This window comes from Epinephelus fuscoguttatus, linkage group LG4 (assembly GCF_011397635.1).
Source record: "Epinephelus fuscoguttatus linkage group LG4, E.fuscoguttatus.final_Chr_v1".
Taxonomy (NCBI): domain Eukaryota; kingdom Metazoa; phylum Chordata; class Actinopteri; order Perciformes; family Serranidae; genus Epinephelus; species Epinephelus fuscoguttatus.
The window spans coordinates 43,686,407-43,830,585 of NC_064755.1; the positions used below are offsets into that span (position 1 = coordinate 43,686,407).

Consider the following 144,179-nt stretch of genomic DNA (forward strand, 5'->3'; position numbering starts at 1 on the left):
TCACGTGCTTTTGCTGGTCTTGCACGCAAGCGTACATGTGAGACATAGAATAAAGTGATTTTGGTGGAATATCACAATTTTAAACTCAGATTTTGTCAGACTTTTTTTTTCGTAGGCAAGTGTTTGTCACGCACAATGTGTCCAAGGACTGGTGGAAATTTGAAAATCCAAAAATAACTTTTGTTTTTACAGTTCCTGGCTGTGATCAAACAACTTTTTACGTCTGGGCTTCAGGACACTTGGATCACTACGGATGAGCAGTATGGAGATATTTTGTGGTTTCAATTATGTGTTTTTGGACGTTTGAATCTGGGGCGCCGTCAGCCTCCATTAGGTGGAGTTGTGTTGCTACCTCCTCTCCCCTTGGATCTCCACAAGTGATGTGAGGACCCTAAAACTTCACCTGAGCCTCCCTCGGCATATGGGTGAGTAGATAATGGCTGAATTTACATTTTTGGGTGCACTATCCCTTTAACATCTGGCCAGTGGACAACAGTGGAAAATGAGCATTTTGGCTGACACTGGCACAGTTAGTGATGTTGGCCACGATGCATTGTGCCTCAAAAAATAAGATATATTCAAAAAAAAAAAAAAAAGCAAACAGCAAAAGACTCATGTAGGTGCTCTGATGAGAGCCTCTGTTCTGACTGCGTCCCAGCCTGAAGTTCAGGACGTGATTTTTATCTGTTGGTACAGAGAACAGCTCACTGCTACGATCAGGTTACACAGCCATTAATGGTGTCAGTTATTTAAACCTATGATATTAATCTCTGCAGGGAAAGTGACTCTCTTACAGGAAATCACGGGTCTGTTCACACTCTGACCATTGTTTTCTGAGTGAGAGTAAAAGTTATTCATCCACCTAAGTACATATTCTGTATGTATACAGCTAAAAACAGTCGTCACTGATTACACGTTAACAGATCTACAAATATGATTCTAAATGAAAGTAACGACCAAACTGCCCCTGAAGACTTTGAGGTCATTGAGGTTTGAGTATTTCTCAAAGTGAAATGTTACTCACACGTACAAACTGAAAAACAAAAGCTATTAATTAAACTTCCTTTGGCATGAGTGCAAACTTTACACCATCAAACCTGGAAAATATAAAAATGCTACCACAGTAAACTTCGATGTTTGTATCAGAATTCTAAACACAAGTCAGCTGTTTCATCTGGATTTAAAAAAACAACAACAGTTTATTGAATGTCTGATTTATTGATAATGGAACACAGGAAGTGATTTCATCCCTCGATTCAGTATACATACCACATGTAGGGGTGTTATTGATTGTATGTATTCCACTATAGGCTTACAAGCAAGTGAGACTTGATTACATTTGACTACATCAGAGAGTATTTTGCACAGACAGACATATGCTTCACAGACAATACATACACTGGCTTTTCAAAATAAAGCTCAGGGAACAAACAAGTGATCATTGTTATATCTCTTGTAACAGCAAACCATAAGGACGGATGGCCTTTTCAACGATCTCCTGCTGTTCTTTATCCGATGCGTTTTCAGGGATGGGAACCAGCCAGTAGTTGTCTTCCTTGTATATCTCCCTGTACACTGGGTTGATACGATTCTGCAGAATCACTTTGTATTTCTTGCCCGTCTTTTTGGAGGTGAATTTGGTGGCGAATCTCTTCGCTATGTCGATGTCTGGAGTCAAATAAATCCCTTTGCCATGCTTTTTACGCTTGCCTGCCTGTTAAGTACAAGAATGAATTAGGATTTAAAGACTTTCAACCAACTAATCAGATCAGTATTTCCTCACACACTAAAATTAGACCATCCTAACACACACTCGTGCATTTCTGTGGCAGTAGAGTTGATTTCAACCACATAATAATTCCTTAATCCTCACTAGCCTCAGCTCTCACAACGTCCCTTGTGATGGTGTGCATAACAAATAAAAGGTTTATATAAATGTATTAGGGGTGTCACAGTATACGGGTATTGATGATAACTATGATATTTAAAAAATGAATTATTGATACCATGTAAATGATACACATCTCCAACACATTCTCACGTCACTTATCAACATTTGGTCATGGACTGTCAACATCCACGTACGACATCCAAGGTACCCTGGGTGTGCTGGTTGTTGACGTTCTGGGACGCCGTGTCAACTTCAGCCTGTTACATGCATTGTCTGTTTTCAAAATACACTTCTGTTTTCACAGGAAATGTACAGTTTGCCTACAGTCTCTTTCAAAATAAAAGCACTGCGTCAGTACAACACCATGAATTTACCTTTGTTTACTTCAACAACAAACGTACATGGTTGGATTTAGGAAAAGAAAACAGGGGTTGGCTTTACAATCACACAGGAAGTGGACACCTGCGTCCCGGGTGACAGGTGGTGTGTTCCACATGTTTTATTTCCAAATCACTCTAGAAAGGAAGATTAGCATACCATTAGCGTACAGTCTGATACCGTTACCATTGGAAAATGCCAGTTCCGGTTCATCGCCGGATCAGGTATCATGGGTGCCAGGCATAAGGTGGATACAAAGTTTGATTTCCCTGAGTAAAACACCACATTTGTGTTTAGAAGAATTTTAATATAATTCATACTGGATGAAAACACACATTGGCTATAGTGGGTTATAGCCACAGTGGCTTAAGAAGCTTCCAGAGGCCATTCGCTCTCTTCAGTCACCAGGAGTTCATGACAGAATTGATGCCCCCCATATAAAATGGACTGTCTTAAATACCAAATTGAAGTTGCGTAGAAGACAGGTGCTAGGTACGTAGCCAAACGTACCCACTAACAAGAGCCCACATTGGCCAACACAGAAAGGGGTGGACATGTTAACGCCAGCCGATGGCATGGAAGCTTTAATGCTCCAAATGTCCTAAGACGTCTACATGTACTGGTTAATGGGGCATTTTCTGTTCTCTAAATGCGTCAAATGCACGTTAAGATGTTATATTTTTACCTGTTAAGATGAACAAATTTGAATTATTAATACATATATCAAAATAGATGTTACGAGCCCTTCTGTGTTCCATAGCTGTTGCTGTTGTTCAGAGCTGAAGGACTGTCTCCATCAGCCTCTCTACTTCTGCTCTCTCTGCCCGGTTAGCACGAGCTAACACAGCAGCGATGGCTAACATCTGGCACAGAGCCGTTTAACCGTCCCAAAAATCTCACACCATCACTGAAACGGCTCAACTCTGTCGATGCCATATCGTAGGCAACTTGACTTGCTTGAGTTCTTTAGAGATATTTTAACTCTCATCCAAGAGGCTTCTTCACATTCATTCCAGCAGTCAGGAGAGTGAATATAAATACCTTTAAGTGTTCTTCAATGATGGCTTTAACAAATTCCTGTTTCGTCCCGTGGTAGGACACCGGCCACTCCCCTGCCACTGACTGTGTGGTGCGCCACCTGTTTCCCAGCCAGGTATTGTCCTCGTACTTATCCAGGACCTGAGGCAAAACAAAAACTCTTAGTAGTCACAAACATTCAGATGTGTAACCACCACTGTCATTTTAACCACCACCAACAGTGATGTCATGGTGTATTGGAGTGCACCTGCACATCACTGCAAGAAGGCAAGAAGTTAAACCGCCAGCAGGCATCAAAAAGGCTGTGAAAAGAGAACTCCACTGATTTTACCCATCAAATTACATACGTTTTTGGTTGTGTAGAGTACTACATGTGATAAAAGTAGCATAAGTCGATTGTTATACAGATTTTCTTCATTTTCAGGCTGGTTTGTGAAGTTCAAGCTAAACGATGTGTCTGGGGCACGATGCGCATTAATGATACTTGTTACCTGGAGAGGTTGGAAGGAGACAGACCTTCCTCCCCCTGAAAAGTGTAGGAAATTGCAAAACCACTGTTCAGACACTACATGGTGTGAGCTGCATGCTAGCTCTGACAGCTAGATGATGCTTCACAAAGGGGCGGGGCTTAGTGAAGGGTCAATTTACCTGCAGATGCTTTGGTTCAAAATGAGACAAAACTTTTCAATCTGTGTCAGTTCTTGTTGTTTTTAGCCAAGATGATTTATGGACAACTTGCAGCCCTGACAGACCGGCTCAGAGGAGTGAGGAGTCAGTTGTAAATGATGCAATAAAACAGGTTTTTTCAACAACTGTGAATCACCAACCACGAGAGGGCCTTGAGTATACAGTCATAAATGTGCACCCAAAATATTTGGCTGATTGGTCCAGTAGTGTGAAATTTATGATTATGCCTTTAAATATATAATCAGATCAGTTGGTCTCTGAGGCCAGATTATGTCATAGTTTGCACTCTGAATTGTAGAATACAGCAGCTTGATGGAGATTTAAAGTCAAACAAAACTGAAAACATATTCACCTTGAGGGCAAAACGCTGCCAACCACATGGGCGTTCATACAGCTCGCCACCTCTGTAATATTTCTCTGTGTCTTTCAACTTGGAGAAATCGTAGTTGAATCCTGGATCCAAATGTTCCTTGGACCATGGGTAATTATTTGGTTCGAGGATAATCTGCCCAGTTTCTTTGTCTTCATTGATGTCTTGCGGCAAGTTGACCCTGCAGATTGGCTCCACTTTAACTGTTCCTCCAGGACTCTGGAACCTGTAAAAGTTGAAGCAGAAGAAGAGTCACACTTTCAAAGCACGTCAGTGTTCTCTTTGTGACAATCCATCAGGGATAAGGAAAACTATTCAGCAACAGCTCAGGAGAAAAACAAGACTCCACAGCTACGATGGTGTCTCTGTGAGGCTGACAATGCTAACATGTTTCTGTTTACCATGTTCACTGTCTTAGTTTAGCATGATAAGCATTATGGGCACTCTTACAGACATTTTGTGAACAAAATGAAAATATTTTGAGAAAAAGTCTGAGTATTTTGACAATAAAGGATTATTCCATAACAATAAAAAAAGTTAAAATAAAGTCAGAATATTTAAACACTAAAGTCAAGATTTCAATACTCTTTGTAGTAAACTGCTGAGATCAGTCTGTCAGCTTTCAAGTGCCAAACTAGTTTCACTGATGAGGACTTTAGGGACTGTTCTTTATATATCACAGGAGGGGAGTGGCTGAGGTATGACTGTTTAAAAAAAAAAAAAATCTAATAACTAATTTATGGCGGAGGGAGGATCATGCATTTTCCCCTAAATCACTCAAGGAAAAATATCTGTAGTTCTGGAGAGGATCAAACAAAAACAAAAAAAGAAAGAACAAAGTCACGCCCCAGCCACCCTTCTCCTCTGATAAGTAAAGAACAGTCCCTTATAGAAAAACAACTGCTGTTTCAAACCCTCTGTAACATTTACAGAAATCATACTTATGTTAACATGGCTTTGGTAATAATTACCTGGTTCTAAGCCCACACAGGGTGATAGGGATCAAGTCCTGGATGGACAGCTCTCGCATGGACTCCTGCAGCTGGGCAGCTGCTCCAGAGGTGTCAGCTGTCAGTGACCCATCCTCTGCTCTCTGTCTATGAACACTAGCTACTGCGTCATTGCAGAGCGCGTTCAAAGCTTCAAGCACAACTTCTGTATCGATCATCTCGATGTTGATGTCTGGCTTCTTGGCTCACTTCTTCAGACGAATGTAAGGGTGGAACTGGGCTCATATTTATAGAGCCTCAGTTTTAGATCCTCCCATCAGAAAAACAGAAAGTGATGGGGAAAGTGAAACTATTACTCAGCAGTTTACACAGTGACTAAGACATGTAGCCCTGCTGCAGCCCTGGTGGCTTCAAGACATCCTGACGTTCTCTCAGTGGCTGATTTTGTGAGAGGTAAATACTGCATGATCAAGACATGCAAACAAAGGGCACATGTACTGGTAAACAAGATCACAAAATGAAAACATAAATAAACTCTCAGTTACTGTTTGTGGTGTCAGTCCAGGCAGGTAGGTGTGGGTTTATTTGTTCAGGTCTTGTGATATCAGTCGGAGTATTCTGCCTCCTGCCTTGAGTATACAGTCATAAATGTGCACCCAAAATATTTGGCTGATTGGTCCAGTAGTGTGAGAGGTTAGCTGTGGACAGTCAGATAGACACACACACACACACACACACACACACACACACATGCAATCATCAAATGCATGTCCCCCTTAGGCTTACACCTGGTGTAGGTAATTAGTCACCCTTCAGTGACCTTTCAAACATAACATTTATGATTATGCCTTAAATATATAATCAGATCAGTTGGTCTCTGAGGCCAGATTATGTCATAGTTTGCACTCTGAATTGTAGAATACAGCAGCTTGATGGAGATTTAAAGTCAAACAAAACTGAAAACATATTCACCTTGAGGGCAAAACGCTGCCAACCACATGGGCGTTCATACAGCTCGCCACCTCTGTAATATTTCTCTGTGTCTTTCAACTTGGAGAAATCGTAGTTAAACCGTGGATCCAAATGTTCCTTGGACCATGGGTAATTATTTGGTTCGAGGATAATCTGCCCAGTTTCTTTGTCTTCATTGATGTCTTGCGGCAAGTTGACCCTGCAGATTGGCTCCACTTTAACTGTTCCTCCAGGACTCTGGAACCTGTAAAAGTTGAAGCAGAAGAAGAGTCACACTTTCAAAGCACGTTGTGTTCTCTTTGTGACAATCCATCAGGGATAAGGAAAACTATTCAGCAACAGCTCAGGAGAAAAACAAGACTCCACAGCTACGATGGTGTCTCTGTGAGGCTGACAATCTTGTACATCTTTTGCACAGAGGCAATCTTTGCCAATAGTCCTCGGAAGAGGTCCGTCTATAATTTTGCGCCCTACTTGAGCCATGCCCACCTCTATTTATTTTCACCCCTCTCTCCAGTTCTGCTGTATTAACACCTGGTTTAATATACTTTGCTTCCATCTCTCTGCCCTGCTCTACTCTACTTCAACGCTCTCTCTACTCTACCAGTAGACTACCACATCCACCTGTTGCACAAAACGCACACGGTAGCATGAAATTTTTTTGTATGCTCGCAAAGCACAGCCTGCTGGGATGTTTCTATGTATCTGCACCAGAAGGGCTCTTTAGTACATACTAAGTACATGAGTGCACAGTAATGAGCAGGTGAAATGTCTGTCTAGCTTACATATGAGGTGTCTCAAGATTTAGGAACATGCAATTGTATTGAACATAATAAAAGTATAAAGTCACTTGACATGCTGCTGTTTTGTGCTATGACCTATTTAAGCGCTGGAAGTTGTTATTTACGTGACAACGCCTGAACGCAACACTGGCTCCGCTCCAACAGTGCTGTGCGAGCAGCTGTTTGTCTGTGCCTAACAGCAGTCTGTTGGTGGTTATTTACACACTGTCCATAACAATAACTTTGTCAGGTAACAAAGAGAACAATGATCAGAGTGTAAACAGACCTGTGATTTCCTGTAAGAGAGTCACTTTCCCTGCAGAGATTAATATCAAAAGTGAAACAATCTACTTTCATTTTGAAAGGTTTAAATAACTGACACTGTTAATGGCTGTGTAACCTGATCGTAGCAGTGAGCTGTTCTCTGTACCAACAGATAGAAATACTTCAGGCTGGGATGCAGTCAGATCAGAGGCTCTCATCAGAGCGCCTACATGAGCCTTTTGCTGTTTGCTTTTTTTCTTTTTTTTTTGAATATATCTTATTTTTTGAGGCACAATGCATCGTGGCCAACATCACTAACTGTGCCAGTGTCAGCCAAAATGCTTCAGCCATTATCTACTCACCCATATGCCGAGGGAGGCCCAGGTGAAGTTTTAGAGTCCTCACATCACTTGCAGAGATCCAAGGGGAGAGGAGGTAGCAACACAACTCCACCTAATGGAGGCTGACGGCGCCCCAGATTCAAACGTCCAAAAACACATCATTGAAACCACAAAATATCTCCATACTGCTCGTCCGTAGTGATCCAAGTGTACTGTGCTGTTTGATCACAGCCAGGAACTGTAAAAACAATTTTCAAATTTCCACCAGTCCTTGGACACATCGTGCATGACAAACACTTGCCTACGAAAAAAAAGTCTAAAAAAATCTGAGCTTAAAATTGTGATATTCCACCAAAATCACTTTATTCTACGTCTCTTTTAAAATTAGCTAAAAAATAAACCGTTTGCGCAACAAGAGTGAAAAACTGAGGCTTTTTTTTGTCAAATCCAGTATTTATATAATCTGATATATAGTAATATAGTATAATCTAATATATGGTGGGTCAAGTGTTTTTCACGAGTCACTCAGGAGGATAACAATCCACAGAACCTATTGGACATTTTTTTATTGAGACAACTCAAAAAACAGTTCCAGTGAGAGCAGCTGGCCGTGTGTTGTAGACTGACATGGACACTGACCCTGGACTGAGGTGCTGAAGAATTTTTTATGTATGTATGTTTTTTATATAGACCATCACTGACCCACCACCACGCCGGTCATGCTGGATGATGTCACAGGCAGCAGAACGTTCACCACGGCGTCTCCAGACTCTTTCACGCCTGTCACATGTGCTCAGTGTGAACCTGCTCTCATCTGTGAAGAGAACGGGGCGCCAGTGGTGGACCTGCCAGCTCTGGTGTTCTCTGGTGAATGATGGAGCTGCACGGTGCTGGGCTGTGAGCACAGGTCCCACTAGAGGACGTGGGGCCCTCGTGCCACCCTCATGGAGTCTGTTTCTGACAGTGTGGTCAGAAACATGCACACCAGTAGCCTGCTGGAGGTCATGTTGTAGGGCTCTGGCAGTGCTCCTCCTGTTCCTCCTCACACAAAGGAGCAGATAGCGGTCCTGCTGCTGGGTTGATGCCCTTCTACGGCCCTGTCCAGCTCTCCTGGTGTGACGGCCGTCTCCTGGTGTGTCCTCCATGCTCTTGAGACTGTGCTGGGAGACACAGCAAACCTTCTTGTGCCATCCTGGAGCAGATGGACTACCTGTGCCACCTGATTGGGCTGCAGGTACGGCCTCATGCTACCAGTAGTGCCAAGGACACTAGCAGAAGACCAAACTAGAGAAGAATCAGTCAGGAAGGATAAGGAGAGAGCAACTGTCTGTGGACACCACATGTAAAACCATTCCCTTTTTGGGGCTTGTCTTGCTTTTGCCTCTCCATTGCACCTGTTGTCACTTTGATTTGCACCACAGCAGCTGAAACTGATTCACAATCACTTGTGCTTCCTACATGGACACATTGATATCCCTGAAGTTTAACTGACTTCCTGTTAGACTGTGACCATCAAGTGTTCCCTTCATTTTTTAGTGGTGAACAAACCCTCACTGCTGGAAGCACCACTAACAACACTGTGGTCACCTCTTTCAGTGGAGGCAGAATACTCCGACTGATATCACAAGACCTGAACAAATAAACCCACACCTACCTGCCTGGACTGACACCACAAACAGTAACTGAGAGTTTATTTATGTTTTCATTTTGTGATCTTGTTTACCAGTACATGTGCCCTTTGTTTGCATGTCTTGATCATGCAGTATTTACCTCTCACAAAATCAGCCACTGAGAGAACGTCAGGATGTCTTGAAGCCACCAGGGCTGCAGCAGGGCTACATGTCTTAGTCACTGTGTAAACTGCTGAGTAATAGTTTCACTTTCTCCATCACTTTCTGTTTTTCTGATGGGAGGATCTAAAACTGAGGCTCTATAAATATGAGCCCAGTTCCACCCTTACATTCGTCTGAAGAAACGAGCCAAGAAGCCAGACATCAACGGCAAGATGATCAATACAGAAGTTGTGCTTGAAGCTTTGAACGCGCTCTGCAATGACGCAGTAGCTAGTGTTCATAGACAGAGAGCAGAGGATGGGTCACTGACAGCTGACACCTCTGGAGCTGCTGCCCAGCTGCAGGAGTCCATGCGAGAGCTGTCCATCCAGGACTTGATCCCTATCACCCTGTGTGGTGTTAGAACCAGGTAATTATTACCAAAGCCATGTTAACATAAGTATGATTTCTGTAAATGTTACAGAGGGTTTGAAACAGCAGTTGTTTTTCTATAAGGGACTGTTCTTTACTTATCAGAGAAGAAGGGTGGCTGAAATTGTGACTCTTCTTCTACTTCAACTTTTACAGGTTCCAGAGTCCTGGAGGAACAGTTAAAGTGGAGCCAATCTGCAGGGTCGACTTGCCGCAAGACATCAATGAAGACAAAGAAACTGGGCAGATTATCCTCGAACCAAATAATTACCCATGGTCCAAGGAACATTTGGATCCAGGATTCAACTACGATTTCTCCAAGTTGAAAGACACAGAGAATTATTACAGAGGTGGCGAGCTGTATGAACGCCCATGTGGTTGGCAGCGTTTTGCCCTCAAGGTGAATATGTTTTCAGTTTTGTTTGACTTTAAATCTCCATCAAGCTGCTGTATTCTACAATTCAGAGTGCAAACTATGACATAATCTGGCCTCAGAGACCAACTGATCTGATTATATATTTAAGGCATAATCATAAATTTCACACTACTGGACCAATCAGCCAAATATTTTGGGTGCACATTTATGACTGTATACTCAAGGCCCTCTCGTGGTTGGTGATTCACAGTTGTTGAAAAAACCTGTTTTATTGCATCATTTACAACTGACTCCTCACTCCTCTGAGCCGGTCTGTCAGGGCTGCAAGTTGTCCATAAATCATCTTGGCTAAAAACAACAAGAACTGACACAGATTGAAAAGTTTTGTCTCATTTTGAACCAAAGCATCTGCAGGTAAATTGACCCTTCACTAAGCCCCCGCCCCTTTGTGAAGCATCATCTAGCTGTCAGAGCTAGCATGCAGCTCACACCATGTAGTGTCTGAACAGTGGTTTTGCAATTTCCTACACTTTTCAGGGGGAGGAAGGTCTGTCTCCTTCCAACCTCTCCAGGTAACGAGTATCATTAATGCGCATCGTGCCCCAGACACATCGTTTAGCTTGAACTTCACAAACCAGCCTGAAAATGAAGAAAATCTGCATAACAATCGATTTATGCTACTTTTATCACATGTAGTACTCTACACGACCAAAAACGTATGTAATTTGATGGGTAAAATCAGTGGAGTTCTCTTTTCACAGCCTTTTTGATGCCTGCTGGCGGTTTAACTTCTTGCCTTCTTGCAGTGATGTGCAGGTGCACTCCAATACACCATGACATCACTGTTGGTGGTGGTTAAAATGACAGTGGTGGTTACACATCTGAATGTTTGTGACTACTAAGAGTTTTTGTTTTGTCTCAGGTCCTGGATAAGTACGAGGACAATACCTGGCTGGGAAACAGGTGGCGCACCACACAGTCAGTGGCAGGGGAGTGGCCGGTGTCCTATCATGGGACGGACCAGAAATTTGTTAAAGCCATCATTGAAGAACACTTAAAGGTATTTATATTCACTCTCCTGACTGCTGGAATGAATGTGAAGAAGCCTCTTGGATGAGAGTTAAAATGTCTCTAAAGAACTCAAGCAAGTCAGGTTGCCTACGATATAGCATTTAGGACATTAGCATCACAACGCTGATGCTATCCAATGGTTAGAAACAGGTTTAACGACAGAGTCGAGCCGTTTCAGTGATGGTGTGAGATTTTTGGGACGGTTAAACGGCTCTGTGCCGGATGTTAGCCATCGCTGCTGTGTTAGCTCGTGCTAACCGGGCAGAGAGAGCAGAAGTAGAGAGGCTGATGGAGACAGTCCTTCAGCTCTGAACAGCAGCAACAGCTGATTGTCTGCTATGGAACACAGAAGGGCTCGTAACATCTATTTTGATATATGTATTAATAATTCAAATTTGTTCGTCTTAACAGGTAAAAATATAACATCTTAACGTGCATTTGACGCATTTAGAGAACAGAAAATGCCCCATTAACCAGTACATGTAGACGTCTTAGGACATTTGGAGCATTAAAGCTTCCATGCCATCGGCTGGCGTTAACATGTCCACCCCTTTCTGTGTTGGCCAATGTGGGCTCTTGTTAGTGGGTACGTTTGGCTACGTACGTATCACCTGTCTTCTACGCAACTTCAATTTGGTATTTAGGACAGTCCATTTTATATGGGGGGCATCAATTCTGTCATGAACTCCTGGTGACTGAAGAGAGCGAATGGCCTCTGGAAGCTTCTTAAGCCACTGTGGCTATAACCCACTATAGCCAATGTGTGTTTTCATCCAGTATGAATTATATTAAAATTCTTCTAAACACAAATGTGGTGTTTTACTCAGGGAAATCAAACTTTGTATCCACCTTATGCCTGGCACCCATGATACCTGATCCAGCGATGAACCGGAACTGGCATTTTCCAATGGTAACGGTATCAGACTGTACGCTAATGGTATGCTAATCTTCCTTTCTAGAGTGATTTGGAAATAAAACATGTGGAACACACCACCTGTCACCTGGGACGCAGGTGTCCACTTCCTGTGTGATTGTAAAGCCAACCCCTGTTTTCTTTTCCTAAATCCAACCATGTACGTTTGTTGTTGAAGTAAACAAAGGTAAATTCATGGTGTTGTACTGACGCAGTGCTTTTATTTTGAAAGAGACTGTATGCAAACTGTACATTTCCTGTGAAAACAGAAGTGTATTTTGAAAACAGACAATGCATGTAACAGGCTGAAGTTGACACGGCGTCCCAGAATGTCAACAACCAACACACCCAGGGTACCTTGGATGTCGTATGTGGATGTTGACAGTCCATGACCAAATGTTGATAAGTGACGTGAGAATGTGTTGGAGATGTGTATCATTTACATGGTATCAATAATTCATTTTTTAAATATCATGGTTATCGTCAATACCCGTATACTGTGACACCCCTAATACATTTATATAAACCTTTTATTTGTTATGCACACCATCACAAGGGACGCTGTGAGAGCTGAGGCTAGTGAGGATTAAGGAATTATGATGTGGTTGAAATCGACTCTACTGCCACAGAAATGCACGAGTTTGTGTTAGGATGGTCTAATTGTAGTGTGTGAGGAAATACTGATCTGATTAGTTGGTTGGGACGCTTTAAATTCTAATTCATTCTTGTATTTAACAGGCAGGCCCGCGTAAAGCGTTTGGCAATGGGATTTATTCGACTCCACACATCGATATAGCGGAGGGATTCGCCAAAGAATTCACCTCCAAAAAGACGGGCAAGAAATACAAAGCGATTCTGCAGAATCGTATCAACCCAAAGTACAGGGAGAAACACTACGAAGACAAGTACTGGCTGGTTCCCATCCCTGAAAATGCATCGGATAAAGAACAGCAGGAGATCGTTGAAAAGGCCATCCGTCCTTATGGTTTGCTGTTACAAGAGATATAACAATGATCACTTGTTTGTTTCCTGAGCTTTATTTTGAAAAGCCAGTGGATGTGTTGTCTGTGAAGTCTGATGTAGTCAAATGTAATCAAGTCTCACTTGCTTGTAAGCCTATAGATGAATACATACAATCAATAACACCCCTACATGTGGTATGTATACTGAATCGAGGGATGAAATCACTTCCTGTGTTCCATTATCAATAAATCAGACATTCAATAAACTGTTGGTTTTTTGAGTCTTTTTTTAAATCCAGATGAAACAGCTGACTTGTTTTTAGAATTCTCTTACAAACATCGAAGTTTACTGTGGTAGCATTTTTATATTTTCTAAGTTTGATGGTGTAAAGTTTGCACTCATGCCAAAGGAAGTTTAATTAATAGCTTTTGTTTTTCAGTTTGTACGTGGGAGTAACATTTCACTTTGAGAAATACTCAAACCTCAATGACCTCAAAGTCTTCAGGGGCAGTTTGGTCGTTACTTTCATTTAGAATCATATTTGTAGATCTGTTAACGTGTAATCAGTGACGACTGTTTTTGAGTGGTGGGAGAAGAGCGACCTGTGTTCAGGCTCTTTGCATTCAGCTCATTCTTGACTGTTGTTGTTGTGAGTCCATCTGCAGATGCTGAACTAAACAAGTTTCTGACTCGATGAGTTTTGTTTAATAGGAATTTCCACCAGGAAATCATCCACGAGTGCTGATATACAGTATAACAGCACTGGGACTTGTAACTCTACAGGTATCACTCTGCTTCACAGGTGTTGATTATGTTAACTGTTAATTAGCCAACATTAAGGTTCGTCAAAACAAAGTTTGCACCACAAGGAAAATATTTCCACAAATGACAGGGTTAAATAATGAATGGTCAGAGAAGGAAAAGGGAGGAAAAGAGGCTCGAATACTTCACTGCAAACCTCCAGGTATATGTTCGTGACATGAGAAGACGACACAGACTGATTTGTTTGTTCGCTAAACAAATGGACACACAGATGTAGCCTACATGATACAAATCAGCTGGTCTGCGTGAAGTGTCGACCTGCACAAAGTAGCAAGCTTATGTGCAGGAGTGTTTATGTGTTGCTTAGCAACAGTAGTCCCAGTCCGGTTGCCGAAGTATCTGTAAATAAATCATTAAATAAATACACACATCACAACCTGTTGCCAGTCTTTAGTGTTGATAAATGGAATTGTTGCATAAAAACAATGTCACGCTCAAGGTCGTGCTGCTGTGCTGAGTATCAGCTGCAGCCTTGAGCCTGCGACTGAATCACAGCTGTGCAGATATTCAGTACAACAGCACGACCTTGAGTGTGACATTGCTTAAGTCAGGGGTCGGCAACCTTTACTATAGAAAGAGCTATTTTTGGCCAAATCTGCCTGGAGCTGCAAAACATATTTGAGCCTCATATTGAAGGTAACGTTACATTAGCCTATCAACATTACAAACAGGTCTAAATGATTCATCAGTATGTTTTACCTCAAGGTGGCGACTCACAGTGAGCTATTTAGGATTATTTGGTGCTTTAAAGTTGCACTATTGGCGGTGGAAGCAGACAAGTCTGTCCATGTGCTATTTTCTTCTGAGACTTCAGTTTTTGGATTTGAAATCTAGAGCTAGCCTAACTAACGAGGTGAGTCAAGACCAGCCGCTGCTGCTAAGGCTCGACAAAATTTAGAGAAAAAGGCACCAGGCTGCTAGGGTTGGGTACCGTTCATAATTGAACCGATATGGTACCGGTATCTGGAATTTGGTACCGGTACCAAATGGTACCTTATTTCGGTACTTTTTAAAGTCTAAACTTCTCAGTTTCAACATTTTATTGAGAACATTTAGGAACAGTGCTGCACGTTAACTTTTGTCTGCACATTTTTCTTGTCGCCATTGTTGCTGAGTCTGAGGTGCAAGTCATGCACTCTCGCTCCGCCTCCACCTCAGGTACCGAAATTTGGCACAGATTCATTTTAAGTGAATCGGTACTCAGTAGTACCGACGTGAAACGGTACCAAGTACAAAAAGTACCGAATTTCGGTACCCAACCCTACAGGCTGCAGACGTATATGATCCACATTAGTTGACAAAATATTAAAACTTTTTGGCAGTGTTTACACAAAACACTTTTACAATTGACAGTTAAAGGCGCTGTATGTAAGAATGTGGCCAAAACGGTTACTGCACTCAAATTCAAAATACTGCCGCGAGTCGTGTCCGTCCCCCTCCCCTACAGATTCGAGGTTGCTGCACAGCGGCACGCTGGAGACTGATTTGTTTGCCCATGGGCGGCTGCCGTGGCAGGGCCGCGCCGCCGCATCCTTGATCTTCAGTTTTCCAGCGGACCGTTCAAGCAAGTCCGGCTTCTCTGCTGCTAACGCTGCTGCCGGGATACAGTGGAGGAGGAGCCGGCTGCTAATGCTATGTACTGGGACACTGCTAATGCTGCTTGCTGTGCTGCTGTAGCTCAGTCGTAACTGTAACTGATGCTGAGACTCTACTGACTGGTAGACGGCGGTGGGTGGCGCAACAGGCCAAAACACAAATTCAAAACATAAACATGATTTGCAGACCGTAAAATATTTTTTTAAATGCGAATATGTTAAAAAATAATTAAATTTTTCCTTATAATTTTTGGTCAAAGCAACAGTGAGCTGCTGTGAGGGGCTGAAGAGCAGCAGGTTGCCCACCCTGCCATAAGTACACACTGTATGTTTCGTGGGTAGTACATGCTGTGTAAGAGTCACCAACAGTGCACTTAGTTATGATAGAAAATGTCATATTAACATGAAAAATCATAAAAACAAGAATATTTTCTCATTATAAAGATTAAGTGAGCAGATTGTTTGTTCTTGGTGGCAGCAGCACGCTGCTGGACCTTAGGATGGATTTAAGACCAAAGCGTTACTCTGAGTGGCTTTACACTTATCGGCCCCGGGGCCCTCATTTCCCAGCAGCTTCGTCATGTTGAGACGATGTCAGTCTGCTGATCGACTTTAAAAAACTGCTCTGTGCTGAAGAGTCTCCACATCTGCACTCAACACACCGTTTCATGTGTGTTCATGTTCTCTACAGTTTTAACCTGATTTATGATTCAGTGTTTTTTTTCTTCCTAGTTTGGTTTTGAGTGAACGCAGAAATACTTCTGAACAATCAGATTTCTCTGTTGTGTGACTGCAGTCAGCAACACGTGGACACACAGGAGCTCAGACGTTATCAGTAGTGACATTAACAACATTTATTCAGACATCAATAAGAGCAGCGAGACGGAGACAAATAAAAGTACAATCAGGTGCAGAAAACCTTTGAATATTTTCATCATCTAAAAACAACACTCTGCTTCAGTTCTCTGATTAAAACTCTGTCGTTAACTGGATTATATTTATCAGTCTCTGGGGACAGAAACCTGCTGAGTCCAGTTCACTGCAGAGACCCTCAGATCCATCTGGATCAGAAGGACAGGTTGATGAGTGGAGCGTTGTTCTCTCTCTTGTCCTCTGGACTCCACTTGATGAGCGGAGAGCTCAGGTCGATCAGCTGCTGGAACAAAACACACAGGTTGGAAACTCCTGGAAAAAGGTCTTATTTAAGGTTCTCCTCCAGACGTGTTTTAGGACATACAAATCATTTGTGTCTGGTTTGTTTTTCCCACAAAAAATAGTTAAATTAACTTGTTAAGAATTCTTAAAATTACATTTACCCTTCTACCTAATTACACAAGTTGTTTAAGGGGGTGTTTACCCCTTAAAAACCTCTTAAACTTTACAGGTAATCTATTTAAAATACTTATTTATAATCGTTTTATTTATCCAGTATTGATTCCTTTAAAACAAACAACCTAAATCATTGTTAATAATAAATTTAAGTGATTTTTAAAGTATAAATTAAAGGGATTCTGTGACAGGCTGGAGGAACACTGCTGTTTAAAAACAGCTGTTACTGTATAAAAACAGACTCAGACTGGAAGTACATTATTTGTAACCTCATGCTGTTACATTTTATTGTTTCCTTGGATGTAACCAGGTGAGGTGTCAGTTACCTGCGTTGTGGTGCAGGTCTTGCTGCTGGTCCGGATCAGGTCGGGGGTGTTGGTCAAGTCGATGAGCAGTTTCTCTTGAGGCTGCAGAGTCGGAGCTGGAAGATCCAACAGGAGAACCTGAAGAGGAGAGAACAGAGAGAGGGTCTGAGTGATGAAGATCTCTGAGGTTCTGAGATGACACAAGATTTACCGATGCCCAGCGGGGAAGTTTGGTCGTTGCAGCAGCACGAGGACAGATACACACCCATCAGCCAAGACTTTAAAACCACTGACAGGTGAGGAGAATGACACTGATTGACTTGTTACCATCTAATGTTCTGCTGGGAAACCTTTGGGTCCTGGCATTCATATGGACGCCTCTTGACTTGCTCTGCCCACCCAAACACCATGACAGAGCAGGTACTGCCCCGTCATGGCAACAGCACTTTCAAGGTCTCGACCTGGCCTCCAAATTCATCACATCACAATCCGATCAAGCATCTGTGGGACATGCTGGTACCCAACCTCACAACCCACAGGACTCAATAGATCCACTCCCAACGCCCTGGAGCCAGACACAACAGGACACCCCCGGAGGTCCTGTGTCCGTGCCTCGCCAGGTCAGAGCCAAGTCTGATCAAGTCTGATCCAAGCAGGTCCCACTGTGGATCAGGGGTAAATCTGGGGTACCAGCATGTCCCACGAATGCTTGACCAGATTGGGATCTGGGGACTTTGGAGAACAGATCAATGCCTGGAGTTTTTCGTCACGTTCCTGTCAGTGTCCTGTTTTTGTACCACGACATTATCAGTTAAAAATGTGTTTTTCACTACATGAGAGAATGTTTGGTGTGAGGACGCTTCAGTGGTGCCACTGTGTGAAGCCCAGACCACAGATCTGTGAACAGACGAGTTGAAACAGGAAACCACTTACATTGTGCCATTGTGCAACTGTGCTTCTGATCTGTAACACTGACAGGAAGTGACCACCATGAGACGGCGTATCATCTCTAGTCAACAACTCTCTGTGCTTCTGATCTGTAACGTCGACAGGAAGTGACCACCATGAGACGGCGTATCATCTCTAGTCAACAACTCTCTGTACTTCTGATCTGTAACGTCGACAGGAAGTGACCACCATGAGACGGCGTATCGTCTCTAGTCAACAACTCTATGTGCTTCTGATCTGTAACGCTGACAGGAAGTGACCACCATGAGACGGCGTATCATCTCTAGTCAACGACTCTCTGTGCTTCTGATCTGTAACGTCGACAGGAAGTGACCACCATGAGACGGCGTATCATCTCTAGTCAACGACTCTCTGTGCTTCTGATCTGTAACGCTGACAGGAAGTGACCACCATGAGACGGCGTATCATCTCTAGTCAACAACTCTCTGTGCTTCTGATCTGTAACGCTGACAGGAAGTGACCACCATGAGACGGCGTATCATCTCTAGTCAACGACTCTCTGTGCTTCTGATCTGTAACGTTGACAGGAAGTGACCACCATGAGACGGCGTATCATCTCTAGTCAACAACTCTCTGTGCTTCTGATCTGTAACGTCGACAGGAAGTGACCACCATGAGACGGCGTATCATCTCTAGTCAACGACTCTCTGTACTTCTGATCTGTAACGTCGACAGGAAGCGACCGCCATGAGACGGCATATCATCTCTAGTCAACGACTCTCTGTGCTTCTGATCTGTAACATTGACAGGAAGTGACCACCATGAGACGGTGTATCATCTCTAGTCAACAACTCTCTGTACTTCGTTCTGATTTGCAGCTTTTCAGACTTATTTTGTGGCTGAATATAATTTGTAGCTTCTTAAACTCTGAATGAGGATAGTGATAGTGAGATACTGGCTAGAGTGATGAAACAAAACCAGCATCAGATGGACTGTATTCATAATCAATACGCCACAATAATATAAATAACCAGCGCCAATTCATCAGTCAATGAGAATGTGTGTGTGTGTGTGGGCGGGGCATAAGCACATACAGCCAGCAGCAGCAGCGACCCACCGTCTGACACCAGCACACCGTGAGGACGGAAACAGAGGGCTCGGTGGGGACGGAGCACCTGCTGCAGCAAGCCAACATGCCGTCTGTGGTCATTTTACTTGACCAGCGGACTTCACTACAAGCCGACTGGCTGTTGAACCAGGTGACGTGCTTTAAAACCAGCTGCTGGGCATTTGACCAGCTGAGTGTCAGGTGACACCATCAGCCAGCTTGAGTGGAGCTCAGACCGGCCAGTTCACACCGCTGACACTAAAACAGTTTTGTCTCGTTGTGATCTTTGGTCTGAACTGGGCTTTACGTGCACGCAGAAAATCACGTGACAGCTCACATGTTGCGTGCACTACTGTGATATGTATGTGGTATTGCTGACCTCCTGTGTCTTGCTGTTGCTCTCCTCTGTAGTTTCCAGTTCAATTAGGTTCCTGACGGGCTCTGATTCACCCTGACTCAGTGCTTCGGTATCTGTGCTCTCTGATTGGTCGGGCTGTGGAGGGCTGGGTGGGACAGCAGGGGGCTGCTCCTCCTCTTCCTCCTCCTCCAGACAGAAGGGCTGGATTTCAGGGGCATCAACAGGCTCCGCCTCCTGTGTTTCTGAGGGGGCGGGGCTACACAAAAACAACAACACAGAGACAAAATGAGACCTTTGTATGTGTCGTCATGGTAACAGGCAGGTGATCTGCTGCAGTAGGACCGCCCGCTTCGAGATCAAAGCAGCTTTCCTATTGGCTGGCAGAGGTTTAAAACATTTCACCTGCAGCTTCTCTCTCTCCTGGCCGAGGCGGGGTTTGGGGTGGGGGCGGGGGCGGAGTCAGAGGTGGGTGGCGGTCTGGTGGTCCGGGTCTGGTTGGAGGGCGTGGCAACGGGGATGGCGGATATCCTGCGCTTCACTGGGGTGGGGAGGGCGGAGGGACGGCGCGCCTTCGCCTGCAGTGACCTGCAGCTGCCAGCAGAGGGCGTCAGAGGACCAGCAGAGGCCTTCCGAGGAAGACTACACAAGAGGAAGGGGTTTATTGATGACATCACTAATCTGTCAGACACCTGATGGTCAGAAAACTTCAACCCTGACAAAAAATACCTCCGTCTGAAAACACAGCGACAGGACAGATAGTGAGGGTGTGTTTTTAATACCAAGAACTTTTTATAATATCTAATATTTCTCAAACTTTATACTGTGAACTTTTGCAGATTCCCTGGTTGATAGTTTTTAACTGGATGAAAACCACCTGTTCATGAGTACGTGCACACTGGTGAGATTTAATCACCCGTATACTCAACACGCCCAGGCGGCCACACATGGCGACCTGTTCTGCTGTTTGCGAACATGTTTCATTCACAGAAGAGTAGTAGAAATGAGAATTTGCAGAGCTTAAAGTCTGTAACAAATCCAGCTGCCAGTAAATCTGAGGTACTTTCATACACATGAATGATGTAAATGTGCAGCTGAAACACGTTTACAGTGACGGTGGTGCAGTACAGCAGTGGAGTGTGATGTCATGTACCTGTCCATGCTGCTCACTGACATCAGCCTCTTTGGCTTCAACATCTTTGAGGCGTCTGGAGGTGAAACACAAAGACAGAGAGTGAGAGACAGACATGATGTTTAGAGAGTCAAACACTCAGACTGTAAAGTTTAAACCAAAAGATTTAAATCAAAAACAGAGATGCACAATATTGGATTTTTTGCAGATCTCCGATATGCTGATGTAGAACAACTCATTTGACCAATAACCGATACCGATACTGATATATCCACTTTTTCCCCACCTAATTTTAGCGATCATGAAGTCTCTTCCGTAGTGGAATTAACATCATATTATACATGCATGCTCTTATGGTGACGGCCCATCTGCTGGTGGTTCATTGTGCAAATTAAGAAAAAACACGTTGGCTGATTGTAATAGTTCATTTTCAGCCAATATCAGCCAGAAATTAATTTCACACACATTGCTAGTGGCTTGCTACTTAATTCTAGTGAAACTATACCGACCATACTTGCTAGCAAATCAGAGAAAGCACAATCCTATAACCAGCAACCTTATAATGCCCCGAACACAGAGGTAAAGCTGTTCTCCATTAGTTCACTTTCATTTATTTGCATGTGGGATACTCTGTGCAAAAGCCTTACAGCCGTATCCACATGACCAGAGGAGGTTACAGCTATCGGCCACTATCTGAACCCCGCTCCACCATTATTGATAGTTTATATAAAGTCCTATCTGCGCCGATTAATCGGCCAAACCAATAAACTGGTCGACCTCTACAAGTCTAGCTTAGCAGCTCTTTTGTTCGTAATCATTGGCATGTTAAATTCAAAAACTGACAATAACATGCAGCCATTGTAAATATCCTCCAGAGTTGTGTTTGTCACAGCAGCACACACAGAACTGTGTCTCCTCGTCCGTCCAAAAAGTCACAGCTCTGGATGTAGATTTCTCCATGTTGTTACCGGCTTCTTCTTCTCTTACACATTTAATGCTATTGGACTTCTGGGTCAAAGCCCGGGGCGGAAACTGTGGAGCATGCTCAGAGCGCCTCGGCCAGTTTGGGTCTGATTGACTGTATACATGCAGGAGTCACATGATCTTGATGTGTTAGTCCCACTGTGACAAATTCACTTCAGGACCATTTCACTCACACTAACATGTTTACAGGGATATAAAAGCCCGGTTTTAGTCGGTTTAATAATTTTCCCCCCAATTTCATGTAAACGTACTGACTCTGTGTCCTCTCTCTAAATGTGAGGTTTTTGTTGGTCCATGAACGCAGCGCAGGCGGAGCTCTGTTTTTTTTATACCAGCAGTTTGTGAACAGTAGGGGGAGCGGATCAGATCAGAGCGACAGGTGAGAGGAGCAGCTGCTACAGGTGATTGCAAACTTTTAGACCCATTAGCGTGAGCGGTTAAGTTTCACTTTCAACGTGCCTGACGTTCTGCTGCTCCGTCTTTGCCCTGAGTAGGCCTCCGACAGTGTGGTGCTATAAATAACGTATAACATATATACATATTCCGATAGCGCTCCAATAAGCGGTCAGGCTCTGAAGTAGAAAATCTATTTGCTGCAGCAGATGTCTTAATCATTGCGGGCTGCCACGAATAAATGAATATGTGGGGCAATGTGCTGGGACAGTTTCTGTGTTTTTAACCACAACCCAGATTCTTAACACCGTTTCACCAGACCTCTGGGAACGGCAGAAAATAGTAGCTTAAGTTCAAGGTAATGTTGAGTGATAAAAGCTGCGTTCCAAGGTTTTCGATTTTGCGCTATGGACTGCGATGGATATATGAGCATGAGAAGAAGAGCATACGAGAAGAGGGTCAAAGTTCAGGGTGGGTCCCGATTGTACACATACTCCATTCAACAGTACGTACTGAAAGTAAAAAGAAAAAGTGTGAGATTCAGAACGCAGCGTCTGTTTTTGTGACCCAAGATGACTGAACACGCACAGACTGTTTTCTGAATGAACCCCACGATGAAACAAACAGATGTGACAAGTCAACAGACATTAACAGACACACTCTTACCGTCTCCTGGTCGGACTCCTCTGACTCCTCCGCTGGGTGTCGGTAGGACCAGAGCCTCTGGTTTGGATTTGGTCTTCAATCCGCTCTGTGTCCGGGCTGAGGTCGAGGTGGGGATAGAGGCGGACCTCTCCAAAACTTTCTTGCTGGGCGTCAGCTTGAGGGGCGTGGCCTCAGTTTTCTTCAGCGGTGTGGACTTAGTGGCTTTGACACGCTCCACCTCGGACAGCTTCCTGGTCTGTGCGGAAAGCGAACGGCGGCCAGCAGTGGAGGACGTTGGCTCTGCGGTGGCGTAGACAGTGGAGCGGCGCGGCCTGCTTTGATTTGTTGGTTTACTGATGCTGCTGGGGGCGGGGCCAGTGGAGGCGCTCACACTCCGGTTCATAGAGGAGTTCAGTTTACCTGAGAGGAGACAAAACACCTGTACTACTGCATGTTCTGATTGGATGATGAGAGCAGGGTAGTTAGCTGATTAGTTAGCAGCTGATTGTTGTTAAGTTAGCATTTAGCAGTTAGCTGGTGGATGTTAGGTTTGAGGTAGCTGCTCAGGTAACAGGTAACAGGTGGGGCTGCTCCTAATAGAAAGGTCATTAGTCAGCATGATTTCATTGATCAGTCACAGGAAAAAAAAAAAAGAGGCTGGAGCTGCACTTCATCAAAAATAAATCCAAACCTATATGACTGGACCATGTGTGACTTTAATGTGAAAGGACAGACACAGGAAGTGACCACGCTCAGCAGTCAGACAGGAGTCAGGTTAATTTCCAGGGCTGGTACCTGCGGTTATTCCACAGGCTAGTTAATAACATGTCGGGCAGGAAATCCAAAGTGTGGGATCATTTTGAGAAGGTGAAGGACGAACCCAAGGTGATATGTAAACTCATCTTCATTGGTCGACTACAAACATGACGTATCATGTGAAACATGGAAGTAGCTACATGCCCATTAGCCCACAGCGTCATTAACAGGCGGCTCGCTCAGTGTGTGACGTGCACTTGGAGATAAAATATAGGCCTATATTAATGAAGGTTCATTAGTATGGTTTGTATTTCTCTGTAATGTAGCACAGTGTTAACAATGTTACTGACACTATACTAATTATATTAACATCATAAACATGTGGCCGACTAGTTGACTAATGGCTCTAACTAACGACTATTGGTCGACAAGGAAAATTCTTAGTTGTGGGCAGCCCTAGTAACCGGTCCGTTAGCTGTGCAGAGGTGAAAGAAATACTCATACTTTTTTCTTCAGTAAAAGTAGTGAAACCATGGTGTAAACATCCTCTGTTACAAATAAAAGTCAAATCAAAAACACATATTCGTCGTACTTTAATGCTATTTATTAGTCCACTATCTAGTTTTGGTGTGGTTGCAGAGTGTTGGGGATATCAGCCGTAGAGATGTCTGTCTTCTCTCAAATATAAAAGGAACTTGATGGAACTCTGGTTGTGGTGCTCAAAGCACCAAAAACTACATTTGAAAAACTCAGCATCGATGTCTCTTTCCAGAAATCATGACCCAGTTACTTAAGATAATCTACAGCCCTTGTTGTGAGCAGTTTCATGTAGGAACCATTTTCTTTCCACCAAACTACATTCGCAATCGTATCACTGTGCAGACGGAGGCACGAACAGGACGGATACGTGTTATGTGTTAACGTGTGTTTGTTGGAGGCCTGCTGCGTTCTGGAACACAGACACATAGCAGATGTTTAGGTTAAAGTGAGCGTACCTTTAGCGGGGGACAGAGAGATGCTGGAGTTGAAGCTGGACATTGATGAAGAGGACGATGACGTGTTCCTGCTCTCTGTCATCCTCCTCCTCTGAAGGGGCGGAGCTTTCACACCTGACAGGTTCCTCACAGCACTCTGACAGAGAAGAGATCAGTTATCACTTATTTCCACACTGTATCAGGATGTTCACAATAATGCACCTAATTAAAATCAGTTTCATTTGATGTGTGCGGCTGCAGTGACTGAATCTGTCCAACAGGTGGACCTGGGCTACGCTCTGTGTCAAAACTGTGTGCACCACCTTGCTATGGTTTCCAGGTTGAACGACATGTTTCTTCAAAACAGTGTGAAACTGTGTGTAGCAGGCTTTAAGGTATGTTTTCTCTCCTTTGGTGGGTGTGTCAGAGGTGACGTGTATATAAACCAAACTCTGGTACATCTTTACTTATATACATGGTTTTTGTTTTTATTTCACATTTGCTTTGGCAATGTAAAGGTGTTTCCCATACCAATAAAACCTGTTTTAATTAGACTGAATTAAACCCTGGCGTATTAAAAGGCAGTGCACCTGCGTATGGTGGAATTTATACTTCTGCGGTAAATGGACGCCGTACCTACGCTGTAGGATCTGGGTCAACATAGAGTCTAGGGCATACCCTACACCGTAGCCTGATGTGCACCTCCCCAGAAATGTAACGACGCGTTGCTGCTACGCAGACCTCCTGCTTTTATCTGCTTTAATTTCACAGATAAGAAACAATAAATTGTGAAGACAATAAAGCCTCCACTAAAATAGCATTTTAATTCTTGTGTGTGATTTATCCTGGCTTCATATGAGCAGAGGAAATCTCTGATAATTGCTAGGCTAATGTATACAATGTAAAATGCAATAGACTTGTGCTAATAACATTAGCATGTTGTATTGGTGGGGAAAATGTGTCCAGATAAAGACAAGTGTTTATCTGTGAATGCTGCGAGTTATAGTGAAGCTGATTTGTGTACTTGTGTTTGAAACTGTCTCTATTAAGCCATGTTTAATGTGTGTTTAATGTGTGTTTAATGTGTTTTAAATCAACTGAACTTTACAGCACTTCACAGAAACCTCTGTTTTGGAGGTGTAACTGCAGAGTGACACAGACACACCACTTTACAGGTATAAATGATCTCAGCGGCGCAGGCCACGTGCGAAGGCGATGGCATAGGATCTGCCGCACAAGTATAAATCCCCCTCAACACAACAGGCTGTTGGCGCACCACCGGTTCTGTTCAAATAAACTTTGGCTAATAAACGAGGCTGAACCCAGCCCTGGATCAGTTTTGAAGAGGTGCATTACCGTGGTGGGCGGAGCTAGCGTGCGTTTTCCCAGCATGCTGGAGTTGAGGGAGGAGTCACTGATGTCAGATGCCACGCTCGCTGAATCGGAGAGCAGATCCTCACATGACCCCGCCCTGCTGGAGGAGCGAGAGGACGGGCTCCGCCTCCAACCTCCCACGGCCTGAAACAAGACAAAACAAGCCGACACATGACATCAAAACAAAGTCCTGGGGCCAGCTGCACCGACAGGGCTTACACCTAATCTTAAACTACGTGGGTCGTAAATTAGCGTTTTAAGTCCAACGTCAGAGTTACGCTGGTTGCACCACCTAGACTTAAGCCGTCTTCTCACCAAGACCAGGCGTAAATCTGACGCCCAGTCAGGAGCAGGTGTGAAGTCAAAATCTCAACTGTTTCTATACATCAGCAGCCTGACACACAAGAGCCACAAAAGTTAAACACGTTAGCTTTCCTGCTACAGTCTACTTTTTATCAAGCTAACACACAAACCTAAACACGTCGTGTCCTCGCCTCAGCTTGTTGAACGGGCGACCAAACAAACATTTACAGGTGACAAGTGCCCCGCTAATATCAAGCAAGATAGCAGATGAGCTGGTCAGCAGACTAGGCTTAAATTGAGTTGGTGCAACTGACGTAAAGTTCTCTTAAGACTGGTCTAAATGACTTAGCAGTAAGGACCAGGCTTAGTTAAGACCAGCTGGTGCCGCCAGTTCCTGGGTTCCCTGCTGGTTGCCTGGCAACTCCTCACAGTCAAGAAATCCTGTACATAATCCCCTGTAAAACAACAGTGTCATTTTTAACATGCAGCCATCATCTTTGGTTCTGCTTTTGTTTCCACTGTTCTGCTCTGAGGACGAGTACTTTGGGAAACTAAAGTTAAGGTGCTTTAATTACTTTTTCCAGTTCAGGTAAAATGGATAGTAGCAGGGCAGTGAAACCAAACACTACATTGATGTTGACAAAAATATTGATTTATCAATACAATGTATCAATACTCATTTTCAGCAGCATCGGTACACAGGCACCAGCTGCGCTTTCTTTCTGTCTTATTGTTAATGTTTCCTACAGTCATTCTGCTGTTTTCTGCCACTGACCATGAGAAGACAAGTCGTCGCTGTCATGTTGTGTCCCTGTTATATTTATCTTTTAACTGAAAAAATTAATTGTATGCCCTTGATGTCAATTTTTTTTCCTGTGGTATTGAAAATGAGTATTTTTCAAGGTGCCGTATAGAAGAAATTCCAGTAACAGGACAACCTTACATCATCATCTGTTCTCTGCTGAATTCTTCAGCTGCACCGTCTTCTGATTTGTGGTTAAACACAGTGAAAACAGAAGAATGACCTCATAACAAAGACTCCAGCCGGTCTAAAAGCTCAGGTTCAGGGAGAACTAGGTTACAGGTTTGTGACTTCCTGCAGTGGAGAAGTCCTACGAGACATGTGCTGTTACGGGCTGACACCTGATGGCACCAAACACAGACTGACGGTTTCACCTGTGAACTGAAAAGTAAAAAACAAACTCCTCTCCTACTTTGCCCGGTGGTTGTAGTCTGGTTTTGTCCACTTTGCTCTTGCTGGCTGAACAGGAAGTTGTTGGAGCAGCCGGTTTGCTCGGGAGCACAATGCCAACGCCCAGCGGGGCTTTTCCTCGCAGCCCAGTCCTGGGCTGAGGCTTGACCCCGACCACAGGGCTGGAGGTGCTGAGTCTGGCACTGGCAGTGGGGCGGGTGGATAAAGCGGAGTTGGCGGAGCGGGTGGATGAAGCTGTGCTGGCGCGGCGAGTGGATGAAGTCATGTTGGCAGGGCGGGTGGATGAAGCTGTGTTGGCGCTACTTCCTCTCAGCAGCTGGCGCTGGACAGCTGGAGGCAGCTGCTTCATGGGACTGTCCTGCACACAGAAGGTCTGCCGTTTGATGGGACTGAGCACCCTGGCGGTCTGATCGAGCACACCCAGCTTGGCCTCGGCATCCTGGACGAACTCATCCCTGTCAGCTGCCGTGTCTGTGGTCGTATTGCTGGTCTTGTCGTCCTTGCCGCGTGGCTGGCTCACCTCACTGCACTGCAGCTGGTTGGCTAGTCTGTGGGCTTCCTGACACACAGCCTCCAGCTGATCTCCACTCAGCGGACTCCAGCTCACCCGCACATCACCACCACCGTCCTCAAGCCGAGACGCCACATTTACAGAGATACACCTCTCCTTGTGGCTGACCGGACCCACAAACACCTCATCTTCATCTTCATCACCTTTGGAGCTGCAAAGGAGACGGAGAAACGTCACAACTGAGAGGAACATGAACAGCTCACAGCAGTGATGATTCAACACAGAGAACTGAGAGTCAAACTTGAGACACTCTTATATCTGAACCAAGCAGCAACATGCAGGGCTGAGAATGAAGCCAAGAACTGCAGTTCCTCTAACAGCCACTTGAGGTTGGCTCCAAAACAGAGTCAATCCTCACAGACCTCCATGTTGAAATGTCAAACTTTATAGAACTCACCAGTTAAAATACTTTTTTTCCTTTGAATGAAGATTGGGAAATATGCCGTCCCAGTTGAAATCAATATATATAAACGTTTGAAGATCCACTCATCACTAAAAGTGTGTGTCATATAAAAACTAAAGTGATGGTCAAAGTTGTCACAGTGAAATTTAAGTTGTGCTGATGGATTCACGTCATCAACTCATGCATTGAGTAACATTACAAGTTAACGTTCCACCTTAAAAGTTGCCGGCAGTCGGCCCAGTGAATGAAGTTATTTTTTCTCAGACTCCAGCTGCTGTGAGAGGCAGCAAAACATCCTTTCATTTTATAGTTACAGTTTACTAATAAAACTCTCCACAGTATGAACAGTGGTTACATGAGCCTCAAAACCAGACACAACTCAGCCCTGAGCAGAGTGACCGTCCTCTACTGACCAATCAGACTGCAGTGTTCACAGCTCCACCTTTTAGTACCAGATCTGTGTGCTAGGTACCCCAACAGAGGGGGGACCAAACATGGGGACGCTGAGGAACGCTTCTGTTGGTACCATCCACAACTTTCACTGTGGGAACAGAAAAAATTGGAACTGAACTGCTCGGTGGAAACAGGGCTTATGATTTTTATGATGAGTGTCAGCACTCTAGTTTTTGGACTGAGGAGAGTGTTGGTCATGTTAAATTATATTTCTGGACTGTCTTAGCCTCTAGAAATAAAATGTATTAAGTTTTCAAATTGGCTGAAGTTTCCCTTTAAGGGAGGAGATGACGCCGAAACTAAAAAGTGGAGGAACAAGAGAGGGACAGACACAAACACTCTGGCACTAACAGGTGTTTCCTACCTGGCAGGTGACAGAGAAACATCGAAGTCAAACTTCTCATCGGTCAGTAGGAACAGATCTGTCCAGAGACACAAACACAGTTAATAAAACCCACGGTCACGGTGTTATCTGTGCACAAACGCTGACTCAGGATCAGTGAGTGTTGACCCACCGCTGTTAGCTCGACAGTCCATCCCGCTGTTGGTTCTTCTCTGTGGGGGACTGATTGATCCGGATCAGACCTGCAGCGACACGTTAACCGTAAGAACAATGTTTTACACCAAGACTCAGACAAACAGCGAAGAGACGGCGAGTTTAAACACGGACTTTTAGTCGCCATGCTAACGTTAACTTCAAGGTTAGCATGCTAACCCGCAGGCTCACTAACGTTAGCTGTATGAAAAGTTAACTGATGTTAGCTTTGAACTGAGCATTTAAACATGACGTTTGGCTCCTGCGTCACAGTTTAATTAAAGTAATTAAAACTACAAACCTTAACTTCCTCTGAAAACTCTCAAACCTTGTTTTCCTCTCAGCTTTCAAACGGCGACACGAAAACACAAAACCACACAAACAATTCAAATCCGCTGCGCTGCTGGTCACGTGACTCCGACGCCCTCAGCCATTGGTTGTAAGTGTATGACGGCACAGTCTTCTCTTCTTCTTCGGATTTTACGGCGGTTGGCATCCATCCCTTTGGTGCATTACCGCCCCCTATCACTACGGATTTTTGGCTCTGCTCAACCCATATACAAGCATTCACACCTGCACAACAAACCTACTTCACTGACTCTCACTCCTCATCCTGACTCCTCAGATCCTATTAAACAACCCCGTACTCCTTAAATATTAGTTATTATTAGATTATTAGAGTTATTATTATTAGAGTAATATTTGATCAAGATTTGTCTTTTAATTCTCATTTAAAACAAACCTCACGGACTGCATTTTTTTCATCTGCGTAATATTGTGAAAATTAGGCCTATCCTGACCCGAAAAGATGCAGAAAAATTGGTCCACGCTTTTGTTACCTCTAGGCTGGATTACTGTAACTCTCTATTATCAGGTAGCTCTAGAAAGTCCTTAAAAACTCTCCAGCTAATGCAGAATGCAGCAGCACGTGTACTAACAGGAACTAAGAAACGAGATCATATCTCTCCTGTTTTAGCTTCTCTGCACTGGCTCCCTGTAAAATCCAGAATTGAATTTAAAATCCTACTGTTAACTTATAAAGCTCTAAATGGTCAGGCTCCGTCATATCTTAGAGAGCTCATAGTGCCATATTATCCCACCAGAACACTGCGCTCTGAGAACGCAGGGTTACTCGTGGTCCCTAAAGTCTCCAAAAGTAGATCAGGAGCCAGAGCCTTCAGCTATCAGGCTCCTCTCCTGTGGAATCATCTTCCTGTTACGGTCCGGGAGGCAGACACCGTCTCCACATTTAAGACTAGACTTAAGACTTTCCTCTTTGATAAAGCTTATAGTTAGGGCTGGCTCAGGCTTGCCCTGTACCAGCCCCTAGTTAGGCTGACTTAGGCCTAGTCTGTGTAGGACCCCCCTATAATACACCGGGCCCCTTCTCTCTCTCTCTCTCTCTCTCTCTCTCTCTCTCTCTCTCTCTCTCTCTCGTATCCTATTACTGCATCTTGCTAACTCGGCCATTCTGGATGTCACTAACTCGGCTTCTTCTCCGGAGCCTTTGTGCTCCACTGTCTCTCAGATTAACTCATATCACAGCGGTGCCTGGACAGCGTGACGTGTGTGGTTGTGCTGCTGCCGTGGTCCTGCCAGATGCCTCCTGCTGCTGCTGCCATCATTAGTCATTAGTCATACTTCTTCTGTTATTATACACATATGATTATTGTCACACATGTATACTGCCAGATATTAATACATACTTTCAACATATTGTACCACAGTAACCAGAACCATAACTATAATATTATTACTTTCATTAATGTTGTTGTAAGCTACTGTCATTACCTGCATCTCTCTCTCTCTCTCTCTCTCTCTCTCTCTCTCCCTCTCCCTGTGTCATACAGATTACTGTTAATTTATCATGTTGATCTGTTCTGTACGACATCTATTGCACGTCTGTCCGTCCTGGAAGAGGGATCCCTCCTCAGTTGCTCTTCCTGAGGTTTCTACCGTTTTTTCCCCGTTAAAGGGTTTTTTGGGGAGTTTTTCCTGATCAGCTGTGAGGGTCATAAGGACAGAGGGATGTCGTATGCTGTAAAGCCCTGTGAGGCAAATTGTGATTTGTGATATTGGGCTTTATAAATAAAATTGATTGATTGATTGATTGATTAAACATTCTAATAGCATCCTTTGCTGAGACCTGTCACTCATGTCCAACAATCCTTTTAGTGATATTTCCTTTACTCCTGCATCCACCAGCCCCCTCCTCATCATCTCCCTCTGTGTTTCGTACCTCCTGCACCTCAGAATTACATGCTCTACTGATTCCTCCTCCTGACACTCCTCACACAAACCAGAGTTATCACTGTGTCCGATCCTTAGTCTTGTTATCACAGTCTCCTCTCTCCTGCCTTTGCCAGCAATCCTTGAAGGTCTAACATTTTGTCGGATTTGATACAGGTGTCTTCCTCTGCTCTCTCTGCCCCACATGCTCTGCCATTTCTGATTAATTTTTTCCTTAATTACACTTTTCATTTCTGCCTTGCTAATGCGTACTTGCATTTCAACCCTATTTGCTCTCAGTGCCCTTTTTGCCAACTTGTCTGCCTTCTCATTCCCTTGCAGCTCTACATGTGCTGGCACCCAAAAAAAAGTGACCTGCCTCCCCTTTCTGTGTATTCTTGTGACTGTGTGCAGAGCCTGATATAGAATGTCCTGCCTGCTGTTGGAGTGAAATGATGTGATACTTTCAAGAACTGATGCAGAATCTGAGCATATTACCGTCTTCTTTTGTGCTGTTATTTCCACCCATTTTAATGCCACCAACACCGCCACCATCTCTGCTGTGTACACCTCTAGTCCATCACCTGTTCTTCTATAAATACCTACTCCTTTTCCTGGTACCGCCACCCCAAATCCTGTTACACCTGTGTCTGGATTTTTCGCCCCGTCCGTGTACACCTGCACAAAGTCTTGATATTCTTGATTTATCAAGTGGCTAAATGCACTCAGTAAATCAACTGTTTTCTTCCCTGTCCTTTTAATTTCCAGCAGAGACATGTCAACTCTCAGACACACTAGTCTCCATGGAGCCTCTGCTGGGTAGACCACTGGTGGGCTTATCTGTAGTCCTTCAATAGACAGTTCTTTCGCTATTTTATTACCAACTTTTGCAAAATGCTCCCTGGTGCTCTTCTCATTCTCCCAGCTGTCCTGTAGTACCTCTCTTGTTGGGTGATTAGCTCTATGCTCTTTCAAATTCACCCAGTAATTGGCCATCAGCTGTTTTCTCCTTAACTCCAGAGGCACTTCACCCATCTCTACTTGTATGGCAGGAATTGGTGATGTCTTAAAAGCTCTGCAACAGATGCGTAAAGCTTGTGCCTGTATGACATCTAGCTTTTTCAAATGGCTCTTAGCTGCTGACCCATATGCCACACAACCATAATCCAGCACGGATCGTATTAATGCAACATACAACCTGTGGAGTGCTCTGCAACTTGCTCCCCATTCTCTTCCAGCCACACAACGCATCACATTTATAACTTTTTTACACTTTTCCTCTATCCTGGTGACATGGCCTGACCATGTCAGGCGTCCATCCAACACTACACCAAGGAATTTAAATTGTGGCACCCTTTCCAACTCTTCCCCATACATTCTTAACCTGACATCCTCTCTGATTCTCTTCCTGGTAAAGAACACAGTTTGGGTTTTTTGCAGTTGAAAACTTGCATCCCCAGTCATATCCCCAGTCAGTCACTTGATTGACTGCTCCTTGAAGTTTTCCAATGCTCAATATTTCTGCCTCTTTTCCACAGAGCTCCATCATCGGCAAACAGAGACCTGCCTATGTCTACAGGAAGTTTTGAGAACACATCATTAATGCTTAAACTGAACAGTAATGGGCTGATCACACTCCCCTGAGGCGTTCCATTCCCCACCACATACTGTGTTGACATGACTCTCCCGATTCTCACTTGAATTTTCCTTCCAAACAGGAAATCTTTAATCCAGTTAAAGGCTCTCCCTCCATCTCCAATCTTAGATAGTTTTATCAGCAGGCCTTCCTTCCACATCACATCATATGCCTTTTCAATATCGAAAAACACTGCAATAACTGAGTCTTTGTTTGCTTGGGCCTTTCTTATTTCTGTTTCTAGTCTTATCACTGGATCCATAGTATTCCTCCCTCTTCTAAAGCCACTTTGATAGTTGGCTATCTTACCTTCTTCTCCAGCTGGTAAGTTAACCTTTCTGTAATCATTCTTTCCATTACTTTGCATATATTTGAAGTCAGAGCTATTGGCGTGTAGCTAGATGGTTTTACTGGGTCTTTCCCTGGTTTCCTTATTGGGATTACCACTGCTTCCTTCCACACTGCTGGTAGTCGGCCCTTTTCCCACACCTTGTTATAGAGTTTTAACAGTTCCTTGAGCGTTTTCTTTCCTAAGTGCTTCAGCATACTATAGCTTACTTGATCTTTCCCTGGAGAAGTTGGTTTAGATTTGTTTATTGCCCTCAGCATCTCTTCCAGATGACGGCACAGTGAACAGCATTGTGGGAATTGTAGCCCACAACTCGGTTTCTGGGGTAATATCAAGGACAATATAAATATAAATACAGTACATTATATTTTCCTTGGGTTATATACTTTAAGATACGATTTAAAAGTTTGATTCAAATAAAGTAAATTAAAATAAATCTTCACAATGACATAAAACAGATTATGCATAAACAATATAATTGATAAACAATTATTTTACAGCTACCTGAGTTCAGTTTAAAGCACAACTGTTTTCACCTCTCAGCAGCACGGCAGTGTGGAGCAGGAAGTCATTCTCAGGTTTCTCCACCAGGGGGAGCTGACGTCACCTGTCAGGTAACTCTCCTGTCCGACATGAAGAGTGCAGGACTTCCTCTGACGTGTTGTGGAGTGTGAGCACACAGCGGCATCAGATTTAAATAATCAAGTAAAGTACAAGTGCCTCAAATTTGGACTTAAGTACAGTACTTGAGTAAATGTACTCAGTTACATTCCACCTCAGCAGTACAGGTGTGTTTCTGTCACTGTGTCTCAGCGGAGGTAAAGTGAGGAACATTCCACAGTCCACCAGAAACACAGAAGGCTGGGTTGAATTATTGTTTCAGGTAGATTCCATGTTCCTGTGTGGAGGACAAGAGCTGCCACAAAAGAGATTCTATGAATAATTAAGTAAATAAATAAATATCCCAGGCATTGATTAATTGATTTTGATCATGAATAAATAAATAATATGCCATTAAATCTACCAAAGAAATGAAAAATAAATGTAAGCATGAATTTATAACATAAAACATGACATATATTGATGTTTCCTTTTTTCTTTTTTTTTACATTTAATGTTTTTTGCACTTTATACATTTAATTTTCAATTTATTTAAGTGTTATTTTCATTTCACATTTCACCCCTAATTTATTGACCTAAACTTATTTATGATTTTATTAATGAATTAATGCCTACATTTATATTTAATTAATTTAATTTAATTATTTTTGGTACATTTATTTATTGAGTCATTTGTTTTTGATTTTGGCAGCTTCTGTCAAGTTTTTTGACGAGAATATAGATTTTATTTAATTGTCAAATTCTAACTTTGTGCTCACATTACACTGTTTTTTTTGGTAAAGTTTTAATGTTAATATTCCAACTTTTTTATTATTTCAAAATGTTAGAACTTTTGTTTCTTGTACAGTCACAAACCACCCGTGTAGTTTATCGTTAATCGACACCCAGCTCAGCACAGACTCTCTGAAATTTAGAAATGCTGCTTTGTGAATTAAAATTAGGACTTTCAGTCTCGTTAATTCAGTCAGTAATAGTTCTCATGGCGACGTTCTGACTGATAAATCATTGAAACATCTTTGTTGAATCGTTAAATTTGAGCCAGCTCCACCTTCACTGCAGGTTCTTTACTCTCAGATAGAGACCTTTGATTTGAAAACATTTTTAATGATCGACTCTGGAATAAAAAGAGTCCAGTGTCTCAGTGAATATCAAACATCATAGTGTGAATTATTTCAGACTGCAGTGGGAGAGCTTCCTGTGGGCACAGTATGATGAAGGATCTATGATGTCATATATTCATCGTGAAGGAGGTGGAGCTTCAGCAGGTTGACATGAAGAAGAGGACTCATCAGATCGTCTCTCCGATGTGAAGCTGCGTCACAAACATTTTACTCTGGAGGTGTTTTTTTTAACTTTTAATTATTTTTTACACCTTTTAAAACGAACAACGTTGAAACGACTAAAACTTTTTACAAAATGCTAAAATAAAATAAATGTTCTATCTACAAACACGTCTTTGAAGAGTAACCCCCCCCCCCCCCCCCCGCCTCATTACAGCTGACTGACTCTACTCATCTCAGTCACAGATCGATAATTAAACCTCGACACAAATTAACCTGAACTCGTCGTGAGCTGTGACTACGTCTCAACACCAACATCAATATTTACACATCGGAAACAGATTATTGATCACCTCACAAACACTCTTCTCCTAAACAACTGCAGAGTCCATGTCTATTAAAATAAAGAAGGAAACATCAGTCTGTGTGAACTTCCTGCCGCCGCTCAGCACACAGCCACAGACACATCTGGAAACATTTCTGCTTCCTGGATTCTAAAACCCAGCAGGTGAGCTCCTGACGAGGACCAATCAGGTGAGTCTTTTTTTAAGTGTTTTTTTTTCATTCTCTTGAAGAACCAGAACTCTGGGCTTCAGAGTGAAGTCTCTAGGCTGTGCAGAGGGCTCCCGGGACACGGAGGCAGCCCCGCTGAGTTGGGCGGACCAAGACCAGGCAGCTGGACAATGCGTTCCATGGTGTTGTTCTGATTGGGTGAGGACGGGAGAGTCGGCAGGGTGGACAGCCCGGTCAGTGGCGGCGGCAGGACAAGGGAGTTTCGTTTGATTGGAGCGTCGTCCTCGCAATCGACCTCGTCGATCAGGGGGATCTGAGGCACCGAGTCCTCGATGCGGAACTCAGGGTGGCTCATGAAGCTGTGGATGGAGCTGCGAGACTCAGGCGTCTCCAGACCCTCGTAGGGAGACACGCTGTCTCTGAAGGCGTTCACAACACGAATCTGAAAGAGGAGGAAACAGTTGGAGTTTAGTGTTAATGGAAAATTCCGGTCGTTTTTCCTTTTGGGGACTTTCCTTTGTGACTCACGGCGGGAGATTTAAAGAGTAGCTGATAGCAGTTAGCGTCTAACTCAAAGAAGAGCAGCAGCCGAAAATATCCACAAATTGGAAAAACAATGAGGTCCCGGAGCTCCTTACCCTCTGAGCAGAGGACGAGATCAGCCGCCGTATAAAAGGGACGGTAAATTATTGTTATTGACATGTGATGTCACTGTTATTGTATCTAAAGAGCTGGTGATGTGTATGATCTATGTCACACTGACGTTGTTGTGTTACGTCACACCCTTCAGGACTCCTTTGATTCTGTGATGCCGAGATTTTGTTAATTTTGTCATTTTCCGTGATATCTGTTCTAAGCAGACGATGTAGTTTTTCTTTTTGACCATTTTAGTTGTGCTTATTGATATTTCCTTCTTTGCTGTGCTTAAATAAATTCCTCCTCATAATTATGTTGTATCTATATTTCACATACAGTGCCTGTTAGCAGGAAAAATCGATCTGTTCTGCGCATCACGCCATGGCTCTGTCAAAACGCTGTGCTGCGTCTGCTAGAATTACAGGAGCTGCCTGACTGTACTGAGAGCACTTCTCTCGTTCTATCTGATTTGATTACCACGTAATTTAACTTTTTAAAGGACCTGCAGACCACAATGTCCATGTACAGTACATACAGTACGTATACAAACTAAACATGACGATGACAGTTCATCATTTCTTGTTACACAATTGAGAAATACTCATCAACTAAAATTTAATTCAACTTAAATTTCAGGCAGGAGCCAGAAAACTGCCTGTGTGAACATGTGTGAGCGCAGTTTCAGTCAGCTGTTGAACACTACGGGTTTACTGGGACACGTTGTCTTGTAGGTCGGTCCTCTGCTGGCTGTTGATTCAGCTCCTGATCGGTGAACTCTGCCTCTAATTCAACCATCAAAGTGAAGTGACAGTCCACTGGATAACCACTACACTGCAGTTAGTTCTGTTGACTCTCCATAGAAGATTAGAATAAATAAATCCTCTGCCTCACAGATGGAAACAAACCGCAGCTGTTTGGCTTTGAAGTAGGCCCCTCTGCCATTAGCTGCAGTACTTAATCCAGTGGATTACTTTTTTAAACTTCCTGTTCACTTTTGTTTGGACTCAGAAACAAACATTTGAAATGATTTATGCAAAACTGATGCATATGTGGAACGATTTCAGGAGGCTCATCCTGCTTGTTTTGATAAACGTTTCCTGAATCATTTCCACTGAGGTGGAGAGTCTGAACACATCGTCACAGTGGACATTGTTATGTGACAGGACCCAGGTGGAGGTGAAGCCATACCTGTGTCGAGATGCGGTTGAGGCCGCGGCACCAGAGCACCTGGCCCCTCTTCAGCTCCATCTCAGCGTGGTCTATCTCGTCCAGGTCCTTCATTTCCTCCAGCTCCTCCTCAGGGATCTCCTCCTGCTGCGTGCCGTGACCCGCCGTCTTCAGGAACTTGAGCCAGCTAGTGGGAACACTGGACACCAGCTAAGAGGTGGACCGACATAAACATGACACAGTCAGTCAGACACAACAGCAGCACTTCCTGTTTCTCAACATCTCTGTTTGGCTTTTTGCCTTTAATGACAGGACAGAGAGTGAAATGGGGAGACAGAGAGAGAGTGGGGACTGACATGCAGCAAAGGGCCGCAAGTCGGATTCGAGCCCGCCGTCGCTGCAGCGAGGCAATGCCTCTTTACATGGGGCGCTGGCACTATCCACTACGCTACCGACGCCCCATCGCAACACCTCTGTGACCTGAACATGTTTACATGTTGAGACCACCTGAAGGTTTGGAGACAGTTTTCTAATGATGACGAGCAGCTGCAGAGAGGACCTGGTTATTATCTCTAACTTCCTGTTTCATATATTTGATCCTGTCACAGTTTTAATTTGTTGATGATGTAAACTCTGACTGACTCCCATTGCTGCTACTTTCAGCTGTTTGGATCACTGTTGCAGCCTTTAAGGAAACGCTCTAACAGTTACAACATGTAAACAAACCATGCACCGATCAGCTGTGTGCCAGTGATCAGACTGGAGACAACTCTTTCCCTAGACTCACAAGTCAGTCTTTAGACGCTTTGCTTAACTAAAGACTGATGTCTTTCTCCCTGATTTTGTGTTTAGATGGGCGGATACAATTTCAGAGTTTAAAAAAACTCCCTACGTTGCAGAACCAATAGTAAATCCGCAGGGCGGTCCTTCGGTGGCTCGCTGAACTCTTGTGCTCGTAAACATAGTCCGACTAGAATCACATGCAGCGGTACAAAATGGCTCAAGTCGCTGTAAGTCCTTCATTTCCACAATCTTGTGGACTGAGCACACGTTTGATAAAACGGAGGTAAATCTCTCGGCATCCATTTTCAAGCTCTCTGTGTGTTTGTTTCCTTGCAGATGAGAAAAGGGGGAGCGCACGTTTCCGGGAGGGCGTGTCATTTTCAAAAATGCAAGAGGCGTTGCTTTGTTGCCGGCCGTTTTCTCCGGTGTGTTAAACACACTTTAGAAAGGAGTGTCCCCAGACTATCAGAAGGCGGAGATCTCTGATTGTCTGGTGGCGAGACTACTCTTTCCCTGCCACTAATGAGATTTTCCAGCAATCTGTGTTTTCACTGCTATAAGATAGGAGGTGCTGTTACACATCTTGTGAAACAGAGCAGCACTGCTGTGTCCAAAAACAAATGAAGAAGAAGATCCTGCCAGAAACTGAAGAAGATGTTGCAGCTTGTAAACTGCACGAAAATGCTGAAAGTTTATGGTTGTGCAAGCCGTGGAGATGCTGATGGACAAGATGACCACAGAGGAGACGGAGTCAACAGAACTCTGAACGTGACACCATGTTCTGCTGTACCTCAAAGAGAATATTATTTTCATTATTATCATTTATACAATTAAACTGACGTCAGGAAATGAGAACAAAATCTAAATGTGAATTGATTTTATGAAAACGCACAAATTCAAGTGTTGATAAAAAGAAATGGAATAAAATGTTTTTTTGTGATTAAAAACAGAAGGTCTTCTTTAATTTAATTTATACACTGTTTACATATTCATAGAACAAATTATTCTGTGGCTCGTGAAAGACATACCTTATTTTAGTATTTGTAGTGAAATAAGTCAGTATCTTACAGATAACTCCTCATGTCAACTTTATTTCTCGTCCATTGCAGCGCTTTAATTTTTGTTTTAAATGAATAGACAAATTTCAGCTTGCAGACAGATGGACGCCTTTTTTCATCAGCTTAAAAAACAAAATGTTGCCGTAGTTGTGCAGATTTATTTTTCTTGAGAGACTAACAATGGATTCACACTGGACACGCAATCGCTATGAATCGTGACGACTTTCCGTGGAGCGCTGCTCGCCTCCTTTCACTGCCCATGTTAAGCAACTGGGGCTGTTCATGCAGGGAGCACTGCGGGCGGCTCATGATCTGCAGTGATAGTCTGGTCTATTTTTTCCACAAGCCTGAGTGAATCTGTCAAGAAAATACACATAAATGGTCAAAGAGCAGAGGAGCTGAGATGCTTGCTGACCAGTGCAGAGAAATGTGTTTCTAGCGTGAACAACCAGGCGACTGCTGAAGAGGCGGCTGTGCAACTAAACATATCCGGGTGCATCTGTGTCCACTGTGAACATGATACAACTCTGCCATGTCTCAGCTCGTCATCACAAGAAATGTATTACTACCGCAATACAAGTGGCCGTGGCGCCGTCAGCACACGTTGATGATGTAGGCTATTTTTTAATTTGCCAGAACAAAACAACAAAGACCAGTTCAGCCTGTAAATCAAACAGGTTTAAGCTCACACATTGGACTGGACCAGCAAATCCAGAAATCGACCTAGTAGCAAATGTGGGTTTTGAGTTTTTTTGAGGTCATCTCCACCTCCCACCATTTCCTGTCTGCTATCAAAATGATGGTAAAAGTGTCTCACCTGTCCCCACAGGAGGCTGCCGATACCCAGGAAGAAACACCACAGCCACTGCTCAATGGTCAGTCTCACACAGCTGAACGGTTTGCCGCCAAACTGAACGATGACGATCTACAGGAGGGAAGAGAGACGACATCATGCAGGGAATCCTTCGTCACTTTACACTGTGAAGCTGACCAGGCGTGACGATCACCTCGCCCCTCACAGGTTACCTGTACGAGGAGGGTTCCCAGGATGATGGAACAGAAGATGGGGTTTTTGAAGACGCCCTCAAACACGTTCCTCTCGCCGTGAATCTTGCGTGCATTTAGCTCGTTAAAGATTTGCATCAGGACAAACGTGTTGAACACGATGGTGTAGTGCTCAGAGGGCGGAGCGTGGAGGGGGGCGTTCCTGCCGCAGTCGATGTCAAACAGCTTCTCACCTGTGAGACGGAGGGTCAAAGACTTATCAGCAGGTAAAGAAATCAACCCACTCTCTCCATGTCTTCATATTAAACTTTATTCACTTACTCTTTCATAATAAATAAACTATTAATTAGTAACAACGTTGTAATTATGATTCATGTTTTTTACACTAGTTAAGGGGTTTTTAAGGGGACTTTAAATTGAGTGACTCTGCTTCAGACCATGAAGCTGTGGTGCGTTCACTGACCTAAGAAGAGCAGGGTGAAGATTATGGTGAGCTGGTATACGCCGTGTCCCAGGATGTTCTTCATCATGGTGCGGGAAATAAGCGGCTTTTTGCGACCGTACGGGTTCCTGAGCAGCAGCGACTCGGTTGGCGGCTCGGTGGCAAGAGCCAGTGAAGCGAAGGTATCCATGATGAGGTTGACCCACAACATTTGGACGGCTTTCAGAGGAGAGTCCTGGAAACACACACACAGATCTACTGTCAGCAGAGAAACAAAAGGCGTCATCGACCTTGAGTTTCATGATGTTTACTTCAGAAAACATAGTCACACAACCTCAGACTGAAAATGATCTTTTAAACAGAGTGCTGCAGGAATGAGTTAAGTTTGTGTTTTATCACTAAGGGTTCCCTCTTCTCCAAGTCAGTGGGTTTCCGGTTCGACGTCTGAAATCAAGTCTGTGGTTGACACAAGAGATTTTAACATTTTGTTGTAACAGCAGGGTGGAGGGTATGCACACCCAAAAACTTGTATGCTGTCTTCACAGTACGAGCGACACAGCAACAGGCTTCAAGTCATTTTCAGTGGAAGCCGGTGACATGAAGCTACAAGCCGATGCCTGATACTGGTGGCCTGCTACAAAGAAAAGCACTCCAATGACACTTTGAAGCATCAACCAATAATGTGTGTTTATTTCTAGCTGTGGTCCTGTGTTATTTAGTGCAGTCAGCTGATGCTATGCTAGCTTTATGTGCTGTGATGCCATGGGGCGATAATGTTTCTGGTCACGCTGTTGCTCATAGTGCGAACACAGCATCACAGGTACTGGATCTAAAAATCAGACCAAGGGCCTGTGTCCACGTAACATTTTTTTCTCAGTGCTGACGTCATTTTTCAGTCGTTTCTAATGAGGAGAGAGTGTCAGAGAAAAAGCGTTGCTCAGTGTCTTTAGTCAGAGCGCTCCTGCTTCTTTGCGCAGCCACTTCGAGTGCTCCTAGTTCTACTGAAAATCTCTGAACTTTTCAGAGATGCGCTGGTGATGTCACTGCGGCTCCTTTCGCTGGGTCACTGTCACAACAAAAACAGAAGAGACCATTTGTGGGAGCAGATCAGCCGGCGGACACTGGATGCGGCGGATGTTGCTGGTGAGTGTAACGTAGTGTCATGTTGACGTCAATGTCACGATACTGTTGTCATAGAAACAAAACCCACAGGCAGTGTATCATTATGAAAAAGCTCCTAGCAACAATTTGAATTGTGAAACGTTTCAATCTAACAGTGATCTTGGCAGGCTCTGTCAAATCCTGTTGCACGTTGCACAATTAAAATTGCCAGGAGCTTTCAATGTAGTGTGTGAGTGTCCTGTCTGCTGCCTTTGTTTCGTTCTACAGCATAAAACGCATCAGGACATATTAGGGGTGTCGCGACACATCGATCTGGATCGATGTGTCAAGTCAATGATCCACAATCCCACTCATGAATTTTGAAGTTTTCTATGTGTCTTAAAAAGTCGGTTGCTCACAAGTGGCTAATTAAGCCTACACGGCTTTACAGCCTTGCTGTGGTGGCGACGTTGAAGTCATGTGACTGTGGTGTAGCTGTTTAAAGCCTAATGTTTGGCGACGATTACACCGATGAATCGCTCCAGCCCTGATCTGTTCATTCATTTGCAGACATTAGTATTTCATGTCAACAGAAGCTCAACGCCTCTGAAAACTGTTTCACATCTCAAGTATTTCTAATTTACAATAAATATTCATGACTACATAAGCAACAATCAATTGTGTGTTATTAAATTTGAACACCTGAGCTAATCTTCATCATCAGGACGGTTGGAGTGATATGGACAAAATACCTTCACATGACCTTCATTACTTTTTGATTCAAATGTTGCCAAACTGATTGGCACATGAAAATTAGTGACATCACCTTTATTCTAACTGAATGTAATTGATCTAAAAGCAGTAAAACCTGCATGCTGTTAGTCTGAGCTGTCCATGTGAGAACAGAGTCTCTAAGCCAGGAGCCACAAGAGGGCTGCACCATGAAGTTCAAGAGTCAGGTTCTCCTCGTCTGAGCAGGCTCCACAAACACTAACGCCTCAGTCAGAAATAACAGGTACCACAAACATGATTATCAACTTGCTCTGTTTACCCAGGTGTTCCTTTGAAGGCGCTGTGCATGTTCATATACAACCAGTTAAATGACTCAGCGTTTTCAGCACATCATCTGAAGATCATTGATCACGTGTCGTCTACTTCCGCCTTTGAAGAATATTAAAAAAGTGTCACAGTAAAAAGCAACACTGGTGCTTAGATTAAAGTGAGAGAGGAGTGATGTCATAAAATTACTCACTGTGATTTCACAAGTGAATGTGTTTATTTTACTGCTCTGTTTATTTCTAACATGACAGCTGCACATCTTACAGCTCTTAAACTTTGTAATTGATGCAGCAGTTTTAAATGCTGTACACAAGAACTGCATTTACATATACTGACACTGTCCCAGTGGAAATCACTGTAGTTTTACTGATTGGATATCATCTGTGATAAATACCAGTCGACTATTTAATGTTGTATCAGCTGTAACTTCAGCAAATCAGGATCAAACATCAAAACATAATTCTAAGTGGTAACGTTAAGATATGCTTTGAAGGAACTGTGCTGTATTTCATATGCAAGTAAACATCATCCTGATTAATAACAACATTTGACTGTGATAGATACACAAAAAGTAAGGTGCATTTATAGCGCAGTGTTTCACTCATAATCTGACATTAACTATAGAGTGACGCTACTTGAATCAGCTGTGAAAGTTGAGTTTTAGCTGATTTTAACGTGAAACTCGGAACATAAACTGGTCCTGACCAGGTTAGATCTGCAGCATCATCTTGTTACCATGGTGATCTAGCCAGGTTAAAAGAGAGCCGTCTTCGTAGACTCAACATACCCCGCTAAGCCACTAATCTCGCTGCGTGGTGCAGCCCTCTGGTGTTTTGGTTGTGAGGATGGAAACACCTGGCGACACAAATGAACGCCAGCATTAATGGATATTTATCTGACACCCTTCTCAGTCACCACTGTCACTTGGACTGTCAAACACTGCTGTTAATTGGTCCACCCCTAATGCAGGTATCAGCGGTGTCAGGTGGCTCTGACCTGGGTTATACAGGCTCCGGTGAACGCCACAATGACGGCGACGATGTTAACTGTCAGCTGGAACTGCAGGAACTTGGAGATGCTGTCGTACACGTTCCTGCCCCACATCACAGCCTTCACGATACTGCTGAAGTTGTCGTCTGTGAGGATGATGTCAGAGGCTTCCTTTGCCACATCCGTTCCTGCAATGCCCTGCAGAACACACAGCACATAGGTTAGCTTACACAAACCTTATACTAAACCTGGCAGTGACCCCGGGCCTGGACCACGGCTGCTACATGGGGAGGGTCAGGACTCAGCATCACACACAGATGAAAAAAGGCACAATCCAGTGCATAACGTCACCAGACAGCAACGTAATTTAAGGAACTTAAAGGTCCCTTTAGGGCAGGTGGGAGGGGTGGTGGATGGGTCCAACAATCAGTGGACTTTCACTCAGGGGGCCAGTGTTCGCTTCCTGTGTGACTGTTGTGCGCAACCTTTGATGTATTTTTCTAAACCTGACCATGTGCTTCTGTTGCAGAAGAAAATAATCGTAGACATGAGGAGTTTTACCAATATTTAAGTTTCTTTTGACAAAGACTGCATGCATCTAACGAGCAGGGACTGTGCATCCTGTGAGAATAGAAGTGTATTTTTTTTTAAAGATATTTTTGGGGCATTTTGCCTTTAATGGACACGGCGGGTGGGTACCGGGGGGTGACATGCAGCAGGAGGCCACAGGCTGGATTTGAACCCAGGCTGCTGCAGCAATAGCCTTGTACATGGGGCACCTGCTCTACCCACTAAGCCACCGACGCCCCAGAATGGAAGTGTATTTTGAAAAGACATTATTCATATTACTAGCGTGAATTAACACAATGTCCTGATACCTAGCATGTCATGTGTATACGTGAAAGAAAAACTGACCAAACCAGGATTTGACGAGTTGGGTGTGAGAACATGTTGGCTGTCAGCCTACATGTGAGGGACATGATGAGATCATTTAAATGCTCCTCACACATCTCTGTGCGGTGCGACACACATCTCTCAAGTTGCGATGACTGACAGTAGACGCCCACATGTTTTGACACTCGAACACAGACTGTATAAAAAGACTGACGACATGACATCTTCCCAAAACTAAAAACAAAACATGTGAGCAGATTGGACGGGTCAAACTAAAAACTCAAAGTACACATCAAATACATTCTTCTTCCAAAGATGGTTCTGTCATTTTAGGTCGTCATTTTTACGCTGATGTTTGTTCAAGTGTTTGTTTTTCTGGTAAGTTTTAATTAGGTATTTGAAGCTATAAAAAGGGGGGGTTGATGTCGCGATTGAGAGCTGTGCGTGCCAATCGGTGTGCTCATGATTGGTTGGACGGGTGTATGAATAGAAACTAGTTGCTGGAGGAGATCACTACTGTGCAGACTCTGGCTCCAGATGACAGTGGCAGTACCTGAGATATTTTGGCTTCATTTTTGTACAGTGGGGCAAAGTGAAGATGCCTCATCCATCTTTAAAAACAGTCACTGCACTGGACACACAGTTAGGGAATAGGGAGAGAGGACATTAAAGGTCTAAGGGGGCGGGATCACAGCAGAGGACGACAGGAAGTTCAACGTTCATCTTAATATTAGTTTCGTTTCTTTTCTTTAAACTTGAAAATGTAGCAAATTAATATAAACTTAATATCTGAATATTTTATTACGTATTAAACATTTTACAGGTAAGTTCAATCAATCAATTTCTTTGTCACATGAAATCATAAAATATAATTTTAGTGAAATGTAGCTGTCAATCGATTTGTTTAATTAAAACAGTGAAATAAGTTCACACCTTCCTGACTTTTCAGATCAGCTGATGAGAGCAAGTTCATTGTCATGTGCTGATTACTATATTTTACCTATATTTACTGTTTTATAAATAACTCTTAAATGTTACAAAGCACTGTGATGACATCAGCTACAATGGTTACCATGGCAAAGCCAACGTCTGCTTTCTTGAGGGCCGGGCCGTCGTTTGTTCCGTCTCCAGTTACCGCGACAACCTGCCTCTGCTCCAGCACGGTGCTGTCGATGATACCTGATGACAGACAGACACACTGCTGAGACACAGTTATGGACCATAAGGGTCTAAGATACAGTTCAACTCTGCTGAAACTCAGCTTGTCTCTGCTGTGTTTATCACTTTTGTTTTCATGGCTGTGTTTTAATTCTCTTGTACTAACAAGTGCCGATAAATGTTCTCACTCTGAGCATAAAACAAGTGTACACGTAAAAGTACCGTCAGATTCATGGCGCTTGATTTTGTTCTTACCACCATGCGTATGTTGGTGAATCAGAATCATTGACAGGTGCGTGCTCGCTATTTACGATCAGCAGAGTGCCGCACCCCCATTTCTCCATATAAGGAAATGTGTTTGCCCAAAGGTGTGTCATGGAGAAAGTGGGTAAGTTTTTTCTACGCATGTAATAAAGGTGGAGTCTGTGATTCTGGAGAAGGACTGTTGATAATCAAACTCAAAAGCCAAACAAAATACACGTGCTCCTTCAGAAGCTCCTCCCACAAAGTTATAGATGCTCGTTGTCAAGACAACAACAGTAACAACAGGTGAGCCAGCTGACCTAAAAAGCAACGTGGCAGGACCCACAGTCAGACCCCAATAAAAAACACTACACAGACAAACACTTGTAATGCCACGAGACAGACTTCAGTTCTAAATTTAGAGTACGAACAAATTCAGGTAAGAGAATATTGATAAATCAGATTTGTGCATAAACGTTTGTTGAAGGTTTAAGCACAGATTCATGCATGTGCTCTGTTTATAAGTGAGGCCCATTATGTTTTATTCACCCCTCTAAAGTTTGTTTTCTTTTTATTTTGATGTTTAGACGTGAGAGGGCGCTTTGAAACTGCCTCATGAATAAATTGTGCCGTACAAATACATTTTCCTTTGCCTCACCTGTCTCACTTCTCCCCGTCTCTCTAACCCCTACATCTGTCTGACTGTCTGTCCTGACCTGGTTTAAGTGTTTCTAACCTTTGACCAGAGTGTGCTTGTCTGTCGGAGACGATCTGGCGAGGACTCTCAGCTTTGGCCAAATCTTATCGATGCGTTCCTGCTCAATCTGCAATCCGAGAAAATATGAAGAGTTAGTTGCAAAACCTTTATTTAAATGAGTTTATCAAACTAAGTGCTGCTAGTGTCCCCGGAAGCAGTGGTGAGTGAGCCTACAAGTAGTCACAGAGAATCCGAGGGGTTTGAGAGAAGGTTTCTAGGACAGGAAATAAGAAAAGGACAAAAATCAGACTCATTATTTTCAGATTTTTTAGAAACGGTACAGTGCCAGTAGGAGCTTAAAAGAACATGATATGATGGTGGAGCTAGAGGAAAAGTCATGGGGTCGTCAAATGAAGAATAAAATCGACAAAGGACTTAAGGCCCCGTTTACGACGGACAGTGCTGTCCTTTGGCCCAGTCTGTGTTTGTCTGACCTCTCCCAGCTCGTTGCGGATCCGGCGGTTAAACTCCTTGCCCTCCATACAGAGGAAGTCATCTCCAGGTTGCAGGATGCCACATTTGCTGGCGATGGCTCGGGCAGTGTTGATGTTGTCTCCAGTCACCATGCGGACAGTGATCCCGGCCCGCTGGCACTTTCTGATGGCGTCTGGCACCTGAAACAGTTATAATAAGCTCATGGTCATCAAGCTTTCATCACTCCTCCATCAGACACCTCTGGAGGTCTCCCAGTATCAGCACAGATAGAAGTCAGATTTATTTCACTCCTCTGAGATGCTTAATTAAATACAGGCTGTGATTTTACCAGTGAAAAAGTCTTGTGAAGTACTGTTACATCAGACACTTAAAATAAGAATGGACTACACAGTTTCAGGGAACTCTTCTTCAGATGTTCTGTAAGTAGTGACTCGCACTGTGTGCATCTTTACTGAGACCTGTTACCATACCTCAGGTCGCACAGGGTCCTCAATGCCAACTACGCCGATGCAGGTGAGGCCGGTGAGGATGTGGGCCTCGTCTTCCCAGTCAGGCTCTCCATCAGAGGCGGGGAAGTCTCTGTAAGCGAGGCAGATGGTCCTTAGGCCCTCCGACGCCATCGGCTCAATCACCTTCTTCACCAAGTCGTCTCGGTCCCGAGGCTTGAAGGCTTTGGCCTGGCCGTCGGCAATCAGGATCTTACAGCACCTGGAACCAGAGGAAAGAGTCACGTGATCATTATCTAACTGAGCACAGAGCTGTGTGAGCACCGGCTGGTAAACCTACTTCCTGAGCAGGATCTCAGAGGCCCCCTTGCTGAACATTCGGTAGCTGCCATCATGGTTCTTTAGCACGGTGCTCATGGACTTCCTCACAGAGTTGAAGGTGTAGACCTTAAACAGTTTCTCCTCTGGGATTTCGTTGCGAATCGTCTGGTAATCTCGGCGCAGGTCGAGGGAGAATCCCAGTAAGGCACATTCCGTCTTGTTTCCAACCTGGCGAGGCAGTCCGCCCTCCTTCTCTGGAGGCTGGGGAAGCAGCAGCAGAGAGGAGGTTAAATCACAGCACCGATTTTAGTTTTTCATGACAAATCAGCTTCTTTACATCATGTGGGATCTGAACTTAAAACTGCAACAACACAACAAAAACATCAACACAACAGCAATATCAAGACAGAACTTTCAACACACGTAACAGGTGACAGCGTTCAGTCTTCAAGGTTAAATGACAACAAGGAAATGTTTATCTTCAACAGCTTTCAGACCAGACTACTGGCTGCGCTCTGTCTGCTTGTTCGGAGTTAAGCACACTTTGTTCAGGTAGAAGATTTTAACTGCTTATTAGGCTCTTTATGGATCCAGATTATATTTAATGACTCTCCCCTGAACGAACTGTGCAGGGTTCCTTCAGCTAAGGTAAGTTAAAAAAACATCAGCTGACATCAGTTGATAAGGGTTAGGGACAATTCCCTGATCTGCGTCCCATTAATGCAAGAGGCATTCTGGCAAAATAGATGTTACCAAGTATTTTTGAAATTTTACACACCATAGCAGAAAAAATAATTTATGAAATCCTACTTCCCATGTCTTAGCATTTCTAGACATTTTTATACTGAGTAAGGCCTTATTTTTAGATGAACAAATTCAGTGCCTTTCAAGACTTTTCAAGGATCCACAGGAACCCTGAGTGCACCAGGGTTGACCTGAATGCTTTGAAACTTCGATTGTTGCCATGGTAATCAATGTCCAAATTACTATTTGAATGCTGTTTTTTTCTAAATTCATACATGCAATAGCCAAAAAATACCAAATATCCCCAAAAAATCAAGACATACTTATTCAACATTATTTATTTTTAGTTCTTTTGCTATTCTTTGCCCTTGTCTGTTATATTCTCAGACAGGGACATTTAAACTTAGTGACTGTTTTGTCACTCTGACTCTCTCTCACCTAACGTCAGTCACTACTGAAACTGGGACAGTTTGACCACACGTGACAGGCCCACAGATTCAGTGTAAGGATGTTGAAAAAGTGACTCCCACAAAGTCGAGGGCCAGATACACCAAAGGAAACTGGCATATACGTAACAAACCTACAACAAACAGCTTAGCCGTCTGGCAAAGTATCCTTTATTCTAGCCATGATCTCTCATGTGTGACGTGCTTGCTAACAAAGTCCTTTAAGGAATAGTTCCAATTTTTTGAAGTGGGGTTGTATGGGGTACAAAAACTATTTTGGCGACTAAAAAAAGTCCCACCTAAAAAGATCTTTACGAGTTTAAGTGATGCTATATTTAAATAATTTCACTGCTTTATCTTGATGTCAGACAGTGATTTGCAACGGGAAAATGAAGCCCTTTCATTGTTCTCTTCAAAGCCAGACAAACAGTGATTTAACATATCTGAACACAGGAGCTGCTTTAATCAGTTATTTTGTTTATTCAGTTGTGTGACTTGGGTTTGAAAGGGTTCGATCAGATTCACCAAAGTCACATAATAACACAAACTAACTAACTGATCAAGGCAGCAGTAGACCAGCAGCTTCTGTGCTCAGTGAGCTAGACTTGGAACTGAAGCCGTTAACAGCTTTCCTGTCAGGATGGGCTGTCTGACAGAAAGGTAAAACAGTAAAAAAAAAAAAAACAACTCTCAATATAGTGCACACACTTAAACTGGTATTGATTTATTTAGGTGGGACTTTTTAGGTGGCTAAAATACAGCACAATCCTTAGCTTCCATGTCAAACTCAAGCCTGCTTCTCCAAACTGAGGACGTGCCAATTGACATCTACTGTGTGTAATACACTGACTGTAATAAACTGATGATTCAAAACAGTCAGACTTTTCTTACCGAAACAGCCTGAGCTTCAGATGAACAGTACTCATAATAAATACACCACCATAATTTAAATAACCAATACATTAATCAGTCAATGCCTCGGGCAGTGTGTGTATAATGTACACAGCCAGTGTCAGCGACCGTTCGCTGTCCAACACGACACACCGTTAAGACGAAGGCCAACATGTCAGCAGCCGTGGGGATGTAAATGAGACGGACTCAGTGAGGATGAAGGACTGTTGTCACCCAGTCCGCTGACAGTTTGTAACAGACTTGGCCAGCTGACTTCCTCACAAGCTGATTGGCTGTTAAAACAGGTGATGTGTCCTGCGTTCTAAACCAGCCCCTGGCAACTTGACAAGCTGAGTCGCAGGTGACACCATCAGCCATCAGTCAAGCTCAGACCGGACAGTTCACACACAGCTTTTCTCTGCAATGTTATAAAATAGTTTGATCTCATCATGAATCTTTGGTCTGAGCGGGGCTTCAGTCGATCCTGAGAAGGTCCCAAACGTCAGGTTCAGAACCACTGTTAGACTAAACAATTAATCAGTTACTCCAGAAAATAATCGTCAGACTAATTAAACCATGTTGTATCATGACTGTTTGTGCTCTGATCTGTGCAGTGGATCCAGGAGGCAGTGATCAGTCCTGAGCTGCTGTGGCAAGTCTCCAAACCAACCTGCTCTCTCAGCCAAATGCTTAACTCACAGAGCTTCCTGAATGGACGGCTATTTTTACAGCTCACCATAACCTTGCTGGTATAGGCGCAGTTGACCCCGATGCCCCGGACTAGCAGGTCCATAACAGTGGCAGGGATCTGTTCTGGTTGCGGCAACTTTTTGTAGTAGCGTCCTGAGATGTAGGCCTGCACCACGGTCATGCGGTTCATAGTGAGGGTGCCCGTCTTGTCGGAGCAGATGGCCGTGGCGTTGCCCATTGTTTCACAGGCGTCCAGGTGGCGGACCAGGTTGTTGTCCTTCATCATTTTCTGACAAAAGAGGAAAGCAGCGTTAGCTGAGTCTGAGCTCTTTACTCGGAATTCACTAAAACATTTACAGAAGGAAGGGTGTTTGATCCAGCATCATCTGGAGAGGGTCAAATGGGCCTATTGGTACTTTTAGAGAGGGTCAGTGTTCTGACTAAGGCGGCACTAAACAATAATGTAAAAACTGTACACCCACTGAGTGCTAAAGTAACATTTAAATAACATCAGAACTATTATTCGACATATCAGATGAGATGTCAGATTTGATTGGAATCATCTAATGTCAGTTTTTATGAAATCATATATAGAATAGGAAAAAGAAAAGAACATGACCAGACTGAAGGTGTTCAGGCTGGCAGGCTGTGGACAAGCTGTATACATTCAGAGAGACGGGCTGTATAATGCTGTTAGGGTTGTCACGATACTAAAATTTCAAACTCGATATCGATACCGAGGAAAATATTCAATACTCGATACCATTTTTGATACAGCAGCAAAAAATTAAGAGGCATGCCATTTTTTAAATAAAGATCAGAGCAGTAACATCAATGATAACAACAAAAAATCCCTCCAAAATACATAACAACCAGAAACAAGATCTGTCCATACAAATGTATTTATCCACAGCCCTGTTTATTTTTGTGCTTCTGGTGAATTGGCATCATATTTTTGTTGCTGATCAAATAGAGTTGGTAGTTTAGGCTCAGGATGCTCCTGTTTCTACCTCACTATGTGATCAGAGAACCAGGGGTTACGGGAGAAACCAAACGTTTTTTCAGTTTCAATCTGTGACTTTACAGTTAACATAACTTTTCAGACACGCATAATTGTGTTGTCCTGTTAAACTAACATTGTCTATTAATGTTACAGACGGGCATGACTGATAAAGTTTTCTGCTTAGCTCCCACATTAACGTTAGAAATTATATTTTAGTTTGATGCTGGCGACACCAGCTGCTCAGCTGCTAGTGAGGGGAGGGGCTGTACCTGCCATCTGCAGCGTGCTGTCTTCACTTCACTAAATATGTTCAAAGAGCGCTTTTTCCTTTGTCATTTTTGACCAAAACTGGCTGCTCTGATCCTCCTGCGGCCGCGCTGGCCATATTACAGCAACAGAAATGTGTGCATGCATGCACAGCGACGACAACAAGCCTGGTCGCAGCGAGGGCTCTGTGCCTGCCAGACGCTGCCTGCACAGCGCGTGTCCATCGGACCCGTCGCGCGCACCCGACAGGCGCTGAGGTGGCATGCACTGTTAGTATCAATACTTTTGTAAATTAGTATTGTATCCGGATACAGCGTTTGAGTATCGATACTTTTCAGAGTATCGATACTTTTGACAACCCTAAATGCTGTATATACAAACAGACCTTTACGGAGTAGGCCAGGGAGATGGTGACAGCCAGAGGAAGACCTTCAGGCACCGCCACCACCAGCACCGTCACACCGATGATGAAGAACTTCACCAAGAACTGCACATAGATGGGCAGACACTCATTGGTAAACGGGACTCCCTGAATCCAGAAGGTATCGATCAGGAAGCGAGTGATGAGGATGATGACGGTGAGGGTCGACATGAACAGACCTGACGACAGGAAGAGACAGACAGACAAAGAGAAGCAGAGACATTCAGTCAGTTTAGTTCAGCTGTAAACCTGATCATCAGCACAACACGTGTTGTGTACAGTGCAGAGAAGTGAGGAGTGTTCTGGGCCTGTATTTATCAGGTGGATCACACTCATGCTTCAGCATCCTGCTGAGAGTTGACCTAAAACTTAAACCAGTCATATTCTGGTCATGTATAAAACTACAAACATTCTGGGTTAAGATTATTCTGATCCTTGAGGGAATTTTAGATTTCCAGATCCTCAGGGACCCATGGATTGTGTAAGTGAAATAAGTACCTGAGGACATTATTTATAAGAAGGACACTTATCTGTGGAAAAAAATCCTTATACTGGCCGTAACTAGGAAGTAGCTTAAACATGACCCTCAAAGTCCAGGACAGTGGATGGACATTTAAGAGGAACAATATTCTATGGAAAAAGTGATCTTTGATCTAAGGACTAAAGCAAGGACACACGTGCAGTGCTGGGACAAATGGGCAGACTGTAAGAGAAATGAGGTGATGTTTTCGAAGCTGGTCTGAAGACATGTATCAAAAGTTTGGTAAAAAGCCCACTACGACCAGAATGCACTGCACCACACTGGACCAATGTCACAAACCCTCTGTGGACTGTGGTCACCGTTTCACAGAGAACATGGAGTCTTCTCTTCCACTGTCCACTTCACCTTTTAACTACACCTTTTTTAAGTGTTTTATAAGTGTCCTCATAGGTGGGGAAAATTTCATTTGTTTGTAAAGATATCTCCTCACTGTTGAACCAAACTGAAATAAGTTCAGAAATAGATGAATACCAAAGTTGCATGAATCTGTTAATAAATCTATAAATGAATGAATCTACATCATAAACGTAATCAAAGACTGACTGTCCAGCTGTGACAGAATCATCACTGTTGCAAATCAGTCACAACAGTTTCTTTTAATCGGCTTTTTTCACCAATGAACGTCTCTCCTGCAACTCCTAAAGAGTTAGGACACCTCTGGAACTGAATGGCTGAAAGCAGAACTACATATCTGTCGTAGGACTGATTTCCTTCCATGATGCTTGATAGATACTGGCTCTAGTCAGTACAAACACATATTGGGTCCAACAGATCAGCCCACATCACGGTGTAAGCAGTAATACACCATGTTTACACACACCAACACAAAAAGCACTGAGCGAGATGGAGGTGAGTTACCCGAGCTCATAGATGTGGTGGGTTCACCTTTACAAAAAATGTCTAGTGGATTATGTCATTTTGGAGGAACTCAGGACTGTGGACTCCACCCAACAGAAAGGTGGTGTTCAACCCTCAGATGATTTGACATTCATCATTCCTCTGATACTCTTTGTACCTGCTTTGCCGATCTGCACAGCCAGTTTGGTCAGCTTCCCCTGGAGGACCGACTTCTCCTTCTTTGGTAGGTTTTTCTTCTTCTCTGGTTCTCCATCATCATTGAGCGGCTGCATCTCCACCGTGGGTTCCTCTTTCTTTTTGCCTACAGAGGACACATAAGGTCAGTAAAACATTCAGGTGTTTGGACACAAACCATCAAAACTCCTGCTGCTGATACGTAAAGTCAAGTCAATGTTATTTATAAAGGTCAATCATACATTCTTAAATTCAAGCCAGTATTCAAATAATGGCAGAGTCTGGTAAAAACATGGTAGAAGAAGAGTAGAAGAAATTGTTCCAGTCACTGTTAAGAGCTGTCAATAAAATCAACACTTCCTGCAGATGTTTCACATGAAAAGCTTAAGAAGGATTATTGGGTGGGAATGCTGCAAAGCTCCAAACCCTGTGTTATTCTACGTAAAAATTCTGCCCACCCTTTTGTCACGCTACTCCCGCCACATTTTTCAACATAGAAATCTCCTTTAAACATCAAAATATTCAGCTCAATTAGGACAAGCGTGCAAACTTTCTGAAATATTCAGACTTGTTTGGAGCTCGGTAAAAATGCCCTTCTCAGGTTTTTATATTGGTTTGTATTAGATGAACGTTCAGAGCCAAAGTGGAGGACTCAACTGTCAGAGTGCAGAGAGCCTCTTAAACATTTCTCTTTAACTCACTGTCACGCCCACAATTTTCACTCTGCATACATTATTTTTGGTCAAAATTGAGTAAAACTTGTGCTGTTTTTAACAATGCTGCTGTGGAAGCAATCAGACTTACACATTTGACACAGTGACCCTTAAAGTGAATTAAATTTCACTAACTGTCGCATCACACTCAGTGTTAACTGAGACTGTAAATCTTAAAATATTCCACATCAGTCATACATTAATGGTATTATTCAACATTCTGCAGTGTAGCGTCAGCTTTTCAACATGCAGCAGTCACACCTGCATCTTCTTTAGAAATTGCATTCTCTAGCTCTCTAGCTTTCAGTGTGAAAGCTTTGCAGGAAGAGTTGCATTTCACTGATGGTGACCTGATGAAAATTGAAAAATCTGAACTGTAGAATCAGCTTGAAACAGTGATTGACAGACGTTTTTGTGTTAAACAGAGAAAGTGGTGAGAATGACATGACTCTGTTCCTGATAAGTGTTACACTCTGGAAATGTACATTATCTTGAATTTATCAGGACAACATGTGAACTCGGAGGAAGTGTGGAGTTTGTATCAACAGCAAATTAAAACAGAAGCGGATTAGCAAACAGGGAGGCACTGTCAACTATCTCAGCAACCACAGCAGCCCAAAAATTAACATCCTCCTGTCCGATCATAAATTACAGTACACTAAAATTTCCTTCATCAACATTTGGTACACTTTTTCTAAGAATCACACAGCAGGACCTGAAGATGATGACGTCAGTGACTACTCCTACATACATACTAATATTCCGTTAATCCAAACTAGGATTGCACAATGAATCAAATATCAATCATAATCACGATTTTGGCTTCCCACAATTAAATGAAGATGATCGACCATGACCTTGACCTTTAAAATGTGTGCTCCCTCGTAGAAACTCTGCTGAATATAAAATCAAGAACTCCCTGAACTAACAACAAGCCTTTGATGAGCTGTCGTGCTGCTACACGTGCACTCTGCACCAGCAAAGCGGTAAAAAACTTCCTGCAGACGGCCAAACAAACAACATCAACCATCATCATCTCTTGTTTGGACATAGAAGAGAAAAAAATAATATGCAAAGAGTGCATGAGACGTGTCTGTGCTGCAATGCAACACAGCTAACTTGCTAAACCACTTGAAAAACACAACAATCTGCTGTGTGATGAACGCATGAAGGCCAAGAAGAATGACATCACTAACATTTCTGTACCATTAATCCTCGTCCTTGTCCAGCATCAACTCAAACAATCATAACAGCAAAACAATCATGATTATCATTTTGGCAATAATCCTGCTGCCCTGTTCTGAACACGACTATATTTTGAATTTGATTCATGGCGCTCTGAATTTAGTATTTTCTGTTTTTTCTCTTTTTCTCTACTCTTGTAGCACCTCGACACCTTTCCTCACCACTGATGTATAAAGAAAACTCTGTAGCTGTTGCTGTGTCTCGTGTGTGACAACGAATGGACGAGGAGAGACTCATTGTTGAGGTTGAAAAACATCCTGAGCCAAATGACCGATGATCCCGTCATTATAAAGACAATGACCAAACAAAATACTTCCTGGCGAGTCATGGCTCTGGAGAGCTTCAGCTGAGAAATCAAGTTTAATAAGTGGCTGTCTACACATGATTTGAAGCTGATGCAGAGGTGGAGGAAGTGCAGATCTTTCAGTAAAAGTAGTAATAACTTCGCCTGGTTGTCGCTTGATGAGCCGGCGTGTTTTCAGCTTGAGACACGTGGGATATGCTGATATTATTCTGATTTTAGGAGCATTCTATGGAGATGTATACAGCACATTCCAAATACACATTGCAATGGGGGTTTTTACTGCAGTTTGTGACACACGATCTCTTGCCTGTTTACATTCAGCTCATGATATGCTGTACACAAGCCAAGTTGCCAACATTTTGCAAGGCTTGGGCAGACATGCATGCCCTTAAGATAAACCCAGATTTTTGGTATGAAGGAGAAACACACCTGGTTTCAACAGGACTTTGATATCAACAGGTTCATGGGTATAGGCAAATATTGGAACGCCGACCTTTTCAAGAAGGTATTTCACGGAACGAAAGAGGTGTGTTCACACAGTCCAACAAGTTCAGTCTGAAAAAATCCTATTGTGGCACCAATGGCACCAGCTGCTCCAGCTGCAGCACCAGACCATATTTTGACATGATGAACAACATGTTAGAGCACGTTAATTGGAGTCTGCACAGCTGCATGTAAACAGGAATATCAGTAGGTATTTATTTACGTTACAAGCTCAGTAGGAATACTGTCTTTTCAGAGTGAGGGTGAAAACCATAATAATCTGTGCATGTAAATGTCGTTAGCGTGTAGGTCATACTGTCCACTTGTCCATCAGACATAGACAGACATGTCAACAACCAGTTGACATTTTCATCAGGCCAAATCAGCAGTACTGTTAGCCATTATTAAAAGTCAAAGTGTGTGACAGGACGACCAGTGGAGGGTGGGGCTGTGATGTTGTGTGTGAACAGGTAGGTGGTGTGTGTGTAATCCCAGTCTGGGTTTGTTGTGCTGTGTTGGTTGCCTTCATGTATGAGTCAGAGCCGAGCTCACTAACAAACTCACCAGCTAACTAACCAGCCACACCACATCATCTCTGTCCCCTCTGGATCATTAATAAACAGCCCTGTCAGAGTCAACTGACACTGCGGCTCAGTGACAGAGAGTGAGGGTATCTGCAGGTGTGTGTGTGTTTGTTTCTGTGTGTGTCTGGTGTGAGCATGCTGATCCCAGCTCAGTAATGAGGTTATTAGTGGACAGGCAGGCAGCAGCAGCAGGCAGGAGAAGAAAGCAGCTGCCGAGCTTAAGGCCGATAATCTGCTTGGTCCTAATCACCATCAACAGAGTCAGGAGCACCTGCTGCTGCTGCTCAGACCATGGGACACACACTGCACCATGTGGGACCACAGGGACCGCAAGGAACTGGGAAGACCTGCCAGGGACCAGGAAACTCTGGTCCCTGCTCTCCTGCAGGATCTTTGATCAGAACCTCCTCTTGTAAAGCAAAATAGATTTTTTATTGATCTATCGATTGTCCTGATTCACATGGTGCCCAGCCTGTACTGGTTTGAAACACCAGAAAGCAACAGCAAAGGTGATCAAATTATAAAGTGCAAAAACAAAAACCTCTCCAAATGATCCACTGTACAAAACAGAAATGTCCTGTCCTGTTATGAAGTATACACCATAATATTTTCCAAACTATTTTGAATAAACATATCCGTATCAACAGCCAACGAGCGAGGGCGTGAGGGTGGGAGAGCGGGGGTGTGGCCGCAATGTTTCCACAGGGGTTGAGATGGCATTACTAGCTGTAATGGCTGAATAAGCAGCACCGCTAGCTGACGCTAGCTTGCTCCCACCAGACTTTGGTGTGAGCAGCGCAGTAAACTGAAGAGTAGTAAAATGAACCCATAGACGGACATGTGTAACCGGTCAAAAAGATTCTCTGTGGTCAGCCAATCAGCGGTTAACCATTGACATATCTAGTGCTGACCTGATGTTAGTCTCTCTTTACTACGATGATTCTTGTCATCTTAAAATGATGTCAGCAACCAACCTACCTATCCTTTTCAAACCGAAATGTCCTGTTTGAAAAGATAGAGGAAAGTTGGCCGAGATTCTGCCATGTTCAAAGCTTGCTTAACTGTTACTGGAGCACAGAGCGCAAAGGGGCGGGACTTACAAAATCATACAGGCAATCATAATGTTGTGAATTAGGTGGTAAATGTAGGGTTATAGACTTTCAAGGGAAAATCGTGATGCGTTCAAGAATCTACCTTTTCCCTCCACCCCTCCCTGTGACCGCCTGATGGCTACTACACACTTCACACACACAACACCGTAAAAAAAACATACACATACCATTCATACAGCCAACAACATGACACGTGAACAAAAACATGAACAAGAGGGCAGCTCCATGGATGAAACTAATGTCACAAAGCTGTTGTTCTACAGCTCAGGACCACCATGAGGAAACCAGGAGCCAGAGCACACAGTGACCAGCTGAACGAGCCGGCCTCTGGTCACTGATGGACAGATGAACTGAAGCTGCTGCTGTTTAATACAACCCTCACATCCACTCAGAGTCATATTAGGTAACTCACGGTACTGAAGCAGTGAAGCTCACCTTTCTTTCCTTTCTCATCTTTTTTACCTATAAAGGAAAAGCAAGAAACAGCCATTAGTCAGTCGCACATATGGAACACAACATCAAGAAAACATTAAAGGAGATCCCCACCTGATTGTGACTGCATTTTAGGCAGTATCGGAGGCAACTTCGATACTGGTATCGGTATCAGTACAACTCTACTATTTAGTCACATTATGTGACCCTGGAGCACCACTGTGACTGGCACATATAGTGTGCTTCCAGCTCACAGTGAATAAATCCTCACATTTAAGGCACAGCAGCAACAGTGTAACTTTGTGCTAACTGCTAAAACCCAAGTGTTGACCAGAAGCTTCGAGAACATCAACACTTGTGGTTGAGATGAGCCAGGTGCTTCAAAATAAAAGCACCAGTGATTCTGCTTTGATTTCTTTAATTATAACAATACTTTAACTTTATTATAACAGTATTTTATTTAACTTTATCACGACAGTAGCTTCCTTACTTATTTTGCTTTATTGTAACTGTAGTTCATTTAATAGTTTTGTGTTTTAGTAGTCTACACTATTTTAGAAGCGTTTTCAAAATACTGAGATACAAATTGTGTACTGTGATATAGCCTTAAAATTTTGCAGTGTTACTTTTGAGCCATGTCGCCCAGCCCTAGTTACAGTAAGTGTGGGTTCATAGAAAAGTGTGTCTTGAGCAATGCAGGGTAAAGCTTACCATCACTGGTATGTGATGGTGTATGTATGTGAATGAGAAACCAATTGTTTTTTCTGCTGTGTGTTTCAAGAGCAGAAGTACACAAAGTTAGTGGCAACTTACTTCTGTCTTCTTACCAGTCGGTAAGAACGGAGACAGTATAGGGTAAAAATGATTTTTTTCAAAGTCTCTCCACAACTTGCCAAAGACCACAATGACTTATCTCATCAGAATCACAGACTTGTTTTCATTAACCTCAAGTTCAAAACTTGATAAAGTAAGTTAGTCCAGCAAAACATCAGGGGCCGTATGCACAAAGCTTCCTGGCACTACGAGTTGCTCCTCGTGAAGAAATTCTATAGAAATTCTCAGAATTATGACGATTTCTAAGAATTTTCCCTTAAAGTTAAGACTACGTCATGGTAAAGATGAAAGTTGTTCACACAGCATCTCAGCCCGTAAGAGAGCTTGTAAGGTAAAAAACTGTTAGGAGCAGGGAGGAGGACTTAAAGAAGCTTAAGAGTTTCTTAATGAGAGGAGGTCAGAGAAATATTCTCCAAACACTGAATGACTGAGTAAATGAAAAGCTACAGATTAGATGGTGCAGGGATAATGTTTGTGGTTGATCTCATTAGTGCTGCGCTCACATCTCCCACCCAAAGTAATAATGCTATAACACCAGAAGTAAAGTGATCAGAAGACTAAGATATTTGAATAAATGCAACACACAGCAATGATAACTTGGGTCTGTGTCAACCTTCCATCAGCAGAGTGATCAAACAAACCAAGTCTCATATTGTGATGCAGTTTCATCATTTCCACTGGGTGTCCACACCGTGCAGGCTCACAAAAGCACCACCAATCACATCTTACAAAATAATTCATCATACCTAGCAGCAGGATCAACCACGCTAGTACAAGTGTGTTGTTCCTAAATAGCTTCAGGGATATGCTTTACATGCTCAGCAGCATACAGTCAAGTTTTTATCATCTATTATAACAAGTTTATGCTGTGATTTCGCTCAGTTTCTCAGTGGTAGCAACAGTTTTTCTCAGTAGGCTTGGTAGAGAACTGTAATAAGGGGCTGTACATATGCTGTGTCTTTAACCACCTGGAAAATGAGAGGTCGGGCGCTGGCTGTTACTACTACTTTGTGCCAACTTTCAAGGACGTGAAGGCAGGTTGCATCTGAAGTTGCTAAGCAACCATAACCAGCACCATATCACAGCCTACTTCCTAGAAATCCTGAGTGCAGAGCTGATCTTCTTTCAAGCTTTGTTTTGTGACTGTGTATTAGGTCAAAAATATTGTCTGTGGGACAGATGTAAAGCTCTGAGTAGCTCTGCACTGAAATGATTAATTTCTCCAGCCATCCATCCATTTTCATCTGCTTATCCGGGGCCGGGTCGCAGGGGCAGCAGGCCGAGCAAAGCACCCCAGACGTCCCTCTCCCCAGCAACACTTTCCAGCTCCTCCTGGGGGACCCTGAGGTGTTCCCAGGCCAGACGAGATATGTAATCCCTCCAATGTGTTCTGGGTCTGCCCCGGGGCCTCCTACCAGTGGGACGTGCCCGGAACACCTCCAGCGGGAGGCGCCCAGGAGGATCCTAATCAGATGCCTGAACCACCTCAACTGATCCCGTTTGACGCGAAGGAGCAGCGGCTCTACTCTGAGATCCCTCTGGATGTCTGTGCTCCTCACCCTATCTCTAAGGCTGAGCCCAGACACCCCACGGAGGAAACTCATTTCCACCGCTTGTATCCTCGATCTCATTCTTTCAGTCACCACCCAGAGCTCATGACCATAGGTGAGGGTTGGGACGTAGATGGATCAGTAAATTGAAAGCTTTGCTTTCTGGCTCAGCTCCCTCTTCATCACAACGGACCGGCGCAGCGCCCGCATCACTGCAGAAGCCGCACCGACCCGCTGATCCATCTCACGCTCCATTCTACCCTCACTTGTGAACAAGACCCCGAGATACTTGATCTCCCTTGCATGAGGCAGCAGCTCTCCCCCAACCCAGAGAGGGCAAACCACTGATTTCCGACAGAGAACCATGGCCACAGACTTGGACGTGCTGACTCTAATCCCAACTGCTTCACACTCAGCTGCAAAACGCTCCAGTGCATGCTGGAGCCAACAGAACCACATCACCTGCGAAAAGCAGAGATGCAATTCTGAGATCCCCACACTGGACCCCTTCCTCCCCCCCGGCTGCGCCTCGAGATCCTGTCCATGAAGATCCCAAACAAGACTGGTGACAAGGGACAACCTTGGCGGAGGCCAACACCCACCGAGAACGTGGTCGACTTCACACAGAGTATGTGGACACAGCTCTCACTTTGGTCATACAGGGACCGAATGGCTTGTAGCAGCGAGCCTGGAACCCCATACTCCCGAGGACTGGTTAGCAGCATCCCATGATCCCTTTTATATTCTGAACTTACTCTTCTTGTCCTTTTTCTCCCCGTCGCCTTCCTCACTGGCACCAAGCAGCGTGAAGATGATTCCAGTCTGAGAGTTGACACCTACGGCTGTAACCAGCATCTTGCCAGAGCCCTCCATGACATGAGTACCTGAAAGAGAAAGACAGAGAGAGGGATTTTAGGAGCTTTGGACAGATCTACTGTGAGCACACAGGAAGACCACTGTGGATAAAGAAAGCAGATAAAGAGGCAAATGATGGAACTTAGTCAAAACTTTTGTCACCTTGTCGCCTTGTTGCATGTCACGGCTCTGGACTGTGTGGCAGCATATGTGTTTTCTCTGAGTGTGTGAAATTTTCTCATGGTTACATTCATGTGATTCAATGATGCAGAGTGAAGTCTCTCAGCTGACAAACAGAGTGACAGCTGATTCATAGATGAGTCCAGTGCTGGTTAAATGCACTGGCAGGTCTGTGTCATATGTGTCTGGTATATGAACTGTCTGTATTGTCATTGTGCTGCATTTTCAAAAACTATGATCATCTAATCACATATCCTGCTGTGTTCAGGCGCAGTCTCACTCCCTGTCCTTGTCCTCCCTGTTCTCAGACTCACACAGCTGAGGTTTCATCCAGCAACTACCCTATCCAGTAAAAATACTAGGTGCATTTGAACCTTTAGTGGATTGTGATGTTTATTGCAATTTCAGTAGATATCTGGTCTGAGGTCTGAGTCCATTCGCTCACCAGTGCAGCAGTCCTCAGTGTTGATAGCTGTTACCCATCTCACTTCTTCCTCTCCTTGAAGGTCTCATACTCAATACAACTGAAGTTACATCCACTAACTAACAGCAAAACACAACGGAAATCAGCTTTTTAACTTTTTAAGGCCCACGATAACACAGAAAGCATTTTTAGCAGCTGGAGACACTTTTTTGTATTTTAATGACAATGAAGCTTTTTGTGTTGTGACGCACCTCGCGTTTCTGCGCTCTAGGTGCCTGCTGTTTTTGCCTGAGTGCTCTGAACTCCTCATGTTGAAAAAACTTCAACTCAAAGCAGAAAAGTGCCCCACGTCATCTCTTTTTTTAGTCATCTTTTTCCAAGAGTCCAGTTGGATGATTTGAGAGGCGGGCCTTCTGTGGTGGTCACGACAACAAGTTTACAGTTGGTAAACAATGGAGGAGAAACTGGTGGTAGTGGTTGCTGGATACCCAGAGCTATACAGCCTGATGATAGACAGCAGGTTGTCAAACTGCCCCTGAGTCATCCTAAAAATGCCTGTAAACATCCATGATGGATCTTTTTTAGGGTCTCATGTACCCACACAGATCTCTGTTTATCTGCTGACAGCCTCTCACCCTCAACCAGAGCTACAGACAGTACCCTCTGCCTCAACATGGCAGCAACTACACACTGATTACTGGGGGATAAATTCAATAAATAAATAAACGGTAGATTGATTACACGGGAAGGTGAGTCCGTGGTTGCCTGGGAATAATAAACTAGTGGCACTTAATCAACCTGCAAAACGCTTTTTGTGTAATCTGTAATATGTTGCAGTCATTTTGGTGGGCGGCCATAAATACATCCATGTATGGGAAACACTGGCTATCTGATTGCCAATGCTGTTGTATTTCGGGAGGCACACACTGGGTCCAAGCATCCTTTGTAGGTATGTGTGCACGTCTGTGGAGCCCAGCATGAGAACCATATGACCATTAGAGGACCAATAGGATGCCTCCCAAAATTCTGTATTTTTAAATGATCACTTTACTGTTACTGTGGGGACTCTCCCTAAAACAGTAACCATGGAACTGGTTTTTGGTCGACGTCTTTTTTCAAACTGAGTCAACATGAAAATATTGTCCTTTTCTTATTATTTCAGGTGGTTCAAAACTGTATCATCTCAGTTTAGGAAATGGTAGTGTTCTGTCAGTAGATGTGAGAACTGGAGAGAGGATCAGAATTAAGTGGAAAATCAGCAGCAGAGAGTGGCTGCAGAGCTGACAGTGACAGCTCATGTCACACCGAACTTGGCTGTAATTTGACGTGAATGGAGGAGAGTTGACTCACCTGACAGCAACATGGGGTCTTTGTCAACGCTCTTCTTGACATGATCCGACTCTCCAGTCAGAGAGCTCTCATCAATCTTGAGATCATTTGCTTGAATCAGGATGCCGTCAGTAGGGAGGAGGTCACCTGTGACACCAACACAGTACACTGTAAAAGCAGCTCGCCCTCATCAGGTCGTTATGTTACATTGTCATTGCATCAAGTCTGTCATGTGGCGACTGGAGGAGAAAAACAACTAATTAAGCAGAGGAGGGTGGAAATATTTTAAGTTTTGTTTTCTCGTGATTATGAAATAGTGATGTTGGGAAGTGAACAAAGAAAAATTGGTTCATTATCATCAGAACACTCCTCTTTGGCACAGATAGCTGCGGACACAATGCAGCAGCACAGAGGAGCAGAAACGTTCAACCATAAGGCTTCAAAATAACATTATCTTCTCCCATATGCTTGGAAGTGGTGAATTTACAGCTCACAGCAATTTAATACAACACAGTCTCTGGCTTTTGTTTGATATCTCGTGTTGGCAAACAATGTACATTTCTGATCCGTTGTTTGTGCTGTTACCTTGTTTACTGTATTAGGTGAATGCTGCCGTCACACTGAACATCCCACTGACGTCAAACTGTGAGACTTAATATGGGAAGAAATAAACTGAATATTTGTATTAAATGGTTGATTCTGATTCGTATGTAATCCAGGTCAGGTACAGCCCCACAGACAACATCAACATTCTGCTGTGGTCATTAACATCAGACTGTTTTCTAAGTCACTAACCTGTAAAGTGTTGACCACCACAGACACAATGTTGAGAGTAGGCCTGTCACAATAATTACACTATCACCCTATTTTACCATATATAGACGGAGTCCGAAATTAACACCTGCCAAGCACCAAATGCAGGGAGATTCTAAGTTCAGTGAGAAGGAAGGCCGTCTGCCACAATGGTGGGTACATTTTTATTCCAAAATAACCATGAAAAAAAACCTAAGCTGAGATTCTCTACTGTGTATTGTTAGGGGAATGCTGCTCCTTTGCTGTCTGTGTCTGTCTCTCTCTCACACACACACACACACACACACATACACAGCTAGGGGTGTCAAAAAAATCTATTCTCAGATACTAATCAATACTAAAACTTTGCATTGGATACAATACTCATTTGCAACAGGTTGATACCAACAGTGCCTTCTTCACCCCCTCACTGACACAACTACAAACACATCACCGCTGCAGACAGGCGGGCACACAGCCCCTCCCCTCACCATCAGCTCAATACATTAGCTGTCATGCACAATACCAACAGCTGGGCTGTCGTCAGCATAAAACTGACTTAACATGGTAAGTGCTGCTGCTTTAGGGTCTTTGTGACCTGTTTTAGTCCAAAGTAAAAAAAAAAAGAGCAGAAGTGCCATTTGGGGGTATTTTGCATACCAGGAAAACGACCAGGTAAAAACTCAAGAGCACAACAAACTTGGCAAAGCATCTTAAGAACTGACACCCCGGACTTTATGAAGAATTTCAAGAGGTTAGTAAAGCTCCCGTTTCAACATCATTGAAGTATTTAACGTAACCTGGCCGGCGGCACACATTAATGTTAGCTGTTTGATCCTCTGTGTTATGGACACATTTCAGTCAGAACCAGAAAAGTACCAAAAGTTGATATTCAGCTCTTGTCATCACTCTCAACCAAAGGTAAACTCTGCTCTGGATAAGTGTTTGCTTTTTGTTCACTCACCATATTTAACTTGTGCGATGTCTCCGACGACGATCTCTGACACTTTGATCTGGGTCACCTGACCCCCTCGGACCACGGTGAACTTCTGCTCCTGCTCTATGCGGCTCTGGAGGCCGCGGAACTGCTTCTCTTTGCTCCAGTCATTAAAGGCTGTAACCAGGACCACGCAGACCACCGAGAGCAGGATGGCAGCGCCTTCGATCCATCCAGTCTCCGCCTCACCCTCATCCTCCACGCCGCCAGCTGCTGAGCCACAATCTGAACAGAGACAACATAGGCCGGGGTGTTAGTTTTCTGAATGTGTGTTTCTTTACACATTCAAACAGTGCAGCCCGACAGGAAGTGACATCTGACCCTCCTGTGCAGGAGAATTCTGGGGTTCAAGGACAAGTCTCTCTAACTTTTCAGTGACTTGACACAGAAGCCTCAGCTGGGCCCAGTGACTTCCTGCTTTCAGCTTTGCATCTTGGAGATAAGCTGGTTCCTTGAAATTAAATGGCTTATAAGAGGTGTCTTATAAAATCTGCAGAAACAGAAAGTGTGTATGCTTTTCTCCCTGCATATAGACTGAGAAATCAAAGTGAAATTTAGCTTTTATTTGCTACTAGTTCTGTGGTTTAAAAGTGAGATGTATGATTTACGCTGCAAACAGTTCTTTTCTCTGTTCACAGTGACAATCATAAATGAACCTGTGGCAGTTGTCTCATATGAGCGAGTCCAACACAAACAAGCCCTGAGTAAACCCACTTCATGTGCATGTCTCAGGAAAGGAGCGACTGGGACGCACACTTTGCTCTGGTTGTGTGTAAATCTGATGTTGTCAGTTTCAGACAGAAAAGACAGCTGAAACACATGGGGCATGGCTGGAGTGGAGTGAGGTTTTTTATGGCACTGAGTGCATATTGAGGTTTGCTAAGTGATAATGTAAACAACTAGGTATATATATTGTAATCATTTTCAATCTCGTTTTTTACACACTGCAGCTGCTTTCACACCGCTTGCAGTAACTTGCCACTTCCAGTTATTTCAATGAGGTGAAGGCGGCAGAGGGAAAGCAGTTTCCAACACAGCGATAGGGGTATGAAGTGGGTGCCGCCCACGTGCACACACACAGATTCTGCTCTGCTGCACCAAGTTCACCATGTTGAACATTTGGTGGATGCCGCCTGGCTTTGGCTGATCAAACAGTGGGCTTCATGATAGCAGAGAGAAGACAAAATGGAGGACTTAATAATGTTGGTGTCTCAGAACACCTGGAGTTACAGCATTAGCAAGTTATGAGGACAACCAGAAGAAAAACTGGGCCTCAGATAATAATTAATAAAACATTTAAATGTTATCTGAGACCCAGTTTTCTTCATTTCCACCAAACTCCAGATGGTTAATTGTCCAAATAAGACATCTTTGGGAATTCCAGTGATTTCTGTTGTCTTGCTACAGTATGCAGCTACAAGCTAGCTTTCACTTCTGCCAGTGTTCACCGCAGCAACAGCCTGACATGACAGCTGCTTTTAAAAAGGCTTTGCTTTTTGAGGAAGCTTGGTTGTCAGAGGGATTACAGTGCAGCTGTGTGAAAGCAGCTGTCTACATAGTTTTTACCTGTTGAAGGGCCGCAAAGACAAAAGAAAAAAGACCAGCCAGGTAAAAACTGAGAAGAACAGCGTGATGCTGCTGTGGCCTCTGTGATCAGTGTAGCAGCCTCAGCTGATGAGAATGGACACTCTCTGCTGCGGGCATGCCACAAGAGGCTTGATGGATCGCCTTCATGCCCCATGTATTTCAACCTTAACAAGTAAAAACTGAGACTTGACCTGTATGTTGATATATTTCACTCTGACTCAGCTGCTCTGCAGGTGAACTGGACTGCAGTGTAACTTTCATGAATCAGTGTCACACAGAAAGGACACAAAGTCCCAGAACCCTGCACTGACTGAAGCCTGATGTTGCCACGACAGAAAACAGTTAACACATTGTGACCGTCTGATCATCTGACAGCTCTGCAAATGTCTCACCACAATGCCCCTCTAAACATTCAGCGAGACGCCTTCACACAGATTCATGACGATAAAAGTTAAGTACAGATACTTATCTGAAGGAGTAAAGGTTTCATTAAAACTCACTTTGTCTGTTACCATCGGGCGGGCTGTAGAAAGAAAGGCCTAGTGAAATGATCGCTGCCACCTCCAGGATGATTAGCGTCACATCCTGCAGGGCTTCCCACACTAACTGCACAAAGGTTTTTGGCTTTTTAGGAGGGATGAGGTTCTGTCCAAACTCCTCTTTCCTTCTGTCAATGTCCTCCGAGTTTCCATCTAAACCTGCAGCAGGAGACACAAAGACAACATCAGAGACAAGTCCTCATCTGATCCTGGTTTACACCATGATTATGTTTAATCCTAACCTCTTCATGTGTTTTTAACTCTGAAAAGCCATAAATCACATCTTTAAGTCAAGATGTGATTTATGGCCATATGATTATTAGGTTCAGGATGAAAGTGAAAGTGTCTAAAACAATACAGCAGAATTAATGACATCTGGCAACTTAGATTAAAAAATAAATAGAGCAGACACAGTATAATGTCATCATTCAGTATCATTCAGAATAAAAATGTTATTTAAAACTAGATTTAAATAACAGAAGAAAATCAACAAGAAGATAAAACTAACACGTGGATAGAACGGACAGATCTGTTGTGACAGGGTGGAAAACTACTGTATGTGATATGACAAAATCAGAATGTGACGTCACACCGTGTCATTAATGTTTCAGGATCCGATGTGTCTCCTACGTACACTGTTGGGTTATTATAGCACTCCACATGTGCTCTAGCTCACTGATGATGATCTGAACCTCCGCACAGTTTATATTTGGCTTCAGAAGGAAACATAATGAGGCAACGTTTTGACCTTTGAGGTGTTTTACAGACAAACATCAATGCGAGCGAAAAAAAACAAAAAACAAAAACGAAAAACAACAACCCAGCTAAATGCACCTTTCATCCCAAAATAACTGACACCGTACATAAATACACATGACTGTCTACAGGGTGCTCACCCTTGCCGGCCTGGTTACAATAGTTTTCCACACACACATGAAGGAGAGTCTTGTTTCCCATAACAAACACCATCAAACTACGCCACATTTACACGTAACATCTAAAAGCGACAGGCTTGGCCGGTATAAGTCATGGAAAATGAGAACCGTGCAAGTTTCCCACTTTCATCAAACATCAAATAAGTTGCTGGAGTTAATTTGTCTTACTTCACAATGCACATCCTTTAATGCGACAACTACGCATTGATATGTCAGTACTTAAACTACATGTTATAGTAACTTAAAGAAAATAAATTTGCAGTTACGTTACATTACGTTGAATGTTATCCCCAGAAGATTATTATGCCAATTAATTTCATTACAAACAACAAAGTTCCAAAGTTTTCCAAAACTTTCAATTATTTTTACCAATTCCATGACTTTTCCAGGCCTGAAAAATGAGACTGTGAAGTTTCATGACTTTTCCAGGTTTTCCATGACCGTGGAGACTGTTGTCTGAATTCGGCTGTCAGAAATCTTAAAGATGAAAATATTGCAGCATTACATATTGGAGAATGTGCAAAACTCTGTGAGGACGACACCTCTGTTTCCCTTTTCTCCCGTAGCTGAATCCTGCTGAGGTTTACATGAACGCTGTCCATCTTATTTGTTTTGACCATTAAAAGTTTAATATCAGAGACAACAGAGAAAATGTCCTTTCAGTTATTAGTCAAAGCCCGCAGTGGAAACATGCGCAGCAATTCTCCAGAAGAAAGTCACAGCCAGATTAACCTGTTAAGGGACCCAGAGGAAATAAAATCATCTAGTTCCACAAAGAGCTGTTTTATATGTTTTTTGAGGGTCAAACCTCTGAGCTCTGTTCACATGACGGCTGTCACTTAATGTTTGAAATTCAAACTACTGTGCACATGTAGAAAATGACTCCAAACACTGGCATGTGTCTGGTGTTCACACAGACAGAGCTGCCTGCTGCTGTGAGTACTTTATCTACCATGTTTCCATTAATATATGAAGCTGTACAAGCCACCGCGTTGTCAACAACAAGGTTCTGCAAAATTTCACAAAAAAAGGCCTTTTGTTAACAAATGAAGAGATTGTGTCCACAGAAACTTTGTCAGACGACTTTTATTTTGAAATGGAAACAGGAAAAGTTGAGTTAAAAATAGATATTTATATTTTTTCAGGTCTGTGACAGATATAAACATTGAAACTGCCATGTACCACCTGCCATGAAACTGCAGGTGGTACAATGCTAATATGAGTGTCAAAAGACCATTTGCACTGCCTTTGTTTGTTTGTTTGTTTTTTGATAAAAATCACGAACGCCACTCAGAGAAAAATAGTCAAGACTCAAATTCTCTAGATCAGTGGTTCCAAACTGGGGGGTCAGGGTCCAAAAGTGGGTTGCAGGTCCATTCATTGCTCAATCCTGCTGTAGACTGAATGACTGAATGTAACAGACAGCTACTTAACAGAGACAGCAAACTAGCTCAACAACATGGCTGAACACAAGTATGACGCTGAATATATCAAACTGTGTGGACCTTGAACTAATGGCTAAGGTGAAATCTGGAACCTGTGGCTGCACCAGTTGGGAACCACTGCTCTAGATGTTCTGCTGAGCCGCGCCTGAGCAGCACTGCAGTGTGGCCTGGGTGTTAGCTGTCTTCAGCAGTCCACCTTGTCACAAAGATACTACATGTCCACACAGATAAACAGTGACTGGAGTTTTAAAAAATCTGCATGGGTTTAACAAAATCTCAGTTTTAGGGACCTAAAGCTCCATTTGTGTGTGGACGAGAGGCCAAAATGCCGAAGAAAATATGCATTTACAAAAATATCTGTATGCCTATAGACAGGGCCTAAGTCACCATCGTGTGTAAACTTTATAAAATGCAACTACACTCGTTATACAGTAACTTAGCTCAACAATGAGCAATAGGAGCTTGTCAGTGAGGCAGTGGAGACCGTAGGTATTCAAGATTAGGCCAAGTGGGACGCATTAAATTGAATTCATGTTAATTCCAATCATTTGAGCTTGATTTCTTTGAAAATGTAACACATGGTTCATCATGTCTGGTGTTTGTGTCTCTCTGCAGTATTGTGGTGTTGTGTAGGAGTGGTGAGCAGACTGGCTTCCTCTGAGGAGCAGAATATCATGTTGGGACACGCTCAGATCCCTCTGGACACACTGTAGCTGCTGCACGGCTGCAGCTGACTCAGTCAGTCTGAACAGGTTTTTAACCCAGCACCTTTCTTCGTGTTGTCTGAAACTTGGTGAACATGCCCTCTACTTTCAGGTGAGTGGGATTACACTGTGAGTTAATGGATCTGCCCCCCCAGCTGTCACCACAGAGACACACAGAGAAGTAAAGCAGTGTGATGGATTTTCCACTGATTTCAAGCTGCTGCTGACATTTAACCTCTCTCTGTCAGCGGGAGCTGAGACACTGAAGGTGTTTACTGAGCGTGTGCAAGATGGACAAACTGAATGAATTAATGATGAGGAGGAAAATGCCAAAGGGCAGATTTATGAGACACACTGAGTCCACTGTCTGTAGTTCACTATAAGACACACTGGGACATACTGAGTCCACTGTCTGTGGTTCACTATAAGACACACTGGGACATACTGAGTCCACTGTCTGTGGTTCACTATAAGACACACTGGGACATACTGAGTCCACTGTCTGTGGTTCACTATAAGACACACTGGGACATACTGAGTCCACTGTCTGTGGTTCACCATAAGACACACTGGGACATACTGAGTCCACTGTCTGTAGTTCAATATGAGACCCAGCAATCTAAAAGAAGATGGATGATTCAGAAAAATGATCAACTACCAATATGTAATAAAAGTACCTCCTCATACAAAAAGCCAGGTGTTCATTAAAAGAGCAGCTCAGTGTTCTGTACAAACCTATGGTCATGCTTGGGTCATGGAGTCTAAGTATAGCATTTAAAGTAAAACACAAAACTCCTCTGGTCATCCACTGAATGAGAACACACGCTAGCCCATGATGCACCAGCTCCCACCCTCCAGGGTTCAGCAGAGGTCACATCATATAGAAAAGCTTTACAGGCTGATCAGACACAATGAGCATCACTGCCTCCACTACATTACCTATTAGTGTGACTGACAGGACAAAGATAAGAGCCACATTGAAGCGGAGGACATTTTCATATCATGGTCTGCAAATGACAGTGACATACTGCCTCAGGTCTTATGACACTTAGGGCTCTGATTTCGAAGCAGGCCAACGACTAGCACAAGCAGTGTGCAGATAGTTTGGTATTTCCCTGACCTTGAAATGTGCTTTGCATGTTTGTGTGACATTTTGGTGCCCAGCACTACAAACACAGTACACAGGAGGGAGGAGGAAGACAAACAGATGGAGGGTACATTCAAAAGAGGCAGCACAAAGCAAGTTGCTGGTATTTTGTTAGAAATTGAGTCTTAGGGTGCTTTCAGACCTAGAGTGCAAGATAAATGTGACACTTTCTAATGTCACAATGGAGGGACAACTACGCAGGTTGATTTTAGCGCTGCTCATCGTGGACTATATTGCTGTCATTGTTCATTTTAGTCAAAGCATACAGTTTGAAAACGAGGCAAACGCGGCTCCAACTAGAAAACAGTGTTTTGATGCATTGGATGTGCTGAATGTGCATATTAAGGCAGTACAGGAGGAGGTGCACATTAATAATCCTCCAGGACTGTAACATGCTCATGTTTAACCCAAACAATGTGTCATGTGACTGCAGTTGCTTCACATCCAGGTCGCAACACCTTCTCACCACAAACAAACCGCACTAGATTTCCTTTGGAACCGGACTGAGACCACCTCTTCAAGAAGGTCTCAGTCTGGTTGTTTTGGTGCACACCTGAGTGTGATTGCTGTGTTCACACCTGCCCAAACGAACCGCACTGAGGGGGCAAACAAACTTGAGTTTGTTTGTACTGAACCAAACAGGGCAGGTGAGAAAGCAGCCTTGCTTCACACAGGACTAATACTGACCTCTAGAAATTTGTAATAATTGGGAAGTTGTGTCTGACCTGAATGCTGTGCAAATCTGCCATGTCTGTAATTTGTCAAGTAAAAGTTCCACAGCAATTTACCCACCCATTTTCACTAACACAGATGTCATGTGGTAATAATCCTGTGCATGACATCTTAATGATTTGGAGCTGTATTATTTATTCATTCTTTGCAAGATATTTTGTTTCCTCTGCACCTTGGAGGCTGCATTGGCAATTATTAAGTGCAAGATTTGACAACATTTTGGGTGTAAATCAGGAGGCTAATCTCACTAGACAGGATGGAGACTCATTCACAGAAAGAGCAAACTCTAATCCGTTAGAAGAGCGAAATCTCGAAAGATGACAGTTATTATGTCATAGCCTAGTATTAATAGTAACGCAGAGCCTTGTCATCATATCTGGAGAATAATGTCAGTTATTTTTAGTAAAATACAGAAACGTTGGTGGTTTTATTAACAAACTTAACACTTGCAGTAACACTGAAGAAACATCTTTCCATTTGTGGAGATAGTTTTCATGCTTATAGTGATGTGATGACTTCAGTAATGTGACTGGTTCAAGTGTATTTATTCATCACTACTCCCTCCAATTTCTATTTCACTTCACCAAGCCCTTTTTAATTTTGCTCTGCTGGTAATACATGAACCAAGATAGTTGGTGCTCTTGGACACATCCTCACAGTCTGAGGATCCAAGACCTACCACTGTGCACTTGTTGCATTTGCACAATTTGTACACAGATGTGATGAGTTGGTGTCACGTTACTGAGCGTGTGCAGCCAACTTTGATAAAACTAAGCAGAAAATGATCACCATCTGTGCTGATACCAGTCAAATGACTGATAGATCAATAATCAGTGTATCCCTGGTTAAAGACACACTGTGGTTTTTGTACAGCATCCCCAACAGTTTCATCTCAGTTTGCTGATGATGGTGAACAAACAACCAACAAAGTGTAAAAGGACTTTCTTTCTGACAACATCTTCAAAAACCCTTTCAGTCACTTCACTAAAACGGCCTCAGAAACAACAAGATAAATCATCCTGACCTCGCTGCTGCGACTCTTAATTTAATGCTGTATTTAGAGACCGGAACATGCTGGTTGTCTCATATTGTCCTGAAGCTGACAGAGTGCAGAGCAGGATCAACAGAGGCTGCAGGTCATACTTGACTTTGACCATCATACAGTCAACGCTCCCTCGAGCCAGACAAAATCTAATATGTCCTCCACTGGTTTAATGGTGAGTCACCAGTAAAGGGGCCTAAAACATCATTACATACCAACGTGGCTCTGACTGAAAACACCAAACTGTATTCACAGTGGAGCATCACACTGCCTGTGGTTGAACTTAAGTTTAGTTTTACTTTCACATGTCTGGTGTTGTGATGCTCCAGCTGGCAGTCAGCCCTGTTGTTTTAGAGATGGCATCAGTGCGAACACAAACTGAACACAGAAGCAGAGTTTCCCAACATATTTACCTTCAACCGGTGACGATCTCAGTCTGGCACACAGTCCGTTAACATCTCCATAACTGTCCTTGATCTTAGTTACTGCTTCTGCTCCTCGTAACTCCATGAGTGAGCGCAGCTCCTGCAATGAGCAGCTGAACTCTGCCTCGTGGTTGGCCTCGCCACGTCGGCCATGTTTGGACCCACGAAAAGAGTTGTTGGCCATGTCTCCTTCCTCTGGCTCTCGACAGAGGCCTCCCAAAAAACACAGACTCAGTGGTCGGCCTGAGGTGCAGATCTGGCCTGACAGGGACTGTGTGACTGTGGGGGACAGATAGATCAGGTTATTTCAGAAGTTCCACAGGAAAACAAACACTTTGGGAACAAGGTAGAAATATCACCACCTAAAGGGTGCGACTGGACAGTTAGGGATGGGCACAGGACACCAAGGTCATGTGCTTGGTATTGCTTCTGGTTTTAAATGACTGATATTTCTTATGTCTTGACATATTTAATGTGACTTTTTCCTAGCAAGAAATATGATGTCAACAAATTTCTCTTCTAGAATTAAATTCCTCAGATTGTGGAGGTTTTGAAGTGTGTGCCAGTGGCCGAAATAGGGCTGCAGCTTCACGGTATCACAGCATTACAGAATTATTCTTATTATAAGTTAAAATGACTAAAGGAATGAAAACAGAGGTGTTATTTTGGTTAAACAAACATTTTATTACTATAACTTGAAACCATTTTTTTTTTTTAAAATGCCAGTTTGTGTAAAGGTGTCCCTTTTGAAAATAACTATAATAAATTTGAGATTCTCAATCCAGTTGCATTTTTTTTTTCAATAATGTAGATAGGCATTGTACATGTACATGGTGTGATTACTGTCAATTTTAATATCACAGTACTGTCCGAAATTAACTTTTTGACTCCTTTGGGGGACTAGTAGATGTAAAAATACACCAGCCAAGCATGTTTTCTATCGTCCAAGATAACAGTAGCAAGCAGCAAACCGGTGGCAAGCGATAGTTTAGTAAAGTTTATTTCAAACATGCATATTTTACTGGTCAACATGTCTGTATATTGGGCATGACTTTAGTATCTAATTATTTAAAATGCTGCAGTAAAACAACTTTAAAATGTTCAAAGTTTGTCTATGTAGAAATGAATGGAATATTGTTTTGATTTTAGCATCTAATGCTGTTGGGACAGAAAAAGAAAGTGTTGACAGATGTATTTCAACAAAGTAAAACAATTAAAAATAAAAAAAAAACCCTCCCATTTTAAACAACCCTTCTGGCCAGTCGAGTCTAGATTACTGAGTTTACAAGGTGATCATGAATGCACCATGGTTGGTGTCCACACTATTTGCTGTACAAAGTAATATAGATTTCAGAGTTCACGAGGGGCTCCTGAATGCACCATGAAGTGCTTGTCACTGTGAGAGTCAAACTCATCTCTGACACATAAGACAAAGGAGGACAGAAACAGTGCGACCATAAATGACACCAACATGTTGTAGAGACTCCGCATAGTTTTTTTTATCACGTGACTATTTTGGTACAAACATTTACCTGCCAGTGTGGAAGCCAGCCTCCTGAGATTTACGCACCAAACAGAAAATCTTCCCGCATTTGGCGCTTGGCGGGTGTTTATTTTGGACCTCATCATGTACCATCATCATATAAAAATATTTGATTGAAAACACAATTAGTAATATAAATAATTAATATGAAAACTATTTCAGAATTCCTTGTTTTATCCTTTCTAGCCTGACAACCAATTTTAGCTCTAAGCACATTACTTTTCTCAAGGGCAACAGCAGGAGTCAGTCAGGAGTATTTAAGGTGAGAAGAAACTTAATGACAGAAAATATTCATTTTAAAGTCTCTGTGTGGGTCAGCAGGAGGATGAAAAATATTTAAACAATGTTCAGAGCTTGTTCAGTTTTCAAATCTCCTGAACAAATTCAGTTCTCACCATAACTAGTGGTTACGTTTTTTTTGTTAACTGAGAGGTCACTCAATCAAAAAAGAAAAAGATCAGTACATCTTCATTGTTGATTCACTTTGAACATGATGGATGAATATCTATGTGTGGTGTAGAGTATTGTGCCTGCTGGTGTGTGAACTGAAAGCCTTTATATTTGTTCCTCACAGGTTTTGACCTCTGTGCCTTCAACTGTAATCTGTGTCAATCAGTCAGCCGAGGCTTAATCTGAGCAAGAGAGAAGCAGCCTGTTTCAGGAAGGAGAGGAGGAAAAGAACTACTGGGAGGTGAACGAGCTGAGAGACAAGTTATCTGGTCAAACTGGTGGATAGAGCTTTGCTGCTTACACAACTAGAGCTTCATTAGTTATTCCAGTTAACAGTCCAAAAACACAAACAGATTCGTTTTACAACAGGAAACACTGAAGGGCTGTAAATCTTCACATTAGAGAAGCTGCAACAGGATCATTTAGATTTTTATAGAATTCTCTTTGGATCAGTTAATAATGAATGAGTAATCACAGCAGTACATAATATATAAACAATAGCTGCATAAAAAAACAGACTCAACCTTCCACATGAAGAAAACACACTCAGGCTTTTTGACATAAACACTTTTCAAAGCCAGCCTGATATAACATTACTGTATCACTGAGGAGAAGAAAGGCTTTACTTACAGAAACTTCCCCCATCGCCTCCTGTTAGCAGCAGCAGGTATTAGTGGCAGTCTGATTACTCTGAGCAGCGTCACACTCACAGCTCCAGAAACAGCCCATAACCCAGCCACTGCTCCTCAGCCTCAGTCTGCAGACCTGCTCCTAGACCACAGTTTATTTCCAAAACCAGCCTGTTGTTCAAAAATTCAATTTGACCTTCAGCAAGCTCACAGCCACAAGCAGCGCTCCATCGGAGGAAAAAACAGGAGCTGGCTAACTGATTATCTGAGGAAAGCCTCGCTTAATCTAATTAGACAATCTGTGGCTTCAGTGAGAGCCAGAAAGACTGCTGCTGCTGCAGCTCCTCCTGCTGAGCACAACACACAATGTCTACACACACCAGGTCTGCACAAAGTCACAGACTGGGTCTACACAGAGCAGGTCTACATACACGTCTACACACACCACATCTAAATCTGCTGCAGCTCCTCCTGCTGAGAGACACACCAGGTCTGCACAGAATCACAGACTGGGTCTACACAAACCCGATCTACACACACCAGGTCTGCACAAAGTTATAGATTGGGTCTACACAGGTCAGGTCTACACACATGTCTATACACACACCACATCTAAACCTGCAGCAGCTTCACCTGCAGAGAGAAATACACTAAACAGAGCAGAAGACGTAAAACTGAAGACAAGTGTCAGGAAGCAACAACCAGAAAACGCCCTAGCAACCAGTTAACTGTGATAAAAGAACTGAAACAGGCTAGCATAATCTAATGTCAGGAAAACTGTCAATGCTAGCGGTGTGTCCTTTATTACTCTGCCTGTTTCAGAGCCCAGTGTTCATTGTGTTAACACTAGCTAGCAATATGTTATTACGTAGAAGTGAAAGACTCAAATGTCTCAAGATAGATGGGTCTAGTGACTGGGGGTTTAAACACAATGCAAAATGAACTAATGCCATGAATATCTGCATGTAACTTATGAATTAAAAATCAGTTAGCATTTTCGCTAATTGATTCAGGATCACAAAACATAATACCCGATGCTCAAGTGTAGTGATATTTTCTTACACCCCTAATATATGTATTAGGGTTGCAAATTGTAAGCACTTTACTTAATCCATTGTTGGTAACATTAACATTCAATTCATAAATTGATTGTGATTAACGTTGCTTATATCAAACAATACCAAATGTGCTTTTTCCTCAATCAAAGCTGACAGCAACATATTGCATAAACTCTAACAGCACTGCGATATGGAGAAAATCAAATGCCACAGTGTTTTTTTTACCAAATACCTTGACACTAATATTACAAAACTCAAAACCAGAGAAGATATCTAGTCTCATGTTTATGATATTGATATAATATTGATACATTGCCTCGCCCAAGCATAGCCTATCGATAGATTGATTAAATTTCACACATTTGATCAAATTTTTAACAACCAATCAATGGATTGTTGAGTGATCGTTATCATCCCCAATATGCATACACAAAATATAAAGGCAGTTGCCAACAAGTGTCTAAATGAGACTACAGAGGTTGATGGGGGGACATTAAACGTTAACGTGCCATAACGGTTTTACAGCCTTGTTGAGGTGGTGACGGTGACGCCATACGACCTTGGTGTAGTCTGTTTATAGTCTAACGTTAGCTTTTTACTTCTGGTGACTGCATTTACACTTCAAAATGAATAAAAGTGAAGTTCCTTTGTGAAGATTATCTCGCTGAACAAAACGTACAGGGATCGTAAACTTTTGTTTGACACAGAGCTTATGTCCTCCAATAATCCAAAATCCAATGTTAAAATCCAGTTGGCTTTTTGTTGAGGGAACCAGGGTGATTTTAACTTCCATGTTGGACGACAAAAACAAAACAAAACATGATCCTTGCAAAACTACCAGGCGTTCTGAACTACCATTGTTTTGGTTTCTAACAGACTCGCACACAAAACTCACGCACACGTCCCTTCCCCCCCGCCCTGTGAGCAGCAGTGATGCTGGCTGACGTCAGGTGGCACATACACACGTGACACACACACACACCGGTGGATTACAGCACATAGAGACACAGGAGGATTAACTGAACACACACATGGGGTGATATCACTGTTTCACATTTGCATGATAGTGTTTTCACACTGAGCTAGCATGACCTTTGACCCCACACTCTAAAACTCATTCTGTCAAAGTAGTTCAAGGATTGGGCGGATCAGCGAGGGAACAGCCACGCGTTCCTCAGTCACCAGTCTATCAGAGCTCTGATTCATGCAGCCACAAAACCATAATTGATACAAATTTCTAATACACATTTTAATCTAGTACACACTTCACTGCATGTTACAACTTAAGAGACTGTCTTAAATAAATCAATTTATCTCATAAGAAGATTAAAGTCTGTGAGATAAACTTGCTTGATAAGTTCATTCTGGGTGAATTGTTTTACTGAGCACTGGGCAAGTGTGTATGTGTGTGTGCTTCCACCCAGTGGTCACCCATAGTCAACACACTACACACAGCACACCTTGAATTTAGGACAATCTCTAATCTTCTGTGTTTTATTGTTGGAGGAAAACCTTCTATTTACCACAGTATACTGTTAGTCCATAACAAAGTGATTAACAGAGTTCCCACATTGTTACCAATGAATTTCAAAAACTTTTCCATAATATCCTACCACATTTTTTAAGCCTAATATAGCGTCACAGCCATACATTATTACACATGCACTTCCCAGGCATTTTCAGAAATACAAACTGATACTGCTTGCTAACTTTACTCACCTGTTAGACATTCATGCCGCCAACTAGCTGCATGTGCCAACAGTCTAGACTGGCACATATGGTCACTTAGGGAAAAATGTCAAGCCACACCCCTTCTTGGCGATATAAAATCAAAGATGTCAGTGCAATTTGATGTGTGTTTGAATTATTTTTTCATTTCATTTATTTGGTTGTTTTCCACTCTGACAGTGAATACTATCGTATCTCATGAGTCTCAGATCATTAATCATATCGACATACCAGTCCCTTTAAGTTAGGGGTGTCCAAACTTTTTTGGCGGCCAGATAACACAATGTGAAAATACCTGGGGGGGCAAACTGATTCTCCCATCAAATGGGTTTAAAACAAAAAAAGTGAGACAAATGCAACCATTTTTATCTTTAAATGAACTATTACTATTACTCTGTCTACAATCTGTATGATAGTCCTATCATTGTGAGGTGAAGTGTAAAAATACAAAGTGATCTTGCTTGTAAAACTATTGTTTTGTAAAGGGCTACATATGGTATATTTTGAAAGTCAAGCCAAGGGCCGATTAAAATTGGTCTGTGGGCCACAACTGGCCCCTGAGCCAGACTTTGGACATGCCTGCTTTAAATGAAACAGAAATGAAGACCAAAATTAAGCACAAGTTAAAAGAAAGGTGGCAAAAGTAGTGGGAAGAAGAAAGAACAGACAGATGGTTTTATAGAATAAAAGAAATGTAGGTGTGATGAGAAGGACGGTGAGCTCCTGCAGAGAGGAAACTATAATATCAAGACTACAATTTGGTCATCCAGGACTTAACAGCACACTATTTAAAATAAAGAAACATAACTCAGGAAACTGTGACTCTTGTGACCAGGAGGAAACCTTAGAACATGTTATACTTTACTGTGGAAAATATGAGGTTGAGAGAAGGGAACATATAGAGGACCTTAAAAAAATTAAGTTTTGATTTAAGAGATATTTTACAAAAAAGTTTGAGTGAGAGAAACGCAAGCAAATCCAGTTGCCTACGATATAGCACTTACGATTACCATGACCTGGATGACTGAGAATCTTCACCGACATGTTATCAAGCATTGTCACAGTGTCTTAGGAGACAAATCTGTTTGAGAGAGAATATAGCATCATTTTATTCATTTGCCTACATTTTCTTTATATTAAGATTTTTTTCCCTTGTTGTCAGAGTTAGTACATTTAAGATAGAATCACGAACGATCCACACTCCTCACCAGTAGGCGGCAGTAATGCCAATAAAGAAGAAGAAGAAGCAGAAGAAGAAGAAGAAGCAAGCTGTGATCTTCTCAGGGGGAGTGGCCCGGAGTGGCCGTCACATGCATCTATCAAACACAGCTGATCGTGACGTCACTCGGCAACATGGCGGACTGGAATAGAGGTAATGTTTTTTGACACGTACTCACTTCTGAATATTTAGCCATTAACCGTCCTGAGCAGGTCAGGGCTGATATAACAGCTGTGTGATCGAGTGTATAACCTAAACGAAACATCAGATCAGCTGTGTGTTCAGTGTTTACATCTGTAGTTACTTCACTTGGAGGCTAACAGTGGATCTTAGCTAACAGGCTAACTAGCTGAAGAGTTTAGCTGTTTGTTTATCTGTTTCAACATCACACAGGTCCTGACCACCATGAACGGAAAGGCTTGCTCAGCCCGTGATACTCTACCATTATCTCTGCGCAAGAGGGAGTCAGGATGATTAATTCGTCCCTGATATGCGCGCGCAGTTAAGAAGTTAATTCTTGTGTATGTTCGCTTAATGCCAACAACAGGAAAAACATGGTCTACCATGTCCTGTGACCACTTCTTCTAGTCAACCTAACAGGACACGGTAGTCCTGTTATGACATGGTAATCACGTTAGCAGGACACAGTAGTCCGGGTTCTTAACATACTTATTTACACTCCGACACAAGAGTGATAAGTGGTGTCATGTCATACATCAGTCAGCAATGGCACAGGCCAGCAAGAGAAAGTGTAACTGTCGCTAGGTAGGGAGTGCTTTAAGTTAACGTAATTATATATATTAATGTTAGTTAACGCAAACGTTAAGTGGCTTTAACTCAACAGGTGTCCGACCGTTTGGTAGAAAGCTGTCAGTTGGTGTGAACGGACTCTATGTTAGGTTCATTTGCGGAGTTAACGTTAGTGCATCGTTATTATATTGTAAAGATATATTAATCAATGTATCCATCAAATACTCAGTAGACAGACTGTTTAATCGATTTAAAGTCCAGCTCTGTTTTGTTTTATTTTAGTTTTTTATATCATTCGGTAGCTTTCCAGTAGTGTTTGTATTCAAGATCTGAAAATTCTAATTTTGGTCTGTATGTTTTTAGCGTTAAAATCATTGTGTCTACAGGCATCTAAAGTGAATGCATTTTAAGACGTTAAGACGATCTCAAATTTTAGACTGATGTTTGGACACATCATCTTTCTCTTATTTAAGCAGTATATGTAGTCCCATGCAAATAAAGTGAGTTAGACTTGTATATATTTTGTTAACAGGTGAGTGCAAAATAAAGTAGAAAGACAGAATGGGGTTCAGATGTAGGTTTAACGATTTGTAGCATCATAAATGTGGAGTTTGACTCACTTTTGATAAAATAAAATAAAATATGGATAAATTAAATTATATGACATTTTTGTGGCAGTTAAGACCTCACAAATTCAAGGCTGTTTAATGACTTTCAGTGCCTAATATCTGCTGCTCCCCTACATTGTGAGCTAAAATTAATGTTTCTGTCAGCTGAGTCTGGTGGCTTTAAAGATGGCGATATAACTGTTAAGGGCTTCAGTAAACGGTAAATTAATGCCTTCACTTTACTGTGGTCTTTTTTAGGAGTCTAAAATACGTTAAGCTGCTCCCCATCCACAGCCACGACACTTGAGCACTGACCCACCCACCCACCGTTTTGTGCTAACGGCTGAGCTGGAGTTAGAAGTTGAATTGAACCTTGCTAACGTTGGCTAACGCTAATAAACGGTCATTATGTGGACTGCAGCTAACGTCAGCCTAACTTTAGCGCAGGAGAAATTTATCTGGTTAAATTTCAGTCACTTATTTAATTATTTTTCGTCAGTTGGAAAACATAAGTAATTAAGTGGCCTATGGCTGTCATAAGATTTAACTTAGCTTTTCTACATGTCGACCGCCATTAAAAGTAATGTTCAGCTGTTGTTAGCTAAGGTTTGCTATGTTAGCCAACGTTAACTCACAGATGTAAGAGGTCATGAACGTTAGGTGGCGCCCTTTTCAGCGGATTGACAGATTATCTTTCTTAACTACGCTTAAATTAATTTAAAAACATACTCAAAGCTATGAATATTCTTACCTTTGACTATATATCATCTTCTTCTTCATTTGTAAGTAAGGAAAAACCGTTATGCACATTATTTTATACTTGATGGTGGAAGGCAAGACCCGCCCTATGTTGCCCTACTCCTCCTCTGATTGGCTTACCTTGACGTTCTTAAACTGTAATACCTGAATCTAACCAATCCAACCAAAGATACAACAAGTAGTAGCCAATCAGAGGGAGAGTAGGGCGGGTCATGCGCTACCAACTACACACCTTTGACAAGTGATGCAGTTTTAAATAAATGATTTAGGGACTGTTTTAAACTGTTTTTTTATCCTATCCAAAGCTATAAATATTTTTCTTGGAGCCATCCTGAGTGATCTGGGTGAAAAATGCACGATACTCCCTCCACCATAAATTATTGATAGATTTTAAAAACTGGCATCATGATGGCGGCGACCTGGGGTGGGTTGCCCCTCTGTGTGGAGTTTGCTGGTTTCCTCCAGGTGCTCCAGCTTCCTCCCACAGTCTGTCTGTCTCTATGTGTCAGCCCTGTGATAGTCTGGTGACCTGTCCAGGGTGAACCCTGCCTCTCACCCAGTGTCAGCTGGGATAGGCTCCAGCACCTTGTGACCCCCAATAGGATAAGTGGTTACAGAAAATGAATGAATTTTAAAAACTGACTGGTTGATGTTTGAAAGTTAAAGACAAAATGCTGGAGTTGAAAAAAGCCTCAGTTTTTCACTCTTGTCGTGTCTGCTGGTTACTCTGTGCAAACGGTTTATTTTTGGCAAAATGTTTAATGTGACATAAAGATAAAACAGGTTTTGATGAAACAAGGTTTGATTTGGACATGTTTAGTTTTGTTTTTACCCTGAATGGAAGTGTTGATCCCACATAATGTGTTCAAGGACTGTCGGAAATTTAAAGATCCAACCATAATTTCTGTTTTTACAGATTCTTGCCATGATAAATGGTGAAAATTGGTGATAAAATAAACACAGAGTGCAGCCATTTAAAGTCCCTCCCCAGCACTTTAAAAACTACAGACAGGCCTTTTTTGATTTATTAAGACAGAACAAGGGAAACTATGAAACTTTTACAGTTTCCTTAGACAGAACAAAGAAATAATACAGCAGCTAAATATTTATGTAGACTTCATTAGCAGCTGTTTATTACCAGATGATTAAAAACAAGTTGAATTCTTACTAATTGGAAAAACTGAAAGTATGATCTTCCATTTTACCCATGAACAGTACCAGATTACACATTTAATTTCTAGGAACCTTACTAACGTACTGCACTTACATCTCAGTCCCTTTTAGGAGACGATTAGGAAACTATGGGGACGGTAAAAATAAAGTGTTTCAGGTTTACTAACTGACTGACATGTTACAGGGGGCTCAGGCAGGCTTCACTTATTTGTCGGCCTATCAGTTTATTTGTAAGTGAATAGCGAGAATGTAACAATAGAACCTACTTAAGACTTGACACAGAATTATATCTACGGCAACCACTGATTCATTTCTGATCCTGTGTGTTTGTGTGCCTCCAGGTCATGGCTCTGTGGATGACATGCTGGATACTGAAAACAAACGGCTGGCTGAGAACCTGGCCACCAAAGTCTCCAGACTGAAATCTGTGAGTCACAACAAACAATTAAACAATGAATACTGTTCCATATATACACATTATTTTCCTTCCTCACAATCTGCTCTATGTCCTCTCCTCTGTCCCGTAGTCTGACCCTGTGATAATATAAAGATTAATCTGATGTTATTGCTCATTCATTTTCTAGAAAGGATAAAATGTGTAAGATGTGTCTTTTATTTTAACTGTGTCATCTGTCCTGTCTCTGAATCTGACAGCTGGCATATGAAATCGACAGAGAGGCTGATGATCAGAACGAGTATCTGGATGGCATGGTGAGTCCATGTTTGTGTGTATGTGTGCATATATGTTAATTTATATGTATATTTACACGCCATGTCCCTGGAAAGAGCTTGTTTGGCTCGTAGGTGTCCATTTCAATCTTCAGTTTATTTTATCCATCCATCCATTTTCAAATGCTTATCTGAAGCCGGGTCGAGGGGGCAGCAGGCTGAACAACGTACTCCAGACGTCCCTCTCCCCAGTGACACTTTTCAGCTCCCTCTGGGGGACCCTGAGGCATCCCCAGGCCAGACAAGATATATGACCCCTGCAGCGTGTTCTGGGTCTGCCCCGGGGCCTCCTACCAGTAGGACGTGAACGGGAGGTTCAGTTTATTTGCACTAAAAGATAAAAAATAAACAAAATGCATACTAGAAAAAAGATTCATTTCAGTGCAGGAGAGGAAGGAAGCCTGAAAGGCATTTTAAGAGCCTTTCCCGACACAAATGCACTACAAACCCCCCAAAAACCTGGCGTTATTACACAAAACAAGCAAATAACAAACAAGCAGCACAAAAAATATCCACATGCACACAACACACAAGGAAACATAAACAGCCTTAAGAGAAAGGAAAACAAACAAACAAACAAGAACCAGAAAAACAAACCTAGAATAAATACAACCAACAGAATCATCTTGCCGTAAGGTTCAAGATGAAATGAGGAATTTCCTTAATTTCCTGTCCTAAAAGCTGGCAGAGGAAGATACTGAGTTCAGTCATATTCAGTGCATTTTATAACTGTAGACCTCTAAACTTGATTTAAAGAATCAACATATGATGCATGACAATAAGGTAAATGTAAATATTTTTTCGTGTAGCTGAATGTGAGTGAATGCCTCAACATAAAATTTAAAAAAAAGTACCATTTGTTGTTTCTCTCAGAGGATTTCTTCAACCTGTCTTTGTGAAAAGCTGATTTATTTTCATCCAACTACATATCCCATGATTCTGAGCCATCACTACGCTTTTAAAGCCTCTTGGTAGATGTAGTAGTAGGGATGGGCAGCACAAGCAAAAACAGTATTCGAAAATCGTGGCAACTATTCGACAATTTTTCGAATAATCCCCCCCCCCACGGAGCCATGCACACAGAGATCCATTCATCATTAAATGCCTGAACATACTCGGGCGGAACATACACGGAACGGACTCCACGGAGGTCTGCGCGGACTCAAAGCGGACGTCTGCAAGCTCTGTGCGCGCGAAGCTCAGCGCACCAGTGACTGCTCGACATGTATTTTTCACATCGCGGGGATTTTTCACAGACATTTTTACAGGAAACTACAACGCGGAAGTGTGCTCAACTATGAAAGCCCGAATGACTGCGGACATTCCTCACGGAGTAGTAGTCTCTGCATGTTTGTCCTGTTTGTAGAAGAGCATCAAACTAGCTGGTAGCCCATCTCACACCGCTGTAGCAATCCTATACTGCCCTTGTGCGGTTAGGAGCAGAATTGCATGTCAAATAAAGGGGGGAAATAAGACGGCGAATAGTAATAGTCGCATTAAAAAATCGATTTTTCAAAAATAAAACAACTATTCGAAATTCGAAAATCGTGACCCATCCCTAGTAGTTAGTAAGTGGAGACCAAATGATCGTTGTTTTATCTTAGCAAAGTATGCCCCCAGGAAGTGCACTGGACTGAAACGTAGATTTGAATGATAACTAGATACCGGAAGCCAAGATTCGTTCCAGTGGAGCTGCTCGCCTGGCGCCAAAAAAGTTTCTAGCTTCCAGGTTCACTCTCACTGAGAGACTGTTAGAAGGAGAAGTGACATGTTTTTTTGTGTGGAGGGTTACATTTAATAAATTAGAAGTGAATCTGTTCTGTGAGATGGACAAGTGAGTGGCATTAAACAGTCTGTTGGTGTTGATGACCTTCACATCACTCCTCTGGATTTAAATGTAGATTTAAATATGTGAATGGAGGATGTTTAAGGGCCGGTTTAATAAAAGTTCCGTCACAATCTTCTCTCCCTCTCTTGTCCTTTTCTTTTCAGGACTCAAACTTCTTGAGTGCGACGGGCCTGCTGAGCGGCAGCGTGAAGCGTTTCTCCACCATGGTCCGATCAGGCAGAGACAACCGCCGCATCCTCTGCTACGTCTCTGTGGGCCTGGTCCTGGTCTTCTTCCTGCTCTACTACATGGTCTCAAGGATCCAACGCTGACAGGAAAACAAAGATCAGCCAGGAGCTGAGACTGCAGACTCATATTTGATAAATCATCTCTGTGGCTCTCCTGCACGGGAAAAGACTTTTTATTCTGCACCAAAGTGAGAAAACACACAGGAAGTAGACGGGAAACATTTTGTTGTATTGTTGAACTGACCAACGGGGGCGCCGGCCAGCTCAGCAGGGGAAAAGGTGGTGAGCCTGGTCATACCCAACATGCTGGGGTCTATTAAACAAAAAAATATGCCTGGAGTTTGTGGCTTTTCAGCCCAGCACCATGTTTGACCCTGCAGCCAGGAAGTCCTAATATGGGCAAAGAGAAGGTGGAGCCTAAACAGAGCTCAGGTGGGAGAAGCGCCCAACACAAATGAGTGGCTGTGCCTCGTTTCCAGACTACACAGTAATCTAAAAGGTGTGTAGGATTTAGTGGCATCTGGTTGCACAACTGACACTTCTCACATGTGCCAAGGCTGGAGGAAAACAACAGGAGAAAATGCGAATGGCCCATTCTAGAGCTTTGTTCTAAAGCATTGTTGGCTACAGTAGAAACAACATGGTGGGCTCAGTGGAAGAGGAGCCGCTCCGTATGTAGATATTAAGGGCTCATTCTGAGGTTTAGGTGATTTTGCACCTATGGTCCATTTCTGCCAACAGATGCCCCTGAATCCTACACACTGGACTTTAAAAGTAGGTTTTGAGTTGTAACTAATTTATTCAAATTATTATTGACAGATCCCCCCCCTCTCAGATATTATTTATGTAGTGTGGAATTAAGACAGCAGCAGCAGGGAGCAGGACGTGATGCCGCCATCTGCTGTTGGCTGTTTGCTGGTCTTCAGGGCACCAGGTGATGTCAACAACAAGGGGTTGTCAATCTATTGGTTTTTTTTAACAAGGGTTTGTGTTAGCAGATAGCTCTTGTTAGCATGCAGTGAAATTGTATAGATCTTGATTGACAGGAGACAAAGTTACAGGCTAACACTGATACTGTTGCACATGATTTTATTTTTTTAACAAACATAAATGTGTTGGTTTTGTTTTACTTTGGTTTGATGAGCAGTTTATGTTCAGTGTGTGTTTGCAGTAAAGCCTGTTTCCCTCAAGTAATGATGATTAAAAGTTGGGATCTGTTCTGTTTATGGTTTACATGGACGGTTTGCATAATTCTTCTGTCTTGTTTTTGTACTCCACATTAAGTCTGCACAGCACATTACTGCTGAAGAGAGACTGCAGGAGATTTAAGAGCATTCAAAAGAGTTTCCTTTGTTTACATTCCAGCTGACTGGACGGCTCATCACCCACAGCAGACATTTATTATTTTTATTAATTATTATTACCATTAATACACATGTAATAAATGATTTTAATTGTGGAACTTTTTTTGTGGATTTTTTCCCGCACAGTTAATTTAGGGTCTAGGCGTAATGTGATACTGAAAATATTTTATGACTTGCAATTTTATAATATTCATAAATTTAGATAAAAGCCTAGTTTCATAATTACTGTATGCCATGGAGAATATTATACAGATTTATTTTGAAAACCAAATGAGAGTAGATTATATTTTAATAAAAACCACTACAGATTTCAACAATATATCTCATCACTGTTTTTGTTGTTTTTTTAAGAAATATATTTGTACTAGTCCATACCCATTGGTAGCTCTGTCACCTTCTACCTATGCCAATCTTCAATGCCTATGTGCAGTTTCACATAGATTGACCACGTCAGTGAGTAGAAAAACGTGGGACAGACAGAATGACTGACTGACAGAATGACACACTGACAGTTTCCATGATTATGTACAGCATACCATACCATGACTTAGTCATACCAAACATTAGAAAACAACACCAACATTGGTCCACAGGGGGAGCCACAGCGATCGGTCGCATTTTAGCCATTTTGAAGCATTTTTCTGTTGTTATAGCGCCACCCAGTTGCCAATTAGAGTTAAATTTCTCCAGTCACCTTGAGGCGTCCTGTTCTACATATCTACCAAGTTTAGTAAAAATCCATATGGCGGTTAGGCCTAGATAAGAAATGAGCTCTCTAGCGCCCCCATTTTGTTTGATGGGGTCAATAATGGAGGGGTCCCCTCAGATTATGTGTGGTCATATGCCTACAAAGTTGTGTGGTGATGGGTGAAACCCTTGAGATGTTCTACACCTTTATGTGATGAGCCACGCCCTCCGCAATATTCATTGCCTTATAGAAGCTCAGTTTTAGGAAGTTTTCCAACTTTTGCCAAGAGGGAACTTTAGATATTGCTCCCTAGATTATGTTCACCCAGTTTCATGCAGATCGCTCAAACTTCCTAGGAAGAGATCCATTTGAAGTGTTTTTCAGAAAATTCAAAATGGCGGAAAATCTATATAAGCAGAAGTTATGGGTTCTTGAGGCAAATGTGTTCCTCATGAGGAGAGGCATCTCTGTGCAAAGTTTCATGTCTCTACCACATACGGGGCATGAGATATGCCCATTCAAAGTTTGACATTTCAATTGCTATAGCGCCCCCCTTTGTATTTGTACAGTGTATTTAAGTAAGTAATGAATCTGAATATTTCCTCCACCACTGCCTAAACTGCAAAGCTCTAACTATTAGACAGTGTTTCTTACACACAGAGTGGACTACAAGTTTTATTTGGGCAAACAGATTATTTACACATATTTTGGTATTTACTGTGTCCACTCAGAAGTGAAAGCTTCAGACCAATTTAGAAGTTTTTTTCACCATATGTATTCATGTGAGAGCAGACAGACAGGTAAATTAATTCTTTTTCATCAGAATTAATTGTATGAATGAATCGGGAGTTTTACATCAGCACATAGAACACTTCAAACTCAACAGAAAATAATTTAAAAGAATGGAAACAAATGGGTTGATATATTTGAAATGTATTCTGAACATGTAAAACAAGACATGAACGTACAAACAAGCAGACAGAAAGAAAGTAATATAAATAATGAAAAGCATAAAAGCAATTGTCAGTGTATAGTTACTGTGATTTGGGAGGACGTATAACATCATTAAAGCCACCCCTTCTCCATAAGTCACTGAGTGAAATGAAACAGACAGCTTCCTCATACAGATAAACTTATACCTTAAAATAACCCATGTAAATATATAAAATGAATTACCAAATATCTATCTTACAAACTATAAACCTGCCTTAGTCCATAATATAAATGACCAGGTATCCACGACTTACAAATACATACCAGTCTAAATGTATGATTTATATGTATTACTAATTATCTTTGCCTTACAGAAAATAAATATAAATTTCAATATAACATATGTATATATATCTTAAGCATCTTATCCTTGTCAGCTTGTTGAAATTAAATTGAAAAAGTAATCCATTACTTGGCTATATACATATATTTCTGTCTCTGTGTGGAGTGTTTGGCCGCTGTGTCGCTTCGGATCGGCTCGTGTTTCTTCGACAATTTCCGGTGCATCCCTTTCCTGATACTTCATGAAAAACAAACACCGGAGCAGCCGCTCTCTCGCCGTTGTAACCGCGCCGGATTGTCGAATGTTCCCGTTATTTTTTCGGGTCGTTTATTTAACCGTTTATCGGTAATCAGGTTCCGTGCTCACGGTTCTCCTCTGGTTCGTACCGGGCTCGGCTGCGCTCGGACCGCGCTCTGCCCCGCGGCTGCTCGGCCACACTCGGCTCTTGTCGTTCGGCGGAGAAATGGACGAAGCGGACTCGGCCACGAAGGCGCTCGGGCTGGTTGAACCGCCCATCGGCATACCGCCGGTGGAGGAAGTGGGCTCGGATACCGAGTCGGAGGCCGAAGTCACCACGATGGCCGTGATGGCGGAACCGGGAAACATCGACATGGAAGCCGAGTCCCTGCCGAACCCAGACGAGGCCGAGGCGGCATTCGCAGGCAAGCTAGCAGGCCGCTGCTGTGCGGGGTGGCGCCAAAACACAGCGATGTTAATGATGGCAGCTAGCTTCACTACATGTTGCTGAATTCACCACTTCATATCGACCAAATTAAACCAGCAACGAGCTTCACATCAAAGTGAACAACTCTTAAATAAATAAAACATTTTCTCTTCACACATTTATGAGTAAACACCATAGCTTGTCCGGGTTTGTGGTGCACAGCAACAGAACATATTTGCCAAACTCCGTTCAGTTATTATGTAATTAAAATATTTTTAGCCTGTTTATCACATATACGTCACATATATCATAGTGCATATAATCAGTTTATTAATTTAGCAAGTGCTCCTGAATTCGGCATGACTGACATCATTTAACAACCACCCAACCTTAAAAAAATTCAACTATTAGAGTTGGTTCACGCTGCAAACCCGCCGTGTTTAAACTGCTGAATGAGGGTTAACTGTGATTGAAATCTATATTTTACTCAGGTCAGACTTGATTGTTGAATTACCTGTATGCCGAATTAAAGAGCTGTAAGAAAAGTGCAGACTCTTTAATTAACCCCCGTTCCTCCGTCAAATTTATGATCGTGAGTGGAGTTCAAGGCAGATAAATTGTGTGTCAAGGCTTCCGCAGATGGCCAGGCTGGATTAATGTTTGCCCAGCTGCTGTATAATAATAATAATGATAATAATAATGATGATGATAATGCAAAATTCATATCTAAATTATCATGTATAAATTACTGTTAAACTCTGCATTAGAGTGATGTCTGAACAAGTCAGAATGCAGCTGAAAAGTGAAGTGATGCTTCTTTGTTAAACACATTATGACATCCTCAACAGAATATGTCTTATTATTCTGGTGATATCTATAATGTCCCATATTTCCTTACATGCTGTCTAAATACTCCAGTCCCGCAGTGCTAATATAGTTTGATCTCAACAGGAGCACTGTGGTAGCTATAATACAGCAGAAGCACTGATCTGGAGATGTATGTGATGATGATTAAATATTCTCTTGTTGTTCATCAGAGGTGACGGCTGTGACGGTGGCGGACGTTCAAGCTGCAGAGGACAATGTTTTCACCACAACGGTTGCCACGTCAGGAAGTCTCCCTGAACACGTGCTGGTAGATCAACATATTGTGTACATTAATTAGTATGTTGTATGTAGGAATTAGTGTCTTCCAATAATCCATGCTGCAGATGCTGATCTGTCGACTGCTGGTTTAGAGTAGTGGCAACTTTTTATCCCAATTTAATGTCACTTCTTGATGATGGTGGTGGAGAGTGCCGTCTAATTACACTGTAAAATCTCCCAAAGGTGTTCAGCCTCTTTAAGGGTGACCAGAGAAACTCCTGAAGGCCCACTAGAAACTCAGTCATTGTTCTTTCTGTGCTTCCAGTGCCTTCTGCTGGCTGAACCTCTTCTTATACTGCACCACCTTTAACCTTCTTCTATCTAAGTGTATTTACTCTGTGTGTGTGTGTGTGTGTGCCACAGAGCGGGAGGACAACCCTCCAGCTGGGCGATGGTCTCAGTACCCAGAAGGCCACCCTGATCGTGGTTCACACTGATGGCAGCATTGTGGAGGCCACTGGTCTCAAGTCTGCTGCTGCAATGGCATCAGGTACATCTGTGTGTGTGTGTGTGTGTGTGTGTGTGTATGTGTGTGTAAGGCCCAGACACACCAAACCAACTTCAGAGAAATAGCAGCAATGAAAGCCAACTGTTATGTTGCCTCACAGTTGAACAACTGTACTCTCTGTACTGACACAACAAGCCGACAGTCAGCTGTCTGTGAGCTTCTGTCAGCCTAGTTGGTGCGGTGTGTCCCACACCATTGGCCCTCGTTGGCTTCTGTCTGCTTTTTTTGGCCGATTCAGTGTGTTGAATCGGCGTCGGTGAATTAAATCAATCTGATTGTCAGTTCAGTTCACGAGAAGAGAAACGGAAGTGAGGAAAGTAAACAAAGAGTTAAAATCAAGAGGGAGTGAGACCAAAACAAACTCGTGACATAAGGTCAGATTAATTTTCTTTAGTCTCTGAGCTCATTAGCAGAAACTTTTCCTGATGGTTTGTTGTTCACTGGTGCACTGTAAATACGTTCTGTTGTATCAACATTGGATTGTGTTGTTAATGTGCTAACTGGCTAACTAGCGTCAAGACGGTCTTACTGTTTTCTTTTTTAATGATGATTACAGACTACCGCCGACTGCTGGTGTGGAGAGTCTTGGTGGTGTGTTTACGTGCACCTTTTTGGCGAAGCAGCAGTCGACTTTCGTTGCCGCTAGGTCTCTGAAGTTGGTTCGTTGAGTCTGGGAACCGTACTGGGAAGGTTCCGCTGTCTCTGAGGTGTCCATGTTGGACTAGGTTGTTAAAAAACAAATTGTGGCGGTCACTCTCTTAGACTGATCCGTGTCTTTTTGTTTCATCCGCCTGTGTGTCCCTCAGGCCCACAAACCCCACCCACCCCGCTGACTCCACCCCAGGACAAAGACTCCTGCTCCAAGTACAACTGGGACCCTTCAGTCTACAACAACGAGCTGCCGGTCCGCTGCAGGAACACCAGCGGAGTCCTCTACAAGAGCCGACTGGGATCAGGTGATTAACACGCCTGTACTGAGCGCTGTTTCATACTGAAGGTTACCAGCAGAGCAGGCTTCTTTTCTGTTTCATAAAGGAAGTTATCACAAGACAGATGTTACCGTGGAAACCAGTCTCATTCTGGTTCAGGTCAGTTAACAAGCTCAGTTTTACCTCAGTTAACCTGTCTTTAAAGTTGCTCCTATAAATGAGACCACTGATCTGTAAACCTCTCACAATACCAGATAATCTGGGCTGAACGTAGGTACAGACCAAGGTACCAGACCAGATTTCTCCTCTGATTGTCGGCAGCGATGATGAATCGGCTCAAAACTACTGTAGTCTGAGCTGTGGCCTGAGAGAACATGAATCAGACTGAATACCTCACTTCACTAGTGCTCTGGTGTCTTGAGTAATTTGTGCTGTAGTTTCCCACACTGACAGTGCTGTGTTTGTGTTCAGGGGGTAAAGGTCGCTGCATCAGACACAACCAGCAGTGGTTCACTCCCACTGAGTTTGAAGGTCTGGCAGGAAGAGCGAGCAGCAAAGACTGGAAGAGGAGCATCAGATACGCCGGCAGACCTCTGCTCTGCCTCATACAGGTACTGCTGTGCTAATGCTACAGCTAATATCACCACACTGTACTGCTGACGTGCTGCACTGCACTGTATCACACTTTACATTTTGAAATCTGTTTGTGGTTTAACCTTGTGTGTGTGTGTGTGTGTGTGTGTGTGTGTGTAGGAGCGTATCCTGAACCCCCACGCTGCTTCCTGTACCTGTGCAGCCTGCTGTGATGACCTCTCAGGGGTGAGTCAGCAGGTCCTGCTCCTCCACAGTGGTGAAATGTAACTAAGTAACTGGAGTACTGTACTTAAATGCGGTTTTAAGATACTTGTACTTTGCCATCTTGAATATTTGGGGCCAGGAGTGACCATATTTGTCTAAAGAAGACCGGAGGTGCATCTTATGATGCAGTGCTTTATTTTTCCTCGTGCACTCAGCCACAGGACATGACAGGGAAACTCTGAGGGGCCAAATTACATCATCTTCCTCCTCCCCAGCAGCACAGGACAAAACCACAGGCTGTTATTGTCATTTTCAGCTTCGTCCTGTGCTGCTGGGAAGGAAGAGAAAAACCTGCCTGACGTCTGAAATATAGAATTAGGTTTCTCCTATGGTGACTGGGCGGGTTTGACTCTGCGACTGTGTTTGTTTCTTCATTTTGACCTGAATCTGTTTGTGTTGTCAGACTGAACAAACATTGAATAATCACTTTGGAAACAACAGATGGATGTTTGCTGTCACTTTGGATGTCTGACAAACTAAAAGTTAATCGATATATTTTAGAATTAATTGAAATAATTGTAAATAATCATCATAAAAAAGTTTACTTGCTCAGTTCAGTCAGACGGCAGAACTCAGTTTGTCTGATCTTCTCCTCTCTCCTCAGTGTCCAAAGGATGGAGACGCTTTGGTAGCAGAAAACATCAGTATGGTAAATATATTTATTCTTATCCCTGTAACTTTGACCTCATTATCTCCACCTGAGATTTATATTTCTTCACAGTTTCCTGGTGTTTTATAAACTGAAACGTTGTGAGTGTTAATGTCAAATGTCATTTTTTCTTAGAATTTAATCAGATAGTTCCTGATTCAAATCATTTTCACCAGTTTAGATAAAGTTTTTGTCCGACTGCTTGTGTGCAGACAACATTTAACATTCACAGGATGGGAAAGTAACTAAGTATATTTACTCAGGTACTTTACTCAAGTACAGTCTTTATGAACTTGTGCTTTACTAGAGTATTTAAATGTTACGCTGCTTTATACTTAAACTCCACTACATCTCAGGGGTAAATATTGTACTTTTAAGTCCACTACATTTCTTTGATAACTTTAGTTATTTTAGATTATTAATACAAAATAAAATTAACTTTTAGTAACATTTAAGTAACAATTATGATTTATTATGATGGATAAAGACACTGAATTTCACAAGCTGTCTAGCAGTATATGTAGTAAAAAGCTCAACCTTATCGACTGCAACATTGAAGTGATGCTCACATTAATGCATCAATAATTATAATTCTGTTATCTAATACACATTAATCAAAAGCAGTCGGCATAATGGACACATTTACTTTGGCTACTTTAAGTATATTTTTAAGCTAATACTTTTGTGTGTCTGTGGATATTCTCATTTATCCAGGTCATAGTTATCTCAAGGCAATTGAATCGAACACAACTGGACTCAGTTTTGTCTTAGAAGACGTTTCACCTCTTATCCAAGAGGCTTCATCAGTTCATGCTTGTCTGACTAGGCTGGAACTAGTCTGACAAACTGGTGTGGAAACAACCCAGGTATTTAACCTCTGAGGAGGTCTTCACAAGGCCAATGATGTCACTGGTTCGTTAGTGCTCCAATGGTGTGTCAATGACAGTCGTTGAAACTCCTGCTGCAACGCTGCAATTGGAGTCATTAGAGTCACATGAGGCCATTTGTGAACGACCATTGTTTTTAGAAGTTAAGCTGTTAAATCTCCTGGGCAAGGATGAAAGGACAGCATTATAGGTGGGGGATAGGTGGTGTCGCAGACCTCCTCCTCTATTGAGAGATGGTTATTCCAATTTCACATAGATGGCTTCTTTTACACCTCTTTCAAGACAGATGGTTGACACACCATTGGAGCACTAACAGACCAGTGACATCATTGGCCTTGTGAAGACCTCTTCAGAGGTTAAATACCTGGGTTGTTTCCACACCAGTTTGTCAGACTAGTTCCAGCCTAGTCAGACAAGCATGAACTGATGAAGCCTCTTGGGTAAGAGGTGAAACGTCTTCTAAGACAAAACTGAGTCCAGTTGCGTTCGATTCAGTTGCCTTGAGATAATACTTTTGTGCTTTTACTTAAAATCTCAGTACTTCTTCCATGTGAACATTTGACAACTTTGGCTTCTTTTATTCAGTGAGGGAAAAAGTGTTTTGGAGAAAAATCAAGTTTGTATTTCAGGTATTTAAAAAATTGCAATATTTTCCTTTTGTTGTTGCTGAGTCAAAGTATCTTCACTCTTTGTTGTGCTGATTTCATCTGTCTCCTTCAGACCGGTCCGGTCCGCCTCTTCGTCCCGTACAAGAGACGGAAGAAGGACAATGACCCTCCGGTCACCTCCCCGAAAAAGGAACTTCCAGCCACCAAAAACATCACACTGACCCCGGGGACCACATGTACGTCAGGTGACCTCAGTCTGATGTGCGATCAGAGGAGACTCTGTGTCACACAGCAGAATTAGAATCAATAAGCAGATTTATGTCAGATAATTCAATAGATTCGTGTGCTCACAGTCACAGCAGCTGGTTTTAAAAAGTTTGAGACTTAAAGAGGACGTGTTCTGCTTTCCGTGATTTTCTGACATATACTCTGCATATTTTGTTACATGTTAAATGAGTCCATGAAGAAAATGTATCACCTGTCCACCTACTACATCCCACATAAGTTGAATATAGACGACGTTTCAATCCTATGTGGATTTTTGTCCAGCTAAAATGTTTAAAAAAATTAGAAGCCACATAGGGGTGAGGAAGAAATCGATACCAAATATTATGGCAATATTTTGCGTCGCGATAGTGTATCAATATATGGACGCCAAGTATCGATCTTTTCTGAAGAAAATAACAGTCATCACCTACTTCCTGTGGAAAGATCTGCATCCATACAGTGCTGGTCAGTCAGCAGGATACCTACATGTGCTGTGTTTCACTCACGCTCTCAATCAGAGGGCGTTAAATCTGCCCACAGTTCAGGCTGTCAGGTGTATACAGCACTTCTGACAGGTGCTAGGATGGTGTTGGTCAGTCTGTCTGCTCTGTGTCACACTTTGCTGCAATAAAAATGATTAAAGTCAATGAACAGACTGAAACTTTATCTTAGGAGGTAAAAATGATGTTGACAAAGTTTTCCTTTGGGGAAATAATTTGCAGTTTGAAAAGAGGCAGTAATATCAGAGGGCCTGGTGGTCCCACCCCAAAAACCACACCCATATTTGTACATAATTCGCACCAATAGGGTGACAAGCTCCGTGATGGTGGGTGTGGTTGACCATCCAAACTATTCAGGCTGATAAACAGTTGATAAGAAACAATTCAATAAAGTACACAGAGAAAAAACTGTTAAACAAAAGTCATACTTCAGAATATCAAACAAATATTTTATGATACCTTTTATCTTATTCATCATCTCATTATGTCCAAACATGTCTAACACGTCTGTCCTTCACCAACAGTCACGGTGTCCCCGTCAGGACAGTTCACCTCCGGCACCTTGACCTTTGACCGCACGCCAACAGGCGATGCCACCGCGGCCGCCGCTGCTGCTGCCATCATCTCGGAAGGTTCAGCGCAGAGCGAGGTGTTTGCCAGCACAGCAGGTAACGTCCACCGCTGTTATTTATTTGTGTGTCATCAGCTGTTTCTGAGGGTTGGACATGCAGTTGTGTTCAGGAGTGCAAAATAATACGAATCCAAACCTATATGACTGGAGCATGTGTAACTTTAATTTGAAAGGACAGACACAGGAAGTGTCCACGCTCAGCAGTCAGACAGGAGTCAGGTTAGTTTCCAGGGCTGGTACCTGCGATTATTCCACAGGCTAGTTAATAACATGTCGGGCAGGAAATCCAAAGTGTGGGATCATTTTGAGAAGGTGAAGGACGAACCCAAGGTGATATGTAAACTCATCTTCATTGGTCGACTACAAACATGACGTATCATGTGAAACATGGAAGTAGCTATATGCCCATTAGCCCACAGCGTCATTAACAGGCGGCTCGCTCAGTGTGTGACGTGCACTTGGAGATAAAATATAGGCCTATATTAATGAAGGTTCATTAGTACGGTTTGTATTTCTCTGTAATGTAGCACAGTGTTAACAATGTTACTGATACTATTCTTTCTCACACCTTCAACTCAAACCACCAACATATATCATTTAATCATTACATTCACATCAGAAACATGCAGGAGACTAGTCCACTGATGGACCCTGATGAGGACTGTTGGTTGATGAGGAACATTCATAGTCGGAGGCAGCCCTAGATTTTTGATTGGGTCTGTTCCTTTGCGTCTGGAATATGATCCATAGGCTGGGGCCTCTCTGTAGCACCACAGTGCTTCATTTATTGTGACACATTTGACCTTTGTCGAAAAATTGCAGCTGCTGTGATTTGGATGTTGTGATAATATTAAGATTAATGGTGCAGACATTCATTGTGTCCAAACTAAGAATCTTACCGTCTCTGGTGCGTCCCTGCTTTTTCGTCACCAGCAGGTCGATGTTTTCACTTACTCTGTGAAATATCTGCTGGGTGGAGAAACAAACTCACCTCCGTCGGGTGTTCAGGATGTTTATTGTGTCCTCCTTCTTAATTACCTGTCCTACAATCCCCTGCGTCAGGCCTGACCTGCAGCCTATCCATCATCCTATCAGGTGTTGGGGAGGCACTGCAGGTGCTCTCTGATTGGCTGTAGCATTGCTGTAATGAGCTCTCAGGAGAGGCGGGTTGTGAGACTGATTTCACTGCCTGATCCTTACGTCCTGTTTAAAGGACCAATCAGAGATCTCCCACATCTCCTCAGTCCTGCTGCTAACACTGAAATATTATTAATGTTTATTATTTTTAATGTTTCCTGAAAATCAGCTGACAAAACACTCAAACTGCTGATCATCCATCAAGGACTCAAAGTGTTTTTAACATCAGTGGGACTGTGGTTTTAAATGAAGAGATGTGTGTCAGAAAATAATCTAAATATTCAGGTTCATCATATAGAAAATCTACATGATGATCTCAGATTTTAAAACTGATTTTATAATAAACAAAACATGGAGCTGCTGGAGCTGTTCCTCTATTTTCACTTTCAGCAGGGGAACAGTAGGGGCCAGCCGACAGAATGACAGAAACACAAAACAGAGGTTGGTGCAGCTGATAAATGAGCAACATGAATATCCAGGAGAGAAAGAAGTGCAAAAGGAACAGTGTGTAAGATTTAGGGAGATTTAGTGGAATCTATTGGTGAATGAAACTTCTCCTGGTTCGAATTCCTTCAGTGTTTATTGTTCAGGAGGTTTTTTCCGGGACCTAAATTATCACAGAGGTCTCTTCTGCTCCTAAACACACAGACCGGATGAATAAAACCAGTAAAAACACTGAATAAAGGCGTTTCACGTAAAAAAAAAATGTTTTTTTGACTCAGCTCTTCTCAGAGAGGCTGCTAACTACAGTGGCCAATGTAAAAATGCAAATGTCCCAATATAGAGCCAGTGTTCGGTTTGTCTCTTCTGGGCTACTGTAGAAACATGGCAGTGCAACATGGTGATCTCAGTTGACGAGGACCTGCTCCCTATGTACTGTAGATATAAACTCCTCATTCTAAGGTAAGGAGAGCACAATGATTCTTATTCTCAGGTGATTATACACTAGTTTTAGTTTAATGTGTGACACCGAGGCAGCGCCTGGATGCAGGCGACAGATGTGTTTAAAAAAAAATGCAGCGACAACAGACGTTTCATATACAAGATATATATAAAAAAGGGCAAAGTGTCTCTGTCTCCGTCCCTCCTCTGGCATCTCTGTTGATGCTCTGTGCAGAAATAAGATTAAAAGATTCAAATCATTTTCCAGCAACAGATTCATTTTAAAGACTGACAGATGGAGAACAACTTTTTAACTCCGCCCACAAAGATTTTTAATAGTTTCAAATAGGGCTGACCCAAAAAATTCAAAGCTTCGAAGCTTTGTTCAATGGCACGGGATTCGATTGTGTGTGTGTGGGACCTTGAACGCAACACTAACCCCATCTCCGACAAGGAAATACATAGAAAGCCCAAATTGCAATGAATGGAGACCTGTTATCCTGCTTGAACACAGACAACTAAATTCTTTCAACAATGTGACTCAAAATAATGATAAAATAGATTTTAATTATTTTTTTAAATTTAAATTTAAAATCATTCTGAGCTCCGAAGCTTCGATTTTCCAAAATGAAGTCGAAGGTCAGCCCTAGTTTCAAACCTATCTGAATCTTATATAGTCATGTCATAGTTTAGTGTCCTGTGCTGCAAACCTTTAAACCTCTGCAGCTCCAGTGCTGTGTGCGCAAAGTTAACGTACAGCTGTTTATTTTCAAATACGTAAAAAAAATCCCTGTCTTTGCATTTTGATGCATTTTATTTGGATCACAGTCTGTGTTTATAAACGTGCCTGTGACATCTGAAGTGTGGTTTTGACTTGCAGCTGAACATGAAGCTCATTTCATAGAAAATACCAAGATATATATCATTTATCTTCAGTCAGCCTGAAGATACTGAGATCTGAATTTTTGTCCATATTCACCAGTATATCTGCCAGTATATCCCCCCAAATCCTACAGACTGGACCTTTTAGAATACAACTCAGGGCCTTAATATGAAGAGAAACTGACAGATAACAAAGTAAACTTCATCTGTAACAGTTGTTTTATTATCACATTAATATAAAACCACGTGTAAAAACTCTTTACGCTCTAACAACCAAAGGTTCGTTTGTTTTCAGACGCAGCCCTCCTGATTCCCTCGATAGAAAGCTGGTTCTTTCTGATAGATAATGTTGTGCTTGGAACAAAGTTAAGTAAATAAGTAATTAAAGTTATTTTTGACTGATGTTCAATTCTGGTAAATTAATACCCCAGTAAATTTAAATACATTTTAAATCATTTTTACCAAATAAGAATGCAAATTAAAAGAGTCTAGAGCAGGGGTAGGCAACCTGTGGCTCCAGAGCCACATGTGGCTCTTTAGCCCCTGTCCAGTGGCTCCTTGAGCCTTTGAGAAAAGAATTTTATGGAAATTCATTCTATGAATCCAAATGTTGCTGAACCTCGATAGCAGTGGCTGGTTAGCTATGGATGCCAAATCCAAAAAAGTGAATTGAATAAAATAGAGAATGTAGTAGTGTGTGGACAGATTTGTTTGCTCTCACTGCCAGCTCTGCAAAATTTAAGTACCAAATAATCATAAATAGTGCCCTGCACAGTGTCCACATTGTGGTAAAACATATTAACAAATGCTTATTTAGACCATAAGTATATGCTAATTTAGACTTAATAGGCTATTTACCTTGATTATAAGGCTCATCCATGTTTTGCAGCTCCACACAGATTTTTTCAAATTATTTTTGGTCAAAAATGGCTCTTTTAATGGCAAAGGTTACGGACCCCTGGTCAAGAGTAAAATGAAATATTATACAAAACATAATACTGAGACAGGCTGGTAGTGATAAAATAAATAAATTCTGAGTAATAGGTTAAAACATTTGTAGACTCTTGAATAAGTCCAAAATAAAAACAATAAATAAACAAGAAAACAAATAAAATAAAACAAGAAAAGTTAAGGAAAAGTTGAGGCGAAGCTCGAGAGCAGTCGTCCTCTGCACAGTCTGCTTCTGTCGAGTCTGTTGAGCTCTCACAGCTGCTCGTTTAATAATTGAAGATAACTCAGATCAGTATGTCAACATCTTTATCGGCTCCTCTGTTACATGCTATAACACTACAGTGACAGGACAGTAATGGAACAATGTTAGAGGAGATTTATGAAACAAAATCAACCTGAAACTAAAATGTGTCCCCAGTGAAAATTAGTCCTCGCTACCAACTGTACCGACTGAAAACTTTCTCCAGCTTCTTTCTGGTAAATTACTGTGAAGCAGGTTAGTCGGTATGTAAGAGTCCAGTTAAAGTGAATATTCTCTTTACCTGCGAGAACACACACATTGTTTCCCCTGGACATGTTGAATCAGAGTCTGAGATGGATGTCCGGTTATTTTTGGACTCGTCTGCTCTCAGAGGGGCTCCGAGCTGTCGGTGACTCCACCGCCACCAGAAATATATCGTGTATGTAGGTCAGGAGTGAACATATAGAGGACACACAGACACAGTGACCTGGATCTGCTGCGACCACCTGCTCTGTTTTAATTCTTCGTACTTCAGTTCTGCATCAAACCTTTGGAGGACTGATGGAAACCTCAGAAAGTGTTGCAGGAGACCCGTGACGGTCGGGGTGTCTCCTGTGTGTTTGAAATGTTATCATCCCTCACACTGGCTGCCAATCAGGGCTTCTGATGTGTCACACACTTGAAATTGCCACGTGCAAACGGTGACAAATAGGTTCCCTGTTAAGGTTTTTTTTTTAAATAATATTAAACAATATTAAATTAGATTACAACTTTTAGCTAGAGTTTGCCTCTTAAAGCAACACTTACCTTTCTGGAAATTTTACGCTTTCCTTTGTTTAGGTTGAAATGTTATTAATAAGCTGATGGCACACTAACATGTAAGTGAATTCCACCTGAGATGAAAACTCATAATTATACCATTCTCATATTATTATATGGTTCTAAGAAAACTCCAACGAATGCAATGATTGGCCGAGCATCCTGTCTGTCTTCCCCACGTGGAGGCCTCCGACCGACGTAACCGTTCGCGTAACATCTCCATAACGTTATATGACAACACAGCATCCAGTTGCTAATGGCTAACGTTAGCCTACTGTAGCGTAGCCTCTGAAACATTAACGTTATCTTCCTTGTGCGTTTCCACTTACTGGTAACGTTAACGCTACTATCTAATGTTAGCACTGTAACCTTAATCTAAAACTCATCAGTCATCACTAGGGCTGTCAAAATTGCTCAAAATTGACGTTCGAATATTCCTTCTTAAAATAAATCATAGGTTTGAACCATTCAAAAAAAAAATTTTCACATTATATCCACAAGAGGGCAAACTAATACAAGGAAACATACTTGTATATGTATTAATACAAGGAAACATAACTACTTGTAGGTATTTTTATTTCCACATAAACGTCTTTGAAAACATTTACATACCTACACATTAAAACACATAAAACAATTATCTATAACATTACGTTATAAACGACCGCAGACCTCTCGCTTGCCCCCCCTCTCTGACCCATCATGCAGTGCGTTCAGTGCAGCGGCCCAGGCCAACGCCCACTCGCAAAGAGGACAGCTGCGGTGGTGTTTTTTTTTTCTCTACAATCGAATATCAATTTTCACATTCGAAAGTCCTTTTTTTTTTTTTTTTTTCTCCTTTCCAAATTCGAATTTAAATTCGTATTTAGAATATTTGTTGACAGCCCTAGTCATCACTGACTCTGGTTGAGTTTTAAAACTCCGGGGTTGCGTTTTACTGTCTTGGTTGTAATGTTACACTCGCTCTCCTCTTCCATGTATCTAACGTTACCATGCCAACGCCTACGTCTATCATAGACATATTGATGACGTAATGGAGGAGGGGGAGTAGGCCTTTGGAGGGAAGCGAGAGTTCTTGACTGGAAGTTGACCTTCTCTTTAACCACTCGACATTATTTGAAAGGTTACTTTTGAAATGTAATAGGTTATGGATTACTAGTTACCCTGTTAAAACTGTAACAAGCAATGTAACTATTTTAATTACTTCATCAAAGTAATGTAACTTTTTTCATTTGATAACGTTTGGATGACTTTTCTAACTTTTTTTTTTTTTTTTTTCAAACTGGGCAGTAAAGCTGAAAAATGTCCTTGAATAGACTTTCCGAAAAGAAGGCGGCGTTCCTTCATGATGAAAAGATACAGTGCAACAAAAGTAATGTTAAATTCTAAACTTTTTACTTAAAGAATAAATTTGGATGTTTGTAATCACCAACATTTTGATTAGTAACTAATGTAATTACATATTTTGTAGCCACGCACTATTACATTACAGGCGGTAAGTCTAGTTTTCTGGTCGCTGAGAGTTGAAAAATGGTAAACTTGGGGTAAAACGCTGCGCTCGTCACTGTCACTGTTTACTCAGCTGTCCGATCAGAGTGGAGCAGGGACAGGACAAATACAACAAAGACACACCTGTCACATCAACAACAGTGGAGGAGAAATGAATTCTCCGACCACATGAACCGCAGTCTGTCTTCTCTCCCTACGTCCTTCAGCCTTCCAGAGCGAGTAAAAGCATCTCAGCTGAAAAAATGCTGCACCTCAAAAGTGCGCTGGCGCTTCTAGCTGTGTTTTCAGAGGAGCATCTCTCGTTTTCAGCTGGGAAAAAACACTTTGGTGAACACACAGCCGCTTACAGACACAACACCAATGATTGTCCGAGCAGAGCAAACCGACCACAATGTGTCAGCCCAACCTTCGACTTTTAGAAACTGGGACATTTTTTATAGTCTTCCAGGATTTCATAAACAAAATAATTTCTAAAAAAGTCATTCACATCTTAATTGATAAAGAAATTCCCCATAATGTGAAATATAGTGTTTGTTTTCGCTACATTTGTACAAGACCTCAGACAGCTGTGGGGTTTTTTTTGGTGTGAAACAGTGTAGTGAACTTGTGTATGATGGCGGCCGTCAACTATCGACAGTCTTTTATCTATCAAAGGAAAAACATGAAACTAAAAACATGCCTGAAAACACTCTGTCTCTCTCCTTCTTCTTCTTCTTTCTGACAGTGCTGACGGCGTTGCCGGCGCTGGCCGTGACCCCTCAGCCAGTTCAGGCCAAGATGGCGGTGGCAGTCACGGCCTCGTCTCCGTCAGCAGGGCTGGTTAGCGGGCTGGAGGTGGGGCCTGTAGCGGGGGCGGGGCCAGCGGTCAGCGAGGGGCAGAAGAACACCTGGCTGTACCTGGAGGAGATGGCCAACACGCTGCTGAGCAACGTCCAGCAGCTGAAGGCTCTGATCGAACAGGCGAAAAACTCTGCAGGGGACTCAGCAGGGGTCAAAGGTCAGGGTGGCAGGAAGGAGGTGAGAACACACACACACACGCGCGTTAGCTCTTTTTCGACAGAGATGGCGCTATAGAGCCGCTACAGAGTCCCCTCTTTATGCTGCCTTTGCATTTTTACACAGAACAAAATGGCCGCAGCATCATGTCGCTTCACTGTGTGATGACGGCATCGTGGAATAAAAAGAGGTGTGACAAGTGTGATGTTTAACACAATAGCATCGGCCTCTTGTGTGACATATGACGTGCCTCTGCAGCGCTTTATAAACGATAACACGGCAATAACAATTGTTTACAGTCCCTGTTATACGGCGGCTGATCTCATCCTCTGCTCGGCGGGTAAGGAGCTCCTGGACCTCACAGTTTCCCCCCCTTTTTTTTTTTTTTTTTTTGGCTGCTGTTCTTCTCCTTTGAGTTAGCTGCTAACTGCGATCAGCTACTTTTGGGTTGTAAAAACGTCGCCCCCATGCCATCCATGATCCCGTCCTGCCAGCTGTCCCCTTTATACAGAGGTTATTTCAGCGCTGTTACTTCCTTTGATGTCGGCTTAAAAGCGAGACAACAGTGCTCCCTCATTCTGTGATATTATACAAAACAACAAGGCTGCATAACAGCCTGAAAGCCCTGCTATGGAGAGGCAGTGTAAAAGGGCTAGTGACACACACACACACACACACACACACACACACTGACATACATGGTTTTGGATTCAGATGAGTGGCATTAAGCAGAGATTATTACACAATGATTATGAATAAAAAATGTTAATGAGACGGTGACTTTATTACTGAGTTACTGACTCTGTGTGTGTGTGTGTGTGTGTTTGTCTCTGTGTGTGTCTCTGTGTGTCTGTGGGACAGTGTGGTCTCACACAGTCGTTTCAGAACCAGATCACGTTTCAGCAGCCGGACGACTCGGAGGCTAAGAGGAGCTCTGACATCACCGAGATCATCATCAACGTATGACACACACACACACACACACACACACACACACACACACACACACACATTCACGCACTATTAGGCAGCATTCCAACCTGAAATATCCTGACTTTTAGTCCCTCGTATGTTTGAGTCAGACTCCAAAATCCTGCATTTCCATACTGCAGCTGTGCAGTCTGTCATTAGACCGACCTCCCTGGTTAACAGCAGCTTCACAGATATATATATGTGTGTGTGTGTGTATGTGCATATTTATATATCCCCCTGAATCTTACACACTGGACCTTGAGCATACAGTGACTAAAAAAGGACAATAACATGTTGGTTAAAGCATTAATATATTGTTGAGTCACATTAAATGTGACGGCTAATCAACCTTGATTTTCCTCCAGCCAGAATTTGTTATTTGAGACCTGGCTTATATTTAAGCAAATGTGGTATTTGTGATGTCACTCTGCTACTATCAACCTACAGAGAGTGTATCTGTTAGTGAAATGACAGATGTTTGAAAATGTTTGCGATGTAGGGAGTCAGACACAGCAGAGGGACGTTGGGTTTGACTTTTAGAAAATGTTAAAGGGAGTGTATTCAAACTAAAGTATGTTGTTGTCAGTGATTACTCTGCCAGGAGAAACAACAAGACTTACATAAATATATCTGTTGTATCTCCTGTGTTTACGTGTGTTCATATGTGTCCTCCTGCAGCAAATGTGTGTGAACTGTGGCCGTGTGGCGATGAGTGAGTGTACAGGCTGTCACAAGGTCAACTACTGCTCCACCTTCTGTCAGAGAAAGGTAAGACTCACCTGAGTGATCCTCTAGAGCACAGCCATGTTTTTGTTTTAATCTAACAGCACGGTGGTGCGGTGGTTAGCACTGTCGCCTCACAGCAAGAGGGTTGCTGGTTGGAACCCAGGGTGGGGGAGCCCTTCTGTGTGGAGTTTGCATGTTCTCCCTGTGTCAGCGTGGGTTTCCTCCAGGTGCTCCAGCTTCCTCCCACAGTCCAAAGACATGCAGGTTAACTGGTGACTCTAAATTGTCCGTAGGTGTGAATGTGAGTGTGAATGGTTGTCTGTCTCTATGTGTCAGCCCTGTGATAGTCTGGTGACCTGTCCAGGGTGAACCCTGCCTCTCACCCAGTGTCAGCTGGGATAGACTCCAGCACCCCCGTGACCTCCTGTAGGATAAGCGGTTACAGAAAATGAATGAATGAATGAACCTTTTCTTTTCCACCAATAAGAAAGACTCATTAAAAAATGTCATATTCACGAGTCTTCTGGCCAAGATGAGTCAGAGACAAACATCTTGACACAGGTAACATTGTCTTGTGTTCTGACTTTATTCTTTTTTTTTAAATACAGTATTAGTTCTCTGAGAATTTCTTTCACATTCTAGCAAACATTGGTGTTGTAACAGAAATAGAATCGAATCAGGACCTTGTGAATCAAAATCGAGTCGATTCAGTAAGTCAGTGGTGACACCCAGCCCTGGTTGAATAAGAAAAATGAAGATTTGCCAAAAAATCTGTCTTAAATTTGGTTAGAATGATTTTTATTAGGATGAACAGAATCACAGATCAGTTTGTTTCTCTCTGCAGGACTGGAAGGAACATCAGCACACCTGCTGTCAATCAGCAGGGGGCGTGGCTGTTCAGGAGGAAGAGCCAATCACAGCCATGGACATGGACAAAGTGAAATGATGGAGCAGTCCAAAACATGAGGTCCTCACACAGGAAGTCCTTATATGGTGTGAGGAGGACAGTCGGGAACTTTAATTCTGTCTCAGACCGACAGGAGCAGAACGTCTCTGATCTGAGAACTCGTATAAACTTAATGAAAGGAAGTCGGATGTTTTCCTTTTCACATCAATGCAGTCAGAGTTTCTCCACTTGTATAATTATTATTGTTTCATAAAGTAAAATAAGATGAGCTGGAGCTGCAAGTAAATTATTTTTAGTGTTGATTAATCTGTCAGTTTTTTCTTAGTGTAATTATTTTATTAATAACTGTAACGATGAGTTTTGTATTTCTTATCTTCCCTCAGTGACAGTTCTCTCTCTGTTGCTTTATGAAGCAGTATTTTGCTGCCATTTTTAACTCTGGATAAACAGATTTAAATTTCCTTCCAGAGACGGTCCTGGTTAAATAAAGGTCAAACACATCAATGAAATAGAATTAAATATATTAGATTACATCACCCCACCCTGGCTAATACTTGGAGATGAGTTATCTGTTGTCTGCTGATTATGGTTCTTTATTTTTTATCATTATGAGTCAAGATGAATTGTTGTCTAAATCAAAAAATACTCAGACTTTAAAGGTTGTCTTTGTTTTTCTTTCTGCTAAAAGACAGTTTTTATTATGTGAGTGTTTCAGTTAAAGCAGGGGCAGAAATACAGACGACCTCTGAGCACTACCGTTCACTTCAGTTCTGTACACTTATTTTCCTGTTCCCACAGTAAAAGTTGTGGATGGTACCAACAGAAGCGTTCGAATGTTTGGTCCCCCCTCTGTTGGGGTACCTAGCACACAGATCTGGTACTAAAAGGTGGAGCTGTGAACACTGCAGTCTGATTGGTCAGTAGAGGACGCTCACTCTGGTTTTAGGTGGAACGTTAACTTGTAATGTTACTCAATGCATGAGTTGATGACGTGAATCCATCAGCACACCTTAAATTTCACTGTGACAACTTTGACCATCACTTTAGTTTTTATATGACACACACTTTTAGTAATGACTTTAAAAATATAGATTCATTTGGAGCGGATTATGTGAAGGTCATATATTCTAATCCTCACTTCCTGTGGGCTACAGCAACACTAAACCCCTGAGCTTGCCTGAGAAGGACTAAATGTTCTGCGGACGATAAACCAGGTGCAGACTTCCATCTATGTCACCGCTGATGAGGAAATAAAACGAGTGCTGGACGGAGCAGTGAGTGACTACCCTGGAAATCCAGAGTTCTCGCGAGAGCACAATTTGAATTTGCTCAGCGAGTCACTCTGGCAATCAGTAATGATGCTCATTACCCATGCCGTTGGAGCCGAGCTGCACCAATCACATCGGTGTATCTGATATAGGCGGGCCAGAGGCGAGCTAAACAGATGACGACAGCGCTGCGACAATGAAGTCCAGAATCAGTCAGTAAACATTGCAAGATGGCTACGGATGAACACCAGTTGTTTGAAACGGCTTTGGCTGCTACAATGAACGAGTTAGACTTGGCTTTTTCTCTAAAAGAGGAACAGAAGACGGCGCTCAAGTCTTTCCTTTGCAAGAAGGACGTTTTTGCTGTTTTGCTGACCGGATACGGCAAGAGTCTAATCTACCAGTTAGCTCCACTGGTAGCTAAGTGCTAAGTATTGTTCTGATTGTCGTAGTGTTAGCCAATTGTGTGCAGTGATATTTACAAATGCATGCTTGGTGCCGCCCCTCGAGTTGGGCCATTTGCATTACTCATGGTCAGACCTTAAATCTTTCTAGATTTGGGTCTGGATTTCCAGGCTAGTAAGTGACAACAACCCCGCCCACATTTAAGAGGACTGTCTGAACACACCGAGGGTCTAGGTACCATGTCTGAAGGCTTACTGCTGGTTCCAAAGGTAGTGGACTGAAAGGGTTTGGTGGAAACGGGATTGTACAGCACTTACTTTTCATACAGTCAATGCAGCCCAAAGTTCTTCACAGAGCAAAATTCAGACAGCACTAAAACTAACCCAGTGTTTCCTACACATTGATTTATTTAATCTTATTTCATTGTAGAGTTGCGTACACCTTCTCCTTCTCACCCCGCTCTCTGTCTCTGTTCATCAGACCACAAATGAGACAAGAATTAGCTGCTAGCCACCTCACAGTCCCTCCGCCTCGCTCCCCGCTGCTGTGGACGGCTTCACTGTGTTTACTGAGTTTGCTGATCTGGTGGAGAGTCAGAGCTGTTCGGTCCTCAGAGCTGTTTGGTCCCCAGAGCTGGGGTTTGCGCTGACATGATTCAGGTTGCGACAGCTGCAGACTGGAGGTCTGTCTTTGGAGCTGCTGCTACCTGCTCTCTTCCCAGGTTGCTTTGCAGTGAAGGCAGCTGTTGCCAATCCTGGAATAGCAACTTCCTCTGCAGGATTCTCCGCCATTAAATCAGGGTTTCACCTAAAGGATGCACATCTCCATTTGTAGCACAGCCAATAGGAACGCCCTCTTTCTGAAATGACCTGTGATTGGCTGAAGTCTCCCGTCACAGGTTGGATTTTCTAAACCGGGAAAACTACAGTTCTGCACCTCCTCCAAGAGGAGGTGCAGAACTGTAGTTTTCTCTCAGTTCACTTGAATTACAAAATGCTTTAAGTTTATTTATTTATTTTGCCCAATGACGTCAAAATGAATCTGCCTACACCAGATCAAAGCCTGATACAGAGAACCACAAAGTCAGTAACTGTTCAGTAATTTCGTACAAGATATTATCTCGAGTGTTTCCATGTGTGATTCAGCAGCAGCAGTTTGAGTCCAGAGCTGCCACAACTAAATCATTCAATTTAATTTTATATTTGTGTGCACATGCTGTACACCGTGTCGCCACTCCGCCACAAACCACAGCAGTTGAAATATCTCCTGTGACTGCTGTGTTTCAGCCAATCAGATGTGACGTCCCACTGGGTGATGTTTGAAGTTTAACTTTGACAGATTTCAGGGTTATTTTTGTTATAAAAACAGGACATTTTCTCTTTTGTTTTAATCATAAATTAGTCGAATTCAAACGTTATAATCCAGTTTGCATTTTCAAGTTTCGGTTGCACATTTTCTGTTGAGTGTTTGTCATTATTATTAACATGGTGCACTTAATTTTGTGTTTCATCTTTTTGATGAATTAAATGTGCATGTTTTATTTATTTAGAATATTTTATGATTAAACTCAGAAGTCCATCTGCTGAGGGGGATTTACTGTATATAAATAAAGATAGATATATTTAACCCTGTGCAGGCCACATATGGCTGGAAAGTTTGGCTGTCCACGTACTTTTGGCCTTGTGTGTCAGATTCATCAAAGCCAGTTCAAATGATATTTCTGACACGTTTCCCCTCCAGTGAGCCTGAGCAAATAAATAAATAACCAGTCACTCACAGATGATGAATGAAGAAGTTTATCTACATTTTTTTAGGATCATGAATCAGCTTCTTCACAGATTTATAGTCATTACAAACAGGACATTAAATCAACTCCTGTTTTCCATCAGACAATTTCCTTCTGACTCTATTCAGGACGTCTGTCAGCAGGATTCAGAGGAGACGTCTGTCCTCATTCATCTCCTCACATGCTTAATGACTTAAGTTATTAATGAAATACAGATTATATTTTTAACCAGCTCGAGTCTCGGAGGTAAAGCTCCTCGAGCGTCGCTCCACCTGCAGACAGATTTCTGTTTATTCTGTTTCACATTTTTATTCTTTTTATATTACATGCCTTTATATTGAGTTTTCTGTGTTTAGCAGCTGAAGACAGAGTTCAGTTTTTAATATTTGTGCCAGTCAGCAGTCAGGTGATCTGTCAGAGCGACTCCTGATGGATCACCTCAGACCTGATGGCATTTAATTCTGCTGCGTCTCGGTCCCAGCGGCGCTCAGCTGTCTGCTGCCGCTCGCTGACAGTGAAGGACCAGACATGTCCTCCATTAATCGCCCCGTCACCTGAACTGTAAATGTAGGAAACTTCAGCGTAATGTAGACGCTGATGGAGGATAAAGCTGTGGCTGTTTAGACATTTAAAGTCTGACAAATCGAGTGTGTATCTTCCAAAGTGTGTATAATTCTCTGGTTTTATAACTCAGATTGCTGAGGTCTCATCAACCTAAGGTAAACCTTAGAATACATGTCTACACAAAACATAGACCCAGGATTTTATCTCTCATCTCTTCAAGTGGAAGCCTGTTAGGAAAGCATCTTTTATGGCAGTACGTGAACTCAAGAAGCCTACTCAGTACAGTTTTGAGGTTCTTGTACTTTACATGAATATTTCCATTTTATACTACTTTCTGCTTTTACTCCATCACATCTCAGAGTGTTATTCTGACATGGTACTTAATGAGATCCCAAAACCAAGCAGCAACCCCCCCGGGCTGAAACATTAAACCACATGAAATGCCAAAAACTGCAGTTCCTCTAATGGCCACTAGAGGCTGGCTCCATCCCCAAAGACCTCCACGTTAAAACTTTACAGCAGAAATAAACATGTTTACAGCCTGGTGCAAAAACAGTTTGGTCTCTGTAAGTAACGTTAAATAGTTATGACCACTGTATGGGGGCTGAATTTTTATATAACTCACTTGTTTTATTAAGGCTTAAATAATGCATAATTAAGGGCGTGGCAGCTTTGAGTGACAGGGGGTGCCGTCTGTTGACAGGTCACTACCACAGCAACAGTGCTGGTTTGGTAATGCAACCACAGCTTGACCCCAGATTCACCGAGTATAGGCGTAGCCATAGCTGGTGCTATTTTAGTGCGTTTTCAGTTTCTGAAAGTTACGCCTAAGAAGTCATTTTCAGTGTTTTGTCGTACGAAAAGACCTTCTAAGGCAGGGGTGTCAAACACGTGGCCCGCCAAAGGATCCAATCCAACTCAGTGTGTGACTTTGTGAAGGTTTTCCACCCCTGGAAAATAAAAAATGGTTAATCAATACTTTAGTTTGACAAAGAGTTGTTTTTTGCAGAAAACACCACAAGCTCCCTCTGCAGGAGGCGGGACTAAAAGTTTTAAATGATCTAATAGAAACACCAGCGGCATCAGAAGTGTGTGTCTGTGTGTGTGTGTGTGTGTATTGTTGCTGTCAGTTTGTCCTCAGGAGATTTTTGACTCCACTGAAATCTGCTGAGAAGCTTTTAAAGCTTCACGTCTGTTTGTTGTCTCAGACTTTGAATCATCAAACTTCAACGACCTTCAGTTGACTTTGTGCAGGTCCAGATCCTGCAGGGACTCTGGTCACTCTGGACTCTGGTCTGGAATACGCTGAGCTGCAGCTCTGACGTAGATTATTAATGAGCTTTGGATGTGTTGGTTTCATACTGTGTGCTGGCTGAATTTCATCCCTGATCATGAAGTCTGACACTCACAGACCGTCAGTAACAAAGAGACTTTAGTTCTCTGAGTTTATCCTTCAGACAGCACTTCCCCACCGGTTGGTGCTTTTTTAGGGCAGTGCCTTAAAACTAAATTCAGGGAACAAAAGTACATATATACAGTTTAGGGAACAGATTATATAAAATTGTCCGCCTTACTCTGCAGGAGAGACGTGTATCTTCAGCAGAGGTGGGAGATGTATTGAGATCTTTTACTTAAGTAAATCTTTTACTTTAGCAAAAGTACCAATACCCCACTGTTAAGATGCTTCATTAAGGTGCAAAAGTTGTGATCTATAAAAACAGATTTGATGGGAGAAACGTTGACTCATGCTTAGGAACATTTTGGAGACGGGAATTTGGCGTTTCACATGGTGAGGTTGAAGCCAGAGGGTAGAAATTCTCTAATATTTTTTTGGTGCACACCATTTTTGGATTTTGTCTGTACATGCAGTTTTGGTATGGATCCCTAAGCATTGTTTTATAAATGAGACCCCAGGTCCTCGACCACGGAGATCGCCATGTTGCACCGCCATGTTTCTACAGTAGCCCAGAATGGACAAACCAAACACTGACTCTAGAGAGGGACATTCACATTTTTGCACCGGCCACTGTAGTTAGTAGCCACTCTGTGAAGAGCAGCTTCGAAAAACACTGATTTTTTTAAACTTTGAAACTGCTTTATTCAACATTTTTAGTGGTTTAAATCACTGTGGTGTTTGTTTTGGAGAGGAGGAGATAATTTGGCTCCTGATAAAAACCTCCTGAACAATGAAGTCTAAAGGAATCCTAGTTGGTGCGATGGGTCCCCCACTGTTGCCCCTCGACTATCGTGTTGAATCGTCAGCAGAGCCTGATGGTGAATGAAATCACTCTGATTGGCAGTTCAACTCAGCGCATGAGAAGAGAAATGGAAGTGAGGACAGTAAACAACAAACTAAAGTCCAGAGAGAGTGAGACAAGAAAACAAACTTGTTACATCAGGTAAGATAATTTTTCTTTATCCACTGAGCTCTACAGCAGAAACGTCCCCTGATGGTTTGTGTTATTGTTCACTGGCGCACAGCAAATATGCTCTGGTCTGTTAACACTGGATTATGTTGGTAATGCAATAACTGGCTAACTAGCCTCAAGGCGGTCTTCCAATTTCCTTTTTTGAATGACGATTATGGACGACTGCCGTCTGCTGGTGTGGAGAGTTATTTCCTCTCACATAGGCGCAAAACGTATGTGCTGGTTGGCCATCAGCGTTAACCTTTACAGTGTGTTCATGTGCAACTTTTTGGCCGAGACACAGACAACATGAGGCGATGCAACAATTGGCTTTCATTGCCGCTAGATCTTTGAAGTTAGTTTGGTGTGTCTGGGCCCTAAATGGGAGTTCATATTTAGCACAAGGGAGAAGTTTCAGTTGGTTGCATTCTGCAATCCTCACCACTAGATGGCACTAAATCCTACACACTGCTTCTTCGAGAAAGAGAAGAAATTTCTCAACTCACAAAGGAACACTTCATCCTTCAGTTCATCACAAACATTCAGCATCAACACATCTGGAGATACATGGTTTTCACTGGACAGGAAGAGGATGAAAAACTGGAAATACTCAAGTAAAGTACAAGTACCTTGAACTGGTACAAAAGTAAAATACTTGAGTATAACGCTGCAGACAGGTGAGTATGCGCTTAAAAACTGGATATAAGCACCAGTTTCTAAACGGCTGATGATCTGTTTGATTCGACCACAAACAAAATCAGCTACAGACCTCTGTTGTTTTTTCCACAAACACACAGACGTCAAGGTTATTTTGTGAAAACTTTTATTCTGAAAAGATGAATTTCAACATATAAAATCAGTCCTTGTCGGTTGTGTGATGTAGACGTGTTGCTGATCCTCTGAACAGTTTGTTCCTTCACAGGAAACATGAAGCTCAAACAAACTTTGCTGTCGTCAAACGTAGAAAAATAAAAACCTCACAGAGGACGGAAACGATGGTGGCGGACACAGACACTAAATCAACAGTGCAGCGTCTCCTGCAGCAGGAAAATCGTCCATGCGGCAGCGGCGGCGGTGGCGTCCTCATCAGGCGTTCTTGGAGCAGCAGCGGTGCAGGACCTTTTTGAAGAAGTTCCTGAACTCTGTGTTGAAGACAGTGTAGATGACAGGGTTGATAGCGCTGTTGACGTAGCCGAGCCACGTCACCACGCTCATCAGGGCCGGTGGGACGTGGCAGTCCTGACAGCGAGCTCGCATCGTGTGGAGGACAAAGAAGGGAGTCCAGCAGAACAGGAAGGCACCTGCCGGAAGAGGAGAAGAAGAGTTTGTCTACAGTACGACAGAAAGGTGGTCTGAGTTCAGTTCGCTTCAAGTCCGCAGTGTGGTTCACTTAACCTGTGCCTTGTGAACACAAAGAGCTTCAGGGTCACTTTGCTCTTTGCCGTTTAAATAGCCCTCTAGATCACATGCTGTTGACCTGGAACGCCTTTAAAAAAAACCAGATCAAACTATGTCGGCCTGTAACGCTTGCAAGGATGCAGGATGAGGAGTAGTTTGGTCCACGGAAGATACTGCGCGTCTCCAGATGTGGAATGTAGAGCAGCAACGGTCTACAGCACAGAAATACTAAGGTTTTCCTCCAGTTTAAGTTCATCTGAAAGCAAGGGGCTTCATAACCGCACTGCAGTACCACATCAACGAAAAAACAAAACTATATCAATATTTATTATATACAGGCTACAGCGCGAACAGAAATAGGACTGAGTCCTCTTTTAAATGAACTGACAATGTGAACACAAACACACAACACAGACGCAACACGTCCCTTTTGTGTTGGTCCACTTTTTAGTCCACTTTAAGAGGACTGAGTTCGGCTTGTGGACTATACGTGGAAATGCCCTTACTTACCAAAATCTACCTACCAATCTACCAACTTATCATTTACATATAGTTTATCTGCCATCCCACAAACCTTCACACCTACCAAACAATAGCCACCCAATCAGCCTACCTACAAACCTAATCAATCCACCACCTTGCTTCAGATGAGCTAATGAGGCAGAGCTTTACCTGCCAACCAACTTACTTATTTAACAAACTACCAACATACCCAAATCAGAGTTTATCAACCCAGCAGTCTAACAGCCTGATTCACCCACCAGCCGACCAACTTGCAAAATAAGAAAATCGCAAAATAAGAAAAAGTATGTTGGCCGATTTTGATATTTGAGCAAATGAGGCAGAACTTCATTTTTCTATCATAGTACCAATACCGACCAAAATCTACTTTAAAACCTCCGAACTTTTCTACCAATACACCAACTTACCACTTACATATCAGTTTATCTACCATCACACACACCTACCGATGTACCTACCAACCAATTACCACCTACTAACCACCAATCTACCCACCTATTGATCTGCCACCTTGCTTCTTATTCAGATGAGCGAATGAGGCAGAGCTTTACCTACCAACCAACTTACTTATTTAACAAACATAACTTACCTTTCTACCTAAGACTTCATCAACCTACCAGTCTAACAGCCTACCAACTTGATATCTATGCAGCAATTCTACCTCCAAATCTACCTACCTACATACCAAACCTATTTCTCTACCTATGACCCAAACAACTTTCCTACAAACCTACATACCTCCACATCTATTACATCCACCTATACAGTGGTGACCTTGTAATGTAGGTGATCACCTCATGTCCCTTTCACACGGGTAGCTCAGTGGCAGTTGAGTGTAATTTACTGACAGCAGGTGGACAGAGCTGTCAGAACATTCCAGTATAGAAAACTATAACACCAGACAAGTCTACTTTTACCTTGACTTTGGTTCAACATCTCTTCCTGCAGAAACCAGATCAGTTTATTTTATACAAAATATTTAACTGGTCAGACAACTTGCAGATAATCGTCTTTATACTGTCGATCCCTGCTCTGAAGTTGCCACCTGAACTGTCAGGCGAGCTGATGAAGCAGAGGTTCATGTGAACTGCCCGTACACTGAAAATCGTGTCTGACCAAGCTTTACGTAATAATTGGATTTCAGATTAAGGAGCTGCAGGATTAGCTGCTGTGTGCTAAAGGGAAGCACTTCTACGCATTAGAACCAACACTGACTGCTATTAATAGGACGACCTTTTCTAACTGATGTGTTAGTGCCTCTGAACAGACATCAGAGGTGGAGGTGAGGCGTTCAGGCACCTGCAGCCTCTGAACAGACATCAGAGGTGGAGGCGAGGCGTTCAGGCACCTGCAGTGCTCATGATATCACCTTTCATGAAGGCGGATGGATGGATAATGTTTAACTCAGTCCTTTGTAACATTGTGATAACTATGAGCTTTAGTTTGTTCCATGTGAGACCAAACGTGACTGTTTGGCTGAAGGCAGCAAAGTAGGGAATCCAAACTTCCTTACTTAATAGTAGTATAAAGAATTTAATAAGGTTTCAGGTTCTTTCTGATGAAGCTGAATCAGGGCGGTCAGTGTTGGGCTGTGATGCAGAACTCACTGACACGTCACACTGAAGTTAGATTACAGCCATTAAACTCTAATAATCTGACCTTTCGAGGGGTCACCTTGTTCGCTGTTTATACCAGGAGCTGATATCAGTTTCGTATCTGTGAGTTCAGTGGACCAACTTGTCCAGGACGTGTTAAGCCAGGCAGACAATGTTCGGATTAAGGCCCTGGCTAATTTTAGAATCTGGCCGAATTTCCCCCAGATCAGCCATTGTTTGATGTTCAGTTTGAGGACGGTTATTACGACTGATTTAAAAGCCTGATCAATCATCAGTCTGGCTGCTGGACAATCGGATGGATTTCTGGCAGGTCAGACAGTTTGGTCGGCTTTGTGCAGTTCCATAGTCTGATTTCTAAACATGGCTGCTCTATAAAAATCCATCATAATAAACTGTGGTGAGCTTGTGTTAATATTACAGTTCTGAGCAGTTAAAGGAGCAGTGTGTCAGATTCAGGGGATTTATTGGCATCTAGCAGTGAGGACTGCAGGTTGCAACCAGCTGAAACTTTCCATTCGGTGTTCATCGCTCAGGAGCTGAATTATCTGCAGAGACCTCTTCCTCTCTAAAACAAACAGACCAGGTGATTGAAACCGGTAAAAACCCCTAAATAATGCAGTTTAACATTGGTGTACTAGTGTCTTTCCGACACTGTTCGGCTCATCACGGAGAGGCTGCTAACTACAGTGGCTAGTGTGAAAATGTGAATGGCCTTTTCTAGAGCCAGAGTTTGGTTTGTCCATTCTGGGCTACTGTAGAAACACGGCAGTGCAACATGGCGACCTCTTTAGACAAGGACCTGCTCCCTGTGTAGATGTAAACGCCTCAATCGAAGGTAACAAAAACACAACAATTCTCATTTTCAGGAGATCATACACTAAAGAAAACATACTTAATATATTATATTCAGTTTCTGCCAGTTTATCCCCCTAAATCCGACACACTGGACCTTTAAGTAGACTATGCTGTGATTAAAATAAAACAGTTCATATTGTTTTTAATTTATGATGGAGAGACTGGAGTTGAGTTGAAGTGAACTCACCCACAACGACAGGAAGCACCTTCATGGCCTTCCTCTCTCGGCTGTTGATCTTGGCCCTCTTCCTCCTGCGAGGATCGGGGTTGAACTTGATCTCTGCGAAGCTGACGGTCGGCAGGGGGCCATCTTTGAGCTCTGACGAGTTGAAGGGCTTGTCTGTTGACGGGAAGGTGGACGGTTCTTCTGGGTTATCTGTCATTTCCCTCTCTATGATGGGTGGCAGCGGTGGAGGAAGCGAGGCCAGTGGCGGCAGTGAGGCAGCAGCCTCCTGCAGCTTGCGGCAGGCCTGGATGCTGTTCTTCAGCTTGGCTTTACGCGCCTCCTCCCAGCGCCGCAGGCCGCGGAACATGCCGCAGTACAGCAGCAGCATGATGGGACACGGGATGAAGAAGGAGCACACGGACGAGTACAGGACGTAGTCGTTGTTCTCTAGTTTACACTCAGTGGGGTCACGGCCCGCCACGTTGTTGATCCCGAACATGATGGGCGAGGCCACCGCCAGGGCCATGATCCAGGTGGCCGACAGCAGCACCGCCTGCCGCAGGTCCACGTGCTTCCTGTTGTAGTTGAGAGGGATTAACACGGCGATGAACCTGCAACAAGTGAGAGAAAGTTTACAATTTGCAAGTCACAAACTGAAAGCCTGTGGAAAGAAATGTATTAGTGAAATTAATTTGTAATGATCGTCATGTTCGTGTTGATGACACTTTGTTGTAAACAATAAGTTTTAACTTGCTCTGTTCTTCAGAAACAACAACATAGAGTCTGACACCATGCTCCCAGAGGCTACAGCACTCACTACAGCCACGGTGTGAACAAAGCACATCCCGGTAATATAGATATTTTTAGGCAGGCTCGGCTCCTTTCAAAGACTCCTTGCAAAGCACTCTTCCGGGGTTTTTTTGGACCTAATTGTATTGCGGAGTTTTGCACAGTGGCGACCAGATCTTTGCTCTCAAACCACAAAAAAATGTGATGGCACAACAGTTTCCTTCAGTACATTATTCTGTGCTTTCTTTGGATTTTCACATTGGCTAGTCATCCTGTTTAATGTGTCTTCTGATTAAATCGGAACTGCTGAAACAAGTTGTAGGAAGCCTCTGCAAGTAATTGGTTGCTGGCAGACACTCTGTGCTGCAATAAAATGGTTAATCAGCAGTGCCGTGCACTGTAGAGCCGATGTGCTGCTGGTTCTGCCGGCCTGAATACAATATAATGTCTATAGCCTTACTGTTGTGTGTACAGCCTTTATAGACTGAGCTGAGTAGTGATGCACGGGTCGACCCGTAACCCGCGGGACCCGCAAATGGACCTGCGGGTCGGGCAGCAGTGATCGTCTGTTAAATCGGTCTGTAAATGATATTTTGACATTATTGGCTATTACTGTCATGGCATCCGAAGGTACTGATGTGTTGAGCAGGTGACAGTCCACGGCCGTTTTCAAAACACACTCCAAAAGAAACTTGTTGAAACTTTAAACAATAATTTATTGTACAAAATGGGGGGAACAAACGTTGACAAAAACGGTTCCATAATTCATATTAAATTCAAAAGATAACGAAAAAACAGCTACAAGTTAGAGGGAATAGTGATAAAGTGGTAAAACTTGGCATTGATCCACAGCCTCAGACGGATGCGCTCAAGCGTGCTGTGCGCACAAGCTCAGTTGGTAGGCTGTACTATATTTTCACATATTTAACAATGCAATTGAAAAGTTTTGATTTTTATTGATAACCTACATTTACCAACAACAAAAAGACTACATTTAGCACCAAAAAAAATGTAAAAAAAAAAAAAAAAAAAAAAAGTTTAAAAATAAGTAAATTAAAAAAACGAATATCGAATACCAAATTTTCATAACGAACACCTACCCATAGAAACAAATATTCGAATATCCGAATATTTGGGTACAGCCCTAGAACAATGGCAGAGAAAATGCAGCCAAAAGTACCACTTCCAGCGTTACTTGTAACGGCTCGCCCCGCTAAACAGGCTGAGAAAAGAAAGTCGGAGGCAGAAAAGGCTGCGATGAAAAAGGCTTTGGATAAAGCGTGAGGACAAACCAGACGTCAACATCGCTGCAGCTTTTGAACGGTGGAGACAACTGAGGGAGCTGAAGGGCCTGAAAAGTGATGCAGAGGTTGCTGTCTTTCTGTTGGACAGGTAATTATTTGTTTGCTTCTGGGGGATTTGTTATTTTACTCGGCTCTCCTCTGCCCTGCTGGCTGAAGGATGCGCGTTCAAGTTTGTGGGACCGTGGCTTTGGATGGAGCACTGACGGGAGGGGGAGGAGGGGGCGGAGCTTAGAGGAGGTGCCGCTTTTAAATCTTGCTAGCTCTCCAACATTATCTGCTGTAGCTTTAATGGACACACGGCCCTGTTAAAGTAACACCAGCGAGCGTCCAACCAATGACCAAGGACCAATGGTCGGACAAGAGCTTAATGACCAAACAGTTGACCAGAAAGTGACAGCCCTACAGAACAGTACTACAAAAAGCGGCTGACATACCAAGACATCGTTGCGTTACCTGCCAGGATAGTGCCACAATAAGCAGATGCTTTTCCTGTTGGGATGGTGCCACAAAAAGTGAGTAATTTAAGCCAAAACATGATCATTTCTTATCTTACCATATGGATTTTGTGCCTTAACCTAACCACATGTTAATCATTGTACTGTTGTTATGTGACGAAATGCAGTTTAAATGTATCCTCCACATAATAACATGAAAATGTGATGGATGGCAACATTTTTCTTGCCGATCAGGTCGCCATGTCCTCCAAACTGACACAAAGATGTATTTTATGATCTCATGGCCTTATCAGCAGGACGACATCTTTTGTCTGCGCCTTTTAAATCACTGTTGAAAAATAAATCGGCTTCATTAAGGTTCGGTTAGGTTTAGACACAAAACAACTTGGTTTGGTTCAGGGAAAGATGCGGTGATTTCCAAAATCACTACTTTGTTATGGTGAGGAAACGACGTTGACATTGGTTTGACATTGGTGTTCCCAGGCCAGATGAGATGTATAATTCCTCCAGTGTGTTCTGGGTCTGCCCCAGTGCCTCCCACCAGTTAGACATGCCTGAAACACCTCTAACAGGAGGCACCCAGGAGGATCCTGATCAGATGCCTGAACCACCTCAACTGACCCCTTTCGACCTGAAGGAGCAGCGGCTCTACTCCGAGCTCCCCTATCTCTAAGTCTTCATGCTTCACATTATAACAAAAATGATCACAACAATAATAATAATGATAGTCCTGTGTGATTTTACATGCCAAAAATCAATCGCCTTTGTACTTAATTAAATTAAATTAAAAAGAATAATAATTGTAGTAATAACTTTAAACAAATGCAGCTAAATGTGCTGGTTAAAACAAACAAAGAAACAACAGCTAATAAATTAAAGAAAGAAGTAAAATAATAAACAAATAATAAAAAAATAAATAATAAAAAAGGAAAATAAAAACAGAAATAACCACAATAACAACAGCATCCACGCTTCATCATACAAACACCTCCAACCTCTGACGGTTGTTTTTCAGTCTAAATAAATCTTATTAACCTGAGTCTTGACAGAATCAGAGCACTCCTCTTTCTTCATCGTTCCCAAATGAATCCGATTCACAGAGCTTTTATTTTTACAGCAGACACTTTCACCTTTCACAGCCAGAACTAACAATGTTAATGTGACTCGTTTTTGATGGGTCAAAATGTCCTTAGCTGTTTATCAGATTCCTTCTTTAAATAGGCAGTGTGACTGACATCAAAACGTGTTTTTAAAGTGACCTGTGTACAAGAGATCTAACAGTATGAGCACGGACAAAAATACACAAGAGAGGTGGTTACACATTAAAGGGATGGTTCAGATTTTTTGGAGTGGGGTTGTATGAGGTATTTATCCATATACAGTATATAACATACAGTAGATGGCGATCGGCACGACCTCAGTTTGGAGGAGCAGGCTGAAGCTTGTCAGAGAAAATCAATGTAAACATGTTAGTCCAACTGAAATCATACTAAATTGAATTTCTCACAGTGGGACTAACACACCCAGATCATGTGACTCCTGCATGTATACAGTCAATCTGACCCAAACTGGCCGAGGCGCTCTGAGCATGCTCCACAGTTTCCGTCCCGGGCTTTGACCCGGAAGTCCAATAGCATTAAATGTGTAAGAGAAGAAGAAGAAGCCGGTAACAACATGGAGAAATCTACATCCAGAGCTGTGACTTTTTGGACGGACGAGGAGACGCTGTTCATGCTGTGTCAGCTGAAAGAGTTAAATATCTTAAAATACACAGATGGGTTCCAAAAAGTGGCGCAACAGCTGGATGCTCGATTGTTTGGTCTGTGACGTAAAGGGTCAACTGGAAAAAGGTCCAATACTACCACACATTCTCACGCCGACCTCGCCACATATTGACGTTTGTTCATGGTAGGGGTGACCCCGAATAGTCGATGATTCGATTTGGAGAAGTCTGATTCGACTGCCAGTCTTTGCCGTCGAATCGTCGCAAAATGTGGTTATGAAACAAGACCGTACCATTCTGACTATATGGGGGTGCTCACTGCTGCTGAGCATCTTGATTTGACAGAGAATCTATTTGTTTTCTAGTAATTCATGATATATAGCCTATTTGATATAAACATCAGCCTAATTTCTGTTAATAAAAAATTGAAAATGACGCATGTGTTTAATCAGTAGGCATAATCATTACTACGCATGAATAAATCACCCAGTTGCTCGATCCAAATAAGCTGAGGTGAGTGAGTGCGCTGCAGGACCATCAGAGCAGCATCGAGGCCTACGGTGATTTACGGTGGCGGAGCGCATAAACAAACACTTAGGAGGAGGTATGTGCTCTCAAATCAAACTTTTTTGAAGGATTATTCGTCTACCTGAAGTGTCTTGAAACGAATTTCACCGCTGATTGTTTTCTTGATAATCTCTGATTATTTATTTGGCTACTTTTTGTCCGACGTGGCCAAACAATTGAGAGCGGTGACGCACGGTCCGTGTGGATGAACTTGTATGAATCTGAGTTGATTAATGAAGTAACTTGAAGTCAGAAAGAAGGAAAACTGTTTCTAAACCTTTTGATGATGTTTTTGGATGTTTATTTGTGAATGAAATGGCACGTTCTGATGAGTCAGGAACGACTCCTGTTAAAGACATCGATGAGGCTGCAGCGCATCTGCGCTCATCTAGAGCATCACAACTTGATGAAGTGAAAGGAATAAAGATAAAATGATAACCATTTTACTTTTATTATTATTATCTTATTATGCCAACTGAAGAATTAAATTTGTTTATTTGGGTGTTTTAGCTCTTTTCTCTGGAGCGGACACTGACGCAAATGAGCTCATTAATCAGTGAGGGGGAAAACAACATGATTCGACGGTTAGTCGGCTAAAGGAAAAATCTGTCAAATCAGATTCGACTATGAAAATTCTTAGTCGGGGACACCCCTAGTTCATGATCTTTTCAAGTCGTCCACATATGACGTCCAAGGTACCCTGGGTGTGTTGGTTGTTGAATATCTTGGACACCGTGTCAGATCTGTTACATGCATTGTCTGTTTTCAAAATACACTTCCGTTTTCACAGGAAATTTTACATTTACATACAGTCTCTTTCAAAATAAAAGCGCAATGTTAGTACAACACCACAAATTGATGTTTTTTTTTCCTTCAACAACAAACACACATGGTTGGATTCAGTAAAAAAGAAGGTTTGGCTTTAGAATCTTATGGGACACAAACACCGCTCTCTCAGGTGAAAGTCTGTGTTTGTTGGACGCATTAACCACCCCTCCCGCCTGCCCCAGTCGGGCTTTCGCCACTTTAAATTTTGTCTTTGTACTGCCACATTTTGCCCTAATGCCATCTTTGTGCCAATGTTAAAGGACGCCTTTTTCTTTTGGTTTCTGATGCCGCAAGTCACTGCCCAAGCACTGGATATCAACGACTTCAGAGTGAGACCGAGCTCACTACTTATAAGATTAAAAAGGGGGCATATCTCCACCTATCATAGCAGAGTCCGGCATACTTCAGGCATTAAATCGATTCCCCGTCTGTGCTTGTATACTGGGACAAGGACAGTAGTCCAACTGTAGCTCCACTTAACTGTGCATAAGTGAATTTGGCATTATACACCAATGCCAAAAGCCACCTTTCGCAGTGGTATTATTCACTGCCCGGCGGTGTCAGTTTGTAACACGGCCAAATGGAACCTTTCAAACTGCTATGATACCCTGCTGGTTGGCTGGACGGTACTTTCTGCAGCCCCTGAGGTTGTCACTTGGTTGAGACGTAGTTTCCCCTGTGTCCAGTCTTAATGCCAAGCTAACTGGTTTCAGGCTGCAGCTTCATCTATAGTGGTGAGGCATGAGATCAACCATCAATCAATCTAAAAATATTCCTTCAAAGGACTTAGATCATGATCATTAGCAAAAACATGTGATGAGGACAGAAGTCATGCTTGTGACTGACCTCTCTGAATTTCCAAAACAAGGAATATCAATAACAGTCTGGCTCAGCCCCCCCCAAGCCCTATGGCCCCTGGTCCTGTTCAGTAATCCATCCCTGAATGACAGCAGCTCATCAGTCAGTTTGCTCTTAAAACCATCAAACCTACAGAGACCAGAGGCCTGAGGACAGGTGGAGTCTCTGCAGACCTCCAGGATCTGTTTCCTGCCCACTCTGTTGAATAATTCAGACTCTTAGACCTCGAACTGCTGCCGGCTGCTCCAGAAAGCTTCAGATCATCACCATCAGTCCACGTTAGCCTCACTGCCTCCATCACTCTCTCATGTAATCACATTTATCTGGAGTTGGGACATCAGATTTGAGGAGCAGCTCTGGGTTTTCAGCTCAGAGTTTCATCCCTCAACATCAGCCGAGAGTTCAGATAATCTCATTACATCAAACTAATGAGCGCCGAGCGAAGCGGTCACTTCATCACCGCACACGTATTCCTTCATTTAGGGCTTCAAATTGTTCTGATTTTTATTCATTTGGGGCTTTTACAGGAAACGGGCAGAAAGGTCATCGTCATATTTCCATGAGAGTAAAGTGTGGTGTGACTGTCTGACCCTGACGACCTTCAGATGGCGTCTTAAAGGCTCTGGTTTGATTAATCAGGCGGTTGACCCCGACCCAAGGCCAATTTAAAGCTCCAGTTATGACACAGGGACTGTGAGTAACGGCAGAACTTTGACCTCTTCCTTTTCATCACTGCAGAGTTTCCTCTGATGTTGCTGCAGGAGTTCCAGGGTTTGTTTGTGCTGCAGAGCTGCATCCAAATCATCTGCATCTCCTTCAGCTGAAGGAAATTCACTCTAACAGACTACAGTTGCCACCTCACAGTTGTTTGTCTCTGCGAACCCGTCAAGTTTCAAAAACATGGATGCTTCACACACAGAAGATCTACACAATCAGCACAGTTTCAAGATTAGAGTCACCAATTCAGTATCTGACCAAATGTCTCCCCTTCTGTTCCTGAGATATGACACTGAATAATGTCCAGAAAAGTGTTTTATGCAGAACATGATGATGTCACAGTGAAGTTGACCTTTGACCTTTTAGATATAAAATGTCATCACTTCATTATTTTATACCGTTAGACATTTGTATGAAGTTCTGTCATAATTAGCCAATGAATTCGTGAGTTATGGACAACATATTTTGTGAGGTCATTGTGACCTCTGACCACCAAATTCTAATCTGCTCATTCTTGAGTCCAAGTGGACGTTCGTGCTAAATTTGAGGAAACTCCCTCAAGGCCTTCATGAGATATTGTGTTCACCAGTGAGACAGACAAGTTTGTTTGCCAACCAGCCCTGAAATAAAGCATAAAGTGATGAGTGAGGTCACAGTGACCTTGATGTTTGACCACCAAGTTCTAATCAGTTCATCGTTTAGACAAAGTAGATGTCTGTGCCAAATATCAAGAAATTCCCTCATGGTGTTCTTGAGATATCACGCTCAAAAGAATGAGACAGATAAGGTCACAGCGACCTTGACCTTTGTCCTTTGACCACAAAATTCTGATCAGTTAATTCTTGAGTCCAAGTGGAAATTTGTGCCAAAATCGAAGAAAATCCCTTGTGCTGTTCTCTCTTGTGATTCTGTGTTCACGAGAATGCAACAGATGAGGTCACAGTGGCATTGACCTTGACCTTTGACCACCAAATTCTGATCAGTTCATTCTTACGTCCAAGTGGACTTTTGTGCCAAATTTTAAGAAATATACTCTCAAGGAGTTCTTGAGATGTTGGGTCACAAGAATGGGACAGACTTCCAGATGTACAGACGACCCGTTAACATAACGGGGCCGTTGCTGGTGCGGAGGCATTACAAACACCTGGGTAGTTTTCAGGTGTTGTGGGTGAAGAAATGCACTTTAAAGGGATCTTATGAGGTGCTTATCCATAGTCAGTGTATTACGTACAGTCAGCACACCGCCAGGTCGGAGAAGCATGGAGGACTATCAGTATAAAAGCTAAGCAATGTATTGCGGTGAATGGGAAGAGCAACAAAGAAAAAAAACTCCTAAATTATACTATATTTAGAGTATTTTCACTGCTTAACCCTGCCGTCACACAGCGATCTCTGACAGGAAACTGAAGCCATTATATCGCTCACTGTACAGCCAGACTCCATTAACAGAGACAGTAATTTCATCTCGCAGAACGTGGGAGCTGCTCGTCTACTGCTGCCTCAGTCACTTTGTTTGTTGTGTTATCAAGGCAGTAGTTATTTTATATACTGGGGGGATACATCCCAAATGTCCCACCAATATACCCTACTGATAAAAATAAATAAATAAAAATTGCTAGCTGATGACAGGGAACCATGCACTGCTGTCTAGGGTTGCAACGGTATGAGATTTTCATGGTGTCACAATATTAAAGAATTTATATTGTTATCAGTCAGAATGACCCTTAAAGGAATACAAACACTGTAATTTAAACCTGAAACAGTTTTGTTGATGGACGTTTGTGTAAAGTCTCCCCTTTAAAAATAACTCAAATAAAGAAAGATTCTCTGTCCAGTAATCGTAGATAAGCAAATGTACACAGTATGACAACCATCAACTTTTATCTGGCGGCATGACCCTGAGACAGGTTTATGGCCGCAGCCCTACTGCTGTCTGAAACGATCATTAGCAAATGTAATCAGAATCATAAATATCTCATGATCGCAGTCAGTAAGCCTGTCCCTGAAACTTGATGTAGACAGTCAAAGTCATCTGATGGTGAGTCCTCACAGCGCTGACGGTCCCGACTGTTCCTCTAACGCCACCATGAAACTCTAAGTTGTGCTTTTAAGTGAAATGTCTCGACAGCTGCTGGATTTTTTTTTATAAGGAATGTCTGCACTGATTTTTTTTAATCGTTTGTTTGTGTTTTGGTTCCAGAGTTGGCGAGGATGTACGTTTGGTTTCAGAGGGGGGGGGGGGTGACACACTGCGTATAGCAGGTATCAAGTTGGACTTCAAACGCAGGACTTGTAACCGACTGTGTATCTAAAACATCTGAACACCTCTTCCACCACTGACTGGATCAAATCAGTTCAAGTTTTGCAGCAGGTCAAAGGTCAGCTGGATGACGACCGACATCAACGTTCAAATCCTGTTTTCACACAGACTGCCCACTGTGTACCTGTTGTGTGTACCTGTACAGGTGAGCACTGACCTGTCGATGCTGATGGCGCAGAGGTTAAAGATGGAGGCGGTGCACAGCATCACGTCCATGGTCATCAGGCCGTCACAGACAGTGGTGCTGAGGGTCCACACGCCGTCCTGGAACTGGAAGAAGCAAACACGCTTAGTACGTTCACTCATTTACATTAACATACAAACTGTACACACACACACACACACACACACACACACACACACACACATATACACACCATGTGACCAGTGTTCTCGACTGTGTAGATACTATTTATGTTGTTTAACTTTAATTAAAATTCTATAAATCATCTGCATTGACATGTTGATGTTCACCTGTACATGTAAACACATCAGAGACGACACTGCAAAGAAGCAGTGACCACACATATATATTAAACTGATATATTAATTAGATACAAGTAGATAAAAATCCTAATATAAAAAATTGAGATATATACAGATGAAGCCTATAAAAGAAAAATATCCTATACATAATTTAATAAGAGAACAAATAATTAAAATGCACAAAAACAACACAAAGAAATAAATTAAATATAAATACTTAAAAACCTGAAATATATACATATAACAATATATGAATGCAAAACAGTTAACACATTAATGCACAAAAGTGATAAAGATAAACAAATAACAATCATACAAATATAAAATAATAATGAATAAATACAAATGTTAATAAACAACAAAATGCACACTTACATGAAATGAATGAATGAATTTTAAACAGGAAAATAAAAAATGAATAAATAGTCTGTAAACATACAAATGTATAAAACTAAACATATAAATATATAAAATGAATAAATGCATAAAAAATGTAATAAAAGCAGAAATTAGCAAATAAAATAACATTAATAAAGTATAATATAGTGCATTCCAAATCTGAAAAATAGAAACAATAGTATATTAATGCAAAAGTTAATAAATACATAAATGTGCACATGAGCAAAATAATAAATTAAGAAAGAAAAATAATAAAAAATATAAAATAATGCAATAAATATAAAATGTTAATAAATAAAATATGAACACAAATATATTACATGAATAAATAAATGATACATATGAAATTAACAAAATACACATGTATATAACATAAAAGATAAATGCATAACATTGTAATGAAAGCACAAATTAACAAATAAAATAACATAAATTAAAAAAAGAAAATAAAATGTGTTTAATACAAAAATACAAATTTGAATAATTTGAATACATAAACTTCTGTGCATATAAACACATAATAAAACAAATAAATAAATAAATAAAAATACCTTCTAAAATGATTCATGGCAGAATTGATTCATTACTGTTACTTTTAAATTCCTTAATTCACCCCAGAGGCATAAATCTAAATAAAACATCCCTTAATCTGTTCACTGAGTTACTTGTACTTTGGCCTTAATAATACTTCTTATATATTATATTATAAATGTATAATAAGTTAATTAGTTAAATATTTGTAGTGAAATGTTTGTTGAGACGATAAAAACAAAAACAGTTTATATTACAAAAGAAACAAAAGATGTCCTGTGAGGAGGAAACAACACGATGAATGGATAAATCGAAGCAGAAGACAAAAGGTTCGACACTAACTGACAAACATGGACTCGTTTTTATTGTTTTGTGAACTGTGAGGCCCCTCGGCTGACCTTTGACCCCCGCAGCCTGACCTCAGGAGGAATGTACAGACTGTGTTTGTCTGTTGTTCTCTGATGAACAAAGACTGACTGTGTCAGGACGACCACTGTACAGGTCAGGTGTTCAGAAGGTTATTTAAGGATTTAAGGTAGATTTTATGGATAAAAGATGACTTCCTGTCTCCGTCAGTGTCGGCGGAGATCGATAGGAACAAATAACAACTGTGTTTTCACCAAGTTAAAGAAAAAACAAACCCAAAAAACAAAAACATCTCTATATGTTTATATATACATATATATGTATAATTAATCAATTTAGAAATCCTGAGTAAATAATATCAAATATGGGATCTTGGTGTCACGGTGATGTCATGGGAGTGGGCGGGGCTTCTTATATATTCTAATTGTATTTGACATGTTTCTTAATGTTTAATCAAACTTTCATTAACTCAAATCCGTCTCAGCAAACATGGAACACAAGGTGCATCAGTTTCTATGGACCCCGTGTGCAAAATGTACTCTTAATTCTAACACACAGTGAGCGCTCTCTTTGTTCACACTCAGCTCAGTGTTATCTCCTCTTTACCTTGTCACCTTCTCATGAATTTTTATGTTTTTAATTTTGCTTTCTCAGCTAACAGAAATTTTCTCAGTAAAGACCTGAGCTGTGAGAACTAAAGGTCCGGAGATGAAAATGTACCTGTTGTTTTCCTCTGCAGCCAAATCTTCATATGAAACTGAATCCCTTAATATTCTACCTCAAAATACCTTAATCTACTCATTCAATACAATAATATTTATACTACGGTATATTTAATGGACAAATAACTTGTGGCACGGCAGGTTTTAATGATTTATCTGCATGATTAAAGGGATTTTTTGAGGTTTAAAACCTCTAACCAACCTCTGAACTAAAGACATTTAAGACATCCTTTACTTTATATCTCAAAATATTCTTTTTTGGGGTGGTATTCATGCTTTTTGGTTGATTCCAAAATGTTTTAAACCCTTAAAACCTCTAAAAATCAATTTGATAGTCTTTAATACATAGTACTTCAACGTTCTTAAGAGCAACTAATATGTAAATTAAGGGGAAAGTCTTGTGCCCCTTAAAATCTACCTAATGTGATAATCATGGGCTCTGAACAATCTGTTATATGCCCCAATAACACCTTAAAAATGACATAAAAATTATAAGTAATGGGCTTGTTAAATATTTCAAACTGATGTGTTAATTAAGGGAAAAGTAGAGCAACCCTTAGATAAAGGGGTTGTATTGCTTTTCTAAATTAATGAACTGTTGGGGTCTGTGGTTTCCACCTAGTTTAAATTAAGGTGTTAGGTGTGATTTTGGGAGTAAACTGAGGGTTATTTTGGTATCTTATTTGGGTATTTTTATTTTGGTAAATTACACCTGTTGCGTCTGGACTCTGTGGGGCCCCTGAAACAGTCGGGGCTCCCTTCAGCTCTGTTTAGATGGAGGGGGTAAGGGGCTTTATGGTGTTTCTAAATTAATGGGTCTGTTGTTGCCACCTAGTTTAAATTAAGGTGTTTGGTGTGAATTTGGGGGTAAATTCAGGATTATTTGGGTATTTTAGGGTGTTTTTCTTACATTCTGCTGCATCTGGACTCTGACTCTGTGGGGCCCCTGAAACAGTCAAGGGCTGCTTAGGTAAAGGGGTTTTTAAGGGGTTATATTGCTTTTCTAAATTATTGGACAATAGGTTGCTGCCTTTGTTTAAAGTCACATGTTTGGCAGTAAATTCAGGATTATTTGACGTATTTTAAGATTTGTGTGTGTGTGTGTGTGTGTTACATGGTAAAATCCGGACTCCATTACACTTGTGGCATCTGGACTGTGGTGCCCCTTAAACAGGTCCCTGCAGGTCTGCTTAGATAGAGTGATTTTAAGGGGTTTTATCGCTTTTCTTAATAAATGGACAGAGGTCTGTGGTTGTCACCTAGTTTAAATTAAGGTGTTTGATGTGATTAAGGCGGTAAATTAAGGGTTATTTGGGGTATTTTAAGGGTTTTTGTTACATTACACTTGCTGCATCTGGACCCTGACTCTGTGGGGCCCCTGAAACAGATGGGGGCCCCTGCAGCTTTGCTTAGTCAAAGGGGTTTTTAAGGGGTTTTATCACTTTAATAAATTAATGGACAGCAGGGGTCTCTTGTTGCTACCTTTGTTTTAACGAAGGTGTGATTTCAGAGTAAATTAAAGGTTTATTTTAATTTTTTTTTTTTACATTACACTTGCTGCAGCTGGACCCTGAGTCTGTGGGGCCCATGAAACAGACGGGGGGGGGGGGGGGGGGCCGGCAGCTTTGGTTAAGTAAAGGTTTTTTTTAAAGGGGTTTATTTCTTCTCTAAGTTAATGGACAATTGAGATCTCTGGTTGCTACCTTTGTTTAAATTGTTTGGTTTGATTTAGGGTTTTTGGTTATATGGTAAAATCCGGTATCCATTACACCTGTGGCATCAGGACTCTGTGGGGCCCCTTTACAAGCCGAGGGTCCCTGCAGCTTTGCTTAGATAAAGGGTTTTTTAAAGGGGTTGACAAATGATGTCTGTGGTTGCCTTTGTCTAAGGTAAGGTTAGTTGTGACCTTGGGAGTAAATTGAGGGTTCTTTTGGTATTTTAAGGTGTTTATCTTACATTACACCTACTGCATCTGGACCCTGACTCTGTGGGCCCCTGAAATCTGCTTAGATAAAGGGTTTTTTAAAGGGGTTTCTGAAGTAATTGACAAATGGGTTCTGTGGTTGCCACTTTACTTTAAATTTAGGTGTGAATTTGGGTTTAAAGTTTATTTTAAGAGTTTTTTGTGACACTACATCCATTACATGCCGCAGCTGGGCCCTGACTCTGTGGGGCCCCTGAGACAGTCGGGGGGCCCTGCAGCTCTGCAGACAGCTGAGGGGTAAACACTGAGAGCAAAAAGTGTCTCACCTGAGCTCAGACTAAGGCGCAGTGTGTGTGTCGGTTGTTCTCACCTCCGAGTAGACAAAGAGCGGCAGCACGAGCACCGCGAGCATCAGATCCGCCACCGCGAGACTGACGATGAAGTAGTTGGTGGTGGTCTTCAGCGCCTTCTCGGTGAACACGCTCAGACACACCAGCAGGTTCCCGCAGATGATCACCACGATCAGCAGCACCCCGAACAGCAGAGCCGGCAGGTTGTGTCCCCGCGCGGCCGCCGCAGCCGCCTCCTCCCCCACCGCCACCGCGCTCACGTTGGCCGCCATCTCCGCCGCGGCTCCTCCGCTCCGTCCCGGTCCGAGCCACAGCAGAGCGGCCAGCGGGCTCTCATGAAGGCCGGGCCGGACTCTGGTCCCCGCTCTGTGGCCTCATCATGGTGACACGGAGACTCTAACAGACTCTACAGTGGAGCTCTGGAGCGCTCCGGTGCGCACGTTACGCAAAAAACCCTCCGCGTAAAAGCAGGATGGAGACAGGTGGAGTTTGGTCTTATTTACAAAAAATAAAACAGACATCCAAAGCTTTAACTCATAATAATTAAACAGGTGCTGATAAAGTTCCGGTTGTCCTCCTGAGAGAAAACATTTGAGTCGGAATCAGTCAAAAGCGCATTAAAATCCTTAAATCCTCAGAAAGTTGAGGGGAAATCCATCTCCACTGTTCAGAGGCTCAAGTTGCAGAGTGACGAGCAGCCGGAGAGCCTCTGCGGTCACACCGCGTCGGACTGCGTGTGTTTCAGCCCCGGTGTGTTTACCTGCAGCCTGCTAAAGGCCACCGGGGCCAAATTAGACGATTAAAGCCGCTTATCAGCTGCGCTTTACGGTGTCCTTCAGTCCTTGAGCTGCAGACAGTTTGTCCATCTGTCTGTGTGTCCGTCCGTCCGTCCGTGTGTGTGTGTGTGTGTGTGTGTGTGTGGGGAGAGGAGCGACCGCTGCAAAAAATATCCACAACTTTATTAAACAGTTAGTCCTACCGTAATTAAAAACAGGACAGTGAATGTGTCACGGAGGCGCAGAAACGGTGAAACACATTATAGTATAGTACCTGTAAAATAATATTAACCAGAATCCGGTGTGTTTTTCCTCTTTAGAGCAGCATTATTACCACTTTTACTTATTTTATTCAAGTAAGGGACTGTTCGTTACTTACTGGGGGAGTGGTGCAAAAAAAGGGAGGCATGTCAAATCATTTTTTAAACACTGGGAGGACTTATGGTTTTTATATTGGCTTAAGGAACGGGCATACACATTTAAATGGCTGTATTTTGTATTTATTTAACCACCATTTTTTTAATGTCGCCAAAATGACATCATTACTCTCAGTCAGACACTGTAAAAAACAACAATTTGGCTATTGTTATGTGACTTTAGTGAACCTGAAATAAACACTTTAAACACCAAAGTCACATAAGAACACAAGCACACTAACTGAGTGATGCCTGGAAGACCAGCAGCTCCTGCCCCACAGGGCTCAGCTCAAGCCACACCCCCTTTCAGAGGGGCGTGGTCAGACACAGCTCATTTGCATTAAAAGCTACAGACACACGAACAACCTTTTCTGAGCAGGGCTGAAACAGAGAGGTTTATGGGCATGCTGAAATCCAGGACTGGAGACATGTTTTGGGACCTCTGTAACCTATTTACATTTGTTGAAAAGGAGTAAAGTACGTGCACTTTAAATTGCTGTTTTTCTCGATGGAGTCTGGGTTTGAAGAAGGCGCCATAATGGAATCAATTCCCCATAAGATTTATAATTCTGCATCAAATCGACACCATACCCTACACCATTGCCTGACGTGCACCTTCCCAAAAATGTAACTACACGTCACAGCGACGCAGACCTCCTGTCTATGTTTGTAAGCTGAAACCATTTCCCTCAGTGGAGACAAAGCTTTTATTTACTTTAATTTCACAGATAAGAAACAATAAATTGTGAAGACAATAAAACCTCAACAGAGCAGCATTTTAAGTCCTGTGTGTGATTTATCCTGGCTTCATATGAGCAAAGGAACTGCGCTCATTGCTAAGCTAATTTATACAATGTAAAATACCATAGGCTTGTGCTAATAATGTTAGCATGTTGTATTTGTTTGGAAAACGTGTTTAGTACAAGACAGTTGTTTTGTCAGTGAACCTTGTGAGCTGTAATGGAGCCGATTTTTGTAACGTTACCTTTGTTAAATGTTGCTGTTGTCCCTGGCTTCATATGAGTAGAGGAAAAGTCTGCTAGCCGCTATGCTAATTTATACAATGTAAAATACCATAGACTTGTGCTAATAACGTTAGCATGTTGTATTTGTGGGGAAAATGTGTCCAGATAAAGACAAGTGTTTGTCTGTGAATGCTGCGAGTTATAGTGAAGCTGATTTGTGTACTTGTGTTTGAAACTGTCTCTATTAAGCCATGTTTAATGTGTGTTTAATGTGAGTTTAATGTGTGTTTAACGTGTGTTTAATGTGTGTTTAACGTGTGTTTAATGTGTGCTTAATGTGTGTTTTGAATCAACTAAACTTTACAGCACTTCACAGAAACACTGCCGCTCACTAGCGTTTTGAAGGTGTAACTGCAGAGCGGCACAGACACACCACCACACAAGTATAAATGCTCACAGCAGTGTAGACTCTGACACACCAGTACAGATCCCACTTAAGAAATTGCTGTCTGGTGGAAAGGTGAAGCTGTAACAACACTCTCAATATAGCGTACACTTAAACTGATATTGATTTTTTTTTTAAGTGGCTAAAATACATTTTGTTGCTGAGCCTCAGAGGCAGAGCTCCAGCCCACTTCTCTGTGGGTGCGTTGACCACCATCTACTGTAGGTAACACACTGACTATGGATAAGTACTTCATACAACCCCACTTCAAAAAACCTGAATCCCTTTAATGTTGTGACTGATGAAGGTGGAACTTTACTTTTTATACTGCTGGGTAGTCTTATATATAGGCCTCATAATAAATCATACTTTATCTGCTGTAAATAAACGTAGTAGCAACCGAATGTATCATATACCAAAAATACTCAAGTAAAGTGTATGTACCTAGCCCTGAATCTTTACCTTAATTGAAAAATTAAGGTCATTTTAAGGTATGAATTAAGACATGGGTGTTATGTTCTTTTATCAGTGGCTGGTTGGGAGTTTTTATGTCTTAAAAAAGTCCTTAAACTGTGGAGTGTGAGGATTTGTGCATTAATTGTCTCCTGAAGCTGTCATTAGAAATATCTTAATTACATCATTATTCTACAGTGTAAATAAATGAAATTTTAAATCTTTAGCAAATGCACCTAAATCTAGTAATTAATGAATCAATGGATTATAAAATATTAAGGTATTTTTTAATGGATAAATTATTTTTAAAAAGCAAAACCCTTTTAAATTTGACAAATAACATGAGAGCCTCTTAAATATCCTTAGTTTCTCAGTTAAGATGAAAATTCAGGTATGCTCATAATGGTATTAGGTATATATTATTTTACCCATTCAAAACACCTTAAACCATGCAGATAACACTTAGCATATTATAATCTTAGCGCAGTATTTGATGTACTGAGCTGGTGTGGCTTGACATGAGTCTAATCTTACTGTTAACAGCAGCACATTATTGAAAATTAAGGGTAAAGTCAGGTTCTGAGGACAAATTAAGGATTTACTTTAAGTCTTTTCAAATGAATGGACAAATTAAGGGATCTCTTGCTGAGAGCTTTGGTGTGTTTTAAGGGGTAAATAAAAGATCATTTGATTAAATTTTAACACACTCGTTTTGTAGTGAAAATCTAAACTCTATTGTTTAAAGGTGAGGACACAGCAGTCTGGTTAAAGAGAACACTCGTGTGTCATTTACTTGAAAATAAAGTTCTGGGATCTTTAAACCAAAACATCATTTCAGGGTAAAAGTTTTAGGAGAGATCTGGAGGCTAAAATATTTTGGCAGGAGATTTTTTTTCAGCGTAGAGTGAAGGCCTGTGGTGGGTTAAACTGAGCGAGAGCTGCAGGGTCAGACAGGAGGATCCCCCCCCCTCGGACAGCAAACTGTAGGAATCCTCTGATCTTGTCTCAGCATCTGGATTTATTTAGATCAAAGGATCAGGCTCACAGCGATGGAGGTCGATTACAACCACAGTGAAATTATAAACCATTTCCTTGAGTCACAGTTCATACTCAGTCACCACACACATTTGATAAGAACACCAATATCCCCATGAGACCTCAGCTTCTGTTTGGTTCACATTGTTAATGTCTCTTAGCTATTTGGGGTCAGTAGGACCTGGTAAGTACAAAGAACTGAACATTGTCTTTGAACAGGAAGTAGTTTGGAGGAAAAAAAATGGTGTCCTCACATGGGGACGATGGGTTTATCTTATTAGTCACAACTGTGTAATAAAGTATGAAACTGATCACCTGAACATTGTTGTGCAAATACTCAAATAAAAATAATGCAACAAATATAAAACTCTTGCGATTTGCTCATTCAGACACTCTTCATGAACTTTCCTTGATCCATACTCCAAGCTAGGAATATCCTTTTATCTGTAGGAACAGTCTGTTGCACCTGATTGGTCCCAACACCTTCAAATAAGACGATTATAAAAGCTTGTTACTGTTGCTAAAATTGCTCAAATTTGTCGTCAAATCAAACTACAAACATTATTAACCATAAATAAATAAATAAACATGTTCCAGCCATAACATGTGATCAGGTTTTGGATCTTGTCCACTTACGTGTCGGGATCAGATGAAGACTGACTTGGCAGAGATGGCCGCCATCTTGTGTTTACATGGAGTAGTGTATTGTGCTCTTACTACCACTAGATGGCACAAAACAGTGTCCACGAACAAGGACAACAGATCTAAGTTAAGCAGAGTGAAGTATAAGGTGCAGCAAAACCAGAATGTGATGTCACATATGAGGACGCAGGTTCTCAGGAGGAAATAAGAGTACCAGTCCAAAGTGCTGCTGGCGCCCTCTTTTCTGATACGTTTAAAGTTATTTGATGCTGTGAAAGTTTGACACCATGACTGACAGCTGTGTGAGACGGGTGTACGGGCTGGAAACTTGATCTCTACCACACAAACTCTGGCTCCAAATGACGTCACCAGAACAAGATGGCAGCAGCCCTAATTAGTTTACATCATAAGTTTCTTACCTAGTCAAACACACGCACATTTCTGCATTATTGTAACACACATTTTCAAGTTCTACATTGACATGACTCGCCATTTCAAGTTAAGATGATTCAAATTCCAGATTTGTTTCACCATGCATGTAGACGTTATCCTGACTGCTGAGCACAGTCTCACTCCGAAGTCGTCAAAATCCGGCACTTGGGTCGTGACTGCTGCGTCAGTAGCCAACGAAAAAAGGCGTCCTTTAACATCAGCATGATACACAGCTGGTTGCTGTTATAATTCAACGACTCCCGGCGGCATCAGGGGGAAGCGTGGTGGGACAAAGACGAAAGTTAAGGAGGCAAAAGTCCGAGTGGGGCAGGTGGATGGGTCCAACAAACAATGACTTTCACCGAGAGAGTGGTGTTCCCCATCCCGTAAGATTCTAAAGCCAAACTCTGCTGTTTTGTCCTAAAGCTAACCCATTTCATTGGGTTTTGGTTCACTCAAACAAGCCTTCACACCCAAATATCTGTGTTTTCCCAAATAGTACGCTCAGACCTCGACAAGTGGAGGCACAGTGGTAATGGGGGGTTGGGTAGGTGACGACAGACGGACACAGAAGAAGGGGTGGGGTTTTACAATGAGGCAGATATGAGACAGTGTATTAAATGTTACTTTGTCAATCAAAATAAAAAAGCAGTAACATTCCAGAAACAGGTGATGTTGGTTCACTACGAACAGAAATACTGAAAAAAATGTAATTTTAATCAACGTGAAGGTTCACATCTTGCAGCTCTTGTAGCCCGGCTGGTCACCAGTTACTTTGGATGTTGATGTTTGGTTGAATTTAGGTCGTGACGTCAGGTGGACAATATGTCGATGTCAGGACAACGTCTAATGCCGACGTCAACCGATTTTGAAAACTGACGACAGATAACGCTGACATTTTGTTGGTTTTTAAGTAACCAAACATCTCATGCCAACGTCATCTTGACGTAGAATACTGACATTTTGTCGTAAGGTACGAAGAACAAAACTTAACATCTGCAACACCCACAGCGTTAAATTCTAACGTCATTAGACATTTTCCCGATTTTTCATTCTGACTAAAATTTAGCGTCTGTCCGATGTGAGAGTCCAACATCTCTCTGCAACACGTTCTCACTCCGACCTCGTCACATATCAGTCAATGTACCCTGGGTGTGTTGGTTGTTGACGTTCTGGGACGCCGTGTCAACTTCAGCCTGTTACATGCATTGTCTGTTTTCAAAATACACTTCTGTTTTCACAGGAAATGTACAGTTTGCATACAGTCTCTTTCAAAATAAAAGCACTACGTCGGTACTACACCGTGAATCAGTGTTTTTTTCCTTCAACAACAAACACATGGTTTGGTTTAGGAAAAAAGAAAAGAGTTTGGCTTTATAATCTTACGGGATGCAAACACCGCTGCAAGTCACTGCACAAGTGCCGGATTTTGACGACTTCTCTGACGTCCAGTACCAACAGGGACAACAAAAACAAGTGTCTCCTCCAGCTGTCAATGAGGAGGCTAAAAATAGTCCCTGAGGGGAACTGTGGTGATCAGACAGACAGGCTGCCGGTCTCCTCCGCCCCGTGGTTTACATTAATCAGACGTATGAACGAGTGTAAACGAGTCTGTGTGATCCAGATCCAGAGTGTTCGTCAGGAGGTCAGAGCTCAGCTGCTGTTTTAACTCACTCAGTCAGAAATCATCGCCGCAGGTCAGACTGAGCGTCTGAGCATCAGTCTGCCTCGCAGGAAACATGGGCTAAGATTAAAGGAGATGATGATGTCACATGATCTCACCTGGTTTCAGGTGGCACTGGTTTTAATCACTGTCCTGGTACAGAAGTCATATTCAATCTGTTTAACTCAGCAGTATAACCAGGGCTGTGCATGGGCAAGAATCTAGAGATGCAATACTTATCACGATCACAGGAGCTGACAGTTCAATATATTGTGATATACTGCAGTACTGTAAGCAAGGTGATATACTGTGGTTCTTCAATATCTAATTGGAGTACTACCTCTACTATCTTTTGTGCAGTCTCAGCAAAGGACGAAATATTTGTCTACAGTAGTGTTTGCAGGATATTTAGATAAACAAATTAAGAGTGAGAATTGAATAAATAAATAAATGAAAATAAATTAATAAAAATGTATTTATAAATAGATAAATAAAAAGTAGTGTTTTTGAGAATAAACACAGTACAAAACATAATATTGCAAAACTCAATTGTATCAGTATTTTCTTACACCATAAGATGAGTTATTTATATATATGAATTATGTAAAATATATCATTTATGTGGCTTTTAAGTCAGTTATTAAATGAAAATACTAAAAAGGAAATGTTTTTACTTGAAAGTTTACAGTCCTAAAATGTAAAATTCAATTACAGATATAATGAAGGGGATTCACCTCCAAAACTATTTGGTTTGACATTTCGAACATAAAATATTCAGTAAAATTAATAAATAAAATGTTATTTTTCTTTTAAATGCTCCAAAACTAAACATAGTCTTATGTAAGTGGAATGAGGAAATCTGGACTCATCACATTAGTATTTCTAAAATCAGATCAGTGCTGTGAAGGAAACTAACTTTGATATGATTTTATTCTTTTTATGAAAAACAAATGTGAATAAACAGGTGTAAATGTCGGTTTTGTGTTTGTAAACATTAAATCTAGTCACAGTTTCCTCCACAGTGTTGCTCAGTCAGTTTTTTATCACTGTCATTTTCATCCTGCCGCTGCCCTCCAGTTTGCTTCAGGATCCAACAGATGCTTCAACATCCTCTTCCTCCTCCCTCTTCATCTCATCCCTCCATCCCCAGCCTCCTGCCTGTGGCTGAGAGCAGAAGGAGCAGAGAAAAGATAAGAGGACGGATGATCGTTGCTCTCATGATATATACTTCCTTTTTAACACATAAACAGCTGCAGCGTGAGCGCCATTGTTCACTTTTAGCTCTTGTAAGGTGGTTCTCCCCAGAACCTGAACAGTGAGGAACGTTTGGCATGAGGTCATTCGTCATTAATAAGAAGCGACAGCAGGACTTTTTTTTGTGTTCTGTTATGTGGGAGAGGGACGTCAGAGGTTGTGGACAAACACCAACACCAAATTAAATGGACCTGATGATGTTACTGATTTTCTGTCAGGTTTACTTTGAATCCAGGTCCCTGCTGAGCCCGATGCAAACCGGCCGGTGGTCAAATCACGTCACAGTTTTTCAGTCTGCTCCACTGACGCATCGTGATCCTTTATTTCCCTGTGATCTGATTTGATCTCCGTAATTTGTATTTGACTAATTATGAACAGCCGCACAGACACTGATGAGGGTCTGGACTCTTTCTTCTTATCTGACAAAGTGATGAGGTGGTTTTTAATTTGAGGCCTTGCTGACCGCAGTGATGATGGATCACCATACCTCCAGGGGCCAACAGAGTGGACACACTTCCTGTCTGTCCATAGACACACTTCAGAAATATAACACAGCTGTATTTTTAATTTAGTATTACAATTTATTTTACCCTTCCGCTGAACCAGTTTGATGCTGCATCTGATTTTGGCTGCTGGTAATATTAAGCTAGCATGACCACCATAAAGCCAAAATACCCAAATTTATGGAGAATACGCCAGGCTGAAATAAACAGCAATTTTCATCCAACAGCACTGGATCACCTGAAGGACCACTGGATACTTTTCAGCAGTAACTCTGGGACACACAGAACTCCTTCAACAGCCACAGGAACATCCTCAAAAACCAGTGGAGCCACCTTAGAGGCTCTTCAAGGAAAACCTCATGCTCATTAAAATAATACTTCACCTGCAAAATGATCCTTTGGATATCAATTACCCAACACGTGTGTCCTTGATTTTATGAAGAAGATTTCGTGTTTTTTTTTTCTTGCACCTTGGAGGTCAAGGTGAACAGACAAGCCACTCTCTCCACCTCTACCACTGTGATCTCTTCAATGAGCACAGAAGCCTTCTCAAGGATAGGACCTCCTCAGCAGCCACTGGAACCACTGATACTACAAGGACTCTTGTAACCCTTCTCAAGGACCATAGGTACATTTAGGACCAGTGGGCCCAGCTCAAGGACCATTGGAGTTCCTCAACATCCACTAGAACCATCTCTGGGACCATTGGAACCACATTATGGAGCCACAAAACTTCCTGGAGGACCACGGGACCTGCTCAAAGACCCACATAACCACCCAAAGGACTGATGGAGCCTTCTCAAGGACCCCTACAACCCCCTTAAGGAATCCTGATACCCTGAACCCTGGACCACCTCCTGATAGACCTCTAAAACCTACTCACAGATAACTTAAACCATCTTGGGCACAGTGGGAACCGCATTATGGAGCCACAAAACTTCCTCAAAGCCCAGTGGAGCCTTCTCAAAGACCACTAAAACCTTCACTCCACTGGGGTTTCTCTGAGCACCAGTAAAGCCACTTCAAGGCCCACTGGAGTTCCTCAATGACCAGTGGTGTCTTCTCAAAGATAAGTAGAACCATCCTAGGGATGATTGGAACCATGTTGCAGAGCTAAAAACTTCCTCAAGGACTAGAAGAGCCATCTCAAGGGCCATTGGGACATTAAGGACACCTGTAACCACTTCAAGGATCACTAGACTCCCTTGACATCACTGGAATTCTCTAAGGATAACTAGAGCCATCCCAGGGACGACCACATTACAGGGTCAAAAACTTTCTCAAGGACCGGTGGATCCTTCTATATGACCACTAAAACCTCCTTGAGGATGACTGAAACCTCCTGAAACCTCAAACCTACTGAAGGAACCACCACCACTCTTACACTGGGATCTATGCAAGAAGCACTGGAACCTTCTCAGGGAATACAAGGACCTCATTAGGGGCCGAACCACTTATACTGCAAGGACTCACCCCTGTGACCCTTCTCAAAGACCACTGGGACATTAAGGGCCCCTGGAACCACTTCAAGGCCACTGTAGTTTTTCAATGATCACTGGAATCCTCTCAGAGATAACTAGAACCATCTTAGCAACCATAGGAACCACATTATGGAGCCATAAAATTACTTGAGGACCATGGG

At 42.4% G+C, this 144,179-nt stretch overlaps 7 protein-coding genes across 8 annotated transcripts; 3 read left to right on the forward strand and 4 right to left on the reverse strand.

Moving 5' to 3' along the window:
* Positions 1 to 1,216: 1,216 nt before the first annotated feature.
* Positions 1,217 to 5,583, reverse strand: LOC125886760 (uncharacterized). Its single transcript, XM_049573067.1, has 4 exons — positions 5,336 to 5,583; positions 4,347 to 4,590; positions 3,311 to 3,448; positions 1,217 to 1,714 (listed from the first exon to the last, which is right to left on the reverse strand). The coding sequence occupies exons 1-4, from the start codon at positions 5,530 to 5,532 to the stop codon at positions 1,445 to 1,447; spliced, it is 849 nt and encodes a 282-aa protein (XP_049429024.1). The 5' UTR covers positions 5,533 to 5,583; the 3' UTR covers positions 1,217 to 1,444.
* A 3,969-nt stretch (positions 5,584 to 9,552) lies between these two features.
* On the forward strand, positions 9,553 to 13,447 carry LOC125886761 (uncharacterized). The gene is made up of 4 exons (XM_049573068.1): positions 9,553 to 9,875; positions 10,034 to 10,277; positions 11,176 to 11,313; positions 12,976 to 13,447. The coding sequence occupies exons 1-4, from the start codon at positions 9,679 to 9,681 to the stop codon at positions 13,243 to 13,245; spliced, it is 849 nt and encodes a 282-aa protein (XP_049429025.1). The 5' UTR covers positions 9,553 to 9,678; the 3' UTR covers positions 13,246 to 13,447.
* Positions 13,448 to 16,456: 3,009 nt separating this feature from the next.
* Positions 16,457 to 29,750, reverse strand: gtse1 (G-2 and S-phase expressed 1). Of its 2 annotated transcripts, none has more exons than XM_049573034.1 (12): positions 29,661 to 29,750; positions 29,340 to 29,409; positions 29,189 to 29,246; positions 27,399 to 28,119; positions 25,864 to 26,025; positions 24,529 to 24,664; positions 22,799 to 23,197; positions 20,777 to 20,831; positions 20,029 to 20,265; positions 19,648 to 19,882; positions 17,273 to 17,389; positions 16,457 to 16,770 (listed from the first exon to the last, which is right to left on the reverse strand). In XM_049573034.1, exons 2-12 carry the CDS (start codon positions 29,359 to 29,361, stop codon positions 16,684 to 16,686), a joined length of 2,229 nt encoding a protein of 742 aa, XP_049428991.1. In that variant the 5' UTR covers positions 29,362 to 29,409; positions 29,661 to 29,750; the 3' UTR covers positions 16,457 to 16,683. The 2 variants fall into 2 exon arrangements, with proteins under 2 accessions (XP_049428991.1, XP_049428989.1); XM_049573032.1 differs by having other exon boundaries at positions 16,457 to 16,773.
* Positions 29,751 to 35,740: 5,990 nt separating this feature from the next.
* Positions 35,741 to 85,142, reverse strand: LOC125886737 (plasma membrane calcium-transporting ATPase 1-like). The gene is made up of 21 exons (XM_049573029.1): positions 83,644 to 85,142; positions 74,896 to 75,186; positions 68,439 to 68,636; positions 66,319 to 66,576; positions 64,584 to 64,709; positions 62,530 to 62,658; positions 59,394 to 59,420; positions 54,501 to 54,644; positions 52,909 to 53,123; positions 51,300 to 51,542; positions 48,502 to 48,743; positions 48,186 to 48,423; positions 47,715 to 47,894; positions 47,260 to 47,347; positions 46,195 to 46,301; positions 44,235 to 44,426; positions 41,100 to 41,313; positions 40,658 to 40,869; positions 40,449 to 40,556; positions 37,812 to 38,000; positions 35,741 to 36,429 (listed from the first exon to the last, which is right to left on the reverse strand). Exons 2-21 carry the CDS (start codon positions 75,089 to 75,091, stop codon positions 36,067 to 36,069), a joined length of 3,669 nt encoding a protein of 1,222 aa, XP_049428986.1. The 5' UTR covers positions 75,092 to 75,186; positions 83,644 to 85,142; the 3' UTR covers positions 35,741 to 36,066.
* On the forward strand, positions 81,657 to 89,091 carry bet1l (Bet1 golgi vesicular membrane trafficking protein-like). The gene is made up of 4 exons (XM_049573082.1): positions 81,657 to 81,687; positions 85,166 to 85,251; positions 85,479 to 85,535; positions 87,546 to 89,091. Exons 1-4 carry the CDS (start codon positions 81,669 to 81,671, stop codon positions 87,711 to 87,713), a joined length of 330 nt encoding a protein of 109 aa, XP_049429039.1. The 5' UTR covers positions 81,657 to 81,668; the 3' UTR covers positions 87,714 to 89,091.
* Positions 89,092 to 91,186: 2,095 nt separating this feature from the next.
* On the forward strand, positions 91,187 to 108,894 carry deaf1 (DEAF1 transcription factor). The gene is made up of 13 exons (XM_049573040.1): positions 91,187 to 91,619; positions 92,659 to 92,756; positions 93,131 to 93,257; positions 94,082 to 94,231; positions 94,676 to 94,815; positions 94,958 to 95,023; positions 95,667 to 95,711; positions 97,319 to 97,442; positions 98,498 to 98,641; positions 105,750 to 106,042; positions 106,883 to 106,981; positions 107,672 to 107,761; positions 108,564 to 108,894. The coding sequence occupies exons 1-13, from the start codon at positions 91,421 to 91,423 to the stop codon at positions 108,663 to 108,665; spliced, it is 1,677 nt and encodes a 558-aa protein (XP_049428997.1). The 5' UTR covers positions 91,187 to 91,420; the 3' UTR covers positions 108,666 to 108,894.
* A 7,031-nt stretch (positions 108,895 to 115,925) lies between these two features.
* Positions 115,926 to 134,433, reverse strand: drd4a (dopamine receptor D4a). Its single transcript, XM_049573056.1, has 4 exons — positions 133,974 to 134,433; positions 129,333 to 129,445; positions 119,636 to 120,225; positions 115,926 to 116,358 (listed from the first exon to the last, which is right to left on the reverse strand). Exons 1-4 carry the CDS (start codon positions 134,223 to 134,225, stop codon positions 116,144 to 116,146), a joined length of 1,170 nt encoding a protein of 389 aa, XP_049429013.1. The 5' UTR covers positions 134,226 to 134,433; the 3' UTR covers positions 115,926 to 116,143.
* Positions 134,434 to 144,179: the final 9,746 nt, after the last annotated feature.

Excerpts from the sequence above, each read along its gene's own strand:
- LOC125886760 (XM_049573067.1), bottom strand. The coding sequence starts at position 5,532 with ATGATCGATACAGAAGTTGTGCTTGAAGCTTTGAACGCGCTCTGCAAT. Across the intron at positions 3,449-4,346 it reads GGCAGCGTTTTGCCCTCAAG|GTCCTGGATAAGTACGAGGA; the intron begins GTGAATATGTTT and ends GTTTTGCCTCAG. Across the intron at positions 1,715-3,310 it reads TCATTGAAGAACACTTAAAG|GCAGGCAAGCGTAAAAAGCA; the intron begins GTATTTATATTC and ends TGTACTTAACAG.
- LOC125886761 (XM_049573068.1), top strand. The coding sequence starts at position 9,679 with ATGATCAATACAGAAGTTGTGCTTGAAGCTTTGAACGCGCTCTGCAAT. Across the intron at positions 10,278-11,175 it reads GGCAGCGTTTTGCCCTCAAG|GTCCTGGATAAGTACGAGGA; the intron begins GTGAATATGTTT and ends GTTTTGTCTCAG. Across the intron at positions 11,314-12,975 it reads TCATTGAAGAACACTTAAAG|GCAGGCCCGCGTAAAGCGTT; the intron begins GTATTTATATTC and ends TGTATTTAACAG.
- gtse1 (XM_049573032.1), bottom strand. The coding sequence starts at position 29,361 with ATGGACTGTCGAGCTAACAGCG. Across the intron at positions 20,832-22,798 it reads AGGAGTCCGACCAGGAGACG|ACGCCTCAAAGATGTTGAAG; the intron begins GTAAGAGTGTGT and ends TTTCACCTCCAG. Across the intron at positions 16,774-17,272 it reads AGACCTGCACCACAACGCAG|CAGCTGATCGACCTGAGCTC; the intron begins GTAACTGACACC and ends GTTTTGTTCCAG.
- LOC125886737 (XM_049573029.1), bottom strand. The coding sequence starts at position 75,091 with ATGGCCAACAACTCTTTTCGTGGGTCCAAACATGGCCGACGTGGCGAG. Across the intron at positions 64,710-66,318 it reads CATCGCACAAGTTAAATATG|GTGACCTCCTCCCTACTGAC; the intron begins GTGAGTGAACAA and ends TTGGTGTCACAG. Across the intron at positions 38,001-40,448 it reads GCAGCCTCCTGTGGGGACAG|CTGGTGTCCAGTGTTCCCAC; the intron begins GTGAGACACTTT and ends TCCACCTCTTAG.
- bet1l (XM_049573082.1), top strand. Across the intron at positions 85,252-85,478 it reads AAGTCTCCAGACTGAAATCT|CTGGCATATGAAATCGACAG; the intron begins GTGAGTCACAAC and ends TGAATCTGACAG. Across the intron at positions 85,536-87,545 it reads ACGAGTATCTGGATGGCATG|GACTCAAACTTCTTGAGTGC; the intron begins GTGAGTCCATGT and ends TTTTCTTTTCAG.
- deaf1 (XM_049573040.1), top strand. The coding sequence starts at position 91,421 with ATGGACGAAGCGGACTCGGCCACGAAGGCGCTCGGGCTGGTTGAACCG. Across the intron at positions 92,757-93,130 it reads GTCTCCCTGAACACGTGCTG|AGCGGGAGGACAACCCTCCA; the intron begins GTAGATCAACAT and ends TGTGTGCCACAG. Across the intron at positions 106,982-107,671 it reads TCACCGAGATCATCATCAAC|CAAATGTGTGTGAACTGTGG; the intron begins GTATGACACACA and ends GTCCTCCTGCAG.
- drd4a (XM_049573056.1), bottom strand. The coding sequence starts at position 134,225 with ATGGCGGCCAACGTGAGCGCGGTGGCGGTGGGGGAGGAGGCGGCTGCG. Across the intron at positions 120,226-129,332 it reads TGCGCCATCAGCATCGACAG|GTTCATCGCCGTGTTAATCC; the intron begins GTCAGTGCTCAC and ends CACTTGTTGCAG. Across the intron at positions 116,359-119,635 it reads GGTGCTTCCTGTCGTTGTGG|GTGCCTTCCTGTTCTGCTGG; the intron begins GTGAGTTCACTT and ends CTCTTCCGGCAG.